Source organism: Lycium barbarum, chromosome 2 (assembly GCF_019175385.1).
Source record: "Lycium barbarum isolate Lr01 chromosome 2, ASM1917538v2, whole genome shotgun sequence".
Classification (NCBI taxonomy): domain Eukaryota; kingdom Viridiplantae; phylum Streptophyta; class Magnoliopsida; order Solanales; family Solanaceae; genus Lycium; species Lycium barbarum.
In genome coordinates this window covers 10,754,697-10,898,875 of record NC_083338.1, presented here as the reverse complement: position 1 = coordinate 10,898,875, position 144,179 = coordinate 10,754,697, and the positions used below count along the sequence as shown (strand labels likewise).

Below are 144,179 nucleotides of genomic sequence, written 5' to 3'. Positions count from 1 at the left end.
TAAGAGATGGCTCAGATGAAGTGGTTGCATTGATCAAACTTTGCTCCATTTTAGAACGAGTCCTTTTAGTTAACCAGGTGATTAGTGATGAGTCAGAATCTGATTTCTTGGCTTTAGACCGTGTGAAATATGGATGCTCCGCCAGTTCCCTTTTAGCACAAGTCAACCTTTTTTGTTTTGAAAATAAGTTTAAAAAGAAAAAAGATAAAAACAAGAAAAAGAAAAGGAAAATGAGTCAGTATACGGTAAGGATAATATTATTGCATATAAACACATTATTGCACATAATACATCACGTTTTATAATGCAAGGGACCTCTTTATGCCAGAGGTAGGCCTAACGAACATTGAAGGACAAACATGTCTTTTATGTATCATTCCATAACTCTTCTTACAACTAATTTACAATAAAATAAAATTTATTACATGCCAATAAATAATACATCTCAAAGTTAAACTAAGATATCTAATACTTCAACTCCACTAATTTCTTTTGGTTGTCTTCAACCTCCAGCATTAATTTAGATGCTCCACGTCAACCTGCAACAAAAGGTCAGTTTTTCTTGAAATACTTACCTATAGAGTACTAGGTCTACATATTCCACATATTTATCCTTCAAATAATGCACATAGATAGTGAGTAGTGTCACTTAGAGTCATGGACTCTTTTGGACATTTGGTAAGGTTGACTAATGAACTTAATACGCCAAGGGTATTAAGCCTCCTAGGTTTAAAATGATGCATGTTCTTACAAGGTTTTGGCTTCGCTCTACCCTAAGTAGACTAAGAATGGGTTTGCTAGACACAAGGTTCCCGAGCGGACTGCTCGAGTGAGAAGGCTACGCGGTCCCCGTTATTCGGGCACCCCCGCGCACGCGCCAACTCCCTTAAAATTTGGATTCTATGAAGAAATTTGCGGGTGCGCTAAGCACACCTCGCGTGTACGTGTGATAGTGTGAATTTTCCAAAAGTGAAGGAAATATGAACGGAATGCCAGTTTAAGGAAAGCAGAAATAACATATTACACAGAAAATACATATAAGGAATAAAAATACTTAAAAGCATATAAAGCAACAATATAGACAAAATAAAGCAAAATAAACAAAGCATCCAACAAATGATTTATTAACCTAAGTTGTTATGGTTAAGAGCCTAAAATCCCCAGCGGAGTCGCCAAGCTGTCACACCCCGTTTTAACCGGGTCAATTTAGGGAGTATGACATATTGGTGATTCCTGTTTGTTTGTTTTAAGGAGTCGCCACCTAATTAATTTAACGGTGAATTAGGACACCTAGAGGTTAACTAAGGTAAAGTTAAAAACTAAACCTCCGTTAATAGTCTGCTTAACCAATGTGATTCTAGGTAAGGGCTCTATATTATCCTAAAGGGAAGGGGTTAGGCATCCTTTAGAATCCGTTAACTTACGGTTATCCGACCAAACTTAGGTTAATTAATTGAGATTAAATATAATGCTTAACTCTTAAGAAAAAAAAAAAAAAAAAAAAAAAAAGTTATAAATACTATTGAGGTTTTAAAGGAAAACATAATTATGCTATTTAAAATAAGATTTAAAAATATGCTAAGGCTTTAAATAAAAAAGTTATTAAAATAAGGACTAATACTTTGTATAAAAGAAAATCTTAAAATACTATTTGAATAAAATTTATAATAGTTGCTAATAGATTTAAAAGAAGTAGCATAATAAAAATGAAGTTTACAAAATATGATAATTTACATATAAGTAGAAGAAGATGCGAATTTATGCAATGTTTTAATAAATATTTGACGAACTAAGCAATGAGGTATTAATTGAATTTTGAGTTTAGAAGTGTGGATAAAATGTAAAATAGCTAATAGATTTCCTCTATTCATTTTATTATCTTTATCAACTATGCTTAATTAAGAATATGCGTGATTGACTCAAAACTTGAAGAATTATTTAAAAGTGTTTGAATTTATGTTTGCATATTAATGATGCTTTGAAATTAAGACAATAAGAATGTGACTCCTTTAATTCGAAAAAAATATGAATTTTATACTATCAATTATTCTAGAAGTAAGTATTATGGATACTATAAATAACTTTGATATAAAAAGAAGAAACATGGAATTTATGGAATTGATTGTTTGTCTCTCTTAAACTAACTACCCATTACTAAAACTAAATCTACTAATTCATTAGGATTCATCTAAGTTAATAAAATAAGATAAGGTTAGTCGTACAAGGCAAAATAAAAATACACAACAATAAAATAAGGAAGAGGGAGAAGAAAAAAAAGATGAAATGGATCTGGCCCATTTTAAGGCACAACTGCTGGAACTGTGCACAAGATTGGGCTTGGGCCCAGTTTGGACTGCCACTGCTACTGTCTATTGGGCCTCGGCCCAGCAGAATTTTTTATTTTGACTGCGGATTGGGCTGAACATGGAAGATGACTCGGGCAGATTGTGTTGGGCCTTTAGCCCAACACCAAATGCGGAAGAAGACCAGTCCGAAGGACTCGTATGCGATGGTCATGCATAAAACGAAAGAAAATGGATTAGTACACGATTCAACGAATAATGTTAAACGTATGAAATATAGACTCGAAACAAATCAGCGGATTATGCGTATTCTAAGTATAATTTTAAAGGCAAACTAGAAAAAAAAGAATAATATGTTTTAGGAGATCATTTGGACTGGTTAGATAACTTCGCAACAGTACTTTAGCCAAAAATGACACGTAATAGATGAAGTTTTGATACGCAGACTTAAGACATAGAAGATTTGAATGCATAGAGAGAGTTTTAATTACTTATTTTTGCAACAAATTGATATTTTCAGATTGAAACTACATTAATGCTCATTCTTGATTTTAGTTAAAACAGTGAGAAAACGGGAGGCCAAACAATCAGCTCTTTCGATAACAACCTAAATCACTTTCGACGAATCCTTTATCCATACCAGATTTTCCTCGACAAAGTTACAAAGTAAGAAGAGTTTAAAGGAAACAAAATGCGACATGCTTTAAACGAATAAAATTCATACTCCAACACGACGAATCACATCAGCATAGGAAACATACAACATTCTTGACCTACTGATTTTGATCACTTTACATCACCTTAAACATATTCTAAAATAGTTTCAAAGAAGGAGCAACCATAAATCTTCTATAAAGAAATTAATAGTCCAGAATCTTACATGAGCAACTTTAATCAAACTAGGCCATCTAAACAGATAAGAGTGCATGAAGGAGACACTGCAGATACCTATACTTTCCTTCCCCACTAGACTCAGAGCACAACTTATAAAACCAAACTAGTTCATCCTAATTCTAGATAAAATAAAGCTAGGAAGAAAAATCCGAAGAGGACAAACACTAATAGCTGAACATATCAGATATATCGGCAAGTGTAGATTTAAACCAATCCCACAATTCAAACAGACTAAAAAGAAGCATTTAGAAGCCTCTATCACTTATATTTCCACTTGGATTCGATCAAACTGCAGTAAAGGGAAGGGCAGCATACAAAGGCAAAAACCAAACTGCATGCATGATATACCAGATCTCTGTTTACATGTTAATACTCAAAGGGGGTTCTAGGCAATTCAGTACCTAATTTAAAGCTCGACAAGACAAAAACAGGGCCTAGGTGAGCTAAATACTCAATGCTTAGGCTTCATACACTGAATTTTATACCGCATATATGACTCAATATTTATCCCAGTCTCAAACTTAACAGACACATAGAGAGGGCAGTAGCATGTGGTGTTACAACCAGTAGGCACAGCATTACGAACATGAGGATAATATGCAGACATCAGACATGGTGTTTGATCAGGTGAGCATGCATACTAGATATTCTGTTACTTATTTGCAGTTTTATTATGACTACGAGGAATCAAAATAAGCATGAATTTTCCACATAAAGGGGGCTAACAGACTAATAGGATACTAACATTTTATGGGTTTAGATCAGATTTCAAAAAGGAAACAATGCACTTCCAATCCACATGGGACAATCAAGATGAAACACCAATATTCATAGAAAGGGAAAGACATGGTCAAGTGTAAAGAAACACCATCTAAACAAATATTCAGCCAAAGATGGCACATTCAAACATATATGAGATTATCAGAGGACATGGAGTATTAGCAACTATCAAGTTTAAAACTTATCTTGGCACAGACCACTTCATGAGAATACATACAGGATTCTGGTGAGCTTTTAACACATTCAAGTACTTCATTTATTTGCAGGTTGTTTATACAGAGGTACATCCACTAAGTCTAGCATGCTTCAGGCTTCAAGTCATGAATAACCCTTTAAAGTAGACTGGACTTTAAGCTTAAACAAGATTCATGGCAAGACTACACCATCACAATGGGATTTGGGCAAGGCGTGTAGACTTCTTAATCACATACTTTCCAAAACAAATCTAACCTTTACCATAAACGTAACATACTTGAGTGCAGTGTGCTTAAGCTATTCATCAAACCATGGACATTAAAGGACAAAGATGATCAGAGATTTCAACAAGTTTCACAGGTTACCCAGTGAGTTCATAGGTGCCATGCTTTTATTATCAACTTCTAGTTTAACAGACAACAAACAGAAGCAAGCAAACATACAATTGATGAGAGCAAGCATGCAGAGTTCCATACAGGGTCATACAGATTCAGATTCCCAGGAAACACAGGTGTTTTACAGTCATGATTGAGAAAAGAGGGAAAAGTTGATACATACACACTGATTCAGAAAAGAATAAGCTGGACAATCCCAGTTTCAGTTTCAAGAAAAAAAACAAACCTTCACACACAACTTAGACCAAACATCACTATTGTGATAACACATTTATTATCTTCCTAGGGAAATGAATCTCTAAACACAGGCCTGGACCAACAACCAATCCTACACTTAATATAACAGGCTGTAACAGGGAATAGGCTAGGCATTATATGAACAGCATATCAAACTGGACGATATTAATATCAACAAGTAACTAACCCCCCCCCCCCCCCCAAAAAAAAACCAGTAGCTAAAAATAACTACTCATGCTGAACTACTAACATTCGTAAGTCTATTAATAACAATAGCTAATGTCTGTTAATCGTACTTAAATCATTGCTAACAGAAGATGACTAGAAATAGCAACTAATGCTCATTAATTATGCTTAAACCAATACTAAATGGAAATTAAATCAAACAAGCAACCAAACATACAACAACTACGGCATGACAGAAATTAGCAATTAAGACTAAAATAGGAGGAGAAACAACTAAAGGAAGATTTACCGACCTTCTTCAGGGGCAGCGAAGTGTGGCGAAGGTTTCGATCTAGCCTCGAACACTTCAAATATACTTCGAAATACTAAAATCCCGAATTTTATACACCCCTGAACCCAAACAGATGTCAAGGGAAGAACAGAACACAGCGATATGGATTTTGACTCGATATCGAACAATACAACGAAAAAGAATTAATATTATCTATGGGGAATTCCTGCGATTTTCCGAATTTGAAACCTAATTTCTAGGGGGTTTTTGCGGCTGAAACAAGTTGTTCTTGGGATTTCACCAATCAATAAGAAAAAACGGTTCTAGGGGGATTTCATGAATCGAAAGACCTCGTTCTTGGGGGGTTCTCCCTGATCCGAAAAAATCCTCCTTAACATGGATGATGAAACCAATATTTATAGACTAATTTTTGTTTGAATTTGAGAGGAGCGGGGACAAGAAGGAGTGGAGTGGCAGAGGAGCGTGGGGGTATGGGGGGCGTGATGGTGTCAGTGATGAAGTTGAGTGGAACAGATGGATGGCAGAGGTATGGGCGAAGTCAGAGGAAGTGGAAATCACGTGGGGGGTACAGGTGCGGTGGAGATGGTGGAAGGTGGGTGGAGTTAGGGCGATGAGGTGGAAGAGGGAGAAAGGGAAAGGGAGAGAAAGGGAGGGGGTGCGGCGGTGATAAGGGGTGGCGGAGAGGATGGTGGAGAAGGGGCGGAGATGGAGAGGAGAAGGTGACGAGCGGCGAAAATGAGGGGAAACCCTAAAAGGGTTTCCCTTATTTGGTGCGAAACGGGTCAGACCCGGTCCATTTATGGACTGGGTCAATTTTTAAACCGGGTATTAGAAGAATAGGCTAATAAATTAAAACACAGGTTATTCTAAAAATTGAGATAAGAGATATGGACTAGTCCAAAAAAATATTAGGGGTTAATCGGACTTTGATTTGGAGCCCGGTAAGTCAAAACACGGACTGAGTGCAAGAAACAGTTTGACTTCTAAATTTGAATAAGAGACCCATTTTAATTAATGAACATACCGAGGGTGACAAAATATTACTTAATACCAAAAAATATGTGATTACTAGACTCGGGTAATAAAATCATATGTTATAATAGCCGTGTAATAATATATGTTACTTTTCTTTGAAAATCCGCACTAAATAAATACTATTATTTATTTATGCAAAGATAAATGCGTAAGCTGGTAAAATGCCGAAATGATAAGAATTGTGAATTATAATAATATTAATAAATAATAATAATAATAATAATAATAATAATGATAATAATAATAATAATTATTATTATTATTATAATAGAATAATAAGATGTCGGTATTGATAAGAGGCTAATAATTATAGTAACCAGAATGTATTTTTTTTATTTTTTTTTCAAAATATTAGAAGCTTAAAAATAGGTATTTTGGCAGAGAGGCGGGACAAAATTGGGTGTCAACAAAGATAACTATTCAATACAATTCTAAATGAAGATATCACACAAGTAGTATGTGAAACAGAATTCGTTTTTCATTAAAAAAAAATGCAAATCAACAGTGTATTTAGTGTAGCAAATCTAAACTTCTACAAACAAAAAATAATTATTTCCTTCTAGGAGCATTACTACAAGATCGTCTATTGTGACCAGTCTATCCACAAGTACTGCAAGCATGTCTCTTTTTTCCAAGAAGCAATTCAAATAATGGCTTATCACGCTTTTTCTTCGGCCTACCAGGAGGTCTCTTGTATCTTGGTGGAAAAACAACATCCTCTGATATGTATGTTGGAATCTTCCATTCCCGCTCGTCAAGGAGAGGATCCATGGCGACATCATACGTCTTCACCACGGTGTGCGGTTTGAACAATTCGGAACAGTAATCATCAGCCATTAGATTTTTCTTCTTAATGACAGCCCATGCATGTGGGCATGGAATTTCGTCTATTTGAAACATCCGACAACTGCAAGTTTTGTTGTCCAAGTTAATGATGAAACACCTTCCAGCATCATATACTGTGTACAAGTATTCGGTTGATGGTTCGGCCTACAACAGATCAGTCAAATTCAACAAAAACATACTTCACGTAAATTCAAATACACATGTTCATGATTGTAGAGATTAAACCATTATAGTCATAAACATATTGCTAATTATTTTTCACGGCTGACTAATTGTATTTGATCAATCCAGTCAAATACACCAAATATGTGAAAATATTTGACACATATATCCAGACAACATATAATTAAATACAACAAATACAACAACAACAACAACAACAACCCAGTGAAATCCCACATCGTGGGGTCTGGGGAGGGTAGAGTGTACGCAGACCTGACTCCTATCAAGGTAGGACGGCTGTTTCCGAAAGACCCTCGGCTCAATAAAAGCATAAAAAGAAGTCAGATAAGGTTAAGAGATTTAAAGCGATATAGAAATGAAATAATGCAAGCGACACAGATAACACATGATAATCAGAGCACAGGAAATAACAGATAATAGCAGAAATCGGAGCAGATGACACAAGATAACCAAAGCACAGGAAATAATAGATAATAACAGATAATAGCAGAAATCGGAGCACAAGAAATTATATTGCAATAATGCGACTACTAATAAGAACGGATAACGAGACTATCTACTAGCCTTCTACCCTAATTTGGGTCCTCCAAACCCTCCTATCTAAGGTCATGTCCTCGGTAAGCTGTAATTGCGCCATGTCGTGTCTAATTACCTCTCCCCAATACTTCTTCGGCCTACCCCTACCTCGTTTGAAACCATCCATGGCCAACCTCTCACACCTCCGCACTGGGCATCTGTATCTCTCCTCTTCACATGCCCAAACCATCTCAATCTCGCTTCTCGCATCTTGTCTTCCACCGAGGCCACCCCCACCTTATCTCGAATATCCTCATTCCTAATCCTGTCACTCCTGGTGTGGCCACACATCCATCTCAACATTCTCATCTCGACAATTAAATACAACAAATACATAACGTAATAGAATCAAAATACTTATTCAACTAATAAATACATGTTATCATTTTCATATAGATCTCACAGATTCCATATGATAAATATATCAAATACAACGAACATAACTGAATCTCAATCGAACATACTTAAGCAATTTGAAAAGAAACATACCGTCATACGTAAACATAGATACTCATTTATTGACAACATCTCCTGAAACTTTTTACCGAGTGTTGTGAACGTGTATGTACCATTTTTCCGGTTATTATAATTCCATCTTCCAAACATCTTCCTCACTTCTTCTAGAAAATCAAATATAGAAAGCTCTCTTGCTGCTACAAGGTGACGATTAATACACTCAGCTATGTTTGAAGTCATTGTCCACCCTCAGTTAGCAGTTGCATACACTCTAGCCCACTTCTCTCTTCCAGCCAATTCCAAATACTCTACCACCCGAAAATCTACCTTCTCAACTTTCCCCATAAGCTCATCAAAATCTTCCTGCGTGTACGCTTTTGCCATTGCATAAAACACAGGACTCAACACATCATGGCTCTTCTTATACTTCTTACATACGTTACCCCAAAGATACCATATGCATGCATAATGCGGCACATTCGGATAGATTCTAGAAACAGCTTTGTTTATGCTTTCATGCCTATCGGAAACAATACACATCTGTACTCTCTCACACCATACGCTTCCCTAAATCACTCAAAGAACCACGTCCAAGACCTGTCATTTTCTGAATCTATCACACCATATGCTAAAGGAAGTATATTACCTGCACATACCGCGACAATTAAAAAAAATCAGTTCAACATATTCAATCTTTAGTATAATCAAGCTGAAACGTGTATTTGATTTACCTGCACCGTCTAACGTGCTTGCTGAAACGAACGTTCCGTTGTATGCTGTTTTGAGGTGGCTCCCGTCAACTACAACAATTGGCCTACAACAATCAAACCCTTTGATGAATGCATACAATGCTATAAACAGATACAAAAACTCATTTTCGTCAGATTTTCGCATTCTTATATGTGAACCTGGATACGTTTTATCCAAGATGTATAGGTACCCAGGTAATTTTTTGTAAGAATCCGATGGTTCACCCATTAAATCCTTCATTGCTTTTTCCTTAGCCCGCCAAGCGACCATATAGGACACATCCATTCCAAGATCATTTCTAACATCCTCCGCTATATCATTAGGTGTGTATTTCCTCTTATGGTTGACTACTTTTGGTTTTACAATTCCACCTATAAACCAACTTGTCGCATGGTGTTGTGAATACACCTTATCTTTTAGCGGACATGTATGCTTGTCACGAAACTCCCTAACCCTGAACATTTCTGATTTACCAACGCTCGATGCCCTAAATTTCCAATCACACTCTTCAGACACACATACTAGTGTATAGCTTCAAATACAAACATGAAAAAAAATACATTAGTTGACAATATATCAGATAACTACATTAAATTTAAAATATAATAGTTCAGAACATTTAAACACACCTTATCGCATTATACCTCTCGGCACGAAAATTGAACCTGTTGGAAATTGCATAATTCGCCATAACAGCCTTTAGTGTATCTTTGTCCTTGTAAACTTGATCAACAACAACATCTTTTTGGTTCTTATCTGATATAACCAAATTTGTGTCGTTTTCGAATACAACAACGGCATTGCCACAACTTGAAGAAGCTAAGTCTCCACTCACTACTGTTTCCATAGCATTTGTTTGTTTTATGTAACCAATTTGCAAAACTCCTCCTTCAATACAACTTTCACCAGATACACAATTATCAACGCTTTTATCAGTTGTAGTTATGCACAAAGGATACATCGCTAACTGTTTGTTCTCTTTCTTCAATTCCACATACACCCTAACACTCATATCATTATGTATTTCCGTTGGCGTATCGTTACCTTCAACGATATATTTGATGTATATGTTTTTCAGTTGCATGTCTATATTCAGCTGAGTTGCAACTGCTTGTAATAAATCTACATATGTCGAATATTCTCTGAAAGTCACTGCATCGATTTTGAAATTCACATAGCAGTTTTCATTGTTCCAATTACCCGAGTGTCTTAGCAACGACGATACAGTGGACATTCTTGTACTCAAAATGAATGAATTAGTTGAGATTTATTACAACCTGAAATATATTATAAAATAATATACAAAATTAATACAAAAATCAACTACATACATATTTTCAAATACATTAACATTTATGTATCTGAGATAGCTTATGAAAACACCATCTCAGATACATAAATACACACAGACATATATACATATCTGAAACATATTTCAAGCAGAAACTGTGTTTATCAACGATGCATAAATACACACAGACATATATACATATCTGAAACATATTTTCAAGCAGAAACTGTGTTTATCAAATACGCACATACATTCAAATACACCAATACATATGATAATGAACACATGAAACAGTCTACCAAATACATAAATACCTACAGAATTATATATACAGCAATCCATTCTATACATTATGCCAAATACATTAACACTTGTGACAAACATAAGAGATATACAATACACTGTCTCAAATACAAAAATAAATACCGAGACATCGTATGTATTTATGTATTTGGGATGGGAAAACAACAACACAGCAAAAAATCCAAGAATTGTGTATTCACAAATTGAAACAAACTATATAAATACGAAAACTGAATGTATATGTTTTCAACACACAATTGATCACTGGTCAAATACCCAACCAACATACAACACAAAAATACTACATTCAGTTTTTTTCCCGAACATATAACACATTTATTTGAAGCTCGTCACTGAAGAGGAATTCAAAGACGAAGGAACTTAGGAAGGTTTGACAAATAAGAAGTAAAAAAACTACAAAAATCAATGGCAATCTGAAATACATTTTCAGTGTTTTTATTTTTTTTTTAAAAAAAACCACGTACTTTCGAGTTACCATCAGAATGATCGTATTTTTGCTGTGTTGTTGTTTTTCCTCTGCAGTTGATTGGTTTGAATTTTTTAATTTTACGTTGCATTTGAAAAATAATGGTGGAGAGAAGGAGAATCGTGAAGAATATGGAAATGGAAGCTAAATTTTTGGAGCAGATTATGAAAGATGTTATTATGAAATATATTTTCCCATTTAAGACCAAATTAAATGTCTATTTCTAAGGGATCTGTTTTAAAGATACAGCTTTTGATTCTTTTTACCATACCGTAAATACACGCAATACATATGGTAATTAACTAAAAAGGTAGCTACGAAATGTAATAAATAAAATGATAGTTACTAATGGTAAGAACCTATAATAAGGTAGTCATTCCTGTAAGTTTGTCAAACTTGATTCCATTACAAAAGCCCAATAACCTCTCTAATTAGAAAAGACATCAGTAATTGGAAATAAGGAAAGATGAATGATAAAAACCTGAAAAGATTAGAATATACTAAGTTCCAGTGTTCCACATGCCTTCTTCCACATACAGACTGTATGATACAGTGATGCATTTTTTACAAGGAAACTGGAAACCCTGACCCCTACTTTGAAAATTTTGTGCAATCTAGTTTTGAGGCAGCTGCTTTATCCAGATACTATACTAATTTCCTTTTAGTTGGCTGGACCATCTTTGCAGGCGATGACTGACATTCGGGCCCCATATCATCAATCACCAAATGTGCAGCCTCCGCTTTGCTGCTTCCGGTAACAACCACAGCCACATTGGAAGCGAAGTTAATTAATTACAAGCAAAGTGAAAGTAATCCTCTCAGGAGGGGGCTTGGGCGAGTCGGTTATAAAAGTCACCCATTCATCTTTATCATCAAGTATGGAGTGATCAGGGAATAGAGATGCAATGTGATATGACCGTCTGGGACCATCGTCCCAAGTAGGATGAGGTCAAACTTGGGGCAGTCACTGATGTCAGAAACATTGATTACACGAGTCCTCCCGAGCTGTCTAATGACAAACTCATAGAGTCTTCAGCAGCTTTCTCAGCTGACACTGTGTCGTTAATAGAATGCACATGGCTTGGAACCACAGGGACCTGAAAGGTGAAAGCACACCAGAATTGAGAAACACAATGCCATATAAGACCTAAAATTACTATACGTACCATAAACCAGAAAGCTCCTGTACTTATAAGTGGACAAAAAGTTCATAATGGAACTGCATAATAGTATTCCCTCTGTTCCAAAAAGATTGCCCTCTTTTCCTTTTTAGTCTGTCCCAAAAAGATTGTCCTTTTTTATATTTAAATAATTTAACTTTATGAGATGATTTACAGCCACACAAATATCTAAGGCTTGTTTTGAACCACACATTTCAAAAGTCTTCCTTTATTTCTTAAACTTTGTGCCAAGTCAAAAGAGGACAATCTTTTTGGGACGGAGGGAGTAGCTAACAGCAAAAAAGCACAACATAATGGACCTGTGTAATATCTAAAGGGAAAAGGGTCAAATATACCCTTTTACTTTAGTTTAATAGTTAAATATATCCTCCGTTAGTCAAAGTAGATAAATATATCCCTTCTGTTAGTCAAAGTAGATAAATAGACCCCTTCCGTTAAGAAAGTACACAAATATACCCCTCAATCGACAGAATCCCCAATTTCACCATTAATTACCCGATTTAACTTAACAAAACCCATGGCCGACCCGCCCCAACCCGCAAATTAAATTCTTTTCACCCAAATATACCCACCACCACTACAACTGACCCAACACAACCACCACCACCACTTCCACCACCACAATCAGTAAATTCTTCATAATCATCCTTAACCACAACCCCAATTGTTTTGTGCCTAAAACTTCAAGAGATTGTTGATTTTTAGTTTTTAATTTTAGATTAGAGGACCGTTGTTTAGAAAGGAGGCTTGTGGCAGGGATTTTCTAGCCATTTTGAGCCTGAAGCTTTCATTTTTATTGATTTTAATGTTGCTAGCTACCTGGATATGTGATACAGTGATATTTGAAGAAATTTATCTCAGTTTGCTCCAAGCCAAAGCTCTTTGTTGGATACCTAAGTATTTTATAAAGTGTGAAATATTATAATAATCATGTTTGCCTGATGACAATCATGCTTCCTCTGGTATTTTGCATATGATATTCAATACTGTATTAAGGATTTAATGTATTTACTGAGATCGAATGATGTTTTTTGTTTTGTTCAATGATATCCGAGGACATGGTTAAGGATGGTTATGAAGAATTTACTGGTTGTGGTGGTGGCGGTTGTGTTGGGTCGGTTATAATGGTGGTGGGTATATTTGGGTGGAAAAAAATTAATTTGCGGGTCGGGCATGGTTTTTTTTAAGTTAAATCGGATAATTAATGGTGGAATTGGGGATTCTGTCAACTGAGGGGTATATTTGTGTACTTTCTTAACCGAGGGGGTATATTTATCTACTTTGACTAACGAAAAGAGTATATTTATCTACTTTGACTAACGGAGGATATATTTAACTATTAAACTAAAGTAGAGGGGTATATTTGACCCTTTTCCCATATCTAAACCTGGCTATAAAACTTCACTATTGTATTTACATTCCGAGTCTTTTCACGTTAAGGTAATTACTGTTGGACTCTGAGCATCTCTTTCCTGATTACAGCAAAAGAGTCAAAGTATGAGATGTGTGGTAAATCTGAGAAAAGAGTTTCATTAGAATTTGTATCTGCAAATCAGAAAGAATAGATCCTAACTAGACAATCTATTCCTGGTAATTGAGAGATGGCTTAGGTGGAAACAATTTCGGAACAGAAGATAGATGATTTATCCTACCACGATGACAAACACACTGTCTATGGTTATACGCTATAACTATACTTCCGGAACAGGAGATAGAAATACGATCTCAATTATTCTATGGGCTATAGCATCAAAAAACATAATGGGAGACATTCAAAATAAACGTCTCTAAGTGATTAAGGAACATTATAGTTTCATATTTAGAGCCTGTTTGGATGGGCTTATGCTTATAAGCTAAAAAAAAATAAGTTGGGGGTAGTCTAACTTATTTTTTTTGGCTTATAAGCTGTTTTTCAGCTGTTTTTCAGCTTATAAGCTGTTTTAGATAAGCTAATAGCCTGTTTGGCCAAACTTATTTTCCTCCTAAAAGTACTTATTTTTTCAATAAGTGCTTATTTTATAAAAAGTGAGGTGTTTGGCTAAGCTTTTGGGAGAAAATAAGTGTTTTTGGGGAGTAGCAGAAGCAGTTTTTTAGAAGCTAAAAAAAATAGCTTTTGCCCAAAAACACTTTTTTGAAAAGTACTTTTGAGAAAAATACACATAAAAACATTTTTTAAAAGCTTGGCCAAACACTAATTGCTGCTCAAAAGTACTTTTTAAATTAATTGGCCAAACACAAATTGCTTTTAGTCAAAAGTATTTTTTTGAAAAGTACTTTTTAAAATAAGCTGTTTTTAGAAGCTTGGCCAAACAGGCTATAAGTCAAATGGGTCCAATTATTTTTTTGAGCTTATTTTAAGCACAAAATGACTTTAAACTGATCAGTCAAACACTCAAAAAAACTGAAAACAGCTTATAAGCAACTTATAAGCCAATCCAAATGGGCTCTTAGTACTTTTCCACAACTAGCAGGTTACATCAAAGTTCTCAAAAATTGTTAGACATGACAGCGCGAAAAGTCTACCGGATATTAATAAATGACAAAAGAGACGGACAGGCCTGAAATGGATACCACGACACTAGAGATAGAAGGCTATTATGTTTCCTGTGTAACAGCTTGGAAGCTATCAGTCAATTACAATCAATCGATCAGTGACATCTCAAAGGAAGATTTTAAAAGGGAAAAAGGGTCAAATATACCCCTCTATTATAGTTTATTGGCTAAATTTACTCTCTGTTAATCAAAGTAATTTAAAATACCCCTCTGTTAGCCAAAGTTCATATTTATACCCCTCCACGGACGGAAAATTCCAAATCAGACCAAATTACCCATTTTTCAAAATTTACCCTTGACCCATCAGCTTGGGTGATCCGACCCGCAAAAAAAATTTCCCCACCCAAATAATATACCCCTGTACACCTTAGATTAACTAAAAGAACATCGGATTAACTAAAAAGAACCCCTGTACGCCTTAGATTAACTAAAAAAGCAGAAACAAACCATGGATTACATAGCCATTTTTGGAGGATTAGTCCTTGCCTGGACTTTGGTCAAAATCCTCTGTTTGGTACAAGAAATTAGAAGCAGAGGATATAATAACCGGAAACTTCCACCAGGTCCAATCCCTAACACCTTTTTTTTTTTTTTTTTTTAGTAATCATCCAACTCTATTGAGAGTGGATGTTCTTTTATAGATAATCAAAAAGTACAGAAACAAAGTTAGTTAATCTAAGGCGTACAGGGGTATATTATTTGGGTGGGGAAAAAATTTTTGCGGTTCGGGTCACACAAGTTGATGGGTCATGGGTAAATTTTGAAAAATGGGTAATTTGGTCTGATTTGGGCTTTTCCGTCCGTGGAGGGGTATAAATATGAACTTTGGTTAACAGAGGGGTATTTTTAATTACTTTGGCTAACGGAGGGTAAACTTAACCAATAAACTATAGTAGAGGGGTATATTTGACCCTTTTCCCTTTTAAAAGTTATGGAAAATCATCACATCAGCCTTGAAGCAGCAAACAACCAGTTTCTAATTTTCTAACTTGATATCTGCAGAGAAATGTTGTTTAAAAGTTTTAAAGAATCAATGCCAAACTGAGAATCACAATGGCATATAGTATAATAAGTTTCTCCTGTGGCTGGTAGATACAAATGTTCACAAATTATATGCATCTCATTTGGCAAAACAAATAACGCCCGATAACCCATCCCCAGCTAGCTTATAGCCTGTTTGGCCAAGCTTTCAAGATTTGCTTACTTTGAAAAGTGTTTTTTGTTAGAATTTCGTTTCAAAAAAGTACTTCTCGGGAGCTTGTGTTTGACTAATCAATTTGAAAACACTTTTGTCAATATGAGAGCCGTAATTTGTTCTCGGCCAAGGTTCCAAAAGTGCTTATGGAGAAACGCTATTTTTTTCACCTTTTGAAAAAAAAAATGACTTGGAGGATTCCCAGCATTTTCATGGCGCATCATATGTGGACAATATTAACATAACTAATTCTTCCACCTGGATGTTGTGATCTACCGGATTCTAGAATTGGAAGATCGAGATCTGGCTATGGTAATCTCAATCATCCAAAACAGAAAGTTTATAGAAGAGATATACTTCTGTTAAGAATAAAAAGGGCAGCCCGGTGCACTAAGCTCTCGCTATGCGTGGGGTCCGCTATACTTCTGTTAAGAATGGTAACAGAAAAAAAAAAGTCTCAGAAGAGATATACTTTAATGATCTCTTGACAAAGAACACAACTATCAGGAATCACAGCCCATAAAAAGAACGCTGTTGTTTTGACAAAGAATTGGATAGCCACTATTAACTACTAGTATTTTGGCTCACAACTTTAATTGCATAAAAGGGTGGATGAACAAATTGTATGCACAATAAAGCTGAAGTTGAGATGTTTATCTGAGACAAAAAAGCATCTTTGGCTAGCTTGTAATTACTATCAGCATGATTCTTGGCCACCACACGTTCGTCCACCCAAAATATATACCACTTGGCCCAATCAACAGTCTTGCTGTAAGGGGCTTCACATAGTTTTCTGCTTACTCCAGGTTTATAAACTAACTAGTGAATTTGACCGCGCTATGCGCGGCCCTAGAATATATTCTCTTGTACAAATAAAACAGAATTTATATTGCAAATGCGTAAAAAATAGAAGTAACATGATAATGAAAATAAAAGCTTGCATTAGAAAAGGAGTAAAAATAAAGAGGAAAGGAAAATAAAAAGGATTTTTCGTTCAAACTCTTGCTTTTTGTTTGGTTGTCCCCATACTTGAAAAAAGAAACATATTTTTGTTTGATACACAATTTAGAGTTCAACACAATCTTCTGAATCTTCCTAATTGAAAGTTTTGAAAGATTTACCTTGAATACAAAGCACAATTTTTGGCACCATCTAATACCTCTCTTACTTGACTTTCTCTTGTTTTTCTATTTCACATGATCATGCATATGTATCTCCAATCATAATCCATCTGGTCATGCCGTTGTAATTGTCTTATCCTTGGATGCATAATTAACATTGACTCCTATTTCAAGTAATGCTTATTTTTTTCGCTGCTTGTAATTGCATCCTTTGGCCAGTTCTTAATTTTCAAGTACTCATCACGGTACATAATTGCAATACCACTCATAAGCCCAAAGAAAGAAAATATTAAGGAATAGAACGAAAAATTAAGCGATAACTTCATTTCCTTATACATTAACACATATATAAATATAACAATGAGAATGAAAAAAAAAAACTGAATCATATTCACAGTAGTTTATTGACCCGTTTTCTTAAGTACTAAATTTTTTTCTTCATGACTTTTGTAATAATTTCTAACCATTGTATTTTGATTTAATCAAATCAATTAACAAAGAATAAGAAAAGATACAGGAAACAGTTAAAGAAGAAAAAATAACCAAAGAAATGCTTACAAAATGTCTTCCTAACGTTGCAGACCCCCAACTGGAAGTATGAATATATTGTTTTCTCTTTTATACATTCTCTACTACTAATTACTTTTAATGTCCTAAATAAACGTGTATGAATCTATATAATAAAGGAGGGTAACCGGTTAGTTTCTTCACCTAAGTAACCTACATAAGTGAAATAAATAAAGAAGACAAAGAGTCACTATTTAGCCTACTTATCTATCAAACATTATTTTCACACACAGAAAACAACAAAATTAAAGAAAATGCCAAAAAGAATTGATGATCAAGTTAGCTATGATCAACTTTAGATATAAATATATGATTCACGTTCTCCAAGTCAGAATAGAAAAGATTAGAAAGTAGTAACAACTATTTTTAAGTTAATTAATAAATTCATTATAATCTCAATCGCGAGAGACTTTTCGGATTCTTTTTCCTCCATAAATAAGGAATTCAATGTTGGAACAATAATAGCTACTTATGCATAATGTACGTAGTAACTTGCAAGTAAATAATAAATTTCTCCATGAATAAGAAGAGTGGAGTATTAATTATTGAGCAATTTATTGTTGTTACAATAAAATACATAAAAAGATAGGATAAAAAGCAAAACAAATAAGAAAAAGGAGAAAAAAGATAATTGTATTTCTAGGTCATAGAGAGGTGCCACATCATCTTTCTATTGCCTAGCTTTATATTATATATAGATTTTACTACTATCTTATAGTGAAGGCAACAAGAATAAATATGAACAGATAGAGAATTGCACTTACATACCCTATTAAGCTGATGAGAGATCCGCCCGATAACACGATGGCAAATACTCCCCTCTCTTTCATAGAAACTTCTGATAGTTCCGAACTATAATTTGCTAAATCGGTGCGTAGTTCATCCAAATACTCATAAATGTTCACCTGTCTTGCATCTTCTTTAGCTCCAAAACGAGCCATTCTTCGCTGCACAAATCACAAATACAAGAAGTCAACTACAATTGGGACCATATTTTGTTTGATTCGCCTGACGAATAAAAAAACAAACAAGAACTGGGCCTTAATCTGATCAAGTCGGGGTCAGCTATATAAATCTTTCACTTCCATCTCGCTCCATTTATACCCCTCCAGTCTAACTGTGAAAAAGTTAGTTTCACTAACACTAGAAAAGTAGAAATTCTCTACATTTCTACTGGCATATTGTTGGGATCGAAATCGCAGGGCGTCATGCGGAAGTTTATAATTAGAAACCTCAAACGACAATAAATCGGACAACAATGAAAGATATACTAAAATGCATAATATTGATATGGTTTGGTCAAGTGACCTACATATTGAAAAATTAATATGAAAAAGCATAAAACCTATTGAGAGATTATCTCCCCCTAAACAAGACTCTCTAAACGACTACATTATGGATGCTATTGTGTTCTGTTATATGAGAAGGATTATTTAATTTATAGGGGTCCAAAACCTTTTTCTCCAAGAAAAGGACTAGCCAAATATGGAAGAAAATTATATTTTCTTTCAGGAAAAGTAAAACAATTATGGTTATACTTTGACTTCCTTCCAGAGAAAAGTAAACTCAAATATGGTAAGAAAATCAGGGCAAAACCCTAACAAATCTCCTCTTTTGGCCTGGATTTTCTTGACAAAACGTGATTCTCCTTCTTCACATAACCTTATCACTGCTGCTTGCCATGGTTAAAAGTAGATATGGTTGAAAATTTGTGCCTTGTGCGTTAAAAGTGAGCACAAGTTGAAAGTGGAGGCCATGCGTTAAAAGTGAACATGGGTTGAAATTGACCCAAGCGTTTAAAGTAAGCAAGAGTTGAAAATTTGAGCTCATACGTTAAAAATAAGTATGAGTTTAAAATTGGAGCTCATGCGTTAAAGTAAGCATGAGTTAAAAATCGTTTTTGTTTTAAAAAATATGCAGCAGCAGGATTGTTGAAAATATGATTGAAAATTTCTCCACATGTAGCATTTTTTCTTTTTTTAGGACAAAAATCTTCATTATCGTCAAATTGGCTGCATCTTGATATGAATCTGCCTTAAAGCCGTCTTCAACCTCGTTGTACCGTTGGCTCTGATATCACTTGTTGGAATCGAAATCACATGCGGAAGCTTATAATTGCAAACCTCAAACGACGATAAATCGGACAACAATGAAAGATATACTAAAAGGCATAATATTGATATGGTTTGGTCAAGTGACTTGCATATTGAAAACTAATATGAAAAAACATAAAACCTATTGAGAGAATTATCTCCTCCTAAACAAAACTCTCTAAACGACTACATTGTTGATGCTATTGTGTTCTGTTAAATGAGAAGGATTCTTTAATTTATAGAGGTCCAAAACCTTTTCCTCCAAGAAAAGGACTAGCCAAATATGGAAGAAAATTATATTTTCCTTTCAGGAAAAGTAAAACGATTATGGTTATACTTTGATTTTCCTTCTAGAGAAAAGTAAAACTCAAATATGGTAAGAAAATCAGGGCAAAACCCTAACACATATGATCTGAATCTACTGGCTTGACGTTGACGAATACATGCAGAACAATTAGTCAAAATACAGATTCGTTAATTGTACGATTTCAAGAAAATATTAAGAACTTACAGCTTTCTTTTTGTCACACTCTTTCTTCTTCTTGAAGTCACTGAGAAAGAGTTCAACACTAAAGCAAAATGACAATTCAGTAAACTATTCACATGTACTCCCTTTACATTGCATAATTACAACAATATAGCTGATCTTTGACATTCCAACAGCAACACTACACTAACCATGCCTAGACCCCAAACTTAACGGGGCCGGAGCTACAATTCATCTTACGGGCTCAGTAATTTTGGCCCAGACCCTATATTTGTGTTTAACAATTTACTTAATACTAGTTTTCGACACGTGTGTTGCACTACTAGTTTTCGACACTTGCATTGCATGTGTATTTCTAATGATTTTATACAAACGTTTTAAAAATCACATAAACATTAAAAAGTGTATGAGTTATAAGTCTAGAATTTGTCCTCAAAATTCTTAGATGTCATATGAACATGGGAATATCATATTTTCCTCACTGCGGACACTGACCCCCTGTTTGGATGGTGGTTTCCCATGATTCATTAATGTATGGTTTCTATGAAACCATGTTTGTTTCGATTGTTCTTTAAATTATGTGGTATGGTGTTGTAAATCCATAGTTCATTCCATGGTTATATAACCATGAAAAGTTTCAATTTTTGAAACCACGAATTTGGTGGTTTTTCCGTGGTTATGTATTTCATTTCTCCATTATACCTCACCCTCTACCATCCACTCCACCCCACCTCCACGCTACCACTCACCCCCACCCCACCCCCACCCCCACCCCACCCCACCCCCACGCTACCACTCACCCTCACCACAACCACCTACCTCACACCACGCACCCCTCCACCACCCCCACCCACTACCTACTTATTTTTTAAAGTTCCTATTTTATTCTTTACCTGAGTTTTATTAATATATATATATATATATATATATAAATTAATTTCTAATTAAGAGTTAAAGGTATTTTAGTAAACTTACAAGTTATTATACAATACCATACAATCAAACCAAACAATACAAATGTTATTAGACCACAATAAACGATACAGTCTATCCAAACATTATGTTCATTAATACAGTACAATATAATACAACACCATACTGTACCATACCATACTCTACATTAATGAACCACGGGAAACAACCATCCAAACATAGGGTGATTAACTTGAGCTTCCAATGGTTGTTATAATTTTAGATAGTATTGGAAAATAAGGGCAGCCATGTGCATAAAGAATCCCACGTTAGTAGGGTTGGGCTGCACCCAAAGAACGTGATGTAGAGTATATATATATATATATATATATATAACCAACTCTATCATACAAATAATCTGAATACCTTGTTTAAAAAAGAAAATAATTTGATAGAACATACATGTTTCCCAACTCCACCCACAAACACTGCCAAACATATTTGACTAACTTTCCCACAAAATAATATTATGTAGATGACTTTCAATTTTTTAATAAATTAATAATCACAATTTGTTCACAAACAAACAATGATGAAAGTCAAAATAAGTCTTGTTTATTGAATCCGTAGAAAAATAAAAGACCCAAAAAAATTAGAGAGCAAGACCAAGGAACATGAACAACGAATTTTTAGAGGTGACTAAAGGATAAATTAAAATGTAAACTCATACCAGTTTTCAGAAAGAGGTTGGATAATATATATGCTTGTGGTAAATGAGCAGTCTTGTATGCCGGTGATAAGAAGTCTATCTCGAATCAAAATCAAGGCAATTGTATTATAATCAGTGAGGAGATTCATTTTTCTTGTATTAGCATAAACTTTTACACAAAAGCATAGCAAGATAAAAAATCATTAATCAACTATAAAATTGACAAAGTATTCATAAAAGTAACAACAAAAGAAATATATTTACATAATTTCATACCTGTACGTTTATTCTGTGTGCAACACAGCGAGAAATTTGGTATGAAAAGAAAAGGCAATGCCCACAAACCAGGTTATTATTTCCGTCCTAATCAATTCTTTACTGAAAGATCTTCAAGCTTTGTATGAATACTATACTGAAGGATGTCTACAAAGATAAATGTAAGTGCTAATGACCAATAGTAATTGCTAGTAATACTCACTCTTCCAAATTAAATGTTGCATACGTTATAGGAAGACCATATACATTGTATAGTATTTATAAGAAAAAACACTTCGACTAACTTGGGCTTTTAATCATTAATAGCAAGTAATTATATGCACCATATATACATATTAAATCATGAGTCTGCTGAGTTTTATGGTAAAACTTTAACGGTTACATATTTTAACTCTCTAGAAATGCTAATAGAATAATTTATGAACGATTACTTAATTGACAAAGAACCTTTTCATCTCCATAGGGCGTGGATGAATGTGGTGCATATTGAACAATTCATTATAACTTCTTAAATTGTACAGTTTTCAAAATTAATGAAGAGAAACTTAATTAAGGGTATGAGGATAATTATACTCTTGGATAATTAAATATTCAAATTCAATATTTGACGGGCATTTTGGTAATTCAACTTTGACATTTGGAGCTTCCCACTTTTAGTATTATATAAATAATGCATAAATAAAACATCCACAAACCAGTAAGTTGCTTTTTTTTTAGAATTCAGAACCAATAAACTCAAAATTTTAATTTAATATCTTTGACATTTCTAGGAAACCAAAAACAAGTAGTGCATGTGTAGTTTAAAACGACCAACAGAGAAAAAGGAAAAATGAAATGGATCAACAAGAAATCAAGACTTCCAAAATCTTGAATCAAGTACATGCATGTGAAGAGAAGTTGAACAAAAATCATTACAGATAAGACCCCAGCTCAGAGAATTCTTGCTTCTTTCACCCTTTTCGGTAAACTAAGAGTGTAAAAGAGAGTTAAAAATAAAAATAAATAAAAAAGAATTCCTGGAATGATATATTCATACAATATTATAATTCTGCAACCAGAACCACTGAAACCAAGAAAGAGAAAGAGACAAGAGTGTCTTACTGAGGAGAAGGAGTTTAAGAGATGAGAACTGCTGAGAAAAGGGAAAATGTAAAATGGGTATCTCCAATTTCTGTAATATGTATATATACAAACACATCCAGGTCGGAGCTAGAGAGAGAAGAGGTATATCCGAATATTCTTAGTCAGAAAATTATAATTCCTTCGTTGCAATTTAACTGTTTTACTTTTCTTTTTACTCTGCATGTTTCTATATTTAGTAGTTTAACAAAACATTATATGTAAGTTTAAAATTATAAGATTCAAAAGACATTTTATTACATTACACCATTTAAAAGTCTCTTGTTATTTTTTAAATTTTATGCACAATCAAATTAAGAAACTTATATTAGAATGGAGAAAGTAGTATATAATTTTTTTTTCCTTTTTTTATACATGCACAGTAAATAATGTGAAAATTTCACTTCCGCCACTCTACACTTAAGCTAATGGGACACATTTTTGATGAATATAATATTAGTTAGCCATGACATACAGTACAAGAGAATTTACTTTCCGGGGGTTGCTCGCAGGGGCGGGGCCAGCCTTTCGGGTGTGGGTTCGGCCGATCCGGTAGCTTTTGTCCGAATCATATATTTGTATTAAAATTTTTGTCAAATATGTACAAATTATTAATTAAGAATCAAATAACTTTAAGGAATTAGAACCCCGAGCCCACAAATTTCATATCCTGGCTCCGCCCCTGATTCCTTGTGCATCCGATGATCACGACAAAAACCCACAGAATGACAGAATACTCTCTCCAAAGGAAATGGATGATCATCTATATCTGATAAAACAAATAGGATAATAGAAGTAATAAATTGTAAAAGAAAGTGTGTTTTCCTAGATCATCTGCTGCATTTACTCCTTGTCCCAATTTAGTTGGTATATTTTTCATTTTAATTTGTTTCAAAAACAGTGTCACATTTTCTTATTTAAAATTAGTTTCGTTTTAATTTTTATTTAAACTGTAATGAGAAATTTATCTGTGACTTGGTTTAGAGGACAAAATTTCATAAGTCTTTCTCCTTTTTAAATTTACACTACAAGAGAACATGGAATTAGCTATGGAATTTGTCGGAAATTCCTAGCTAATCCGTCGCTAAATAGCTCCTCGCTAATTAGATTTTCTTATAATCCGTCGCTAATCCGTAAATAAATGAGATTATGGGATTTTTGTTGTTAGCTAGGAATTTTGTCCGTCGCTAATTCCTTGTTGTCTAGTAGTGTTTTATATCTAGTTAAATATCGCCATATATATTGAATTTGAGGAGTAATTTGTTAATTGATTTAACTTTATATATACAAAGAAACAAAGACCAAAAGTGAAAAGATACAGTATTTGAGATCATCCTTTAATTTGGTGATAGACTGATAGTAGTGATTTAGCAACACTGGTTAACTTGACAAGTGAAGAGTAAATTCCTCGAATGGTCACTCAACTTAATTAAATTACCTAGTAAAGTTATTTATCTTTTATTTTTTTATTTTTTTATTTCCTATATGGTTATTCAAGTTTATGCATTTATTTTACAAAGTAACAATGACTAGAAGTCACTTTAAAAATAAAAGAAAAAGGGTCAAAGTAATAGCTTAAGTTTGATTTTTTAATTAAAATAGTCCTAACTCTTTGATATAAGACACTAACAACCTCTTAATATACAAAATAGGGCAATTTTAATTCACTCTAACTGTGGTATTAAAAATAACACAAAAAATTGTGACGGATAACTTTAGAAATAAAAAAGAAAAAACTTTTTCACTTTATCAAGGCTAAAAAAAATATGAAATAGCCTATATGTACTCCATTTGTTTGGAAACTTAATTTGGAGTTTGCCAATAAAATAATGTGCTCTATGTATTCATTTTATGAATGATTTTTTTTTTTTGATAAAATAGTTTCAATTAGTAGTTAGTTTCTTCTAAGATAGAACTTATTGCTAGGAAATTCATAACTAATAAAGAAGACGGTGAAATCCTTCAAAAAAAAAAATTAGGTCCTAATAGGAAAAAAAAAATCATATGTAAAGATTTTAAAGGGTTTTTGTAAAAAAAAAAAAGAAAAAAAAAAAAAAAAAAAACATAGATGCATATTGAAGGACATCATGATAATAATATAAAGCATTCAACATTACATAAAATGAGGAGATTTACATAAAATGAGGAGATTTTATATCATAATGGTGTACAAATTTTTGTAAAGTTTTCAAATATTATTTTGGTCAATTTTGTAATATTATTTGGGTGAAAATTATTTTCCCCCTCCAACCCTGTTTAAAAAAATTAAATATCTCTTCTAATTTCAAACATCAGTTGTTCCTCCCCTTTATCTCATTTAAATTTTTAGCACCTATTTTACCCTCATGTTAACGCTCTTCGTTTCTGTTTACTTTTAAATATTTTTGTTTGTTTCTTCTTCTTCTTCTTTTTTAAATCTATATTATGGCTTTACATATAGGACCAAAACAATCTAATTACGAAGTTAAAAGTAAAAAATAATTGAAGACTTATTGTTCGGTATTGAAAAAATAAGAGACGTTTTAACTCACAATCCAAACTTAAATGACTATTTTGGCCCTTTTTCTCATTCTTTAAAGTGACTTGTAGTCATTGTTACTTTGTAATGTAAATGTATAAACTTGAATAACCATATGAAAAACAAAAAAGAGATAAATGACTTTACTAGGTATTTTACTTAACTTGAGTGACCATATAAGGAATTGACTGGACAAGTGAATTGCGCCATTTTTATTTGAATATTTTAGTGTAAGGTGATTGATGTACGGTACATTTCAATTCCTGATTGAAACCATGGGAAAACTATGATGTGAAAAAGATGATCCAAATAAGTTTGAGGGTCGACATAACTCAATATTTTCAGGTGAAACCTCATATATAAAATTTAAGTAAAGATAGAATTATATAAACATTTTAGTGATCAATCTTTCAACTCAGAACTCATAATATTAAAATTTTGAATTTGCTACTGTCCCCCCCCCCCCCCCCCCCTCTTTAATTTATTATTATTTATTACTTATTTTTGAATGAAAGGGAGAAGCATAATGTAGGGTAGTCCAACTACTCGATGGGCTCTCTTGTTAGAAGTCTTGATAGTAACATGCATTTGTAGTAAATGAACATAAAACTGTGTTCAAACCAGTCATCTACCTTTTTTTTAAATACTTTTGGAAGCTAATTTTTCATATAATGTGTTTGGATCTTTTGATACTTGGGTTTGTGCAACTCACTTTTCGTGAAGTCCTTTGAACTCTTAGGTATCCACTTGTATTCTCATTTCCTTTTGTGTGCTCGCATTATGTACCTGTTTGGATGGGCTTAAAAAAAACAACTTATAAGCTGCTTTAGATAAGCTAAGCCAAACGGCCCCAATTATTTTTTTGGGCTTATTTTGAGCACAAAATGACTTTAAGCTGGTCAGTCAAACACTAAAAAAAACTGTTTTCAGCAACTTATAAGCCAATCCAAACGGGCTCTATATTTCATCCGTCCCAATTTATATGATGTATTTAAATAAGGTACATCGTGTTACAAAAAAAAATAAGCAAGATTTTTAGAAATATTATCTAAAACAAGTCATAATATTTGTTAGACTATAAATTATATCATTAATAATGATAAAATGATAAGCTTAAAAGTTAAAAGTAACTTATTTTTAAATATAAAATATAACCTTTTGTTTAAATAGAAAAATATTTCAGATAAATTGCAATTGAGTGCACATGTCCGTAAAGTAAAATAAAAATAAGTATATGTCATCTCAATGCATTATGGTTTTTTTCATTTTGTAAAACCAAACATTATGTCACCTTTCATGGTGTTTGTATATATTGGAGAAATTAAATCATGTCAGTCATCATTTTCTTCAGTTTCTCCCCAACACCCACCATCATTAAACATAAAAAGAAACTAAAAAGAAGAATGACAAATGATGAATATATGAGAGGGGTAGGAAATAGGATTCTAGCTAAAACCATCATTTTAAACGAAAGCCCCACAGTAGGACATATCAAAACTTCCTCTATCCCAGTTTCAGGGAATCTAACATTATAAACTCCTACCATATTTTGTTAAAAGAATTCCTTTATAAATTTATGATGGAGACTTTAGACTTTACTCTATTTGGAACATAATTCAAACAAGTTTCCATTTGGTTCTGTTAGCATTGCAGTCAAGGGAAAAAAGTTTTTTTTTTTTTTTTTTTAAGGAAAAAAATTAATGTTGCCCCTTTGCAAGTTTCTTCTTATCAGATTTCTTGCAATCAGAAGTCACAAGGAACCAATATCTTAATACTAAGGGATTTGGGTATAGGATGGATCAGATCTCTCTAAACTTAACGAGAGGTTTCGGATTTGAATCAAAATTTATGGTAAGGAGTGTTTTCTCCTTAAATGAATCATACGTAGTACGAATTTGAATTAGCCCGATCAACTAGTTTCGAAACCAAATTTAAACAAACAAACAAAAAAAAAAGAGTCAATGTCTCATAATTGTATTTTATTTGAACTTCTCAGATGCATGGTTCAAATATCACTTGACATTTATTTATTTATTACATAACTTAGGCAATAAAATTGCCTCTGCTTGATTTAATCCTATTGATTTTATTGTTTCTAATATATAATTGATAAAATATTACTTCATCCCCTTAAACTTTTAGGAATATAATGCATCTTTCACTTTTTGATGGGACGCCGAACCCCATTTGACCTCAACTGTCAACTGTGAAAATGAGATAATTATTGTCAAGTTTCAAAAGATTTGAAAAAAAAAATGACCTTGAGTTAGGACGGATTATATCAATCATTTTCCAACAATGAAAAGACCAATTATGTGTGGTATATATTAAGAAGAAGTACGAATACATCAGATATACAGTTTTAAAAATAAATAGTCAAATGTCCCCTCAACGTATATTTGGATTAATTATGACGCATCCAATCTTTTCGGGCGACCTATTACTCCTTTGGCCTTATTTTTTCTGTATTTTTGTATCATTTTTTGGCTGACGTGGCACAAAAAAAATTAGATGACCAGTTGCACAAGGGAGTATGTTGCACACTCTCCGCCACATCAGCGCCATGTCAGTGCCACGCTGGAACTTTCTAAATTTTAATTTTAAATTCTTTTCCTTTCTTTTTTTCATTTGATTTTTCTTTTATTAATTATATTTACATTAATTAACCATTAAACCCTCCATTAATTTTATCTTCTTCATCACTAAACCCTCCTTCTTCTTCTTCTTCTTCTTCTTCATCTTCATTTCAAGAAATCAATCAACCAATTTTTTTCCTCCATAATCCACACACATTTAATTTCATCATGAATCATAAATATCTTTTCAAGAAATCAACCAACCTATATTCTTCCTCCATTAACACACATATTCAACCCATTTTCTTCCTCCATTAACACACACATTCAATTTCATCATCAATCATACATATCTTTTCAAGAAATCAAAAATTTAATTTCTTCCTCCATTAACACACACATTCAATCCGTTTTCTTCCTCCACAAAATTATTCGACGAGACCCGAACTGAAGCTTTGACCAGAACTCGAACGGAACCTCAAATCGAAACCCAAATAGATCTGAAACAACTGGACCTCGACTCAAACTAAGACACAGATGAAACCCCTCGTTTTTAATCCGAGAACATTAAACCCCCTTTGTTTAGATTTGTTTGTTGGGTGTTTTCACAGTGATTTTCAGTGGTGGTTTAGGGTAGTGAAATGGGTGTTGCGCGTTGGTTTTCTTTTTACTGGGGGGTTTTCCGGTGATTTAAAGGTCGGGAAATGGTAGTTTGGTCATTGGTTTCGCTGCTGTTGTGACGTGAAGAAAAAGAAAAGGGGTGTGGTCAGATCAGTTGGTTTTTTAAAGTCGGGGAGCGGGGATGGGTTGATGGTTGTTAAAAATGGATGGAGAAGATGGGAAAGTGAGTGGTGACGGTGAAGGATTTTTCCGGCAGGAGGTGCAATCGGAGAAAAAGGGAGAAGATGTTCCTTTTTTTTTTTCCGGTCTGTATTTCTCTATCTCTGTTTCTCTTTGTTTTTGTGTCACTGTTTGTGGAAAAAATTCCAACGTGCCACCGATATTGCGAAGAGTGTGCAACAATCTCCTTTGTGCAATTGGTCATCTAATTTTTTTTGTGCCACGTCAGCCGAAAAAGGGTACAAAAATACAGAAAAAATAAGGCTGGGGTAATAGGTTGTCCGCAAAGGTTGGGTGCGTCATAATTAATCCGGATATATGTTGAGGGGGCATTTGACTATTTTCCCAAATTATTGTATACGACCAAGTGGCAATTAATTGTTGAAAATTCCCACTTGGAAGGTTTTTAAAAAAACTTTTCTTCACTCTCACTCGCCTAAAAAAAGTATTTATCCACGCTCTTAGTCATTTCAGCGTTTAGACGGGGAAGATTATCAAATTACAATATTCAAAGGGTAATTAGGACCAATAATAATTCAGGTATATATCGAACAAAAGGTGTCTAGGATCAGGGTCCCAAAATATTATGCCTAAAATCTCTTGTTGATCAAGATATATTGATTTAGAAACACTTGGTTTTTATACTTAAATGACAAGTGACTTGGACCATTTTTCATTTGAGTATTGTAATATTTGCAAAAGGTGGTCAGGGGCAGTTCAACAAGAATGAGGGCCTAAAGCCAACTTTAACGGGAGGTCTTATTTTTTTTACTCAATATTTTTTAAAAGAAAAATTAACTTATATATAAATTTATTGTAGGTAAAAATTAGGCTTCATCCTCCCTTAACTAGAGTTCTTGCGTTCGAGCCTTAGAACAAAATTTTTTTTACTAGGGAGTGCTTCCCTCTTTAGCCAGCCTTGCGGGTCTCGAAATCGAAAAATTCAATATAGATATCGAACACCGGATGTAAAAAAGTGGAGCCCCCAAAATTTTGAGGGCTAAAGCCCTCGCTTTAGTGGCTTGGCCCTCTGGCAGCCCTGAAGGTGGTGATTATCTTAAGATGTTAGTACTAATATATATGTCTCACGCCTTTTACTGAAGAATATCGTGTGCGCACTACAAATAGTGGCATATGCCAATTTTTGGAGAGGATCTCATTACTGAGTGTCCCCAATAACAAATAAAAAAGAAAAAGAAAGATATGAGCTGGCTATGTTGAGTCAAACGAATCATTTGCCTTTTTGGATATTTATGAAACTTTCCTTTAATGATCTATTGCTACTCTGGGTTAATTAGCAATTTATCTTTGTTAGCTAATATAAGTTCTTTGAGAGATAAGGCATGGACTTGTCTTTTTTCGTTTTCTTCTGTATGTTTCCTTTAAACGCATCACCATTAAAATGTGAAAGTGAATTAATGGCAAACATTGCGAGTGTTTCCTTTTTTTTTTTTTTTTTTTTTTTTGTGTTTCGTATTCGTATTGGAGTCTCATTAATTAAAATTCGTGTTGAGTAAGATTCATAAATAGGAAGTGTTTTCTACTAGAATATTTTTCATACTCAGCGTTCGAACCAGAGATCTCTAATTAACGTCGGAGGCGTCGTGTTCCTTCAAAGTTGTTCATATGCCTACTTTACCTACTTGGCGAAAGAGAACGACAATGTTTCATATTCGAATTTATGAATTGGATTCAGCCAGCCTCACGACATAATCAAAATAAGGCTTTGGTTATCGACAAACGCTTTTCCAAAGGCGACCCTCTCAGGTTTCTGGTTGTTTCCTAGATTGAAATAGCCTTTCTTCGCCTACCAAATTAAAAAAATTACTATCAAACCGCTCGCCCTCTTGAAGCATCACAACCCTTGAGGTCATTACGAGTGCATCTATTTTCACAAGAACCAAACTTTATGTCATATTTCGTTGTGCTTGTAGACAAAATATCATATCAGCCATCATTTTCTTGAGCTCATCCCCACCTCCACCACCACTAAAAATAAAAGAACAAAAACAACAACAAAAAGGAGAGGAGGAAGAAATCATGAACACAGCAAAGGGAATTTTGGAATCTGATCAAAGACATCATTTTCAAGCAACAATAGCAAAATAGAGAGAATCAATATAGAAGATATGTAAGGTTTCCGACTAGTGAAAACACCACATCATGACATATCAAGGGTACTTCCTACCCCAGCTTCAGGAATCTAACATTATATCATGTCCTCCTTTCTTTTCTTTTCTTTTTTTGTCAATTTTACCATGGAGACTTTGCACATTTAACTCCATTTTGGAAAGAAAACATGAGCTATGAATAATTTCTTTGGCTTTTGACATATTTCCCTATTTGATTTAAACCCCTTTTGCATAAATGGAAAAAGAGTTGTTTTTATTTTTTATTTTTAATTATTTTTTTAACTATTGTCTTTTATTTAGCTGCCCATTTTCAAGTTTTCTGTGGCTCCTACAGATTAATGCCCATATCATCTCATTATATCTAAAACTCTGTTTCTTCCATTTCAAAGCCATGATTAACCTTAGCTTCTTGAAAAACAAGCATCAATTTTTAGCCCTAACCAAAAATAGGTTATCATCACGGCATCACCTAAACACAAAAGGTTACTGAACTTCAAATATAATTTCATAGAAATATAGAATGCATTCTCCTTTGTTTAAAGAATCAAGTCGTAAACAACTCTTGGGAACAAAAGAACACGCTATTGATTTCAGACCTATTCAAATACATTAAAATGCACATTGTATTGGACATTTACAGAGATAAAAGGAATAAAGAATAGTCGGTGCACGAAATATTCAGCTTTCACGGAAGGTTGTGCAGAAGGGCCGCATCCTAAAAAGGATTGATGTAAACAGTACTCTATCTTGAAGTAGCATCACTAACTGATTTTATGGCTCAAACCTGTAACTTATAGGTCGCATGGAGACAATTTTACTGTTGTTCCAAAGCTCCCTTTTAGAAATCTACAGAAATATAAAAAATCATGGTAACAAGAAGGTAGTACATGTTATGTTTATGACACTGATGTAAGAACCAGTTTCATGACCAACTGGGGTGGGTGATAACGTCCAAATCCACTCCTCAAAGAGAAAGTGTACACGGTCGTATGCAATATAATTTACCCAACTATGAGTCGGGGTCGATCCCACAGAGAACAATATGCTAGGCGATTAAGAAAGTAAGGAACTTTCACCAACTAAGCTAAAGCCAAAAGATAGATAATATTTTGGTTTTGTTTGAGAAAATTATAACTAATGCGGAAATGTAAACTAACCTAGAAAGCAAGTAAAATGATCAGTGGCCACAAGTTTGGATACAAAGGAAATTACACTCAAGTAACGATCCAATGTATTTCACGATTTTACAACTAAGAACGGGTTTATGTTAATAGATAATGATTTCTAAAATCTCATTGAAAGTCTTCCAACCAAATCAATGAATTTCACTCTAAGCTTTTCCAAGCCTTAGAGTGTGATATTAGGCACAATCAATTTAACCTCAAGTAATTAACTATCCTCTTCCGAGCTCAAGTTATTAGATGGGTTTAATGACCCAAATTCTTGTTAATCAATCTTTCCCAACCTAGATTTCCTCTTCCAAGCTCAATCAAGGTAAATGGGTGAGTCCTAGGGTTAGCTAATCCCTTTGGAAACATTCAAGAACGAGATCAATTAAAGAAACAATAACCCACTTCATTAGGAATAAAAATCATTCAATACATAAGCATAACAAGAGTTTCAAACCAAACTTCAATCAAAAATATTTTCATAAACAAGATTCAAGTAATGGAATAAATACTACACACTTAGATATACAATACAAAATAAGGAATTGAAAAAAGAATTAAGAAATATCTCATTAAAGTGCTTCCAATCTTCTCCTCCAATGGTGTAGATGAACCCTAGCCTCCAAGCTTGTAAGAAATGGCCAAAGATGATAACATTTTCTCTCTTATGTTCCTTTTATAGTCCCACAATTTTCCTAATCAAAATTAGAACAAAATAGCCACTGATTTTCGGAATTGCAAATCTGTCCCGTTTTTGCAAAACTATCCAATTTTGACAGTTCTGTCCAGTTTGGCCTCTTTTTGACTTTGTTTTCACTTGGTTTCTTCCGATCACTTTTAAATCACATAAAACTGAATAGAGCACCAATATTATACCAAAATACACCTGCGTGCGCAACGTGCGTCTCGCAGGTTGTATCGCATGTTCAACCTGCGATTCGCAAGTTGTACAAAACTCTCGCAGGTCTTGCAATGTACAAAGATGACTCGCAGCACATGCAGTCATGGATGCGTCTCGCAGGTGCTGCTCGCAGATGCTGCATCCAATTTCTTCAAATTTCCAAAATCTCTGTACAAACTTGTTGCAGAACATGCGGCTCGCATGTGTGACCTGCGACTCGCAGGTCACGCTTTTTCTATTTTGGCTTGTTTTGCTCCATTTTGGTCCATTTTGCTCTGTTATGCTCTTCGGACATCTTATCCTACAAAACAACATAAATACACAAAAAGTAACAACAAAAGTGTTTAAAGAGTCACAAAAGCTTAAGGAATTAGCATCGAATATCCCGTAATTTCACGACTCATCAGTGGGCGGCAGCTGCATAAGACTTGGCGGCTGTCCTATTTGGACTAGATTTAGGATCTTTCGCAGTCTATATATACATGTCTTTCCCTCATAATTATGTATTTATAAAATATATCTCATTTAATAATAAGTGTGGTGACGATCGTGGTTTTTTTTTTTTTTCCCTTTGAGGGTTTCCGCGTTAAAATTGTTTGTTCTTCTTTCGTCATTATCACTCGAATTCTCGTTAATTCATGACGGTACGTAGAGTGACGGGTTCTTCTCTTACATGGGTGATCAAACAACCATAGAAGTATCTGGGAGCCCAAGTTAACATTTTTTGTCTTTTTTAGACTTTAGGACATGCTTCTGGTTTTGTTTTTTTCTTTTCTTTTCTTTCTCCAGATATTTTTCCCATCTAATTGAGAATTGTCCTTTCATTTTATTTCAATTGGCCTCACAGGCTCCTATCCTGAATTTTCAAGCCCTGTACTGTGTCAATCATTTTGAAATAGTCATCCTTCATTTTCCTATTTTACCATTAAAGCTGCCATAATTGATGAATTGAAGTTTCATATTTTTTTTTTCAGTGGTTCAGCTGTCACTGTCAAACTCTATTGTCTAAGTCTTTTTTTTGTTTTTATTATTTTTCACAATGTGTTTGAACCTTGTCATTTGTGAGACAAGTACCAATATTAGAAATAACAAGGTTTAAACGCATTGTGAAAAATATTTTTAATTTTGTCATATTTGGTTGATAAAATATTTTGGAAAATAGCTTCTCTTGAAAAAAAAGTTATTAAAAAATGAGGAAATGACTTTTCTAATGAGATTAGGGAAAACAAGTACCATAAGAGCTCGTTTGGTAAGAGGTCTTAGATAAAGTAATCATGGTATTATGTGGTAGTATTATTTTGTACCATGTTTGGTTGATATTTTGGGGCATGTATAACTAATACGAGTCCGGAACAAAATGACCCAATAAAAAAACCAAGTGAACCAAAATACCCCAGAAAAAAAATTTGGTACAAAAATACCTTTAGCGCAGTAAAATATTGCGCTAAAGGACTTAACCGTAACGGCATGGTTAAGTCCTTTAGCGGGGTATTTTACTGCGCTAAAGGAAATTCCATCTCTCCTTTAGCGCAGTAAAATACTGCGCTATAGGAGCCAACATAAATTTCCAACGGGTTCCACCACTGGTCTCCTACACGACCAAAACAAAATTCAAAACGCCATTGGAGGCTTTTTTAAGGTGGTCCCCACTTCAAATAACGTCGTTTTCTATTAATTTTCGTCGGGAAAGTTTAGATTCTCGGTATATTCAAGTCAAGGAGCAAGATTCTAAGCTCGAATTTTGGAAAAAAGCGGCGTACAACTCGATTAAAACAACCCTACAAAAATCTTCGATTAAGGTTTTCTATTATGAACTTTTGTTATTATTTTGTTATATATATTATATTCTAAGCATGTTTAACATTTAATCGTCGGTAATTTTTTTTTTTTGTTGATTGGGCTGGGCAGTAGCTTTTGCTACTGTTCCCGTTTTTTTTTTTTTGGCTAATTTATTATTTGTTATATGTTTATGAATTGTTAATTTGTTATATGTTTATGAATTGTTAATTTGTTATAGGTTTATGAATTGTTAATTTGTTAATTGTTTATGAATTGTTTAATATAGTAATGTACTATTATTTGTAAAATATGCAATTATTAATTAATTAGTTGTTAATTATTGATTATGAATTGATATTTTGTTAATTTTTATGAATTATTATTTTGTTAATTGATTATGAATTGTTAAATCTATATTATTTTAAAAGCATGAATATATATATGTTAGTAAGTCTATTCTATGTCAATTGGGTAACATATTAAGAACACGATATTTAGATAATTTAGTTCTATGTCAACTAGGTAACATACAAAATAAATAAAAAAAGATTATCTACTAAATTTAAAAAAGAATAGTTAAAGTTCTTCTTTTAATATTTATGTTCACAGAAATAAAAATTATTATGAATTTCATAAATAGATACGTTAACGATAAAATGCAAAGTTTCTAGAAAAATATGTGGTCGATGGATATACTCTTTTAGTCTAATTTTATCATATTTGTGTTGGCTATTTGGTCAACTAAAAATATATCACATATTCAAAATAGAGTTCTAAACAAGTATACTGCTGAATTTCAATTTCCAAACTAATTAACTTAAAAGTCTTTGCCATCACATAATTCAAAACCCCGTGTCCTTACTATCACATATTAAATTTACCTCACATTTATATGACGAAAGTTATTCCGAAAAATAATTACTTTCTTCCAATATTTGGTTAGAGAGTGAAAATAATTTTTTGAAAAGACTATCTACTAAAGATTGATAACAAAATTACCAAATCAAAAATTCAGAATCGTGTGAGGCAGTAAATATTTGATTTTGATACATTCAAAATAAATATTTTATTCAAGATAATAATTAGATAGTATTTTTTCAAGTTGCTTATCAATAGAATATAAATAATATTATAAAAATCAACAAGGAATATTCGTGCAATGCACGTACATAGAGACTAGTTACAAAAAATATAGTAATCTCCTATTATGTTAATTATGGCATTGTTACTTTATTTATTTGTGAAATTGTTTATCTCATGTTAATTATTCACAAGATATAATACAACATAATTCACATATTCCCTACAAATGATTAATTAGTTAATATAATTTCTCTTTAATTTCAAGAATAATGACTAATTTAGTTTCTACAGACCCGACTCTTTCGTGGATCCGAATGTTCACCCGGGGTCCGCTGTTCACCCGGGGCCCGATGATAGATCAGTATTGTCTTTGCAAGACAATCATAGGTCAGAGTTATTACGGGCTGATACTATAGGGATATCGACTAGGCTTCGTCCCTGTAGGCTGCAGAGAGCGTGGGCTCTGTTACGCGAGCGCCCCCAACAACCCCGCGTCTTAGAGATATTGTTTTAGGGTGGTATCTATCGTTGCGTGTCTGTTAGTCGGGTGCAGCATGATTGGGTGCTCATTAAGGCCATGGTTGAGCGGTGGAAGCCGGAGACACATACCTTCCATCTTCGCACCGGTGAAGCCACGATTACACTTCAGGATGTGGAGGTCCTGTTTGGAATGCGGGTAGATGAAGAGCCATTATACACTCGGTACGAGCCTCCTCTTGGTAGTACATGGGTGACGGAGTTGACTAGGCTCACCCACTTCGTGCCTGATGTCGCGGGCTAGCTATCAGGACAGAGTCGGGTGCAGATTAGTGCACTCTACACTTATTTGCAGGCAGAGCCTCCTATTGAGGACCACACTTAGCATGACGTTGTTGATCGGCATGCCTGTTTGTACCTGCTTATTAGATTCGGAGGCATCTTGTTCCCGAACTCATCGAGTGCCTAAGTCAGCTTACGATATTTGGCCTTCTTGGAGCATCTGGACCGCTTGGGAGACTACAGCTAGGGCAGTGCTGTTTTGGCGTACCTCTACAGATGCCTATGCCAAGCGTCTATTGGCAGTGTCAGCGATGTGTGTGGATTTTTTGCTCTTCTCCAGGTAATATTTTAAGTGTGCATTCCTTTAATGTAAACAAACCTCTTGAAACGATGACAAAAAAAAAAAAAAATCGTATTTTCTAATATCGCTTACAGTTATGGGCGTGGGAGAGGATGCTGCCTTTTCAGCCCGTACCTAGGCATCACCTCGATATTGTACATGCCCTATGCGAGGAGGTAGACTGCGGGTTTTGACCTGGATGTGGATATGCACCACAATATTCTTCCATTCCGGGTTGAGCTTGATCACATGATGGACGATGCGGTAAAACTATTTAACTTTACATTATTAATTTAATTAAACGTCTTTTCTACTTGGTGATCACTAATTTGTATTTATATTTTATGCAGCTATTTATATGGACAACGTACGCTGCTATATTGGATGGGTTGCCAGCCTTGTGCAGGACAGGTCAGGCGGTGTGGAGGTCGCGGTGTCCATTGATACACCTGGACATCATTGAGGACCACATGCCCGAGCGCGTCTTACGATAGTTTGGGCATACACAGAGTATACCCCCTGACGTTCGTCATGAGCTCCGCCACTACCATCGGGACGATCATGCCGCCGTTGATGTTGCATTTCTCCCTTTCATGGGTGTCCAGCTCCACCGTTGGCAGCACAGGTTGGGCACTTTAGCGGTGGTCGGACATGTGACTCCCATTCAGGATTGCATGCGCTGGTATCATGGGATCATACGCCGATTGAACGGCAACCCAGCTTTGCGTCCCGCAAGGGATGTAGGATACTCATCATACGCGGGGCAGTACGAGGCTTTGGTAAGTTTATCGTATTTAGATTTATTTAATTGTACTAATTGTTACGCTTTAAAAATAACTTTTTTTTTTACTGTTGAACACAAATGCAGCTGGTGGTCGTACATCGATTACGCATATTGGGGTTAGAGCATATGCCTTACCTCGGGGTTGCGGGGCTTGCGGCGGAGATGGTACGGATATCCGAGGATTGTATCCGGACCGTAGGAGAGTTTAAGCATATGAGTATCAGGCAGCGCCAGGAGGAGGACGTGGTGCTGCCAGATGAGGAGGCGGTGCTACCAGAGGACGCAATGCTGCCAGAGGACGCGGTGCTCATAGAGGACGCTGCTGCTAGAGGACCTGGTGGTAGAGGACACCATCTAGTAGATGAGGCAGATGAGGCCGTTCCCGTTCCAGAGGCCGCTCTCTTTCCAGAGGTCGTTCCCGTTCTAGTCCATCCGCAGCCGTTCTAGGTCAGTGGCAGCTCAGGTGGACAGTCACCTACGTTTACGCCGACGCTCTTACTTGTTGAGATACGTGGGTCTTCATCTCAGCTGAGCCAGAATGCGTACATGGAGGAGCGTGATGATGTCGATTGGGCGACGTTACGGGCGTTATTAGGTGATGACCGGCCTCTGAGGAAATTAGACGGATCTAGGATTCTTGACTTCGATGACTTTTTAATCCCGGTTAGTATTTAAAATTCTTATTTGATCATTTAAATTACTTATTTTAAATATATTTGTTACTTATTATTTCGTAAGTTTTCATAATTTAGGATTCGGCGCTAGTGGGTCCACAAGAGCGACCTACTCAGGCGTTTTCTCATGGGCCCGCCGAGCCAGCGGTGTCTTCCCATGTGACTGTCGAGCCACAGGTAAACTTTTTATTAAAATCAATTTTATTCAATAGAAGGTGAATATTTAAAATACATATTCGATTATTTAAAGTACTTATTTTAAATATATATATGTTACTTATTATTTCGTAATTTTTCATATTTTAGGATTCGGCACCAGTGGGTCCCCACTCAGGAGCATACTCATGAGCCTGTCGAGCCAGAGGTGTCTTCTCATGAGACTATCGAGCCACATGTAAGCTTTTTACTTCAAATCAATTTTATTCAATATAAGGTGAATATTTACTTAATTTTTTTAACCTTTAGTTGGACCTTGAATAGGATTTCGTTCAGCAGACTACATCATATTCAGCACCAGACCCATCTCAGGAGCCTACTCAGGCGCCCGTCAATACACATGCTTGATTATTCAACAAACGTTAATGTATTCAATATAAATAAGAAATGGTACTAATTATTATATATTTTTCAGGTTCATCCTTTGGCGCTTGCGGTGGCAACTCTCGATGAGGAAAAGGTCGAGTTTCCAGACTCAGCTCAGCCTGAGATTCTGAGCATGCCAGAAGGACTAGATCCCAAGAAGAAGCACGTTATAGTCAAAGGTGCAAGGGCGAGGGGAAGATGAAATGATCATGAATTGGAGCGCCCTGTTATTAAGAGGAAAAAAGGAGATGGAGACGATAGCGAGGGCGGTGGGGATGGTATGAGCCTTAGGCCTAAGGATAGTCTCAGGCATGCCACATGTGTGACCCATCCACGATAGTGTATATACATTAGTGTTGTACAGTTTATCGTAAATATTATATATTTTTTGCATATCTATTTATATTTATAAATATTATCTTAGTCTTTATTAATGTTTATAGTGTCACATCCTGAATTGATAATAAAAAAACCGTGACACATTCGAAATAGTTACGCATTAATTTAAAAATAACACGAAACCCTAAAACATAAATAACGTAAAGCTAAGGATTACAAGTCTTTAAACAAAAATGGACTTTGAGCCCTTTTCAACCACTAAAACGACAATCTGAATTTTTGCGTATCCTTGATATATTGAGCCTACCTTATTAATCGCACAAAAATAAGTAGGGTTCTATATAAAATATTGAAGTTCCGGAGTCTCAAAGCATGATTAATATATGACTAAAGTACGTAAAAAAGTGTGAAAATGTAATAAGAGTCTGTTTCAGCAAAATAGGGAACTCCTATAGCGCAGTTTTTTACTGCGCTAAAGGAGAGATGGAATATCCTTTAGTGCAGTAAAATACTGCGCTAAAGGTACTTTTGTACCAAATTTTTTTTTATGGGGTATTTTGGTTCACTTGGTTTTTTATTGGGTCATTTTGGTTCCGGACTCTAACTAATACCGGGATTATTTAATACACCAAAGGGTGTATTATCTTACCCCACCACCATAATGGGATAACTAATCCATGGATAGCTTATAACATGGATAAAAAACTAAAATGATAAAACTAGCCTTGTTTTGTTCCAAGAAACCAACAAAGGCCAAGCATCCAAGGGTATAATTGTAATTTTTTTTAGTTTTAAAAATAAATAAATATTCAAGTGGTATGTTTTGTGTCCAATTTTAGTGCAATGGACCAAACACCCAATAAAAATTAATCCATGTATTATATGTATTATTAATCCCTGCATTATTAATCCCTGCATTACTAATATATGTATAACTTGTCTTTGAACCAAATGACCTCTAAGTGTCTTTTTAAGTTCATTGTCTCCCCCCACCCCACACACACTTTGACCACCCCATGCCCCGTCACCCCCCAGCCCACCCCCATAATGTTTTTCTAAATCATATATAAATGCTTTTGGGATTAAAAAAATTCTTAACCAAATTCATGTTTTTTTTTATGAAAAGGATGCGATCATCACAGCACTAACATACGAATCTGATGACTCATGAGAACTCTAAAATTAATCACTAACTATTTTTGAGAGCTTAGTTGCTTAGGAGTCCCTTTGATTGTACAATACCAATCATTCTTTGCTGGATGGTTGCCAAGTAATTGTCCCTTTTTGTAAACTTCTGTTTATAATAAAATGAAATTTAATTTATTTATTTAAAAAAAGTAAGAACCACTTATCTTCTAGGAAAATATTCTCCATGGAAGATATTTTACAACAAAATATTTTCTCCATGAAAAATATTTTCCTCCGTACCAAAAACACCCTAAGAAGTTAAAGAAAGATCAAAAAAGAAAGTATAGGAATTTAGTGAAAGATGGCAGCAAGTACAAAGAAATGTTTGGTATTAGTAGTTGAGAATTTCTGAAATGTTTACATCGTATAGTTTCACCTAAAAAATATCAGAATGAAGTAGTCCAACATTAGTCTGTTCTTTTTCTTCTTCGAGGTCCATTTTCACATTGGGGGATTCCACTGTGTCTGGACATTGGATTCCACATGCTAATTACTTATGTTTTGGTTAATCTTTATAGTTTCTTTGTTACTTTTTTTTTTAAGAGTTATGCACTTAAGTTTATTAAGTACTTTTTAACTTTACAATTTATAATTAACTTTAATAATATACTATACTATTCTAAAATATTGCTTATCTACACCTTATACGACGGATGACTCAATTATTCTAGCTTGATGCAAATTGAGCTGTGATTCAATTTGTCTTTGTCTTCAACTTTCAACCTGTTCAATTTAATCCTAAAATTGGTCATGGCTCAAATATATGATCAAACGAATCAAACGAATGCACCAACATAACTCATACTTACTGTAGAATTAATTAATTTGCACCTGTTCGGTTATGTTATCCAGTTACTACAAATAGAGTAGAGTTGTCGATGGACTTGGTTCCCATCAATATATATATCTGAGCTAACTCGTTTATATTCCACAGACAAGAAATTGACTGCCTGATTGCCGTTTGATTAGTTAATATTTGCCAGTGGACATAAAGAAGAATTTGATTTTTTGCAGGCTTTACTTTACTTATTTATAGTGTCTTTATTACTTTCTTGTTTTAATAAAATTAATCATGTTGTTCGGCAATCCTTTGTCCAGGTTCACAAGACATGGTCTTGCTTATGTAACGTAAGTATGGAATTGGATAACGTCATATTCCTCATAAAATTATGTAAGTTCATTCATCTTAAAAAATGTATCAATGCCGGCCCTGATTTCTACTTTTACTTTTATAATCATGATGAAGACGTGCTGGATGTATATGCAGTTGACAATTTCTAAAAATTACACAATATGAATGAAAAAGAAAAGAAAAAAAAAAGTAGTTTCGACCAACATGATTTGGTATTCTTGTATAAATAGGTGCACCTGCTATAACTAAACAACCAAAAAGCTCTCACCGAATAGTTTTATTTTTATTTCCCGAAAATGGTGGATATTCAAGGCTACTTGATACTATTCCTTATTTGGCTATTTTCTACCTTATTTCTTAAATATGTTGTGTTCCATAAACGAACCACTTGTCATCTTCCACCAAGCCCGTTTGGTTTACCGATCATCGGTCACTTACACCTCCTATCTCCAATACCTCACCAGGCCCTTCACAGGCTCTCAGCACGTTATGGGCCTTTAATCCACATAAATCTTGGATCCGTCCCTTGTCTAGTAGTTTCATCGCCCGAAATGGCTAAAGAAGTTCTCAAAACTCATGAAACTTCGTTTCTAGATCGACCGCAAACATCAGTAGTTGATTACTTAACTTATGGTTCACAAGACTTTTCCTTTGCGCCTTACGGGCTTTACTGGAAGTTCATGAAGAAAATATGCATGACCGAACTCCTTGGGGCTCGAACATTGGACATGCTTCTTCCTGTAAGACGCGATGAAATAAAATGTTTTATCAAATTACTCTTACAAAAGGCGAAAATTGGTGAAGCAATAGACATTGAAGCCGAGCTTTTAAGGGTTTCGAATAATGTTATTTCAAGAATGATAATGAGTGAAAGGTGTTCCGAAAACAACCACGAAGCTGGGAATATTAGGAAGTTGGTTCATGATATTGCTGAACTCACTGGGAAATTTAATCTGTCTGATTATATTTGGTTCTGTAAAAATTTGGATTTACAGGGGTTTGGAAGGAGAACAAAGGATGTACATAAAAGGTTGGGTTTTTTCTTTCATTTTTGGCCCGTCGGCCGAAATTAATTACTGGCGCCAGCCAAAATATACAAAACCCAGACATTGATTATGTATCTTATACGTATATTTATGTTTATGATATGTATATTTTGTGTATATGTATATTTTGTGTATATTTATAGTTAATTTACAAGACCTATATATTTGCTGGCTATTATTCTTTGAGCGGTCCAAAAATGTAATTTTCCAGGTTTGATAAGATGATGGAGAGGATCATAAATGAACACGAAGAAACTAGAAGGAAAAGAAATCAGCAAAGTGAGGATGGAGGTGAAACTGTAGTGATCAAAGATTTGCTTGATATTCTACTTGATATATCGGAGGACGATAGTTCAGAGATGAGATTGACAAGAGAGAACATCAAAGCTTTCATCCTGGTAAGTTTCTCATAATTTTCATCGGTTACGTTGATCCTTTTTGGATAACTGTTTAGTAAATGAACTTTTTATCTCTCATATAACTTATAGATCTTTTAGACCACGGTCTAAAGATTTCTTCTGAGCAAACTGAAAATCTTATGCGAAAACGTTAGACAGTACGTATTCTAAATTTCGTAGACGTTAAACGACCGTTTAATATTTTGTTTGTCCAAAGAACTATAGTTGCACAACTTTAAAAATACAGACAAAATCTAAGTGATTGACCTAAAAAGGGACATTTATGTACATATGTTGTAGTCGTCTGTAGCTTACTAGGAAAATGCTTATTTCAAAAGAAAAGGCACAAAATTAAGTACTTCCTGTGAAAAATTTAATTTAATTTTTTGGAAGAATAAATATCATAGATATTTAGAAGAGTTCTAGAAAGTTATATTATAATATTTTTGATATATATACTTAGGAAATGTCTAGAAATTCTAGACACTTAGATATTTGTAGTTGAGGGTAGAATTATCTAGATCCTTTTGTAACTAGAATAATATCATGATAGTCTAGAATAGTGGTAGGAGATAAGAGTAACTAGAATTTTCTTATGGATGTATCTAGAATAATATCTAGAACCATCCCTAGACAAGTATAAATAGGGGTGACCTTGAACATTTGTAATCAAGCCAAGCCAACCCCAATTGTAAGTCATTCAAGTCAATTCAAGTGAGTCTTATTCCATTTCAAAGTTCTCCTTTCTATAGCTTCCTCTTCTTTAGTTGAATCTTCCGATCTTAGTTAACGATCTTGGGCTAGCAGAAGGTCTCCCTGATTTACTTTTCTTCTGTTGTATTTCTCTACATGGTATCAGAGCCATAGCCATAGATTGGCTGCTGGGTTTTGTTTCAAGATCGGGTTAGTGGTAGATTCAACTGGTTTCTCTAAATGGATTTGAGCGGTCGAGTTAATGGACTGGGGATGGAGTTGTTAAATCAGTCCAATTACAAGGTATGGAAGACATGTATGGAGTCATACCTTATCGGCGAGGATTTGTGGGATGTTGTTAATGGGAGTGACACAAATCCTCCTGCCGACGGACCGGAAAATAGTAGCGGATATAAGAAGTGGAAGCAGATTAATGCAAAGGCGGAGTTCATCCTAAAGAGGTCCATCTCGCACAACTTGTTTGATCATATTATAAGGTGCAAATCAGCTCATGAAATTTGGAGGACCCTTAATCATTTGTTCAACAAGAAGGATGAAGCCCGGCTACAAATATTGGAGAATGAATTGGCGAACACCACTCAAGATAATCTTTCTATTGCCGAGTACTTTTTGAGGATTAAGAACTTATGTTCTGAGATCTCTTTATTAAATCCAGACAAGACTATCTCCGAAGCGCGAATAAGAAGAACTATTATTCGTGGTTTGAAGTCAGAATATATTCCTTTTGTTACATCGATTCAAGGATGGGCTCAACAACCATCCTTGGAGAAGTTTGAGAATTTGTTGTCATCACAGGAGCTACTAGCCAAATAGATAGCTAGTGTATGTTTTAAAGAAGGGGAAGGAAATGCACTTGTAGCTAACAAGAGGAATTTTAAAGGAAGACAAAAGCGAAGTGGCTCAAGAGAGATGACACATTCTCAATTCCATGAGGGGTCAAGCTCGCCAAGACAGAAGGAAGAGTATTCTAATAACGCTAAAAAGACTATTAAATGTTATTGATGTGGTGAAGTAGGACACATAAAAAGATTTTGCCCAGCCAAGGAAAGCAACATGGCTCAAATCGAGAAAGCTCCTGAAGAAGAAGAAGAAGAAGAAGAAGAAGAAGAAGAAGAAGAAGAAGAAGAAGAAGAAGAAGAAGAAGAAGAAGAAGAAAAAGAAGAAGAAGAAGACTGGGGAAGGTGCTTTGTAGCTGAGACTCGAGTAGTAGACGCCTTGGCTTCCCTTAATTTTGAAAGAGACTGGATCGTGGATTCAAGATATGGACACCGTCTCACTGGAGATGAATCTAAATTTTCCAACTTCCGAGAAGATAATGATTGTGATGTAGTTGTGACAGAAAATAATACGGTCCATGACGTGGAGAGGGAAATCATTGGCGACATCAACAAGAAGCAAGAAGATTTCAAAGACATTCAAACTAGTGATGTGGTAGCTGCTGTTGAAGTGATCAACGAACCAGATGCTGAAACTGGTAATCAAGGTCTGGACGTGAAGGATGTTGAAGTAGAACCTGAGCAGGCAGTGTCTGAAATTATATATGGCAATGATGACCATTCCGAAGAAAGCATTGAGGGAATTATAGTGGAAGTTGAAGTCTCTAGTCAATCAGCTGCCGTATCAGAGTCAATTACTAGCTCAGATCAAATACTGGAAGCAGATAGAGAAGCCGACGGTCAAATAAAGGAAGAAGTTGTCATTGAATTTCATATGGAGACATAAACGGTATGATTTTTGGAAGCTCTGAAGCTGCCAAACAATTTATTGAGGAGCTGGAAAGGGAATCTAGTGGTGGATCCTATGCTGGTATTGAGGCTTCGAAGGAAATTCATGCTCAGATCGTCACCGACTCAGGTGCTTCTCCAGATAACACAATTGTTAAGGAGCTAAGAGAAAAGGGGAGTCTGGAAACTCAAGAATGTGAAATTCAGCATGAAGATGATTCACGTGATTCGCAAAGGCCAAAAAGAAATAGTGGTAAGTCTGCCCGCAACAGAGATGAAAATTTTATCGAGACGTATTCATGTTTCTTTGGAGGCCCAATTATTAGCGGAAAATCATCATCATTTGAAGAAGGAAGAAGTGTCGGGAAAATATTGCTGAGATCTTCACCAAGGCACGCTCAAAAGCTTCGTCTGAGTTCTTCCACGACTAGTTCAGGATTGCTTCCAAAAAAATACTTTAAGGGGGGGTGTGAAAAATTAAAGTTAATTTTTTGGAAGAATAAATATCACAGATATTTAGAAGAGTTCTAGAAAGTTATATTATAATATCTTTGATATATATACTTAGGAAATGTCTAGAAATTCTAGACACTTAGATATTTGTAGTTGAGGGTAGAATTATCTAGATCCTTTTGTATCTAGAATAATATCATGATAGTCTAGAATAGTGGTAGGAGATAAGAGCAACTAGATTTTTCTTATGGATGTATCTAGAATAATATCTAGAACCATCCCTAGACAAGTATAAATAGGGGTGACCTTGAACATTTGTAATCAAGCCAAGTCAACCCCAATTGTAAGTCATTCAAGCCAATTCAAGAGAGTCTTCTTCCATTTCAAAGTTCTCCTTTCTATAGCTTCCTCTTCTTTAGTTGAATCTTCTGATATTAGTTAACGATCTTGGGCTAGCAGAAGGTCTCCCCGATTTTTTTTTCTTCTGCTATATTTCTCTACACTTCCTCCTACCCCAAATGTTTTGGTGCTCTACATTTTCGGAGAGTTAATAGTATTTACACAATGTTGAAACTTGTTTGTCCAAAGTTTTTAAGAGAAAGTTAACATGACTATTAAATTATAAATTCATCATTAATCAGTCTGTTATAGTTAAATATTTAGAAAGTTCATAAAACACAAAAAAAAATCAATTCTTTTACAATAGATAAAATATTAGAGGATTAGTCTCAGCCTGTTGAAGAGAAATTAATGACCCATCTGAGAATTATTATGATAGTTTGAATAGTTACAGCTGCAACTAATATTTTACAGGACATATTTGCTGCTGGGACGGATACCGCGGCTCTTACAGTAGAGTGGGCACTAGCAGAGCTTATCAACCATCCAAACATTATGCAAAAAGCTGTCCAAGAAATTGATTTTATCATTGGTAAGAATCGACTTGTGGAAGAATCGGATATCTCAAACCTCCCTTACCTCCAAGCCATTGTTAAAGAAACTTTTCGACTACACCCTACTGGGCCTATGATCATAAGAGAATCGACTGAAGATTGTTGCATCGGAGGTTATCACGTAGCGAAAAACAGTAGGCTACTAGTCAATACGTGGGCGATTAATAGGGATCCCGAGTATTGGGAAAATCCACTTGAATTTATACCAGAAAGATTTTTGACCCAAGAGGGGGAGGGGAACGCGAAATCCCAATTGGACGTAAGGGGACAACACTATCACTTTTTGCCATTTGGCACTGGGAGAAGAGGTTGCCCTGGAACTTCATTAGCATTACAAGTAGTTCAAACAAGCCTTGCTGCCATGATACAGTGCTTCGAATGGAAAGTTCGTGGTGGAGTGGCAGGTAAAGTGGATATGGAAGAGGCACCTGGCATTACACTTTCTAGAGCTAATCCTTTGGTTTGTATTCCAGTGACTAGGCTGAATCCATTTATATCAACAACATTATCCGCTTAGATTTATTATTGAAGATTGTCGATATTTGTCGAAGGCCAATAAGGTCACGATTCATGTCTGGAGGGAGGCAAACCAGTGTACCAATTGTCTAGCAAATGAAGGAACACCATCATGAAGAGGTCTTGATACTCTGGAGTAAGTTACTTAAGGATATGGAGCTTCTTCTCCTAGCAGACTTAAGTTATGTTGCTTATGTAAGTTTTTAAGATCTTTATTTAGTTTGTTTTTCCAATTCACCAAAAAGAATGTGACAATGTTATAATCGGAAATATATTAGTTTTAGTTTCACTTCACTTTTATGTATTTGACATCTTTGGTGTAATCAATTCATGATTGATCTTATACTTCACAAATGCTATCTTGCCGAGAGAGGTAATTAGCGTGCCAATGATGATTTTTTTTTTAAATCTATATATATATATATGGTCATTTTTATATATTCAAAGTTATCTACTCGTAACAATCTATCTTTTGGACATACGATGATTCTTTCACGATCTGTGATAAATTACAATGACCAAGTAGTTAAGAAAGATCAAAGAATGACGTAGGAATTTATTGAAAGTTGGTAACAATTACAAAGAAATTTTGGTGTTGAGAACTCTACTTCAATCGAATGTTTCAGCTTAAGAAAAATATCAAAATGACGTGGTCCAGCATTAGTCTGTTTTGTTCTTCTTCTAGGTCCATGTTTCATCGAGGGATTCCAATGTTTCTTATGTTTTGGTTCGTCTTTCTTAATTTCTTTGTTATTTTCTTCTTCTTTTTTGTTATATACACTGACAAGAGTTAAGAGTTAAGAATCTTTAAGCATATTTGGGTAAACTTATGAACTGATCAAATTCGGATACCAAATCCCAACTTATATGGCGTATCTTGTTTTATTCGTTCCCCAAACAAGTCAGTTTCTTATTTAAAACGGTTTAACTTCAGTTTCTTATTTAAAACGGTATAACTTCAAAATTCTCATTTTATCCTTACTGAGATCATTTATAGCACACAAATGTCTCAGACTTGTTTTTACCACAACTTTCAAAGGTGCCTCTTTCTTTCTTAAGCTTCGTGCCTATCAAACACTAAAATTGGGATGGAGGGAGTATATTCTTATTCACTTCCCAAATTATACCTCAAACTACAATTATAATGAAAGAGCTCTTCGACCAATAGTCAATTAACAGAAGCCATATATAACAACAACGAGAGTAACGTAGATCATGTCTGTCAACTGCGATTATGGACAGAAGTTTTGTGCAATTGAACCACTTATCCTTGGCTTAAAAAACCTCCCTCACCCACCAGGTAGCAAACATAAAACAACACGACATTCTGCAATACTCACAATTACGTTGACAAGATAGTTGAGAGACAAGGTAAAGAAATACTAAAAGGATCGTGGGTGATTGGAAATTCTTTATCAACTGCTGCCACCACCAAAGAGATATCCCAGATAAGATCCACCATCAGGGGCTGCCTGGATTTTGGTAGATGGCCGTTCCTACAACAACGCAATAACCCTAGTTAAAACCAAACAATTTTCCCTAACAAATGATATATGATTAAAAGAGACAATGGAACCGAGAAAGATCAGGTTCCACACATATGAGAAGGTATGGGATGGCAGTTCCTTGAAAAGCAAATTATTCAATTAGTTTTCTAGCCAAAGCACTTGTATAGTTTTCCAGGTGGAAAGGAATTCTAAAGTAGCAATCAACTGTCACACAGATATGCACCTTAAATCCCTCAACAATTCCTTAAGAAATCAGTCGCAAAGATTAATTGCTAAAATCCAAAGCTAACAGAAACTCCACAACATGAGAGTTACGTCGATGGAGTATGCTTGCAACTTATTCATAACACGAAACACATGACGTGAAACCATTGCAAATAGCAGCAACATAAGCTCCACGCGAACTTCTGCCTACAGACGATTTATCATTTGGTCGAAATGTGTTCAAGAAACTCTTATCACGAAAAATGATATATGTTCAATATCTTGTCCTCATTTTAACTCGTTGGACTCAACAGGTGGCAAGATCTAAATCCTATGATCCATCCACTATAGATTGACGGATCAGCAAGGTTAAATTCCAGGAGAGTCGTTATATTCCCTTTTTATAGGTTCGATAGGGAAAAAAGCAACCTATTGTCATATCCTGAGCTGCATTGAATTTGTTTAACATATAGGTTTGGTTTTTCTTTTTAAAAATCTTTTTACATATTTATTTGCAGATATCTTCCAAATGAAAAGGAAGGCAGGCAGCAACAGTTAGCTGATGACTATTACCAGCCATTGATTAACATCAGCTATCAACGACATGGCTCAACATTGCAACTACAATAATTGCAAACAGAAGTTAATACTCTTTATTTGGGATATTGAAATAATGCTAGCTAGTTTAAGGAGCCATAGTAATTGTTATATTGATTTCAGAATTTAATATATTATTCTTTTATAAACACACAGAAATAAGACGACTAGGTGCTGGAGGATGGCAACAAACTAATTTTTATTTTTTTTCCATAAGCCAAACATCCAGGTTTTCACCCATGTGATGTTGGGGGGTTTGGCATAGACCCCTACCTTGTAAATTGAAAAACCAAAGGATTACAATACAAGGAGGAGAGCATAAACCTTACCTCTTCTATCCTAGAATCAGGAAACTATACTATTTAGGACATGTACATTATAGCCTACAGCTCTCAGAGGCAAGGTCTCAAGAGTTATCTACTATAATACAGCATGATAGAGCACCAAAAAAAATTTTCCCAGCTGCTCAAACAATTAGACTGAAGCCTAGCCCGAGCATTGAGAACTTTAACAGTCTAAGGTGGTTCAAAGTACCACCCTGTATGCTTTGCAGGCCTAATTCTGAATGAGGGGAATCCCATTTTGTCCATGCGAAGAGGTCCTACAACTTCTTGATCAAGATTATTGAAAAGCTTGGACAGTGCATCAGCCACCAGGTTAGCTTCTCTATAACAGTGAGACACTTTGACCCTTCTTTGGTTGACAATCTTCTTCATCTCTTCAATCAGTTTTTGAAAATTCCAAGGGACTTTGCCTTTACCTTGAATCATCTGCACAACAAACAGAGAATCCAATTGCATTATGAAATCAGAAAGATTATGAAAATGACACCACTTTAAACCATATAGAGTAGCTTGGAGTTCACTGGAATTGTTAGTTAAGAATTGGAGTGGTTTAGCAAAAGCCATAACCATATCCCCATTTCTCTTTCTAATAATTCCTCCTGCCCCAGCTCTGGTTAAAGAGGGATAACAACTGCCACCAGTGTTCAAAATAAATGAGTACTGCTCGGGGCATTCCCACTGGACCAATTTGCTGGATATTCTTGTTCTATAGTTGATGACTATGTCACAGACAAACTCCCAGTTCCAATCTTCATTCATTTTGCTGAAAATCTTGCCTAGAGTTATCTTGATTTGGAATAGGAGCTTCTGCTTGATTCTTGCATTGGAAGTATTCTTGTTGTCATATTTCTTTGTGCATCTTGCCTTCCAAATTTCCCAGCAAACAATGTTAGGTGATGTTTAGAAGGATTTTATGAACCACATTAATAGGCTTCCTATCCCACCGGTTTTTCAATATTTCTGTCACATTAGAGTGCCTGTAGCTGATGCCCAGAGGGTCTGAGGCCATTCTCCATGCTCTGATAGCCAGATCACTCCTAGCAAATACATGATTGAGATTTTCTTTTTTGTCCACTCTACAACATATACATCTAGTATCTGGTTGAATTCTAAACCTGGTAAGAGTATCATCAAAAGGAAGTTCCTTTTTAGTAAGTCTCCACATGAAAAAGGAAATTTGAAATGGCAAACCTTTACTCCAAATTTCTTTGGACTGAGGCATGACAGATCTTTTTTGTCTATGTATTTTATAAGATGAAGCTGTAGAGAAGTTCCCATCAGTGGTTAAAGTCCAATAGGCTTTGTCTTTGCTGATGCTATTGATGCTTTTTTGGCTGATCTCACTGACCACCTCATGAGGAAGAATTGTAGAGAGATTTGTGAGATCCCAAGCCCCATCTTAAATGAATTCCTTCACCTTGGTATTACCAGGTTTCACCAAGTGGTTAAACCAAATATGTGAGAGGTCCAAATGATGTCCAAGAGTCCCACCAGAAGAGGGCATTCCCATCTCCTATTTTCCAGAACAACTTCTTTTCAGATTCACCTCTAATACTCAACAAGGATCTCCAAGCATTAAAATCTTTAGAGTTTTTCACTTTTGAGATAGGATTGGATCTTGGACAGCATTTGACTTTGAGAAATCTTGACCAAAGATTATTTTCAGTCTTAAATCTCCACCATCTTTGGTAGTGAACGCTTTGCAAATGTCATTAAGCTTCTTGAAACCTAGGCCACCTTCTTCTTGAGGGTAACACATGTTGTCCCAAGAGCTCCAATGGTATTTGTTTTTCTCCTCCTTTTTGCCCCAAAAGAAGTTAGAGAAATACATCTCTATTTGCTTGGCAACAGTAACTTGGGGGGATTAAGGCAGCCATAAGATAAAGGGTTTGGGATTGTAAAATATGTTTGAGGAGAACAGCCTTGCCCCCTTTTGATAACATAGAACTTTGCCATCCTCCTGCCTTGTTTAGGACTTTAGTAGCAAGATCAGAGAAGAGATTGCAAGTCTTTCTACCAGTATAAATGGGCCATCCCAGGTAAGTGAAAGGAAGCTTGGCATGCTTGTAACCAGTCCATCTTTGAATTCTTCTGAGACATCTCTAACTTTGAATACCATGAGTATAAAAGTTGGTCTTGTCCTTATTTATTTCCTGTCCAGAGGCCCTTTAGTATTTGTTAAGGACTTTCATGTGTAACCTCACTGATTTTCTTTCTCCAGAGCTAAATAAGATCAAGTCATCAGCATAGCATAGGTGATTGACCTGAGGTCCTGTATTGCTCATAGAGAAACCATTAAAATTACTGTTGTTATTGAGCTGGTTGAGACCCCTTGACAAGACTTCTGCTGCTAAAATAAATAGAGCAGGTGAAAAAGGATCCCCTTGTTTGACTCCTCTAGAAGAGTTGAAGAACCCATATCTAATGTCATTGATGATGATAGAGTACCGGTTATTGGAGATCAATCTGATATGCCTCCTATCACCCATTCGGAGAAGCCCATTTTCCTTAAAACATTGAGCAGGAACTCCCAAGAAAGCCTGTCATAAGCTTTGGACATGTCCAGCTTAATGATCAACTTTCCTCCTTGATTTTTCTCTTTCATGCCATGTATGATTTCTTGTGCCAACAATACATTCTCTGTAATCATTCTGTCTTTGACAAAACCAGCTTGATTCCCAGAAATAAGTTTTGGCAGCAAAGGGGCTAGTCTCTTAGTCCAGATCTTTGAAATGATCTTATTAGAGACATTGCACTGGCTAATAGGTCTCAACTGAGAGAAATTAGTAGGTGCTTGGACTTTAGGGATAAGGGCTAGACAAGCATAGGTGTAAAATTTAGTCAGATTAGCACCATTACAATAGGCCTGAACAAAATTGCAAACATCCTTCTTAATGATATTCCAAGTGCTTTGGTAGAAGTGGCCATTGAATCCATCATGCCCTGCAGAGCTGTCTAGGTCTAACGAGAAAACAGCCAGCTTGATTTCTTCCTCAGAAGGCACTTCCTCTAGCATATTGTTATCTTCATTAGTAATACTAGGATCCACCCAGCTCAAAATATTTCCCATATCATCTTCTTTTTCTTTGGTAAAGATTTGCTTAAAGTGATCAATAGCAGCCTCAGAAACATCTTGGTTTCCTTCCACCAAGTGTCCTTATTTGTTCCTGATTCTACGAATATGGTTCCTTCTTCTCTTTTGTTTGATCATACTATGGAAGTACTTAGAATTAATATCTTCTTCCTCAACCCATTTAATCCTGGTTTTTTGCTTGAGAATAAAGTTTTCTCTCTTAAGCCATAAGATTTACTCAGCTTGAGCTTGGTGCATAAGCTCCCTATTGTTATCAGAATCATCCAGTTCATAGGTTTTCTCTAGCTGCTTAGTGTTTTCTTCCATCTACTTGACTGTATCAAACACATTGCCAATGGATTCCTTAGACCAGATGCTTAAATTGTGAGCCAAAGTCTTGAGCTTTTGTTGCATAACCCATAAAGCATTACCTTGAACCTCCTGATCCCAGGATTCTTCAACTACAGCTTGAAAAGCTGGTTGTTGGGACCAGAAGTTTAGGAATTTGAAGTATTTAATGGGATGATCACTATTGTTGGAGCATCTCATTAACATCAGATTATGGTCTGATCAAGTTTTGGAAGTGTGATCAACCCTGGTGTTTAGGAACATGTTAGACCATTTTTCATTTATAAGGACCCTGTCCAATCTTTTGCTGATTCTGAATCTACCCCTCCTTCCGTTGCACCAAGTGAAAATATTGCCTGTGAATCCTGCATCCACTAGCTCACAATATTCCAAGCAGTTGATGAAGTCTAGACTCCTGCTTAAACTGTGAAGAATTCCTCCTTTCTTTTCTTTAGGAGCTAGAATTGAGTTGAAGTCTCCAACTACTGTCCAAGGACCATCCACAGAAGCATAAATATTTCTTAAGTCATCCCAAAGTTTCCTTTTTCTTCTAGCCTTGGTCTTTGCATAAATCACTGAAATAAAGAAGTGATATGTGGCATGGATAGTGTTGCATTTAAAAGGCAATTGTTGCTTCTTGTTAGAGATCACATTGCAGGTCATGTTATTTCTCCAGAAGCACCATATTTTGCTGTTGATATTAGTTGCTGCTTGATCAAACCCAAAGTAAATCCTATAACTTTCAATTTGATTAGCAGTTAAAAAAGGCTCTTGAAGAGCCACAAAATCTATTTTATGCATTCTGATCAACTTAAGCAGTCTTTCAGAAGTTTTTTTTGGAAATCATTCCTCTTATATTCTATATTATGATTCTAATCATAATAACATATGGAAATCATAGGAACTTAAACTTGAAAGCTGGAGGAATGGTGCTTAGACACTTCCTTTTGCTTTTTTTTGTTACTCCTGAACCCTCTTGGGGAGAGCCCTTTCTTGTTAATGGTTTCATTGATTTCTTTGGAGACTGGATCCTCCTCCAGCTGCTTGTCAGGGGCAAATGTTTTGATAAGACTTTCAGCTACCTCATCTTCTTAAGATTCTAAAGCTCTGTTTGTGCCATCAGGATCTTTTTATGAGAATTCACCTTCTTCCTCCTCTGAGTTGACACTATAGTTGGTGTTTTGATCTTGTTCTAAATCTGGGCCATGTCTGTAATCAGGGTTGTGATCCATTATAACCTCCAATGAGCCTAAGTCCACAACCATTCTCCACTCATGACTGGGGTGTTCTTTGGATCAAAGGAAACTGGTGACATGACTTCACAATCATTGTTGTCTATAGGATGCCCAGATTTGCTATGTTGATCCTCTTCCTAATTGTTTTGAGTATTTCCTTTCTCCTTGCTATCTTCTTCCCTCATCCCTTTCTTGCTATTCTTGTTTTTGTTGTCTTTTTCCTCTTTTGTTTCTCTGTACCAGCCTGATTCTTTTCCTTGTTGTCTTCTTTTTTTTGTGCCAGTTTTGTCCTTCTCCTCAGGATTTTGCTTGAGTCTATGCTTTGCCCAAACTAATTGCCTCAAGAAGCTGTTGGTTTGTATCTGTTTATTGCTATTTTTGGTTTTCTTGTTGGCTTTTTTGTTGTTGTGCTCTTTTTGTCCAACATACCTTTCTCCAGTGTTTTCTTCCTCCTCTTCCTGAGCTTCAAGTGGCTCAGATTGATTCTCTGGTGCCTATATTATGGAGGTTCCCACCTGTTCCTTGCCTTTGTTTTTGTCCTTCTGTTCTAATCTATTCCCCCTCTCCTTTTTTTGAGCCAGCTTTGTTGTGGCATTTCTTCTTTTTATGTTCTTGACTTCTATAAACCCCTCATTTTCTAGTTGTTCCTTATTCTTCTCATTCCCAGTATTGTTCAAAGCTTGTTCAACTTGTAAGTTGGTTTGAGTATTTTCCTTGTTTTCTTCCTTCTCATTTCCTTCCTCCCTTTGCTCTCTTTTCCTTGCTTCCACTTTGCATCTGGCAAGATTATGTCCCTGCATTTTACAGGTTCTACAAAATGCAAGAACTCCTTCATATTCCAACTTATGATCATAACCTCTTCTTCCAGCCCCATCTCCCTTTACTCCTACCCAAACAGATTCGAGTAAAGGTTTCATCAAGTCAACTTCCACTCTAACCTTGGCCATATTAGGCCTAGTTTTTCCTATGGTAGCAGCATCCTCTTTTAAAGGGATGCCAACAGGGGCAAGAATTTGCCTGAGATATTCCCATTTAAATAGGTGAAATTTCAATTCTGGAAGAAGGACCCAAATAGGGGCCAAAGAGGTTTCTTCATTCGGATCGAATTCAGGGGTCCATTTAAACATTCTCATCAATGAACCTCCAATGTCCATGAATCTTTTAAAATAAGCTACTGTAAAGTCCTTTTCGTTATTGAAATCCATGAAACATGTCTATAATCATAGGATCCTATTATCACTTTGCCCTCAAGAGGGGATTGTTCCAGAAATTTTGATCTTATTGTGTCAATTTTGGGCCTACCCATCGTGAATTTACCAACCAAGGTGAATTTACAAGTATCAGCCATTCTTCCATAGTAGTCAGTAGAGTTAAAAAGAACAGTAAGCTTACCGTTATGATTAGTTTGATTAGCTATCACCGGAGTTGTAGAATCATCTTTTTCAACTGAGGGCGCACTCCAGAGAATGCTTCTATATAAGATGGTTTGGGGTTTGTTAAATCTTTCACCTGCTTTGGAACCCTAGGTGGATCCTTTGGCTAGATGATACGCGCCGATGGTCCGGCCGTAGGAGGCTCCATGGAGTTGCGCGTGAAGAAGGCGTGCTGATTTTGACCCTAGTCGGGTCAAAATTGACCGTTATATGTCTTAACGGACACTTTATGTACGGAGAGAGTTTCTTTTTAGAGAGAGAATTTTTAGTTTTCGCAACAAACTAACTTGATGTTAGTGAAAAGTCAACAACGAAGGATGAGTTGTAAAACATACAACTTGTCTCCAGTTTCCTTTGGTTACTGAAGATGGCATTATCAAGATTAAATTGGTATTGTAAAATCAAGAGCACATTAAATCGGTTTGAATGACTTTTGGTATTTGTGACTTTGGCAAAGAAACTGAAAATCATGCCATTATACTGCTAGAAGATTGGAATATCTCGATGACAATAAATATCGGGTTCTATTTTTTTTTATTCTACTCTTTTTAGTTTTCCTATCCTATGTGATTTATGAAATTTGGTATATATAAATGTTAGGGTAAGTTCATAATTGTATGAGGATCTTAAAGTATTTGCATGCTATGATTATTTGGAATCACATGTTTTTAAATGTTAATTTTGTTATTCTTTTTACTTAATGAAATTAATCTGTTGGTCTATACAATTTGATAGCATGCATGAAATATGTGGAAGATTATTTTTCAATGTACTAAGGCATGAATTATTGCTTTGTACTAAGGCATGAATTATTGCTTACATTAATACTTGAAATATTTATTCTTGAGATCATGAAATATTTTGTTTGTTAGTTTGGATGAGGGAAGATATGCATATGTTCGTTTGAACAAACGGTTGATATTTAAGGGATACTAAGGATTAGTGAAAAAGCCATTGGAAAAGAAATTAAAAAGTCATACGAAGTGATCGAGGAAGTGCAATATTTTCCAATGAAGGATAATAATTTATTTATGAATATAGAAATTTCTAATCGGAAAATAACCCAAGATAATACTACAACGACAATTGAGAATGTAGTAAGTCAAAATGATACTACGGTAATTGTGCATAAGAGTTTGTTAATTCTGGACAATATGTAGTATGAAACCTATTTGTTCTTTGGATAAAGAAAGAGATCGAGTTTCCTACTGAACTTAGGAGGACTGAAAGATTTACTGAGAATAAGAATTTAAATTTTGATTTTATTTCTTCTCAAGCAAATTATGTTTAGTTGAAGTACAAGTAAAGTATTAAATAAAAGACTATTGTCTTGAATCTGGATGAAGATCAAAAGACGTTAAGCAGTGACTTCAGGTTGTGCTTCTTGAAAATGAGAAGAAAGTTATTAGAAGATCGTTGTATGGATTAAACAAGTTCCAAAAAGTACGAAAATTTGATAAGGTAATTTTATCAAATGCTTTTAAACATTATGGAGCAGAAAAATGGATTTCAGATTAACAAAGGATTACAGAGTGATAATATAATTTATGTTGGTGACATGCTATAAGAACTAATATGCAAGGCATGAATGAAACTAAGAAGTTTTGGACTCTCAAGTTAAGATAAAAGATTTGAGAGAAGTTGCTACTATCTCTTAGGTATCAAAATTAAAAATGTAGTGGAGGTTTCATTTTATGTGAATATTACTACATTGAAAAAGTTCTTTCAAGGTGTTTAATCATTTAGGTATTAGGAATTTTATACTCAATTAGATGTTTTTATAAATTGATTGAGAAATGGGAAAGATTTATTAGTCAATAAGACTATGCTAGTGTTGTGGTAATTTAATAGGATCTCGAGTTTAATTGCACTAGGTTTTGCCTTTGATATTGTAAATATCGAAATATGCTCATAATCCTATAAGTGAGCATTGGAGAAGTATCATAAGGATACTTGGTTATCTTAAAAGGACAAAATCTTCGCCTTATTTTAAAACATGTCTTTTTAATATTGAAGGGTATTGTGGTGCTAGTTGGATAACTAGTATAAATGATAATAGGTTAGCGTCTGACTGAACCCTGTTTTGGATGGAAAAAAAGTTTCATGAGCTTCTAAGAAACAGACGTGCGTTACTCATTTCTTTATGAAATTCGAATTTATAGATGCAGAAAGAGAGACAAGATGGCTGGAAAAGTTATTATAAAATTGTGGCCACAACGGAAGCCAATTGTTCTCTTTACACTGTGATGGTGAAGCACTATGTCTAAGGTATTTAGCAAAAATGAAAATCTAAACATATTGCTTGAATCATGTATAAGACAACTGAATGTTGGTGGAATTATCACCAGTTGTTTATGTCATGTCTACATGACTATGTCGACCCATTGATGTTTAAAATGCTCTTGAGAGGTATGATTATAGCCACTATGAGTGTTGTGGGTCTAAGGGAATTAAATTGTCACGGGTAATGGGAACCTTACCTCTACTAGTGCTCTACAACAATACTACAGGCTTAAAAGGTAATAACAAGTTATTCTGTGACGGTTAGCAAGTACTGGAATTTAGTATTTTAAAAAAGGAGGATGAGTACAAAAGTACTATTAATGAAGAAACCAGAGTTCAAATTAATAACTAAGTAAAGTCCACGGTAAGGACTTGATAAGTCCAAGATAAGGACTTGGTTTAAAACTTCACCTATATATATAAGCACTTGAAGTGGTGCCACTTCGGCCAAAGTTGGGAGATAAACTTGGTAAAGTGTTTATGAATTCAGGAGGTGGCACAAGGCCATAATCGGGTGCTAAAACTCACGGTCAACAAGTTGTGAAGTTGGTATGATTTATGTGTATAAAGCTTTTCCGTCTTTGTCATTAAGGCATTGTAGTTCAATAGAAATTAATATAACTATCAATTTCGACAAGGATTTGAATCGTTTATACAAGTAGAAGGTTCAACTCGAAAGAGGCCTACTATATGCATAAATCTCATAAATAGCATCAATCACTAACTAAGTGGGGGATTGTTATATTAGTTAGTGTTGATGGGTTAGCTCGGAGGGAAGAAAGTTATTTTTTTAAGGAAATAAAGTCACTATTTTCACATAAAAGAAAGTCACTTTTTGCAGAATAAAAACTCACTCTTTTCAGAAAAGAAAAGTCACTCTAAAAGATGTGTCTGCTACGAAAAGTCTCTTTGAACAGATGTGTCTGTTGCGAACAGATTCCTAAGGTATTATAAATACATGGTACTGCTTCAAAACAGATGGACAATTACAAACTTTCTTTTCTTCTCTCTATCGTTTTCACTACAAATCACAACATTCTGTTCTTGTGGGAAATTCGAATTAATTGCTGGTATTCGAATTTTGGAAGATTTGTAAAATCCTAGAGGAATTCTGCCACCATCCCTGCAGAAACAAAGTGAGAGGCTTAAATTCCTTAAGGACAGAGACTGCTCTATCAAAGCTAGATTATTTCTTCCCCACTTCTGAAACCTATTTTTCTAACAGCAACAGTAACAAGAAGGTAGTACTTGCACTACTAGAAAAACTCAGATTACATGGGGAATTTCTTGGTGATTTTGAAGAAAAATTCGCAGGTAAATAAGTTCCTGCGGATTTTTGTGCCACACAAAATTCAATGGAAAAAAGCTCGTGGGTAATTATTACATGGGGATTTAAAAGTCCCCAGGTAATTTACTTGGGGATTTTGATTTTGCAGGTAAGTTACTTGCGGAATTTCTTGCCAAAAATACTAATTGTTCGGAAAAAAATTGGTAAAAGATCATGAAAAAAGGAATTTTCTTGCGATTTTTTTCACAAGTAAATCCGCATGAAAAAAATCCTCGGTAATCCGCAAGGAATTTCTTGGCAAATTGTGGAAGAGAGTGTAGGAAATCAATCCGTGATTGTATTGATGTATGAAAGTCATTATATACAAAGTAGGTATCTCACTATCAGAGTGATATTAGGCTTAATTATAGGACCTAATTACTATACATAAGGAAGAGAATATTTACAATATTTACATAGACTATTACATAGTCTATCACACCCCGTAGTCGAAGCAGGAGGTTGTCGTACGCTTAGACTGTCCCTGAAATCATCAAAGAGCACGCGCGAAAGACCTTTAGTGAAGATATCTGTGATCTGATAACGGGACGGGACGTGAAGAACACGAACTTCTCCACGGGCAACTTTCTCACGTACGAAATGTATGTCCATCTCAATATGTTTAGTGCGTTGGTGCTGAACTGGATTACCTGATAGGTATATGGCACTAACATTATCACAATAAACCAATGTAGTTGTCCGGATGGGACAACGGAGCTCCAAAAGAAGGTTGCGAAGCCAACAGGACTAGGAGACGACATTAGCGACGCCACGGTATTCGGCCTCGACACTCGACTTAGACATAGTAGGTTGCTGTTTGGATGACCATGAGAAGAGATTATCGCCAAGGAAGACACAGTAACCTGATGTGGATCGGCGAGTGTCTGGACAACCACCCCAATCTGCATCTGTATAAGAAACAAGAGAGGCAATGGAGGATTTGTACAGATGGAGACCAAACTCAATAGTACCTTGAATGTATCGGACTATTCGTTTAAGAGCATGCATATGTGCAACCTTTGGATCATTCATGTAACACCCCGTACCTTTAACGAAAGTTTTGACCACGATCCCAGACTTAGAACATCAGATAAAGAATGTGGGAATTGAAATTTTTCTGTTCAGTTGTGATATGGTGGTTTACGCCCATGAACAGTGGTCGTATTTCAATTTACGACCATGAACAGTGCCCGTAAACTGAAACCAAGAATTTCTGAACATTCTGGAATTTGACATTTTGAGGTTATATGGTTAAATAAGGACCGTATTTTACTTTACGGCCCGTATTTGAAAACGTGTTAGGAATTTGGGAAATCGTACTTGATGAAAGTTGTAGGGAATTGAAATACCTTTCCAACGGTATCTTACGGGGGTCAAACGGACATCTGTGCAAAGAGTTATGACCATTTTACTGAAGAGACGCAGTGTAGTCCGTATTGCAAAATACGGCCCGTATTGCAGTTTACGACCCGTAAACTGAAAATACGACCAGCACTGTTCAGGTCGTAAATTGCAATTTCACAGGACAGTATATATTCATCCATGTCAGTTCAACTAATTATTTTTCATTCCTTCAAACCCTAGAACGACCTCCTACTCTCCTCCAACATCAAGAACACCAAGGTAAGTCCACTCTAATTATTCCAACTCAATTCTAACATATATCCTTGTAATCTAAATAACAAATCATCATTTCTAATCTAGGGTTTTCAAGAAAACCCATCTCAAGATTCAAGAAACAAGATTTAGGAAATCTTCTCCAAAATCCAAGTCTTTAATTCAAGTTTTGGAGCAACTAAGGTATGTAGAACTTCCATCCACATGTGGGAATCTCTATGTTCTTTCCCATGCTTCGTTTCCTTGATATTCATGAAGTTCAAATCTTAGGGCATTAAACCCAACATATTGGTAGCCCGTATTTATGTACATGAATTTTGTATCTATATTCGTTGTTGTATAACTAATCTTCCATTACGATTATTAGGAACCCTAGCTTAATCCATGAATCATGAATTCTTCCTCATGTGTTCCCATTATGTTCATATGAAACTTTATGATTTTATTTTGCAAGTTACAAACATGTTTTCAAGTCAATTACATATATATGATTATGAACTATTGTTATTACTCATGAACCAAAAACATGTTTTGCAAGACTATGACAAGTTATCTTATGAAACTATACAAGAAAGTTATGATTCATGAAAACCATGTACAAGAAAGTTATGATTCATGATATACCATGGGCAGCAAGTGCCACTATTTTACATGTTCATGTTTTGGGAGTTGCATTAATTACCGAGGAGGGCTTCAGATAGCCTGAAACTACGTAGCCACCGCAGGATGAGGATCGCTCCACCCATGTCCCGGACGATCTCTCATAATGACTGGATCCTTTCATATTTTATCAAATCTCATGTTCCCTGGCAAGGACTGAGTGTTCTGCTGGCGGGACGCAAGCACCAGACCATGGATCGGTTATAAGTTATTGCTCTCCCTACTTATGAGATTTTAACCATGTTTTATATACATATATATGTATTCATGCTCATGACCAGGTTTCAGTTCTTATCATGTTATTCCATGTCCCATTTTATTTCTTTCAGTTGCTTTACATACCAGTACATTCAATGTGCTGACGTCCCCTTTTTTTTGCCCGGGGGCCTGCATTTCACGATGCAGGTACTGATATACAGGACGACACATCTGCTCAGTAGGACAGCATTCGTATCAGCTTATTGGTGAGCCCCATCTCATTCGGGGTTTAGTTTACTTTTGGTTTATGATTAGTTATGCATCTAAGGTATGCTGGGGGTCTTGTCCCAGTAAGTATGTCTTCCAGTCAGACTCATGATAGAGGTTTCATAGACTAGACAAGTCAGTTATGTTATGTCAGACATTCGGAGTCGTATAGCCATTTTGGCTCATTCATGTTATTTCCGCACTCATGTTTAAACAAGTATTTTTATTAAGTATTATGACATACTACGTGTTATAAAGGCTCATCATGCATTCACGTTATATTCCGCTTATGTTATGTATCATGATGATTCAGCAAGCCATGTGGTTCGCTCGGTCACAGGCAGTCAGGCACCGAGTGCCGTGTTACGTCCAGGCCATAGTTCGGGGCATGACAAAGCTTGGTATCAGAGCCTAGGTTCAAGTGTCTTTAGAGAGTCTATGAAACCGTGTCCAGTGGGGTCACTTTTATATGTGTGAGGGCCTCATACATATGAACAGTTGACCACCAAGACATTCAGGATTGTCTCACTTCTTTCACATTTTAGATCGTGCAGTTAGAGCTGTATTTCTAGGATGGCTTCCTAATTCGTGCGTGTACGTGTTTTCAGAAAATGCCCTACAAAAGAAATTACAAGAAGAGAAACACAGCTACCAGCCAAAGGGCTGCCGCGGAAGTAGCTCACGAAGAGACTGTTCCGACTCAAACAACAGTCCCCACTGCTCCTACAGCTACACCTCCTAACACTTCGGACATGGATATGAGAGGAGCCATCCAGCTGCTTACTCAGATTGTTGCCAACCAGGCGCAGCGACAAGAATCAGCCCCTAGCTTAAGTGCTAGTTTTGGGTCAAATAGTTCAAGAACTCAGGAATTCTTGCGAATAAAACCTCCAACTTTCACAGGGACTAAGGCTGAGGAGGATCCGCAGAACTATATTGATGGCCTACAGAAAGTGTTTCGTATTATGCATGTCACTGAGACTGAGGCAGCAGAGTTTGGTGCTTTTCAACTGCAGGATATTGCTCAAATTTGGTGTGAGACATGGGAACAATCTCGAGCGGAGGATGCATCTTCTGCTACTTGGGATGAGTTCGTTGACGCTTTCCTTGGCCACTTCATGCCTATCGAGGTCCGGAAAGCAAAGGCTATGGAATTTGAGAGGTTGAGGCAGGGTAACTTGACCGTTCAAGAGTACTATCTCAAATTTATTTTGTTATCCAGATATGCTACTCACATGGTTCCCGACATGAGGGCAACGGTTAGGAGATTTGTACTGGGGTTGAAATCCGAATTATATAGAGATGCCAAGACTGCTGCTCAGAATGATAAGATGAGTATCTCTAAGATCTTGGCATTTGTGCAAGGTAATGAAGCTGAACTGAAGGAAGAGGAAGCTTTACAGAAACAAAGGGATAAAAAATTCAACAAGAGGACTAAATCTTCAGGTAACTTTAGTCAGGGAGGAGGTAGGCAGTTCTTTAAGAACAGGTCAGCAGGACCCGCTCCATCTGCAGCTAGGGCCCCAGTCCCTAATTTCAGAAATGACAAGAAACAGAACTTTAGACCATCGAGTTCTCATTCTCAGGCTAGTACGGGTCAATCAGTCTATACAATTCCAACTTGTAGCAAGTGTACCAAGAGACACTTAGGTGAATGTCGTATGGGTACAAATGCGTGCTATGGTTGCGGCCAGAAGGGCCACATTCAGAGGGACTGTCCATCAGCCAGACAGGGTACCGGAGGTAATGTGACGCAATCCATAAATTCAATAGCTCCTCGTTACAATCAGGCCCAGCAGGGGCGTGGCACGACAAGGTCCAGCAATACAGGCGGTGGCCAGAACCGTTTGTATGCATTGACAGGTCGTCAGGATACAGAGGCTAGAGCAGATGTTGTCACAGGTACACTCACAGTTTTCACTTTGGAAGTATATGCCCTTATTGACCCAAGATCCACCTTATCTTATGTAACCCCTTTTGTTGCTAAAAAGTTTGGTATTGAACCTGAAAAATTGTATGAACCCTTTGAGGTGTCCACCCCAGTTGGGGAGTCAGTTATAGCTAGGCGTATTTACAGGGGTTGCCCAGTTTTAGTCTATCACCGCAGAACCATAGCTGATTTAACGGAATTAGAAATGGTAGATTTCGATGTGATCATGGGTATGGACTGGTTAGCTTCATGTTATGCCACAGTATGTTGTAGAACTAAAGTGGTAAGATTCCAGTTTCCTAATGAGCTAGTCATACAATGGGAGGGTAATTCAGTAGTACCCAGGGGTAGATTCAATTCTTACCTAAAAGCTAGAAAAATGATTTCCAAGGGTTATATCTATCATCTAGTTCGAGTCAAGGATTCAGATGCCCAGACTCCAACTCTTCAATCTGTCCCAGTTGTAAATGAATTCCCAGAAGTCTTCCCAAAAGATCTTCCAGGAGTCCCTCCTGACAGGGAGATTGAATTTGGAATTGATCTACTTCCCGATACTCAACCGATATCTATTCCGCCATACAGAATGGCTCCAGCAGAGTTAAAAGAGTTAAAAGCCCAGTTGAAAGATCTTCTTGATAAGGGGTTCATTAGGCCCAGTGTTTTGCCTTGGGGTGCGCCAGTCTTATTTGTCCGAAAGAAGGATGGTTCCTTACGCATGTGTATAGACTACTGTCAGCTGAACAAGGTCACCATTAAGAACAGGTACCCTCTTCCTAGAATAGATGACTTATTTGACCAACTGCAAGGCGCCCAATGTTACTCCAAGATTGATCTCAGATCAGGCTATCATCAGTTAAAGGTTAAGGAAGTTGATATTCTGAAGACCGCTTTCAGAACCCGTTATGGAAATTTTGAATTTCTTGTTATGTCATTTGGGTTGACAAATGTGCCAGCTGCTTTCATGGATCTTATGAATAGGGTCTTCAAACCTTATCTCGACTTATTAGTCATTGTCTTTATTGATGATATTTTGGTGTATTCTCGTAATGAGGCCGATCATGCAGAACATCTCAGAATAGTGTTGCAGACTCTCAAAGATCGCGAACTTTTTGCAAAATTCTCGAAGTGTGAGTTTTGGCTTAAGTCAGTGGCATTCTTAGGCCATGTGATCTCAGGTGAAGGTGTTAAAGTTGATTCTCAAAAGATTGATATCGTAAGGAGTTGGCCCAGACCCACCTCAGTTTCGGATATAAGAAGTTTCTTGGGTCTGGCAGGCTATTATCGACGCTTCGTAGAAGGATTTTCTTCTATCTCTGCTCCGTTGACTAAGTTGACTCGGAAGAAAGTTAAGTTCCAATGGTCAGATGCTCGTGAGCGAAGCTTTGAAGAGTTGAAGAAGAGATTGACTTCTGCTCCAGTTTTGACTTTGCCAGAGGGAACTGAAGGGTTCGTGGTTTATTGTGATGCTTCGGGAGTTGGTCTCGGATGTGTCTTGATGGAGCATGGTAAGGTTGTAGCTTATGTATCTTGCCAGCTCAAGGTTCACGAAAAGAATTATCCGACTCATGACTTAGAGTTGGCAGCTGTAGTTTTTGCACTTAAGATATGGTGTCACTATTTGTATGGAGTGCACGTTGATATTTTCACAGATCATAAAAGCCTGCAGTATATCTTCAAGCAAAAGGAGCTGAATCTTAGGCAAAGGAGATGGCTTGAATTGCTTAAGGATTACGATGTGGGTATTCTTTACCATCCGGGGAAAGCGAATGTTGTAGCTGATGCTCTTAGTCGGCATTCCAGGGGAAGTTTAGCCCACGTGGACGTGGATAAGAGAGTTATGACAAGGGAAGTTCACCGTTTAGCCAATCTTGGAGTTCGACTTTTGGACTCCGAGGATGGTGGTGTGGTTGTTCAGAATAGAGCTCTTTCCTCCTTAGTCGTTGAAGTCAAGGAGAAACAGTTTAATGATCCCTACTTGTTGCAGCTGAAAGAGGGGATTCACAAGTATAAGACGACGGCTTTCGAACAGGGGGGAGATGATGGTACCTTGAGGTACCGAGGTAGATTGTGTGTTCCAGATATAGATGGGCTCAGAGAGCGAATCATGTCAGAAGCTCACAATTCCAGGTATTCCATTCACCCAGGTTCCACTAAGATGTACCATGATCTCAAGGAGGTTTATTGGTGGAATGATATGAAAAGGAATGTAGCAGATTTTGTAGCTAAGTGCCCAAATTGTCAGCAAGTGAAAGCCGAACACCAGAGGCCTGGTGGCTTGGCTCAGAATATTGATATTCCTGTCTGAAAATGGGAAATGATCAATATGGACTTTGTATTAGGTCTACCTCGTTCATCTAGGAGACATGACTCCATTTGGGTGATCGTTGACCGGCTTACCAAGTCAGCGCACTTTTTGCCAGTCAAGACCGCAGATGCAGCAGAAGATTATGCCAAGCTGTATGTTAATGAGATTGTCAGATTGCATGGGACACCAGTTTCCATTATTTCAGATCGTGGTGCTCAATTTACAGCGAACTTCTGGAAATCCTTTCAGAAAGGATTGGGTACCAAGGTGAACCTCAGCACAGCTTTTCATCCACAAACAGATGGCCAGGCAGAGGGTACTATTCAGACTCTAGAGGATATGTTGAGAGCATGCGTCTTGGATTTCAAAGGTAATTGGGATGATCACTTACCTCTCATTGAGTTTTCTTATAATAACAGTTATCTGATGAGTCGTGAAATTACGGCTCATTCGATGCCAATTACTTAGTCTTTTGCAAATCCCCAAGTGCTTTTGATGTCGTTTCTCGTGTTTTTGTGTCAATTTGTAGAATAACATGTGCCGAAAGCAACTTGAAGCAAAACGAAGCAAAATGAAGCAAAAACCCAGCAGAACTGAACAATGGCACGACCTGCGATTCGCAGGTACCACACGCGAATCGCAGGTGGTGCAGCACTTGTTGACAGAGAGGATCAAAGAAGACACCACAGGTGACACCACCTGCGACACCACCTGCGAGTCGCAGGTGTAACATGCGAATCGCGGACGGTGCAACACTTTTTGACAGAGAGGAATAAAGAGGACACCACAGGAGACACCACCTGCGACACCATGTGCGAGTCGCAGGTGTAACATGCGAATCGCGGACTGTGTCGCGGATGGTGCCCAACAATTATCTGAAGAGGCGACACCTGCGATGGTCTGGTGAAATCCGCGATTCGCGGGTCGAACATGGACGCTAGGTGCGAATCGCACCCTATGCGCAGGGGCAATTTTGTCTGGAAATTGTTCCCATTTTGGACATGCTATAAATAGATTTGCTAGGGTTTTGGTTTATTTTATCCTGCAGTTTTTGGCATAGACTCTTGTGAAGTCATTTACTGTTGGGTGTTGAAGCACTTAAGAGATTTCTTTTAGCTTTGTCATCTTCTTCATCCAACACTTTTGTAAGCTTTATGAATACATTTTACTTGATTGATTTACTTTTAATGAATATTAGTAGCTAATCTTTCAGCTAAGGTTGTGGTATCCAATGTGCTAGTTATGTGATTGGGTTTCGTATTCATACTATATTTATATGCTAATGGTGTTTTCTATTAACTCTTCAAGCATAAATGTCTTGTGATGGTGTACAACATTACTTGTGCCTTAACACCATTACTTTGCTTGGAAAAGAAAGTAGAGGTTAGGAAAAGAGTTAATAGCAACAATGTGGGTCATTAAATCCATCTAATAGCTTGAGCTAGGAATAGGAAAGCTAGTTGAGGCTACATGGGTGCTTTCTTATAAAACATCCTAGGGCTTGAAAAAGCTTAGGATGAAATTTGCTGATTTGGTTGGAAAACTTTTGGCAAGAATCGCTTAACCTTTGGCTTAATGCACCTAGGCAAATAAATAAGTTGAATTGATACCCAAACGCATTACTCTCTATTGGAACCACAACCTTAGTCCCGTTTACCAATTGTTTACATCCTATAATCATTCTCAGTCTTTAATGAACAACCAACAATCAAACTTTTATTATATTTCCTTTCCTCTTGAAATATAGACTAATAGTCAGGTGTTACACTTATCGAGTATATTTCTTCATTGTATTCCCTGTGGGATCGACCCCGACTCATAGTTGGGTAAAATATATTTGCATACGACCGTGCCCATTCTAATTAATAGGGTGGATTTGGACGTTATCAAAAATGGCGCCGTTGCCGGGGAATACGGTCTAGAAATTTACTAATTAGTGTAAAACTTTACTTTTAGTCTTTATTTCTTTTCTTATTTCCTTTTTGCTGTTGTTTGTTGTGCAGGAAATATGGATGAGGATGGTATGCCTGTCCAAAATCCACCAGTAGCGGTTGGTGAAGAAGCTGCGGGGGCAGGCTATGCAGCTGCAATTCAGCCCCCGCCTTTGATTGGAAACTCGAGTTTCCTTATAACCAACACAATGATGCACCTGCTCAACACTAAGGGCCTGTTCGGAGGTCTACCCAAAGAAGACCCGAATAGGCACCTTAGAAATTTTCTTGGGGTTTGTTCTACCAATGTGCATCCGGGCGTTTCAATGGAAGCAGTCAGGCTACGGCTCTTCCCGTACTCTCTAACGGGGGAAGCCACAGCTTGGCTAGATGATCTTCCTTCCGGATCCATCACTACTTGGGAGGAACTGACCGAAGCATTCCTCAAGAAGTTTTTCCCTCCATCGCGGATGTTACAACTCCGTGATGAAATCAACAACTTTCGTCAACTTCCTGATGAGGCTCTCCATGAAACTTGGACGCGTTTTAAAAAGAAAGTCAAAAGCTGTCCCAAACATGGTTTGCCCGATGGTGTGCTTCTACAGACATTTTATAGATCTTTAGATGCGGTCAACAAATCAGTGGCGAACAACATTGCAGAGGGGTCTCTTATGGATAACTCTTATGCCACCGTTTGTGAATTGTTGGATAAATTGACCGAGACTAATGAAGCATGGCACACCAGAGATTCGGAAGTGGGTGGAGGAAGTTCCTCCAAACATGTGCTCACTCGTGAGATGATCAAGAAGGAGGAAGAGAGAGATGAATCCATGGCAAAACTGGTCACCCAAATGGACCTTCTGACAAAACATGTCATGGGTGGTGGAAGCAAAAAGGTGAACGCTGTAGAAACCTGTGAAGGGGTTCCTCCGGATGAGCAATGCTTCCAAATGTATGATGAGGAGGCAAGTTATGTCAACAATCTGAGGGAGGGTTCCCGTCCGAACTACCAAGGTCCAAATCAAGAATCTTGGCGGCAAGGTCAAGGGAATCAAGGTTGGAACAGAGAACAAGGTCACTCTAATTGGAGAGATAATCGTGACAACAATCAAGGGGGTTACAACAACAATTACAACAATCATCGGAGCACAAATCCGTACGTCCCTCCAAAGGGAAATCAACCAATCGCTAGTCAACCGCCCAACAGTGACTCCGCTAATTCAAAAATTGAAGAGATGTTGTCAAGGGTATTGACAAAAGTGGAATCCACCGACACCTTCTGCAAGGAGACAAGAGATGAGGTCAAATCCATGGGTCAAATTGTTAGTTCACACTCTACCTCCATTAAACAATTGGAGTCTCAACTTGGCCAAATCTCTGCAATCCTAAACCAAAGGCAGAAAGGCTCACTCCCTAGTGACACAGTTGCAAACCCAAGGAACGATGTTGACCATAAATGCAACGCAATTACTACCAGGAGTGGCAGAACAGAAGGGGAAAGTGTGTCGGTGAAAGAGAATGTGCTGGGTGATGAAGATAAAATGGTTGAAGAACCATCACTGACAAGGACCTCCCGGAAATAAATGATGCCTCGGAAAGCAAGAAAGCGGCGGAGGAGGTACCAAGGGCTTCACCGCCCGTTATGAGGCCTCCCCCTCCTTTTCCCCAACGATTGGCAAAGAAAGCGGAAGATGGAAAGTTCCTCAAGTTCATAGATCGATTAAAGGAGCTCTCAATAAATATTCCATTGGTTGAGGCACTTGAACAAATGCCCGGTTATGCGAAGTTCATGAAAGATCTTGTGACCAAAAGAAGAAACCCTGGCAGTGAAACATTGGGGGGCACTCATCATTGTAGCCCAATCGTCACCAAAGCTTTGGTGCACAAAAAAGAAGATCCCGGAGCATTCACAATTCCATGCACCATCGGTAATTACAAGTTTGCTAAAGCTTTATGTGATCTTGGAGCAAGCATCAATTTGATGCCGCTTTCTATATTCAACAAGTTGGGATTGGGCACCCCCCGTCCTACCACGATGAGATTACTTATGGCGGATAGAACCGTAAAGAGGCCCATTGGTATTCTTTATGATGTGCTTGTAAGGGTGGATAAATTTATTTTTCCGGCCGATTTTGTGATCTTGGATTGTGAAGTTGACTTTGAAGTTCCCATTATCTTGGGAAGACCATTCTTAGCCACAGGGCGTGCCCTAGTGGATGTGGAAAGAGGTGATCTGAAATTTAGAATGAATGATGAAGAGATCACTTTCCATATTTGCAAGTCAATGAAACAACCGGCGGATATGAGTGTTGTGTCGGTTATTGACACAATTGATGAAGCAATGGAGACAACCATAGAACAAGAGCATATAGGTGATATGTTGGCGGCGGTGATAATGAATTATGAATGGGATGACGAAAAAGAATTTGAGGAGATGGTCAATGCACTGATTGGAACGGGGTCTTATCACCTCAATCCAAAGAAACTCGATCTTGACATGGAAAACCGAGCAGCTCCTCCTGCAAAACCTTCAATTATTGAGCCTCCTACTTTGGAACTCAAACCTCTTCCTTCACATTTGAGGTATGAGTTTCTTGGACTCAACAACACATTGCCTGTGATTATTTCTGCCCGGTTGACGGATGAGCAAAGAGAGAGGTTGATGGTGATCTTGAGAAGATACAAAAAAGCTATTGGGTGGAGCATTGCGGATATTCAAGGGATTCCACCCGGTATTTGTACACATAAAATTCAGCTTGACGAAGACTGTGAGCCAAGCGTTGAACATCAAAGGAGGTTAAATCCTCCCATGCAAGAGGTCGTAAAAGTTGAGATAATCAAGTGGTTAGATGCCGGGGTTGTGTACCCCATTTCGGATAGCTCATGGGTGAGTCCGGTTCAATGCGTACCAAAAAAATGTGGGATCACCGTGGTTGCAAATGATAAAAATGAGTTTATTCCCACTCGCAAGGTTACCGGATGGCGTGTTTGCATGGATTATTGGAAGCTGAATAAGTGGACCAAAAAGGATCACTTCCCAATGCCATTCATGGATCAAATGCTTGATAGGCTTGCGGGTAGAGATTATTATTGCTTCCTTGATGGGTATTCCGGGTACAACCAGATCACCATTGCCCCCGAGGACCAAGAGAAAACTACCTTCACTTGTCCTTATGGGACTTTTGCTTTCAAGAGAATGCCTTTTGGGTTATGCAATGCACCCGCAACATTTCAACGTTGCATGATGTCTATTTTCTCCGATATGGTTGAGGAGTCCATTGAAATCTTCATGGATGACTTTTCCGTAGTTGGGGATTCCTTTGATGAATGCTTGCAGAATCTTGCCCAAGTATTGAAACGATGTGAAGAGACAAATTTGGTTCTGAATTGGGAGAAGTGCCTCTTCATGGTTAGAGAAGGCATCGTCTTGGGGCACAAGATTTCGGAAAAGGGGCTTGAAGTCGATCAAGTTAAAATTGAGGTTATTGTTAAGCTTCCTCCTCCAATTTCCGTTAAAGGTGTTCGTAGCTTCCTTGGGCATGCTGGGTTTTATAGAAGATTTGTCAAGGATTTCTCAAAAATAGCCAACCCGTTATGCAAGTTGTTGGAGAAGGAGTCGAAATTTGTATTTGATGATGCTTGCTTGAAGGCATTTGAGGCTCTGAAAGAGAGACTCACATCGGCTCCTATCATCATTGCCCCGGACTGGTCTCAACCCTTTGAGCTTATGTGTGATGCAAGTGGCTTTGCCATGGGGGCTGTTCTTGGCCAGAAGCGTGATAAGATATTTCACCCAATTTACTATGCAAGCAAGACTCTGAACAGTGCCCAAATGAATTACACTGTCACAGAACAAGAGTTGCTGGCTATTGTATTTGCTTTCGAGAAGTTCCGGGCTTATCTTTTGGGCACTCATGTGATTGTTCACACCGATCATGCAGCCCTACGTTACCTCATGACAAAGAAGGACGCAAAACCGAGGTTGATACGTTGGGTCCTTCTTTTGCAAGAGTTTGACTTTGAAGTCAAAGATAGAAAAGGGTGTGAAAATCAAGTGGCGGATCACTTGTCTCGTCTTGAAGAGGGTGGGCGTCCATTGGATGGCCTAGAAATCAATGAGTCATTCCCGGATGAGCAGGTAATGGCGGGGTCGCATGACATGATCCCTTGGTATGCCGATTTTGCTAACTTCCATGCAAGTGACATCATGCCAATGGATTTGAACTTCCACCAAAAGAAGAAGTTTTTGAGTGATGCCCGGAAATTCTATTGGGACGAGCCATATCTATTCAGGGTTTGCGCCGACAACATCATAAGGAGGTGCATACCCGAAGTAGAAATGATGCCCATCATCGAAGCTTGTCACTCATCACCGGTTGGTGGACATCATAGTAGCTCAAGAACGGCTGCTAAGGTTTTTCAAAGTGGGTTTTATTGGCCGACAATCCATCAAGATGCTCATGACTTTGTGAAAGCTTGTAATCAATGTCAAAGACATGGGGGCATAGCAAGAAGGCATGAGCTACTAATGACACCAATTCTAGAAGTTGAATTGTTCGACGTATGGGGCATTGATTTTATGGGTCCATTTGTAAGCTCCTACAACAACAAGTACATTCTGGTGGCAGTAGACTACGTATCCAAATGGGTGGAAGCCGTCGCACTCCCCAACAATGAAGGAAGAAGTGTCACTGCATTTTTGAAGAGGGTGATCTTCTCAAGGTTCGGAACTCCAAGAGCAATCATTAGTGATGGAGGCTCTCATTTCTGCAATAGATTGTTCAAGACTCTTCTTGAGAAGTATGGGGTTAAGCATAAAGTTGCCACTCCGTATCATCCCCAAACAAGTGGCCAAGTTGAGGTCTCAAATAGAGAAATTAAGAGCATCCTTTCCAAAACAGTGAATGCTAACCGGACTGATTGGTCAAGGAAATTGGATGACGCTCTATGGGCATACCGAACAGCCTACAAGATACCAATTGGCATGTCTCCATATCAACTGGTATTTGGAAAAGCTTGTCATCTTCCGGTGGAACTCGAACATAAGGCATTGTGGGCTTTGAAAAAGTTGAATCTAGAATGGGGTGATGCCTCAAACTTGAGGTTGGAGCAGATTAACGAACTCGATGAATTTCGACTTAAGGCATATGCGAGTTCGTCACTCTACAAGGCCCGCATGAAACACTTCCATGACAAAAAGATCTTGCAAAGAGAGTTCAGCATCGGAGATCGGGTATTGCTGTTCAACTCCAGGCTCCGGTTGTTTCCCGGAAAGTTGAAGTCCAAATGGTCCGGCCCGTTTGAAATCACACAAGTGTTCCCATCTGGAGCAATTGAACTTGTTTGCCCAAGTGGTAACAAAATCAAAGTGAATGGGCAAAGGGTGAAACATTACTGGGGATCTCAGAATGAAGCAAAGATTATCGAGGTCTTCATCCTCAACGAGCCATAAAAGGGTTAAACAGGTACCAACGTCGTGCTGCGACGTAAAATCAAGCGCTTCTTGGGAGGCAACCCAAGTTTTATGTTCATGTGTTTATTGTTCTTACTTTTATGATGTTTTGAAGTGTGTCCAAGTGTGTAGGAATAAAATGTGCATACAAAGAAGAATATTGCGAAAAATGCCAATTGGCATGACATGCGACATCATCTGCGATTCGCGTGTCATGTCCGCGATTTTCATCCGCGAATCGCAGGTGGTGCCAAATGCAGCCCATGAAAGCTGAACTCTCTGTCAGCATCCGCGAAGGAACGACACAACATGCGACTCGCATGTTAAACATGCGACATAATACGCGAGTCGCATGTTGTGCAGGTAAGTGAAAAGTCGCGGGTCGACCCGACCCGACCCGACGCGGTTCAGTTTCTTTGAAATAAAAGAAGGTAACGGCTGTTCTTATCAGTTATAATCTTACTCTTGGTCTCTCCCTTCTCCTTAAGTCCTCCTATAATCCCCATTTCACTTCAAGCATCCTTAATCACAGATCAAAACCCTAACTTCCCTTTTATTTAAAAAAAAAAAAAAAAAACAAAGGAGTTCAAGGTTTTCTACTTTCATTTACTCTCAAGGTATGTTGGACTTTTCTCTTCTCGACAGATGGTATCTACTAATTACTCAATTACATGTCATTATCATGCCATACCACTTGTTGTAATTAGTTAATTGGGTAGATTTATCTTATGTGTTAAATGGGTTGTTTGGAAATTGATGAACAATGGGGAAGTCTTGAGTACCCATGCTTGTGTAGTCCTTCTAGGAAGTGATTGTTGATGCTAAATTAGATAGCGACTAGGGAATTCTGGGGTACCCATTTGTGGTAAGAACTAATAGTGACGCACTCTCACCACGTGTTTGACGAAATGCCTAAAAGACTATGTGAGTGTTTAAATTTTGTGGAAATATGATCAGTCGCCCAAAATCATTACCTGTAAAATAGGACCCGTGATACCTTTTGAGTCACAAAATGTCATTGTCGTTTGTGAGGAACAACCATCAAACATAGGTGCGAGTAATGGAATAGATTTTCCCAATGATGGACGGGGTGACAATGCGCTTAAGGGAGAAAGTTACGTAAATATGCTCTTGTGTGTGTGCAGCTGTGTTGCGTAATTTAAAAAAAAAAAAAAAAAAAAAAAAAAAGGGAACTGTCTCACCTGCGAGCATAATCCGCGAACATGCGAATCGCACATTATGTCGCAGGTGTTGACAGTAAAGAACATGTTTACTGGCATCATCCGCGACACAATACGCGAGTCGCAGGTAAACCATGCGACTCGCATGTGAGGTTTCGCGGGTGGTGCCATCCTTCAATGTTTTGTTTTTGTAAACATGCCAGTAAATAATGGGTATATTTTTGTATGTTGTGCAGGATGGTTCGATCAAATCAACCTCAAAGTGGAGGAAGACGAGCAACACGAAAAACCTCCACCTCTAGGAGAAAAGAAAAGGCACCGGCTGATCCCGTCCCCCAGTCTGAAGAGGGGACCCATGGGGCTTCCTCTCCTGAGCCCGAGGATGCCGTCACTAGAGGTCAGCGAAGAGAGGCAATGGAGCAACAATTCACCGTGCCTGGATCCAGGGAGCTGTATAAGACTTGGAATACAATTAAGTCTGAGGGGAATCCAGTCCGGGGCCTCATTGTCGAAAAGAGGGTCACTCTACAGGGGCTGCAAGATCAATGCCCGGGCATCATTCGCAAGCTTGAGGCCTTGCGATGGACCTACTTCATGCAGCCTGCTGAATACTGCCCGGCCCTGGTAATGGAATTCTATGCAGCTTATGCAGCCACATTAAATGCAAAGAGGACGTGCCGCACACCAAAGAAAAACTTGGAGCACCTCTGTTGGGTTCCGGTTCGGGGAAAGGAGATTGATTGTGCTGCCGATACCATAACATCGATCTTATATGAGCAACGCAGCGAAACAGACCCTGTTGAAGGTTGGCCTCCGGTTAGTTCTGAATATGAATTGAAGATGGAAAACCCGGAGGAGCAACGCGAGTGGGTAGCTTCAGTGATTGCCACAGGGACTCCACCATGGCTGGATCCATCTGTCCCGATTGAGAAGAACACTTTCAACCGCGAAGCCAAATTTTGGTTATCCTTAGTATCATCGCGGGTGAGTCCGTCCAAGCATAGCACTGACATACCTATTGACAAGTGTATTCTCATTGCTTCACTCATGTCCGGGTACCTTGTCGATGTGGGGGTAATTATCCGAGACGAGATCAAGAATCGGTCCACTCAAAAGAACACATCACTCCCTTTTCCTTGTTTGATCACTACATTGTGCCGCCGGAAAGAGGTTCGTGATATTCCTCGAGTGGACAGGAATTTAACGGCTGATCAAATGATTGATTACACCAAATTAGAACCGGGGACTAGGAAGAGAAAGCGGGTGAGCACAGAGCCGAGAGCTTCGGGAACAACACTTGATGCTCATATTCTTGAGCCTGAAGACTTGGCCACCGATGGTGAGGAGACAGCTCCCACTACTGCCCCTCAAGTACCGAGGTCTGACCCTCCAAGTTCTTCCACTTCAGTTCCCACTGACACAGTTCCGCCATCCACCACAGCAGCCCGTGGAGTGTCTACCGACGGTATGCGAGTACTCCGGGCAGCAGATGCTAAAGTTAATTGGTTGGTTTAGAGGCTTCCCAATTTTGTGAAAGAGGCTATTGAGGCAGCCATGGCACCCTACACTCAGGCAATCACACATATTAGGGCGGAGCAGGACAAAATTAAGGAGCATGTTCGCCGCATTGTTCGTCGGTTGGAGCAGATTGAGGGGGGCAGTGTAGGCGGCCTTTCGGCCATTCGGGCGGACCTAGCTAAGGTTAAGGAGGACATTCGAGTATTACAGGTCCCCGACATTGAGCTCAGTGCACCCATTCTACCTTCCGGTGCCTCCTTATTCCCCACTGGGCCCACAGCGCCTGCCATGCCTTCGGGAAAAGGAGTGGTGGAGCCAACTGGGGAGGAAGAAGACACTGAGGAAGAAGAAAGTGATGAAGAGTTTGATGAGGAGCTGAAGGTTGACCCAGTTGTTGAGGAGGCACGTACTTCCGCCCGGGCTGCTGGTATCGCTGAGGATGAGATTGACACATATGTGGCGATGCAGTAGTCCCTAGAGGCAAGCAGGAAATCCAGGGTGGCATCTCGACCCCCGAGGGCGGGTGAGGCCAGTTCATCCACCGCTCCTCCAGCTGATACACCATTGCCCCCGTCTGTGGGGCCTGAGATACTAACACCCGGGCAGGAGGGTGATGATGCACCGCTCCCATTGATCGTACATCCGTTGGAGGTCCTCCCTGCTGATCAGACACCATCGGACGCCAGGCGTCCATCGTGAGTTACTCATCCCTTGTACTACATTTGATGCATTGGGGACACTGCATCTTCCTTTTGTTGGGGGTAGGACAACTCATGCGGCATATGTTTGTTTTTATTGTTTTAGGATAGCTCATGTTTAAGTTTGTACACTTGTACTTTGTCATTGCCAAGTATAATAGTGATGGTTGATCAGTTTATAAATTTTTCTTGTTTCGCCTTTCCGTCGTATTTTGATAACACCCCTCCCAAAATTCTTGCATATGTACTCAGAAGGGGGGAATAACACTAACATGACTCATTTGGTGACACACAAATGTTTTGCAAATCTAGAATGATGGGTTGAGGAGTAGTTAGAAGTTAGCAAAGTAATCCATGTGCCATGTGCCCGGAAAGTATCTCAAGGCGAAATACTGAACTACACTTGTTTGAAAAAGGATATTAGGCTCTCCTTGGACCGCCACTAAACCTAAAAAAACTCCTACCCATTGCATTGATATCCTAGTTAACCCATTTTTGAGCCGTAACTTTGTTTTTACTTTCTTTCATTACAACCATGTGACAAGCCCCATTCCTTTTACCCTTGTTTATCCACCTTTTAGCACCCTATCTCCCTAAGCAAATCGAACACGCTACAATAGGCTAAAACGCATAAGTTTGGGGGTGGTATTTGTTAGCACTAGAATTTTTTTTGTTGAGTGTGAGTGACTTTGTGTAATTGTCCCTTGTGTTGTTGTTGTGAATACAGTGATTTTGGGACTTTCTTTCTTGTGAGGGCATATGGATTACGATAGATTGGTGATGTTGAAAAATCCAAAGTTAAGTCAACTGAGCATATCTAGTAAGCTAGTAGTTTTGAGTCACTTATTGAGACTTGAGTGTTGTTGCTTGATAGTTTTATATCTCTATTGCATTCTTGAAATTGTATTTTGAATGAGGGAGTTATTTGGTTGAAGCTTCACATGCTTGTAGCCTAATTGTTGGTACCAACCAAAGTCATGTTTTTGTGCTTAAAATGGATCCTCATTGAGATTTTTGTTTTAGTTTGCTTGAGGACAAGCAAAGACTTTAAGTTGGGGGTGTTGATGAGTCGTGAAATTACGCGATATTCGACGCTAATTCCTTAAGCTTTTGTGACTCCTTAAGCACTTTTGTTGTTACTTTTTGTGTTTTTATGTTGTTTTGTAGGAAAAGATGCCCGGAGAGCATAAAAGAGCAAAATAGATCAAAATGGACCAAAATGGAACAAAATAGAGCAAAACAAGCCAAGTAGCTGAAATGAGTGATCGAAAGAAACCAAGTGAAAAGAAAGTCAAAAAGAGACCAAACTGGACCATTTTGCAAAACTGTCAAAACTGGACAGTTTTGCAAAAACGGGACAGATTTGCAAAACTGTCAAAAGTGGACAGTTTTGCAAAAACGGGCAGAATTGCAAAAACAGAAATATGGGGGCAGATTTTGACATTTTTTGGACTTGGAAAAATAGAGGGCAGCTACAAAAGAGAGATTTGGGGCATATCATTTTCATCTTTGGTCATTTTGCAAGTTTTGGAGGCTAGGGTTTTTCTACAATATTGGAGGAGAAGATTGGAAGCACTTCAATGAGATATTTCTTAATCCTTTCTTCAATTCCTTGTTTTGTATTGCATATCTAAGTGTGTAGTATTTATTCCATTACTTGAATCTTGATTGTGAAACTATTCTTGATTAAAGTTTGGATTGAAACTCTTGTTTTGCTTATGTATTGAATGATTTTTATTGCTATTGAAGTGGGTCTTTGTTGATTTAATTAATCTCATTCTTGAATGTTTCCAAAGGGAGTAGCTAACCCTAGGACTCACCCATTTACTTAGATTGAGCTTGGAAGAGGAAATCTAGGTTGGGAAAGATTAATTAACAAGAATTTGAGTCATTAAACTCATCTAATAACTTGAGCTCGGAAGAGGATAGTTACTTGAGGTTAAATTGATTGTACCTAATATCACACTCTAAGGCTTGGAAAAGCTTAGAGTGAAATTCATTGATTTGGTTGGAAGACTTTCAATGAGATTTTAGATATCATTATCTATCAACACAAATCCGCTCTTAGTTGTAAAATCGTAAAATACGTTGGATCGTTACTTGAGTGTAATCTCCTATTATCCATGCTTGTGGCCATTGATCATTTTACTCGCTTTCTAGGTTAGTTTACATTTCCGCATTAGTTATAATTTTCTCAAACAAAAACCAAAATATTATCTATCGTTTGGCTTTAGCGTAGTTGGTGAAAGTTCCTTACTTTCTTAATCGCCTAGCATATTGTTCCCTGTGGGATCGACCCCGACTCATAGTTGGGTAAATATATTGCATACGACCGTGTACACTTTCTCTTTGAGGAGTGTATTTGGACGTTATCAAAAATGGCGCCGTTGCAACCATGTGACATCATTGTAGTACTTAGAAATTGGCATATATGGTAGTTCTGTTTTAAATGCTTGAGGACAAGCAAAAGTTTAAGTTTGGGGGTGTTGATCAGTCGTGAAATTACGGCTCATTCGATGCCAATTACTTAGTCTTTTGCAAATCCCCAAGTGCTTTTGATGTCGTTTCTCGTGTTTTTGTGTCAATTTGTAGAATAACATGTGCCGGAAGCAACTTGAAGCAAAACGAAGCAAACTGAAGCAAAAACCCAGCAGAACTGAACAATGGCACGACCTGCGATTCGCAGGTACCACACGCGAATCGCAGGTGGTGCAGCACTTGTTGACAGAGAGGATCAAAGAAGACACCACAGGTGACACCACCTGCGACACCACCTGCGAGTCGCAGGTGTAACATGCGAATCGCAGACGGTGCAGCACTTGTTGACAGAGAGGATCAAAGAGGACACCACAGGAGACACCACCTGCGACACCATGTGCGAGTCGCAGGTGTAACATGCGAATCGCGGACTGTGTCGCGGATGGTGCCCAACAATTATCTGAAGAGGCGACACCTGCGATGGTCTGGTGAAATCCGCGATTCGCGGGTCGAACATGCGACGCTAGGTGCGAATCGCACCCTATGCGCAGGGGCAATTTTGTCTGGAAATTGTTCCCGTTTTGGACATGCTATAAATAGATTTACTAGGGTTTTGGTTTATTTTATCCTGCAGTTTTTGGCATAGACTCTTGTGAAGTCATTTACTGTTGGGTGTTGAAGCACTTAAGAGATTTCTTTTAGCTTTGTCATCTTCTTCATCCAACACTTTTGTAAGCTTTATGAATACATTTTACTTGATTGATTTACTTTTAATGAATATTAGTAGCTAATATTTCAGCTAAGGTTGTGGTATCCAATGTGCTAGTTATGTGATTGGGTTTCGTATTCATACTATATTTATATGCTAATGGTGTTTTCTATTAACTCTTCAAGCATAAATGTCTTGTGATGGTGTACAACATTACTTGTGCCTTAACACCATTACTTTGCTTGGAAAAGAAAGTAGAGGTTAGGAAAAGAGTTAATAGCAACAATGTGGGTCATTAAATCCATCTAATAGCTTGAGCTAGGAATAGGAAAGCTAGTTGAGGCTACATGGGTGCTTTCTTATAAAACATCCTAGGGCTTGGAAAAGCTTAGGATGAAATTTGCTGATTTGGTTGGAAAACTTTTGGCAAGAATCGCGTAACCTTTGGCTTAATGCACCTAGGCAAATAAATAAGTTGAATTGATACCCAAACGCATTACTCTCTATTGGAACCACAACCTTAGTCCCGTTTACCAATTGTTTACATTCTATAATCATTCTCAGTCTTTAATGAACAACCAACAATCAAACTTTTATTATATTTCCTTTTCTCTTGAAATATAGACTAATAGTCAGGTGTTACACTTATCGAGTATATTTCTTCATTGTATTCCCTGTGGGATCGACCCCGACTCATAGTTGGGTAAAATATATTTGCATACGACCGTGCCCATTCTAATTAATAGGGTGGATTTGGACGTTATCATTATCATGCTAGTATTGGGATGGCACCATTTGAAGCTCTGTATGGGCGAAGGTGCAGATCACCAATTGGTTGGTTCGAAGTAGGTGAAGCAGAGTTGTTAGGACCAGATTTGGTTTATCAGGCTATGGAGAAAGTCAAATTAATACAGTAGCGTTTGAAAACAGCTCAGAGTCGCCAGAAGTCTTATACAGATGTGAGACGAAGGGATTTAGAATTTTCAGTTGATGATTGGGTGTTCCTTAAAGTCTCACCCATGAAAGGTGTTATGAGATTTGGCAAGAAAGGGAAGCTAAGTCCCAGATATATTGGACCTTACAGGATTCTACGAAAAGTCGGTCTAGTGGCTTATGAACTTGAGTTGCCACAAGACTTGGCTGCTGTACATCCCGTATTCATGTGTCCATGTTGAGGAAGTGTGTAGGAGACCCATCGTTAGTTATTTCTATTGATACTATAACAGTTAAGGATGGGTTGACTTATGAGGAGATCCCCGTAGCCATTCTGGATCGTCAAGTTCGCAAGTTGAGAACTAAGGAAGTAGCCTCAGTAAAAGTCCTGTGGAGGAGTCAGAAAGTTGAGGAAGCTACATGGGAAGCCGAGGAGGATATGAAATCCAAGTACCCGCACTTGTTTCAGCCCGCAGAAGAGATTTATGATGAAGCACCAAGATTTTGAGGTATGTAAGCTTTCTTTTCATGTTTTTGGTCGTGTGTGGCCAATTTATAGTGCTATTGTGATGTAGCCCTGTGAGGTAATGATATTATGGGTTGTTGTGACAGGTTGATAGTGCCATATTACAGTGGAAACTCTGGCGAAATTTTTGTAGAATCCCGAATGTTTAACATTCGAGGACAAATGCTCCAAAAAAGGGGGGAGAATGTTACACCTTGAAAATTTCCCCGTTAGCGTACCGCGAATGGAACCACATATGGTATGAAGTATACGATATGTTGACGAGTAAGAATTAATACTTAATGATTCTAAATGAGATTTCAAAGACATTTGAGGTAAGAGACGAAAGTTGTTAAGGAAAGCAAGGTATATGTTGTGTGTCTGGCAAAAATTACAAGTATCGAATTAATGATGGCTTAATGACATTTTGGAGAAGAGTTATAATGTCCCTTATGTATCCATGTGTCCCTTATGTATTCATGCCTCACGTTTCACGTTCAAGTTCATGTATTCTCTATTCATGTCTCACGTTTTAGCACTCATGTTTTCATGAAACTATGTCATCTCAGTTTTCCATGTTCCATGTCATGTTTCTTCAAGTCCATGTATTCAAGCCATGTCCATCCATATCCTTAACCATGACCCATCATTCGAGGACGAATGATCCCAAGGGGGAGATATTGTAACACCCCGTACCTTTAACGAAAGTTTTGACCACGATCCCAGACTTAGAACATCAGATAAAGAATGTGGGAATTGAAATTTTTCTATTCAGTTGTGATATGGTGGTTTACGCCCATGAACAGTGGTCGTATTTCAATTTACGACCATGAACAGTGCCCGTAAACTGAAACCAAGAATTTCTGAACATTCTGGAATTTGACATTTTGAGGTCATATGGTTAAATACGGACCGTATTTTACTTTACGGCCCGTATTTGCAAACGTGCTTGGAATTTGGGAAAACTTCCTTGATGAAAGTTGTAGGACATTGAAATACCTTTCCAACGGTATCCTACGGGGGTTAAACGGACATCTGTGAAAAGAGTTATGACCATTTTACTGAAGAGACGCAGTGTAGTCCGTATTGCAAAATACGGCCCGTATTGCAGTTTACGACCCGTAAACTGAAAATACGACCAGCACTGTTCAGGTCGTAAATTGCAATTTCACAGGACAGTATATATTCATCCATGTCAGTTCAACTAATTATTTTTCATTCCTTCAAACCCTAGAACGACCTCCTACTCTCCTCCAACATCAAGAACACCAAGGTAAGTCCACTCTAATTATTCCAACTCAATTCTAACATATATCCTTGTAATCTAAATAACAAATCATCATTTCTAATCTAGGGTTTTCAAGAAAACCCATCTCAAGATTCAAGAAACAAGATTTAGGAAATCTTCTCCAAAATCCAAGTCTTTAATTCAAGTTTTGGAGCAACTAAGGTATGTAGAACTTCCATCCACATGTGGGAATCTCTATGTTCTTTCCCATGCTTCGTTTCCTTGATATTCATGAAGTTCAAATCTTAGGGCATTAAACCCAACATATTGGTAGCCCGTATTTATGTACATGAATTTTGGATCTATATTCGTTGTTGTATTCCTAATCTTCCATTACGATTTTTAGGAACCCTAGCTTAATCCATGAATCATGAATTCTTCCTCATGTGTTCCCATTATGTTCATATGAAACTTTATGATTTTATTTTGCAAGTTACAAACATGTTTTCAAGTCAATTACATATATATGATTATGAACTATTGTTATTACTCATGAACCAAAAACATGTTTTGCAAGACTATGACAAGTTATCTTATGAAACTATACAAGCAAGTTATGATTCATGAAAACCATGTACAAGAAAGTTATGATTCATGATATACCAGGCAGCAAGTGCCACTATTTTACATGTTCATGTTTTGGGAGTTGCATTAATTACCGAAGAGGGCTTCAGATAGCCTGAAACTACGTAGCCACCGTAGGATGAGGATCGCTCCACCCATGTCCCGGACGATCTCTCATAATGACTGGATCCTTTCATATTTTATCAAATCTCATGTTCCCTGGCAAGGACTGAGTGTTCTGCTGGCGGGACGCAAGCACCAGACCATGGATCGGTTATAAGTTATTGCTCTCCCTACTTATGATATTTTAACCATGTTTTATATACATATATATGTATTCATGTTCATGACCAGGTTTCAGTTCTTATCATGTTATTCCATGTCCCATTTTATTTCTTTCAGTTGCTTTACATACCAGTACATTCAATGTGCTGACGTCCCCTTTTTTTTGCCCGGGGGCCTGCATTTCACGATGCAGGTACTGATATACAGGACGACACATCTGCTCAGTAGGACAGCATTCGTATCAGCTTATTGGTGAGCCCCATCTCATTCGGGGTTTAGTTAACTTTTGGTTTATGATTAGTTATGCATCTAAGGTATGCTGGGGGCCTTGTCCTAGTAAGTATGTCTTCTAGTCATACTCATGATAGAAGTTTCATAGACTAGACAAGTCAGTTATGTTATGTTAGACATTCGGAGTCGTATAGCCATTTTGGCTCATTCATGTTATTTCCGCACTCATGTTTAAACAAGTATTTTTATTAAGTATTATGACATACTACGTGTTATAAAGGCTCATCATGCATTCACGTTATATTCCGCTTATGTTATGTATCATGATGATTCAGCAAGCCATGTGGTTCGCTCGGTCACAGGCAGTTAGGCACCGAGTGCCGTGTTACGTCCAGGCCATAGTTCGAGGCGTGACAATGCATGTGAAGGCATACTTGTTGAACCGCATAGGAGATGTCTGGTCTTGTGAATGTAAGGTACTGCAACGCGCCGGCCAACTTACGATATTGGGTGGGATCATCGCAAGGAGGCCCGGCCGTGGCACCAAGTTTGGCTTTGGTGTCGACCGGTGTCTGACTTGGCTTACAGGCAATCATGCCCGCACGCTCTATAATATCTGCTGCATAATTTTTCTGAGAGAGAAACATGCCGTGTGAAGTCCGGGTAATAGCGATACCCAGAAAATAGCTTAGAGGGCTCAAATCCATCATAGCAAATTCGGCACTAAGCAGAGACATGATGGATTTTCTGAGAGCATCTGAGGAAGCTGTGAGAATAATATCATCAACATATAGCATAATGTAAGCAATTTCAGAACCTCGACAATAAATAAAGAGAGAGTGATCAGATCGGCTATGTGAAAAACCAATAGTGGAGACATAGTCTGCAAAGCGTTGGAACCATGCACGGGGAGCTTGCTTAAGTCCGTACAACGATTTCTTCAAGAGACAGACATGATGTGGATGCTTTGGATCCTTAAACCCAATAGGCTGATGCATATAAACAATCTCATTAAGATTACCGTTTAGGAAAGCATTCTTGACGTCCAACTGATGAATGGGCCAAGAGTGTGCAAGTGCAATGCTCAAGACAGCGCGAATAGTAGCCGGTTTGACAACCGGACTGAAAGTCTCGTCGCAGTCAACTCCAACCTGTTGAGACCTGCCATCACAGATAAGACGGGCTTTGTGCCTCTCAAAAGAACCATCAGATTTCTTTTTATGACGAAAAATCCACATAGAACGAATAAGATTCACATCAGTGGGACGTGGAACCAACTCCCACCGCTTATTATTAATTAGAGCATTATATTCATCAACCATGGCAGCTTTCCAATTGTGGTCATTTAGAGCACTGACAGGATTTCGTGGGATAGGCGAGATGGAAGGAGTGCTAGAAGTATTTAAGTTGAACGGTTGTTTGGGCTTAAAAATCCCATGTTGGCTTCTAATGACCATGCGGGTGGGCTGCTGGGCAGTCACGGGTGGGGCAGTGGGGGGTAGGGGCTGTGGGGCAGTGACCGTGGGGTTGGACCGCTGGGCAGTGGGGGAGAGGGCTGCTGGGCAGTCACGGGTGGAGCAGTGGGGGGGAGGGGTTGTTCGGCAGTGGGGGGGAGGGGTTGGACCGAGGGAACGACGGGTGGAGGAGGCTGTGATAGAAAATGCAGGGTATATGGAGAAATCCCATGGTCTAAAAAATCATAAGTTGGGGTTGGTGAGTGCAATTTGGAGAAGGGAAATTGAGTTTCCTCAAAGATGACATGCCTTGAGATGATGATTTTGTTGGTGGATAAATCATAACTTTATATCCTCTATGATTCAACGGATAGCCCAAAAATACACACGGGGTGGATCTTGCTTGTAACTTATGAATAGTTGTAGATGGGAAAAGTGGATAGCATAGACACCCAAAAACCCGGAGATGAGAATAGGAGGGGGTTCGTTGATAGAGAACTTGCGTTGGTCATTTATACCCAAGGACTTTGGTGGGAAGTACATTAAGGAGGTATATGGTCATTTGGAGAGCATGATGCCAAAAAGAGGGGGGCATGGAAGAGTGGACAAGAAGAGTGCGCACTATGTTGTTAATGGATTTAATTTTTCTTTCCGCTTTTCCGTTTTGAGGAGAGGTATGGGGACAAGAAAATCGGAAATTTAAACCATTTGAGGCGCAAAAAGATTGAAAATGCCCATTGGTGAACTCCCGCCCATTATCACATTGAATGTTTTTAATGTCTCTTTCGAATTGAGTCTGTATTAATGCCTTAAAAGATAGAAAAGTGGAATAGACTTGGGACTTGGTAGAGATTGGAAAAGTCCAAAGAAAATTACTATAATCATCAAGAAAGAAAACATAATAGCGGTGCCCATTAGAACTTAAAACAGGAGAGGTCCATAAATCACTATGAATGATATCAAATGGCATAGTAGTAAATGACAATGAATCATAAAATGGAAATTTAACATATTTCCCCAAAGGACAAGAGGTACAAAAAGAAGTTCGGGCCCTATTACATTCAATTAAGGCATTACTACGAAGAGAACTAAGGATAGCATTTCCCGGATGGCCGAGTTGGGAATGCCACAAGCTAGGTGATGCGGCAATGAAGGTGGATGGTGGAGTGGTCCATTTTGTGGCAATGATAGGATACAATTCCCCGGTGCTCTCACATCTCATTAGGCGGCTCGCCGTCGGTAAATCCTTCACAGAAAACCCAAGAGGATCAAACTCAACAGAAATAAAGTTTTTGATGAGTTTTGGGGCATGCAAGACATTTCGGAGACGTAATTGAGGATTAGGTGGGGGTAGGGATGTATGACCATAGCCTCGAATTGGAATAGTGCTACCATTACGAACAATGATTCCAGAATTATTGCTCAAATTAAAATAAGACGTGAGAGTACCTGAGTTGGCAGTCATGTGGGAAGTCGCTTCGGTGTCCATGTACCAATTATCATCCGGTTGATGCATGGACAGAGTGTGCATGGCTGCCTCCACATCTGTCGGAGTGTACCCAGAATAGGTCGGACCATGCATGGAATAGGCCTGCTAATGTCGTGGACCCGCACCGAGAATGCCGCTGCCGGGCCGCGGTGTGGTGGGACGCTGCTGCCACTGTCTTGTCGGATACGGGCAGGGGGGCATTGGCCACTGCTGGGGCGGCCAGGCAAGCCAGTAGTAGCCCCTTGTGGGTGGCTGTCCCGTCGGCCACTGGCCATTGCTGGTGTGTCCGCCGCCGCCGCGGCCGGATTTCCCGCGGTTGTTGTTGTTGTTGTTCCCCTTTCCCTTGTTCCTGTTAGAATTCCTGCCACGATTATTATCACGACGGTTAGTTGAATTATTGTTGCCGCCAAGTGGCGGGGAGGGAGTATCATTATCAACAAGTAGAGCCGCGGGACTGGAATCGCGGGCACGTTCCTTGGCTGCTGCGTCTTCGAGCTTGAGTCTGGAGCACACTTCAGAGAAAGAGGGCAGCACATCCTTCTGCTGGATGGTGGTGACAAAGTGTGCATATGTCTCCGGTAAGCCTGCAAGGAGGCGCAAGACCATACGTTGGTCGGACACCGGCGACCCCACGTTGGCAAGCTGATCCGCGAGAGACTTGAGCCTATTATAATAGGTCATAACCGAGCCGAAGTCGGCCATTTTTGTGGTGGTGAATTCAGTTTCAAGGTACGCTGCCCTTGAGTGCAAAGGCGGCTAACCTTCCGCTCTGGAAACGGCTAGATGCGGTGGTCCTTCAAAGGATATACGCTACCGTATCCCATGATATTCTTACCTCTATTCTCGTGGCGGATGATGTTGCAGAGAAGGCTTGGAAAAGTTGAGCAACTCGATTCGAAGCCTTCTCTCCAACATCATCCGCCACAAGAATAGAGGTAAGAATATCATGGGATACGGTAGCGTATATCCATTGAAGGACCACCGCATCTAGCCGTTTCCAGAGCGGATGGTTAGCCGTCTTTGTTGCGTTGTACGCGGTGAGTTCAGTGGTGTCAGTTGGTGGTATGATGTGTTCAAGTACGGAGTGGACGCGGGCTAGAACTTTGAATAGTGTCACCCATTCGTGATAATGGCCGATTTCCATGTCTAGAGTGATTGGGATTAAAGATTTCACATTCGTGACGGTTAAAGCAGAATGGAAATTTTTGTTGTCAGCCATTGAAGAGAGAAGAGGGAGGAGGAAAGGGGTGGCGGCTACGGCTAGGGTTAGGAGAGAAGAGAGAGGTGGACGGCTAGGGTTTAGGATGCTAGGGTTTTTCGGAGAAACCTAGTCTGATACCATATAGGAAATCAATCCGTGATTGTATTGATGTATGAAAGTCATTATATACAAAGTAGGTATCTCACTATCAGAGTGATACTAGGCTAAATTATAGGACCTAATTACTATACATAAGGAAGAGAATATTTACAATATTTACATAGACTATTACATAGTCTATCAGAGAGGATTAATTATTTTTATTTTATTTATCCATATCTAATTTGTCATAGATATTATTTAATTCTTAATTTATTAACCCATTTTAAATTTGTCATTTTAATTCTTAATTTAATTGCTCCATATTTGCTTGACTACAATAGTTTTTTTAAATTTAATTTATCTGTTTATATTTGATTTAGTATATTCCCTATTAATTATAGGAATGTTCTCTGGTTGACTACAACAAATATCTGGATATAGATATAGACCCCTCAACTATATATAGTAAACACCATTACCCAACCTTGGTAGCACGTTTTAACTCCTAGAAGATGTGTATACGTGCTAGTTATCTTCTTGATCGGTAGTTGTTCCTAATAAACTGCAGATTCTTGTTGTTTTTGCCCTCTGTGGTACAACAAGTACCACATTATTCTCTGTCATCTATGAAATCAAAGAGGTAAAAATATTCATTTCTTTCTATATTTTTTTGTGTTAATGATACTAAACGTTTTTATAATATGATTTAATTTTAAATACACCTTATGCATTTAAATTTTTATTTTTTTAATAAATTAAGAAAATCATACGCTTACATCTCATGTGAGGTATATCCGTAATTAAGTATATTAAAATAGATAAATTAAAATTATAATGTATTTACTTTTTATGAAATTAAAAAGGATAATTATTTTAATTGAAAATATTTATTTGATCAAAAAAGAGTTTTTTTAGAATATGTATCCTTTGAAACTCTTAAATTTTACTTTACTATATATTAGAAATGACACTTTAGGGTGGACGAACTGGGGCATTTTGGGAATTTCAGATGACTTCCAACAATACAACTAATTGAGTTAACAATCCCTTCGGCTTCAAATGAAACACACGTGTTCTATTCGTGTCACCACTCACCACTTGAGCTATATATTTTTTTCTCTTACTTCTTGTTGCTCCTTTAGGATTTTCCTTTTTCTTTTGTTGCTTCTCTTTCTACTCTTCTTATCTTTGTTCGTGGTCAGTTCGCTATACATCTTTCCGCCTGAACTGTTTTATGTAAGTAACTTTTTCTTGCTTCATATTTTCATTGAGGTTTTTAACCCTATGTTTGAAATTGGGTTTTGAAAATTCAATTACACGTTTATCTTATTTCAGAATTGGACCTGACAATTGGAAAGTCTCAAAATGCAATAGGATGTTTTGGAGTTCTGAGAGATAATTCTCTAAATGTCCGTCTGAGTCCTTTCACTGTGAATGCGATGGCAATTTCGGAAGTTAAGTTGCTTCATCGTTCTTTTTCGTCCATGTTCTGCATTTTTCATGGTTGGTTCTATATTCTATATGCTCCGCCTTCTGTGCTTAATTTTTTTTTTTTTTTGGGGGGGGGGGGGGGGGGGGGGGAGGGGGGGGCTTAATCTCTGAGTGATTTCTATTGCAGTCTAACTTTTATCGTGAGATTTGGTGAATTCTTTTTTCTGTACTTCCTTCCCCTGCTTTTGTTAGTTGGTTTGTTTGCATGTACGTGGTTTCATTTGTTAGGCTAAATGGTGAGATAGTAAGAGTTTAGTGTTTAGGGATGTAAGCAACTACAAATGTTTCTTTTCCTGTGCTCTCTTCAATGTTATCTAAGATCACAAATTTGCAATTTTAACTTGGGGTTCAAGGGGTCTTAGAAATTCAAGGAAGTAAAGACAGTTTTGAGTGTCCTGGGATTGTTCGCTGCTGATTCAACCTCTGTGGTGTTACAGCAGTTTAAAGAGCGAGTATTGAGCAGATATGAGTTGGCAGAGAAAGATATTGGTGCTCAATACAGGAAAGATCACCCACAGGAAAAACTAATGAACTTGAGAGAAGTGATCAGGTTAGAGGCTATTTGCTAGCAAAGGGAATTGCTCTAATGGATGTAGGAACACAAACTGTTTGGAAGCCTTGCGGAGTAATTTTTTATTTTATTTTTGGATAGGTGACTTCTCCTGTTAATCAATTTGATGATCGCAATTTAGCTATGCTTAAAACTTCAGCAGATGATTACTATTCGCATATGCATTATTGATTTGCTTGCTTATGAACTTCCTCAAATGAAATGAAAGGTATAATAAGAGCCTATAGTGCTCTGTCTTTTCCTTTTAAGATAATGTCATGTGAGGAACTGAGACGGGAACTTGCTTTACAATTTTATAGGATCACAGTTTGTATAGCTGAAGAGTTGGAGAAAAATGTAGTTCATGTTAGACTGAGAGAATGTTAGTGAACTTAACTGCGCAAAGCCTGATTATTATTCATGTCGAAGATATGAATGACCCTTTAATTTTTCTACTTCAAAGATATTGAAATATTCCACTTTTTACAGTTCGATGCTTCCATTCAGTTAGTCTTGGTATTTTTTCTACTTATGGATTCCATATGGTGAAGTCCCATGGTTTTATCCTTGCGGAGGCGAAGGTGGTTATATTTCTTAAGATATTCCCAAACCATGTAGCCAACAATGTGCTGTAAATTGTGCTCTTATTAGAATGCTATGTAGCATTTTATATGAAATTGTTTAAGCCTACTTAGTTACTTTGCTTAATAGCTAATTAAATCCAATAATATTACTATTAACATAATATCATGAATCATACAATTATTAAAAGTTTAGCACTATTTGATAGTTCTTGAGTTCTTTACCTTTTTACAATCTGATGATTCTCTTTTTGTGGTTTTGGAGCATTCAAACTTTATGGCATATAGTTTGTGATCTATTGGTTGTCCTTTCTGATCTGAAGCTGATTTTATAGACTGGACACCCCTGGATTATAATAGGAAAATTGTTGCAGTACAGAGGCTAAATGTGTCGTCTTTCACTATGCTTCCCCTTCTCCTCATTGTTTATGCTCATCATTCATTTGTTCTCAGTCCTACCTGGAGTGCTTCTGTGCAATCAAGGACAACAAACAGTTGTGCTCTGTTAAGGGTATTTTGTAGACTCGCTGACGTATATGCTGAATCAGGAAGAATCTCTTTTTTACTTTGTGTGTGAGTGAAGGTTATTGAAATTAATTAACTAATACTCTCTCTATTTCAATTTATGTGAACTTATTTCCTTTTTAATTCGTGTCAAAATAAATGACCTTTTCCCTAATTTGGAAACAAATTCACTTTATGAAATGATTTACAGCCACACAAATATTCAAGACTTATTTTGAACCACAAGTTTCAAAAGTCTCCACTCTTTCTTAAATATCGTGCTCAGTCAAATGGGTTCACATAAATTGAAACGGAGGGAGTACTAAATTTGCAGATTTGGTCTCAATGTAGGATCTCACAAATTTTACAGGGGTATGGACATTGGAATTTTTTTTCTAGAATTTGTAAATCTCTATTTCGGTGTTATCAATCATTCAAATGCTTTGTGTTAAGGAATCTTGCTTTGGGGATTCCCTGACGTTCTTCTGGGAAGAATGACGACGGCAAGGGGGCCAGGAAAGTTTTTTTTGCCTCTGACATAGCACTACAAAAACAGAAAGAAAGAAAGAAAAAAACAACTGTGAGTTGAGTACCTCTTTACTGCTTGCGTGAAGATATATGGGTGTCTGCTGTGTAGGATAAAGTAACTATACTTCAATTTGCTTGAATTGATGGTTCAGAATCATAAGATTTGCGTAACATACATAAGTTGATATAGACTTATTCCAACTATGCCTTATTATTTCCTTATATTGATAATATTTTGGACGAATGTTGTATTTTCCCAGTTAGCAAAGGTTATCATGTTCCTTCCTACATGCAGATTGCCAAGGAAGGAAAGATATATTCGGGGGATGGAGCATGTGCCAACAATATCCATGTGTATGTAGAAAAATGTAATAAGCTTTTGGTTTTATTCTTTAGATATTTTTGCATTTTCTCTAGAAAGATTCTGGTTTAGAAATTCCATGCTTCAGGCTAATGGCACTATACTGAGTTTTGAAATTTGACGTTTCCGAAATTGCATGTTATAGGTTGAAGGGAAGTGCTAACTTTGACTAAGAGAATGATGATATCCGTAGATCAATAGAAGATGACGGAATCTGCAGGAAGCATAAGGAAAGTCATAAATTCTTATCTCTTAATGGAAGATGTAACACAGAATGACTGAAATGGTTTTCAAAGGGGGCATGCCGCCCCCTTTAATTACTATTTTGTTCATTCTAACATAAAAGCGGATAAGCTTATGTACTTTTTTAATTCGCAATCCTTGATATACACTTTAATGTTCTATTTGAGCAAATGACATCTTCAACAAAAGGACCACTTGAAAATCCAAACAAAAATACCACTTGAAAATCCAAAAGGACCACTAGAAAATCCAAACAAAAGGACCACTTGAAAATCCAAACAAAAGGATCACTTCAAAATCCACTCGAAAATCCAAAATCGTATCCGCAAGGTAAATTATTTAATTTGTATACAATCACTAATTTTTGCAACTTCTAAAATTATATAATTTCTTAAATCTCTAATGAATAATTTCAAACTAAATTCACAACAATAAAATTCCCAAGTAATTTCTATGGTAATAAAACTCCCAGGTAAATTTCCAAGAAATTTACCTGGAAGTTTATTCACAGCAATAAAATCCCCAAGTAATCACTATGGTAATAAAGCTTCAGTGCCTTATGGTTGATCAATGGAAGATGACAGGATCTGCAGAAAGCATAAGAAAAGTCATAAATTCTGATCTCTTAATGGAAGATGTAACACGGAATGGCTGAAATGGTTTTCAAAAGGGGAAATGCGTAGCCGTGCCCCTTTAATTACTATTTTGTTCATTCTAACATAAAGGTGGATAAGCTTATGTACTTTTTGAATTAGTAATCCATGATATATAATTTAATGTTTTATTTGAGCAAATTATATCTTCTAACAAAAGGACCACTTGAAAATTCAAAATCATATTCGCATGTAAATTATTTAATTTGTATCCAATCACTATTGTTTGTAACTTCTAAAAATATAAACTTTCTTAAATCTCTAAAGGGGGCGGCATGCGTAGCCGCCCCCCTTTATTTACTATTTTGTTCATTCTAACATAAAAGTGGATATGCTTATGTACTTTTTGTATTGGTAATCCTTGATATATACTTTAATGTTCTATTTGAGCAAATGATATCTTCAAACAAAAGGACCACTTGAAAATCCAAACAAAAGGACCACTTGAAAATCCAATTAAACTCCCAAGAAATTTACCAGGGAGTTTATTCACAGCAATAAAATCCCCAAGAAATGTATTCACAGCAATAAAATCCCCAAGTAATCACTATGGTAATAAAGCTTAAGTGCCTTATGGTTGATCATAGAAGATGCCGGGATCTGCAGGAAGCATAAGGAAAGTTAAAAACTCTGATCTCTTAATGGAAGATGTAACACAGAATGGCTGAAATGGTTTTCAAAAGGAGGCATGGCGTAGCCGCCCCCTTTTATGTCACGCCCCAAAACCCACCCTAGACGTGACCGGCATCCGGCGTCATGAACAATATCGGAAGAACCTAAACAACACAATAATAATACTTGAACCCGCCAGGTTCAACATTCGCCTCCAACAGTTTATAAATTAAATGTAACAAATCATGAATACATGTAAATCAGCGAAAGTCTTTATAATTTAAATGATTCACCCAAAACATGATAGTGTGCCCGAAAGAGTTAAACGACAACTCTTCTTCTACCCACATTCGAATGTACACTACGGAGCTTCTAAGAATAAGGAGTAAATGTCTAACCTATCGGGACGCAGCCCGGAAACTAAAATAAATAAATAAATGGAATTAAATAAATAGAGTGTCCCACGAATGAATGTGTGGGCTCACTAAATCAGCAGCAACAGCAAGTCCTTCCTAAACGCCTAGAGTATCAAGAACCTGCTCTTCTCTGTTACCTAACATACCATCAAAAACAACAATGGTATGCCTGAGTACTTCGTACTCAGTGAGTGCCTCGGGGACAGTGAGTAATGAGAAAATAAAGTACATAATACATAAAGAAATTAGTCTTGCCAGTCAGGTGAGAGCAATGTAAGAACAGTTATTCAGTTTATGTATCTCAATAATAAATATCAAAACCCATTTATAAAGCCTCTTGTCAAGTTACAACTTCAAATATGCCTTTTTAATCAATTAAGATAGTCATCAACAATTCCATAAGAGAATAAGAGAATAAGAATGTCACACATGCCAATATAGGCCCAATAATCAAGCATATCGCGCATAGCGCACCACACCGGAATATATAATTCTCGGTGGCTATCCTTCCTCCCGAATAGCTAGGCATAAACCACACCGGACTATGTAGTACGCGGTGGCTATCCTTCCTCCCGAATAGCTAGGCATAAATCACACCCCGGGTAGCGAACCCAGCGGTGGCCACTCTTCCTCCCGAATGGCTAGGCAATGACACACTTGGATCCATAGTGGCTACCCTTCCTCCCGAGTAGCTGAGCCAGACACCACAACAAAGTTCATAGCATAGAAGCCGATTCATATCTCAAAGTAGTCACACCATCAATAACATAAACGTTCATTATGCATATCGAAAGAATAAGTCTTTCCAATCAATGTTTTGAAAATGCACAACCTTTTTACAAAGATTTCCATGTCCCAATTCACCAATGAGAATGTCATTACCAACTCTTAACTAGCATTACTAAGCATCTCTCATAGAGGAAAACATTCATAATATCTTATACATATATAGGGTTTGTTACAATCTAGGTTTAAAGTGGGTTTGTCCCCTCATACACATTAATCACCATTTAGACATGAATTAGAGTTCAAGAAACATGAAAAGATTGTTTTTCCTTTCATTCATTAAAGAATCTTGAATAAAATTTATACTTCCAACAATAGTTTCAAAAAGTGATTTTCATTCAAAATAGGTTTTTAAAAGAGAGACATATCTTAATTTGTTAAACAAGGTCTAACAAATCACTTTCCTAATGAAAAACACCCAAACCCTAGCTTGAATCACTTTGGAAAGAATTATGTTGCAAACCCTAGGTTTTGGTCACAAAAATCATGTTAAGAATCATGGGTTTGATGTTAGAATGAATTAGTAATGTTGAGGATGCCCTTACCTTTGATTTGAAGACTTTGGGGAATGATTTTCGTCCTTAGGGTTGTTTAGGAAGTGGAGGAATAAACAAATAAGTGTCCTGTTTATATGTTTCTGGTGAAAACGGGCCAAAGGACGCCCCCGAAGGACGGACCGTCCTTCGTGTTACGGACCGTCCTTTAGTGAAAATTTCCAGAGAGTTCTAGTATTTTTGACACGATACAGTTCCATGTTACAGCCCGTAACACGTGTTACGGTCCGTAACGTCTCACCGTAACACAGGACAAATTTCTAACAAAGACAGGCTTCAGTAAACAGGCATAACTTTTTGTACGTAACTTTTCTTGGGCTGGGCGACCTACCGTTGGAAAGCTATTTCAAAGAGCTACAACTTTCATGAAGGAAGTGTTTCCAAATTTGCAACACATTTTCATGAAAATCGCCCAGAAGACAGACCTACCAAAACTTAGGCGAATTTAAGAGGCCTTAAGAACTTCACTGGTTGGTTTGACTTCAAAACGACCATCTTCCACCAGAATTCATCAAGAATGGATTCATATAGATATAATATCATCTTAATACTAGATTTTTACACATTCACACCTAGTTCAAGTTTATGGGGTGTTACATTATCCCCTCCTTAACATCATTCGTCCTCGAATGAGGATAGTATTTTAGGAAGGTAATTAACCAACACGAATTTTAACCCCACAATCACCTTGCGCACGAATAGCTCAAAACTTAACGCATACCTGAAATAGGGAACAAGTGAGGATATCTCTTCGTCATGTCCTCTTCCGCTTCCCAAGTAGCTTCCTCAGTATTATGATTTCGCCACAACACTTTGACCGACGCAACATCCTTTGTTCTCAACCTTCTAACTTGGCGATCCAAAATCTGAACTGGTTCTTCTTCATAAGAAAAGGATTCATCAATCTCAACCTCTTCATAGTTTAACATATGAGAAGGGGCAGGTTTATACAACCTCAACATCGAAATGTGAAACACCGGATGAACCATGGACATCTCAGCCGGTAATCTCAACTCATAAGCTACCTTCCTAACTCTTCTGGTAATCTCATAACGACCAATGTAGCGAGGACTAAGCTTGCCCTTTCTGCCAAAATGCATTACCCCCTTCATAGGTGACACTTTCAAGAAAACCTTGTCACCAACAGCAAATTCCAATTCCCTACGCCTCATGTCCGTATAAGACTTTTGTCTACTCTGAGCGGTCTTTAGTCGTTGCACAATAAGATTTACCTTTTAGATCGCCTCATGAATTGAATCAGGACCCAACAACTCTACTTCCGTTGGTTCAAACCAACCAATTGGAGACCGACAACGTCTCCCATAAAAAGCCTCATAAGGAGCCATCTGAATACTAGCTTCATAGCTATTATTGTAAGCGAATTCCACCAAAGGTAGGTGTTCATCCCAACTTCCTCCAAAATCGATTGCACAAGCACGCAACATATCCTCCAAAGTTTGAATAGTTCTCTCTGCTTGCCCCTCAGTTTGAGGATGAAAGGCAGTGCTCAATTTCACTCTAGTCCCCAAACCTTCTTGAAACGTCTGCCAGAAATGAGCAGTAAATTGCGTACCTCTGTCAGATATGATAGATGTCGGAACACCATGCAACCTAACAATCTCCTTCAAATATAACTTGGCGTACTCTGCCGCGGCACATGACGTCTTTACAGGGAGAAAATGGGCAGACTTCGTGAGTCTATCCACAATCACCCAAATTGAATTATACTTGGCCCTTGTGCGAGGTAAACCTGCAACAAAGTCCATATTTATCATCTCTCACTTCCATTGAGGAATCTCAATGTTTTGAGCTAAGCTACCAGGCCTTTGATGTTCAGCCTTCACCTGCTGACAGTTCAAACACTTAGCCACAAAGTTAGAAATATCGACCTTCATGCTCTTCCACCAATAGTGTTGTTTCAAATCCTTATACATCTTGGTGGATCCCGGATGAACTGAATACTTGGAACTATGAGCTTCCATCATTAGTTCTTGTCGAATACCATAAACATCAGGAACGCACAATCGTCCTTGTAATCGCAAAACACTATCGCCAGTCCCAATAGTAAATGAAGTGTACTCACCTCTTTCCACTCCATCTCTTAGCTTTGCCAAAAGTTCATCATCATATTGCTTGAATTTAATCCTTTCCACAATGTCAGACCGTGATGGCGTGATTCCCACTAACCCTCCATCTTCAGTTTCATCAAGTCTGACCCCAAGACTAGCAAGTCTTCGAATTTTCTTCCCCATGGGGATTTCATGAGCACGCAAATAAGCCAACGTGATCATAGATTTCCTACTCAAAGCATCAGCAACCACATTAGCCTTACCAGGATGATACAAAATGTTCAAGTCATAATCTTTCAACAACTCCAACCACCTCCTCTGTCTGAGATTCAACTCTCGTTATTTGAAGAGATATTGCAGACTCTTGTGATCAGTAAAAACATCGCAATGCTCACCATACAAATAATGACGCAAAATTTTCAAAGCAAAAACTACAGCAGCCAACTCCAAGTCATGTGTCGGGTAATTCTTCTCATGCTTTTTCAACTGTCGTGAAGCATAAGCAATCACCTTGCCATTTTGCATTAACACGCAACCCAAACCGATTCTAGAAGCATCACAATACACCACGTATCCACCAGAACCAGAAGGTAAAGTCAAAATAGGAGCCGAAGTTAATTTTGCCTTAAGCTCTTGGAAACTCTTTTCACAAGCTTCGGACCACTGAAACTTAGCAGTCTTCTGCGTCAACTTAGTCAATGGCGAGGCAATAGATGAAAAACATTCCACGAACTTCCTGTAGTAGTTTGCCAAACCCAAGAAACTACGAATTTCCGTTGCACTAGTGGGTCTAGGCCAATCCTTAACCGCTGAAATTTTCTGAGGGTCTACTTTAATGCCGTCACCAGTCACCATATGACCCAAGAAAGACACAGACTCAAGCCAGAACTCACACTTAGAGAATTTTGCATAAAGCTCATTCTCCTCAAGTGTTGTCAAAGTTATCCTCAAATGATTAGCATGATCCTCGCGATTCTTAGAGTACACCAAAATGTCATCAATAAACACAATAATGAATCGGTCTAGATACGGCTTAAAAACACGGTTCATCAAATCCATGAATGCAGCAGGCGTATTAATCAAGCCAAATGACATGCCTAGAAACTCAAAGTGCCCATAACGAGTACGGAAAGCATTTTTCGGGATATCCTTCTACTTTATCTTCAATGGATGATATCCAGACCTTAGGTCAATCTTCGAAAAGAACTTAGCACCCTGAAGTTGGTCAAACAAATTATCTATCCTAGGCAAGAGATACTTATTCTTAATGGTCACTTTATTAAGCTGACGGTAGTCAACACACATTCTCAGGGAACCATCCTTCTTCCTAACAAACAAGACCGGAGCACCCCAAGGTGAGGAACTGGGTCGGATGAAACCCTTATCCAACAAGTCCTTCAATTGATCCTTCAATTCCCTTAGCTCCACTGGAGCCATACGATAAGGTGGAATAGAAATAGGTTGGGTGTCGGGGATAACATCAATCCCAAAATCAATAACTCTATCAGGAGGAATACCAGGAAGATCTTCAGGAAATACTTTGGGATAATCACTGACTATGGGAACAGATGCAAATTCGGGTCCTACGACTTTTGTATCATTAACAACAACCAAATGGTAAATACACCCCTTAGTAATCATCTTATGAGTCTTAAGATAGGAAATAAATCTACTTTTTGGCTTAGCAATTTCATCCTCCCACACAATAACAGGCTCATCGGGAAAGGCGAAACGAACTAACTTATGGCGACAATCCACATTAGCATAACACGCAGACAACCAGTCCATCCCCATAATTACATCAAAATCCACCATCTCAAGTTCATACAAATCAACCACAGTCTCACGGCCTTTAATCACAACAACACATTTTTTATACACTCTAGAAGAAATAACAGGAACACCCGAAGGAGTATCAACAGCAAAGGGTTCCAACAAAGGTTCGGGTTTCATACCCATATCAAGAGCAAAATAAGGAGTCACATAGGATAAATATGAACCCGGATCAATCAATGAGTAAGCATCATGAGAACAGATGGTAAGGATTCCTGTAACCACAGCGTCAGAAGCCTCAGCTGGCTCCCTACGAGTCAACCCATAAAGTCGAGTTGTCCCTCCACCAGAAGTATTAGCAACTTCCTTTCCTTTGCCGTTGTTACGAGCATTCTGATTATTATTGTTAGCATTACCAGCAGGCGGATTTCTAGCAAATGCAGAAGCAGGCGAAACATTCTTTTGGTTATTCATGGCAGCCACCTCACGTAGCCACTTTCTGCATTCCCTCTTGATATGGCCTATAATCCCACAATGATGACCGATACGCTCTTCCCACCCTGGCGGACGACTACTTCCTTGCAAAAACCTACTATTATTATTATTCTGGCCTTGCCTACCAGAAGGCACACTAGCATGGGAATAAGATCCAGACTGAGCAGGTGCAGAATACCCTTTACTCTGCCCTCCGTTATAATTATTACCACTGAAACCACCCGCCGATCGAGCCTTCTTATTCTGATCTCGATCCACTCTCTCCTCAATTTCTAACTCTCTTGTTGCTCAGCAAACCCAACCAAAGATGAGAAAGTACAAGTATGAGACATAGCAACAACAGCACATGCAGACTTGATACGTGGTACCAAGCCTTTCACAAAGCGAGTCAACTTATGCTTTTCAGTCGGAATCATGTATAAAGCATACTTTGACAGACGAGTGAACTCCAAACTATACTCACGAACTGACTTGTTACCCTGCTCTAGCTTTTCAAACTTCGTAGCCATAGTAATTCTTTCCTCATCAGACAAGAACCTTTCCATGAACGCCTCTTCAAATTCAGCCCACGTCGAAGCTAAAGCAACGTCACCTCTCTCAGATTTACACATCTCAAACCATACGTGAGCAACATCCTTCAACTGATACGAAGCAAGCCTCACAGCTTCTGAATCCTGGGCATCCATTTTCCTCAATGCCTTAAAGGTCTCATCTAAAAAGTGTTGGGGGTCATCCACTTCTCGTGACCCAAAGAACTCTGGTGACTTTAAGTTTAGGAATTGCTTAAGTCTGCCCCCACCATGAGGTCCCACACCTCTACGTTGTTGCTGAGCCGCAACCAAAGCAGTCAACATTTGAATAGCCGTTTGCATAGTACCAATCTCAGGCACACCAGCAACAGGAACAGCAGGAGCAGGCAGTGTTGGGGGTGATGCTTGATTTCCAACTTCATTTCCATTACCAGCATTCGCGCCCCCAAGATTTCGGTTAACTTTCGCAGGACGTCCTCGTTTACCATATTTGGATCGCGTCAGAGTCATTTCTGCAAGGCACGAATTAACGAGCGAATTAGAACGATCCTAAAAAGGACTTTAAGCTCTACAACACAATCTAGAATCAAGAAGAATAGGAAACACCTATAAATGTCCTGGGAGTTTCTCGGTCACGCAGGTGATCAGGCTACACAAGGAAAACTCCACTAGACACAACTCCACAGACACCGAAAATAATCCTAGGACGTATTTAAACCTAGGCTCTGATACCAAGCTTGTCACGCCCCAAAACCCACCCTAGACGTGACCGGCATCCGACGTCATGAACAACATCGGAAGAACATAAACAACACAATAATAATACTTGAACCCGCCAGATTCAATATTCGCCTCCAACAGTTTATAAATTAAATGTAACAAATCATGAATACATGAATTAAATCAGCGAAAGTCTTTATAATTTAAATGATTCACCCAAAACATGATAGTGTGCCCGAAAGAGTTAAACGACAACTCTTCTTCTACCCACATTCGAATGTACACTAAGGAGCTTCTAAGAATAAGCTAACCTATCGAGACGCAACCCGAAAACTAAAATAAATAAATGGAATTAAATAAATAGAGTGTCCCACGAATGAATGTGTGGGCTCACCAAATCAGCAGCAACAACAAGTCCTTCCTAAACGCCTGGAGTATCAAGAACCTGCTCTTCTCCGTTACCTAACATACCATCAAAGACAACAATGGTATGCCTGAGTACTTTGTACTCAGTGAGTGCCTCGGGGACAGTGAGTAATGAGAAAATAGAGTACATAATACATAAAGAAATTAGTCTTGCCAGTCAGGTGAGAGCGATGTAAGAACAGTTATTCAGTTTATGTATCTCAATAATAAATATCAAAACCCATTTATAAAGCCTCTTGTCAAGTTACAACTTCAAATATGCCTTTTTAATCAATTAAGATAGTCATCAACAATTCCATAAGAGAATAAGAGAATAAGAATGTCACACATGCCAATATAGGCCCAATAATCAAGCATATCGCGCATAGCGCACCACACCGGAATATATAATTCTCGGTGGCTATCCTTCCTCCCGAATAGCTAGGCATAAACCACACCGGACTATGTAGTACGCGGTGGCTATCCTTCCTCCCGAATAGCTAGGCATAAATCACACCCCGGGTAGCGAACCCAGCGGTGGCCACTCTTCCTCCCGAATGGCTAGGCAATGACACACTTGGATCCATAGTGGCTACCCTTCCTCCCGAGTAGCTGAGCCAGACACCACAACAAAGTTCATAGCATAGAAGCCGATTCATATCTCAAAGTAGTCACACCATCAATAACATAAACGTTCATTATGCATATCGAAAGAATAAGTCTTTCCAATCAATGTTTTGAAAATGCACAACCTTTTTACAAAGATTTCCATGTCCCAATTCACCAATGAGAATGTCATTACCAACTCTTAACTAGAATTACTAAGCATCTCTCATAGAGGAAAACATTCATAATATCTTATACATATATAGGGTTTGTTACAATCTAGGTTTAAAGTGGGTTTTTCCCCTCACACACATTAATCACCATTTAGACATAAATTAGAGTTCAAGAAACATAAAAAGATTGTTTTTCCTTTCATTCATTAAAGAATCTTGAATAAAATTTATACTTCCAACAATAGTTTCAAAAAGTGATTTTCATTCAAAATAGGTTTTTAAAAGAGAGACATACCTTAATTTGTTGAACAAGGTCTAACAAATCACTTTTCTAATGAAGAACACCCAAACCCTATCTTGAATCACTTTGGGAAGAATTATGTTGCAAACCCTAGGTTTTGGTCACAAAAATCATGTTAAGAATCATGGGTTTGATGTTAGAATGAATTAGTAATGTTGAGGATGCCCTTACCTTTGATTTGAAGACTTGGGGGAATGATTTTCGCCCTTAGGGTTTTTTAGGAAGTGGAGGAATAAACAAAACAAGTGTCCTGTTTATATTTTTCTGGTGAAAACGGGCCAAAGGACGGACCGTCCTTCGTGTTAAGGACCGTTCTTTGGACCGTCCTTTAGTGAACATTTCCAGAGATTTCTTGTATTTTTTGACACGTTACGTTGCCATGTTACGGCCCGTAACTCACCGTAACACAGGACAAATTTCCAGCGAAGACAGTCTTCAGTAAAACGGGCATAACCTTTTGTATGTAACTTTTCTTGGGCTGGGCGACCTACCGTTGGAAGGCTATTTCAAAGAGCTACAACTTTCATGAAGGAAGTTTTTCCAAATTCGTAACACATTTGCATGAAAATCGCCCAGAAGATAGACCTACCAAAACTTAGGCGAATTTAAGAGGCCTTAAGAACTTCACTAGTTGGTTTGACTTCAAAACGACCATCTTCCACCCGAATTCATCAAGAATTGATTTATATAGATATAATATCATCTTAATACTAGAGTTTTACACATTCACACCTAGTTCAAGTTTACGGGGTGTTACACTTTAATTACTAGTTTGTTCATTCTAACATAAAAGTGGATAAGCTTATGTACTTTTTGAATTGGTAATCCTTGATATATATATATATATATATATATATATATATATATATATATTAATGTTCTATTTGGCGAATGCCTTATGGTTGATCATAGAAGATGTGGGGATCTGCAGGAAGCATAAGGAAAGTTATAAATTCTGATATCTTAATGGAAAATGTAATACAAAATGGCTGAAATGGTTTTCAAAAGGGGGCATGGCATAGCCGCCCCCCTTTAATTACTATTTTGTTCATTCTAACATAAAAGTGGATAAGCTTATGTACTTTTTGAATTGGTAATCCTTGATATATATATATATATATATATATATATATATATATTAATGTTCTATTTAGCAAATGATATCTTCAAACAAAAGGACCACTTGAAAATCCAAACACAATACCACTTGAAAACCAAAAGGACCACTAGAAAATCCAAACAAAAGGACCACTTCAAAATCCAAAATCGTATCTGCAAGGTAAATTATTTAATTTGTATACAATCTCAAATTTTTGTAACTTCCAAAAATATATAATTTCTTAAATCTCTAATGAGTTATTTCCAACGAAATTCACAGCAATAAAATCCCCAAGTAATTTCTATGGTAATAAAACTTCAGCACTTTATGGTTGATCAATAGAAAATGACGGGATCTGCAGGAAGCATAAGGAAAGTCATAAATTCTGATCTTTTAATGAAAGATGTAACACGGAACGACTTAAATGGTTTTCAAAAGGGGGCATGTGTAGCCGACCCCCCTTTAATTACTATTTTGTTCATTCTAACATAAAAGTTGATAAGCTTATGTACTTTTTGAATTGGTAATCCTTGATTTATACTTTAATGTTCTATTTGAGCAAATGATATCTTCAATCAAAAGGACCACTTGAAAATTCAAACAAAAGGACCACTTGAAAATTCAAACAAAAGCACCACTTGAAAATCCACTTGACAATCCAAAATCGTATCCGCAGATAAATTATTTAATTTGTATACAATCACTAATTTTTGTAACTTCTAAAAGTATATAATTTCTTAAATCTCTAAAGGGGGCAGTGCATAGCCGCCCCCTTTAATTACTATTTTGTTTATTCTAACATAAAAGTAAGGGTGTTCATGGTTCGGTTTGGGTCGGTTATTGATTAAAACCATAACCAAACCAATTTAGTCAGTTTTTAAAGGTCTAAAACCATAACCAAACCAAATAAAATAATAACCACCGGTTTGGTTATTGTCGGTTTGGTTCGGTTTGGTTGAATTTTTCGGTTTATGACTAGCAGCCATGAGACTTATCAGTAAAACATTAAAAAGTTGAAAAAGACATGTCTTTTTTTTTGTTCAAACGATAACTTTTATTTATCGTTTAAGGTGGAACATACATCATAGAAATATTTTCATTCTTAGTGATAGTATCATACTCAAGTTACCCAAAGTTGCTAAACTATTACATATAGAGCTAAAAACTAAATAAGTAGTGGCTGCACCATTTTTGTCATCTTAATACACATACCTGGAAATAAAGTAGAGCATAGGAGCTTTTAGTTGTTGTTACAAACATACATATTAATTAAACATAAAGACTACCTAAAATTAAAATGAAAATATATGAAATAAAAAAACTGTGTAATGATCCCAAACTTTGGGGCAATACTTGCATTTTGTCCTCAATTCTCCCATTTTATTAAAAACACCTTGTGTAATTATCCCAAACTTCAAATGTTTTTCTATCATTATCCCCAGGGCTAGGGTCTCGATTACAAAGAGTTGTTCTTTTCTGCCTTTTAGGAGGATTACCCACGGAAGAAGTATTAGGGCATTACCATGTGCTTGAGTTGCAGCAAATGCTGATGTTACTGAAGTATCTTTTATAGGAACCTCCAAATCTACAACCGCTATCCTTTTCATATGAAAAATATTAAAAGTTTAGGACCCATTCAGACAAGAAAAAAGAAAGGTATAAATTCGGGAAAAAAAAAAAGAAACAACCTAAAATTAAATGGCTGACAAACAAAGGATAAAAATTTAAGTTAAAGACATTAGACTCTAACGTGAGCTTCTGTTAGTAGGTTTACACTTAACACTTAAAGAGTTAAAAGACTTAAAGACATGGGCTTGGACATATTCTTAAAAACATGAGCGTTAAACAATCATGTGAAATAAGTAGACCAAAAATCAAATTAATGATTAAAAGGTATAAAATATTTATAGTTATTTATGAAAAACTAATATTATACATATAAATAATTATAAAATTTATGTATATAATTTATCTGTTTGGTTCGGTTATTTATTCGGTTATTTTTTAATATAACCAAACCAAATATTATCGGTTTTTAAAATTTAAAACCAAATCAAACCAAATGTCGGTTTTTTTATTCGGTTTGGTTAAATTTTCGGTTTGGTTTTGATTTTAACCAAAACCGTTAACAACCCTACATAAAAGTAGATAAGCTTATGTACTTTTTGAATTGGTAATCTTTGATATATACTTTAATGTTCTATTTGAGCAAAGGATATCTTCAAACAAAAGGACCACTTGAACATTCACTTAAACTCCTAAGAAATTTACCTGGGAGTTTATTCACAACAATAAAATATCCAAAAAATTTATTCACAGCAATAAAATCCCCAAGCAATCTCTATGGTTATAAAACTTCAGTGCCTTATGGTTGATCAATAGAAGATGACGGGATCTGCAGGAAGCATAAGGAAAGTCATAAATTTTGATCTCTTAATGGAAGATGTAACACGGAATGACTGAAATGGTTTCAAAGGGGGCATGCGTAGCCTCCCCCCTTTAATTACTATTTTGTTCATTCTAACTAACATAAAAGAGGATAAGCTTACGTACTTTTTTAATTGGTAATCCTTGATATATACTTTAATGTTCTATTTGAGCAAATGATATCTTCAAACAAAAGGACCACTTGAAAATCCAAAAGGACCACTAGAAAATCCAAACCAAAGGACCACTTGAAAATCCAAACAAAAGGACCACTTGAAAATCCAAAATCGTATCCGCAAGATAAATTATTTAATTTGTATACAATCACTAATGTTTGTAACTTCTAAAAATATATAATTTCTTAAATCTCTAATGAATAATTTAAAACTAAATTCACAACAATAAAATTCCCAAGTAATTTCTATGGTAATAAAACTCCCAGGTAAATCGCCAAGAAATAATCCCCAGCTAATTCACAGTAACGAAATTCCCAAGTAATTTCTCAGGTAATAAAATCCGCAGGTACATCCCCAAGTTATAATTCTCATCTAAATTCGCAGCAATAAAATTTCTAAGTAATTCCCCAGGTAAAATTCCTTGGTAAATCCCCTAGAAACAATCCCTCTCTAAATTCGCAGGAACATAATCCCCAAGTAATTCCCTTGATGATAAAATACTCCGGTAAATTCCCAACAAATAATCCCTAGGTAAATCTACAAGTACCAATACCTGGGGATTTTCCTACGAGTTCACAAAGAAAATATTCTTTTTAGATTTTTAGTTGCTTACCTACGAAATTACCTACGAAAATGATACTAGGGGATTATTTTTCCAAATAAATCCCCAGGTAATTATTTGGCGCTAAATTTACTCGCTGATTTACCTGGGTAAATCGTATCTGCAGGTAAATATTATAGAAATTAGGAATTTTTAGATTTTCGTATGAAAATCCACAGGAATTACATGCAAAAAAAACTCCCAGGTAAAATTCACACGTATTCGAGTTTTTCTAGTAGTGTTGTTATGTTTGTAGCACTGATGTAAGAACCCATTTCATGGCCAACCGAAGGGGGCGGCGTCTGCATGCGACATGGACGCTGTCCGATTTGGACTAGATATAGGATCTTTCGCAACTTATATATACATGGCTTTCCCTCATAATTTTGTAAAATATATCTTTCATTTAATAATAAGTGTGGTGACAATCGTGGTTCTCTTTCCCTTTGGGGATTTCCACGTTAAAATTGTTTGTTCTTCTTTTTCATCACTATTACTCGAATTCTCGTTAATTCATGACTGTACGTAGAGTGACGGGTTCTTCTCTTACATGGGTGATCAAACAACTATAGAAGTATCTAGGAGCCCAAGTTAACATTTTTTGTCTTTTTTAGACTTTATGACATGCTTCTGGTCTTGTTTTTTTCTTTTCTTTTCTTTCTCCAGATATTTTTCACATCTAATCGAAAATTGTCCTTTCATCTTATTTCAATTGGCCTCACAGGCTCCTATCCTGTATTTTCAAGCCCTGTACTGTGTCAATTATTTTGAAATAGTCATCCTTCATTTTCCTATTTTACCACTAAAGCTGCCATAATTGATGATTTGAAGTTTTATGTTATTTTTTTTCAGTGGTTCAGCTCTCAATGTCAAACTCTATTGAAGTTTTATGTTATCTTTTTTTCAGTGGTTCAGCTCTCAATGTCAAACTCCATTGTCTAAGTCTTTTTTTGTTTTTATTATTTTTCACAATGTGTTTGAACCTTGTTATTTCTGAGACAAGTACCAATATTAGAAATAACAAGGTTTAAACACACTTTGAAAAATATTTTTAATTTTCTCATATTTGCTTGATAAAAATGTTTTGGAAAATAGCTTCTCTTGAAAAACAAGTTCTTAAAAAAATGAGGAAATGACTTCTCTAATGAGATAATTAGGGAAAACAAGTACCGTAAGAGCTCGTTTGGTAAGAAGTCTTAGATAAAATAGTCATGGTATTATATGTGGTATTATTTTGTACCATATTTGGTTGACATTTTGGGGCATGTATAACTAATACTGGGATTAACTAATACAACAAAGGGTGTATTATCTTACACCACAACCATTATGGGATAACTAATTCAGGGATAGCTTATACATGGATAAAAAACTAAAATGAAAAAATTAGCCTTGTTTTGTTCCAAGAAACCTACAAAGGTCAAGCATCCAAGGGAATAATTGTAACAATTTTTTTTTAGTATTAAAAATAAATAATATTCAAGTGGTATCTTTTGTGTCCAATTTTGGTGCAATGGACCAAACACCCAATAAAAATTAATCAATGTATTATATGTATTATTAATTCCTGCATTACTAATATATTTATAACTTGTCTTTGAACCAAACAACCCCTAAGTGTCCTTTCAAGTTCATTATCGTCCTCCCCCCCCCCCCCCCCCCCGCATACACACACTCTTTGACCGCCCCATGCCCCGTCACCCCGCAGCCCACCCCATAATATTTTTCTAAATCATAAATAAATGCTTTTGGGATAAAAAAAAAAAATCTTAACCAAATTCATGATTTTTTTTTATGAAAAGGATTCGATCATCACAGCACTAACATACGGATCTAATGACTCATGAGAAGTCCAAAATTAAGCGTAAACTATTTTTTAGAGCCTTTCATCAATACCCGTCGGCCCTTGAAGGAATAGATGCTACTGATGATGGGGCAGTGCCTCCTAATGAGTATGAAGCTATGAAGAAGCAAGTTGCTCAGCTAACAAGAACACTTAATGCCTCGGAGGCCAGGATGTTGGGTATGCAGTCCCAAATAAACAGCTTACTCAATTCGGGGGCGTTTTCGATTCCCCCGTGTCCCGGGGATGCTCGTAGGACACAGCCCCCCAACAACCCCCCCCCCCCCCCCCCCGACCTTCCCAAGGTAGACGACGTAGGTCACAGACTAACATAAATCATGCTCTTCTCGATGAGTCTAGTGGGGAGGATACAGATCATGTCTCTAACACCCAATGTTGATCTTTTTGATTCGTGTACTTTTGGATTCTAATTCTGCTATGTTTTGTTGGATATGTATATAATTTTTAAGGTTTTGAATGCATTTTTAAGTCGAATTAGAAGTATTTTGAAGGTGAATTTGATTGTAGAATGTAGTTAATGGTTGTTTAAGTTTGTAATGTTTAAGTGTTAATTTGAATGTAGTTTTAAACTTTTAATATGAAGTACTTTGATTGTTTATAAGTGTTTGAATGTAGAATGTTTAAGTATTCAAGTGTTTGAACGTAGTTTATGGTTGTTATGTTGCATTGTTATGAATTGGATGGTTGTAGATTAATGTTGATTTGGTTGTTTGCAAATTGGCAGGTGGGCTGCTAAAAGCAGCCAAATGCTGAAAAAAAAATCCTGATTTTCGACCACATGAGGTCGAAATTGTACTCAGAAAATACAATTTAGACCACATGAAGTCGAAATATAGCAATAATCTTACCAGACTTCGACCACATGTGGTTGAAATTCTGAACAGAATTTACAATTTCGACCACACGTGGTCGAAATCTTGCAGCAATATTGCTAAATTGCAACCACATCTGGTTGAAATTCTGGGCAGAATTTCCACTTTCGACCACACGTGGTCGAAATCTGGCAACAATATTGCTAAATTGCGACCACATCTGGTCGAAATTGTGTAAATAAATTTCTTTTTATATTTAAATGTTTCCTGGTCGAAATATTTAACTAATATTTAAAGAAAAATATTGTTTTCGACCAACTGTGGTCGAAAACATTAAACATAATTTAAATAAAAATAATGTTTTCGACCACATGTGGTCGAAAACAGTTTCTCTCTTAATACAGGTAGAAATATGATTTCGACCACATGTGGGCAAAAAAAACATTCGACCTATGTATTAGCGACCTACGCTTGTGATCGAAAATTTGGTCGAAATATCATCTTTTTCGATCACATGTGGACGAAATTCCCTATTTTTTCAGTTGTGTTAGTTGCTTAGGACTCCCTTTGATTCTACAAGAATGACCTATCTGTCATTCTTTGCTGGATGGTTACCATATGTAACTGTCCCTTTTTGTAAACTTCTGTTATAATAAAATGAAATCTAATTTAAAAAAAAAAAAAAAGTAAGAAAACCACTTATCTTCAAGGAAAATATTCTCCATGGAAGATATTTTATAGCAAAATATTTTCTCCATGAAAAATATTTTCCTTCGTACCAAACACACCCTAAGAAGTTAAAGAAAGATGAAAAAAGGAAGTATAGGAATTTAGTGAAAGATGGTAGCAAGTACAAAGAAATGTTTGGTATTAGTTGTTGAGAATTCTGAAATGTTTACATCGAATAGTTTCAGCTAAAAAATATCAGAATGAAGTAGTCCAACATTAGTCTGTTCTTGTTCTTCTTCGAGGTCCATTTTCACATTGGGGGATTCCAATGTGTCTGGACATTGGATTCCAAATGCTAATTACTTATGTTTTCGTTAATCTTTCTAGTTTCTTTGTTACTTTTTTTTTTTTTTTTGTAGAGTTATGCACTAGTTTAGAAGTACTTTTTTAACTTTACAATTTATAATTAACTTTAATAACATACTATACTATTCTAAAAAAATTGCTTGTCTACACCTTATACGACGGATGACTCAATTATACTGGCTTGATGCAAATTGAGCTGTGATTCAATTTATCTTTGTCTTCAACTTTCAACCTGTTCAATTTAAACCTTTAACTAGAAAGCTAGGCATGCAACAAGCCAACGATTGTATCAAGACATATAATTGGTGTTTAAAGACTATTTTTGTTATAAAACTTATTGAAAGCTAAAACTACATAATTAATTTTCATATAAGTTCCAGTGCAGGGAGAAATGTTAATTGAATTAAACTTTTAGTCTAAGATTTTGCAATATGAAGTTATATGTACATGTTGCCGTTGCTAATTGGAATAAGAACTTTAAAATTTTAGAAAAAATATAGAGGGAACAAAAGGAAGAGGAGAAAAAACAAACCTTTCCCTTCTTCTAAAGTAACTGATGATATTGTCGTGTAGTAGTGTTTTATTTCAATAGGGTAGAGTAGGTTTAAGTTTTAATTCTAGCACTCTATATTTAAATTCACCCCAAGGCAAGGTATAAAGGTTAAAAAATCTAATGACTTTATGTATTTTATTTCAATAGGGTAGAGTAGGTTTAAGTTTTAATTATAGCCCTCTATATTTAAATTCACCCCAAGGCAAGGTATAAAGGTTAAAAAATCTAATGCTATGTATTATAAATTTTGATGTATAAAATATATGTTCTACATGTATATTTATTCGGTTCGATTCGGTATTTTTTATAAAACAAATAACTTGTCCTAATTATTCGGTACGATTACAAATTTATATTGAAACCTTTGGTTTCATTAAAAAGAACCTAAAAGTCAGTTCAATACGGTATGATAGATTCGGTCGGTTCAATTGGTTTTTGAAAAACCATTGACACCCCTAATTACTCCAAAATCAGTTATACGAGCACTTCGCCATGAAATAGGTAACATTTAGTGTAGTAACATAGTGATTATCATTATGGTATTTTACCGTTGGTGTGCTAATAAATTAGCGAATCGATCGACCCTCTCATATTTAGTACGAACTAAAAACGAGTTGAATGACGAATAACATGAAACCCATGCACTTGTGAACCGTAGCCTATCCATTTCTAGAGAGGGTTATATGGATTGATTCATATTTGATTCGATTTAATAAATTCCTCATCACAACTATTTAAAATTGGACGAGTTAGACGGATACTTGAAAATTTTATTCATTTTACAAACACTAGCTGCCACAATATATGCACATCACAATAACAAAAAAGATTAAAGGACACCAAATTGAGCATGATGAAATGAAAGTTCGTATAAATATATTATGTCGGTGTAGAGTTAGAGCAGTTAGAGAAGTTGTTGTCAGTCACCCAAATTGAGGACCATGAATTATTGAGTTTTTTTACATTAATGTCACCTCACAAAGGCCATAGACTAGTATTTTCTATTTAATTAATTAATTAACGTATTATTGGCTTTGGTCCGAACTCTCTCAGCTACTTCAAGACTTTCGAGTCACCCGATTTTATCTTATTTTGGTTTGACCTAAAAAGCGCCTCGATAACAATTAAATTCTCAATTCGCATTTATATAATTTCTATTGTTTTTTCTCGTTCTGATGTGAGATTTATTTAAGATTAGTTTCATAGTGAATTGCCTTTCGAATTCAACAACTCAGCTTATTTAAAAAGTACAGTATTTCCGAGTTAATCCATACAAGTTTAAACAATTCATTATTAAAGAAATCAAACAAAATATACGGAAGCCGATTTTTGCTTACTATTTTACTCTTATATTGCCCAACAAGTATATATTATTGTAAAAATTGGTCATGGCTCAAATATATGATCAAACGAATTCACCAACATAACTCGTACTTACTGTAGAAGTAACTAATTTGCACCTCTTCGGTTATGTTATCCAATTACTACAAATAGAGTAGAGTTGTCGATGGACTTGGTTATATATATATATATATATATATATATATATCTGAACTAACTCGTTTATATTCCACAGACAAGAAATTGACTGCCTGATTGCCGTTTGATCAATTGATATTTGAAGAGTCCGGAGCCTAAAGGGTATAAAAATACACGGTATAAACCAAAAGGGGATGGCCAAAAATTTATATACCAAAAGGGGTATATCGTGGGCTGATCCACGTTATACTCCAAACTTTTTTTTCACCTGTCAGACGAAAACTGAAAAATTTTAAAAAAAAAAAAAAAAAAATAACCGTATAACGTGGACTATACAATATATTTTATATAACGTGGATCAGTCCACGTTATAACAATATATATTTGTGAAGTGGACTGTCCACGACTGCAACTTCTTCGTTAGTGAGGCTTTAGATTTCATTCTCATGTTTACTGTTTTATATTCTATTTTCTAATTCTGAATTCTTCTAAAACTGTTCTACATTAAGTATTAGATTGCTAACCACTAGAGCCTTTACAAAATTGTTTTAATTTAAATTAACTTAAATTACATTAAACAGCTCTTATAATATATACAATTTAGTTTAAAAAAAAAATTAACCTTGTTATACCCCATTTTAATCGGGTCAAAAGCGGAGTACAACATATTGGTAATTCCTATATTATTTTCATTTAAGGAGTCGCCACATAATTATTTATATTTAGTTAATAATTAGGTGTCCTAATTCACCATTAAAATAATTATGTGGCGACTCCTTAAATGAAAATAATATAGGAATCACCAATATGTTGTACTCCGCTTTTGACCCGATTAAAATGGGGTATAACAAGGTTAATTTTTTTTTTTAACTAAATTGTATATATTATAAGAGCTGTTTAATGTAATTTAAGTTAATTTAAATTAAAACAATTTTCTAAAGGCTCTAGTGGTTAGCAATCTAATACGTAATGTAGAACAGTTTTAGAAGAATTCAGAATTAGAAAATAGAATATAAAACAGTCAGCCTCACTAACGAAGAAGTTGCAGTCGTGGACAGTCCACTTTACAAATATATATTGTTATAACGTGGACTGATCCACGTTATACAGTTAATTTTATTTTATTTTAATTTTTCGGTTTTCGTCTGACAGGTGAAAAAAAAGTTTAGGGTATAACGTGGATCAGCCCACGATATACCTCTTTTGGTATATAAATTTTTGGTCATCCCCTTTTGGTTTATACTGTGTATTTTTATACCCTTTAGGCTCCGGACTCATATTTGAAAGTGGACATTCAGAATAATTTGATTTTTTTGCAGGCCTTACTTTACTTATTTATAGTGTCTTTATTACTTTCTTTTTTTAATAAAATTAATCATGTTCTTCGGCAATCCTTTGTCCAGGTTCACAAGACATGGTCTTGCTGAGGTAATGTAATATGGAATTGCATAACGTCATATTCCTCATTAAATTTTGTCAGTTCATTCATCTTAAAAAAATGTATCAATGGCGGCCCTGATTTCTACTTTTACTTTTACAATCATGATGAAGACATGCTGGATGTATATGCAGTTGACAGTTTCTAAAAATTACACAATATGAATGGGAAAAAGAAAAGAAAAAAGTAGTTTCGACCAACATGATTTGGTACTCTTGTATAAATAGGTGCAGAACCAACACGGAAATTATGTTGCATTGCTCAATCCTACTATAACTTAACAACCAAAAAGCTCTCGTCAAACAGTTTTATTTTTGTTTCCAAAAAATGGTGGATACTCAAGGCTACTTGATTCTATTCCTTATTGGGCTGTTTTCTACCTTATTTCTTAAACATGTTGTGTTCCGTAAACGAACCACTTGTCATCTTCCACCAAGCCCGTTTGGTTTACCGATCATCGGTCACTTACACCTCCTATCTCCAACACCTCGCCAGGCCCTTCATGGGCTCTCGGCGCGTTATGGGCCTTTAATCCACATAAATCTTGGATCCGTCCCTTGTCTAGTAGTTTCATCACCCCAAATGGCCAAAGAAGTACTCAAAACTCATCAAACTTTTCTAAGCAGACCGCAAACATCAGTGGTCGATTACTTAACATATGGTTCACAAGACTTTTCCTTTGCGCCTTACGGGCTTTATTGGAAGTTCATGAAGAACATATGCATGAACGAACTCCTCGGTGCACGAACATTGGACATGCTTCTTCCTGTAAGACGCGATGAAATAAAGTGTTTCATCGAATTACTCTTACAAAAAGCGAAAATTGGTGAAGCAATAGATATTGAAGCTGAGCTTCTCAGGGTTTCTAATAATGTTATTTCAAGAATGATAATGAGTGAAAGATGTTCGGAGGACAACCGTGAAGCTGGGAGTATTAGGAAATTGGTTCACGATATTGCTGAACTCACTGGGAAATTTAATTTGTCGGATTATATTTGGTTTTGTAAAAATTTGGATTTGCAAGGGTTTGGAAAGAGGACAAAGGATGTACATAAAAGGTAGGTCTTTTTTTTTTTTTTTTTTTGGCCGGTCAGCCGAAATTAATTACGGGCGCTAGCCAAAATATACAAAACTTATACACTGATTATGTATATTATATGTATATTCATGTATATTTTGTGTATATAACGTACATATTATATGTATATTTATACTTAATATACAAATCATATGCATTTGCTAGCTATTATTTTTTTGAGCGATCCAAAAATATAATTACCCAGATTTGATAAGATGATGGAGAGGATCATAAATGAACATGAAGAAACAAGAAGGAAGAGAAATAGTCAAAGTAAGGATGGGGGTGAAACTGTAGTGATCAAAGATTTGCTTGATATTCTACTTGATATATCAGAGGACGAATGCTCAGAGATGAAATTGACCCCAGAGAATATCAAAGCTTTCATCCTGGTAAGTTTCTCATAATTTCGTCGGTTACGTTGATCCTTTTTGGATAACTATTTAGTAAATGACTTTTTTATCTCTCTTGTAACTTATAGATCTTTTAGATCACGGTCTAAAGATTTCTTTTGAGTAATCTGAAAACCTCATGCGAAAACGTTAGACGGTATTCTAAATTTCGTAGACGTTAAACGACAGTCTAATATTTTGTTTGTCCCAAGAACTATAGTTGCACAACTTTAAAAATAGAGACAAAATCTAAGTGATTGACCTAAAAAGGGAACATTTATGTAAATAAGTTGTAGTCGTCTGTAGCTTACTAGGAAAATGCTTATTTCAAAAGAAAAGGCACAAAATTAAGTACTTCCTCCCACCCCAAATGCTTTGGTGCTCTACATTTTCTGAGAGTTAATAGTATTAACACAATGTTGAAACTTGTTTGTCAAAAGTTTTTAAGCGAAAGTTAACATGAATATTAAATTATAACTTCATTATTTATTTGTCTGTTATTGTTAAATATTTAGAAAGTTCATAAAACACACAAAAAAAAAAAAAAAAAAAATCAAATCAATTCTTTTACAATAGATAAAATATTTGAGGATTAGTCTCAGCCTGTTGAAGAGAAAATGACCCATCTGAGAATTATTATGATAGTTTGAATAGTTACTGTTGCAACTAATATTTTACAGAACATGTTTCTTGCTGGGACGGATAACGCCGCTATTACAGTAGAGTGGGCACTAGCAGAGCTTATCAACCATCCAAACATTATGCAAAAAGCTGTCCAAGAAATTGATTTTGTCATTGGTAAGAATCGACTTGTGGAAGAATCGGATATCTCAAACCTCCCTTACCTCCAAGCCATTGTTAGAGAAACACTTCGACTAAACCCTGCTGGGCCTATGATCGTAAGACAATCGACTGAAGATTGTTGCATTGGAGGTTATCACGTAGCGAAAAACACTAGGCTAATAGTCAACACGTGGGCGATTAATAGGGATCCCGAATATTGGAAAAATCCACTTGAATTTATACCAGAAAGATTTTTGACCCAAGAGGGGGAGGGGAACGCGAAATCCCAATTGGACGTAAGGGGACAACACTATCACTTTTTACCATTTGGCACTGGGAGAAGAGGTTGCCCTGGAATTTCATTAGCATTACATGTAGTTCAAACAAGCCTTGCTGCCATGATACAGTGCTTCGAATGGAAGGTTCATGGTGGAGTGGTAGGTAAAGTGGATATGGATGAAGCACCTGGCATTGCTCTTCCTATTCCTAGAGTTCATCCTTTGGTTTGTATTCCAGTGACTAGGCTGAATCCATTTACATCAACAACATTATCCGTTTAGATTTATTATTGAAGATTGTCGATATTTGTCGACGGCCAATAAGGTCACGTTTCATAGGCAAACCAGTGTACCAATTGTCTAGCAAATGAAGGAACACGATCACGAAGAGGTCTTGATACTCTAGAGTAAAGTACTAAGGATATGGAGCTTCTTCTCCTAGCAGACTTAAGTTATGTTGCTTATGTAAGTTTTTAAGGTCTTTATTTAGTTTGTTTTTCCAATTCACCAAAAAGAATGTGACAATGTTATTATCGGAAATATATTAGTTTCAGTTTCACTTCACTTTTATGTACTTGACATCTTTGGTGTAATCAATTCATGGTTGACCTTACACCTCACAAATGCTATCTTGCCGAGAGAGGTAATTAGCGTAACAATGATGATTTTTTAAAAATCTATATATATATATATATAATGATGATTTTTTTATATATATATATTCAATGTTATCTACTCGTAACCATCTATCTTTTGGACATATGATGATTCTTTCGCGATCTGTGATAAATTACAATGACCAAGTAGTTGAGAAAGATCAAAGAATGACAAAGGGATTTATTGAAAGTTGGTAGCAAGTACAAAGTAATGTTGGTGTTGAGGACTTTACTTCAATCGAATGGTTTCAGCTTTAAAAATATATCAGAATGAAGTGGCTTTTTTCAGGGTGGGATCCGGACAAAATCGATGAAACGAAAGAAATCCGAGTGGTGGTCCAACATTAGTCTCTTTTGTTCTTCTTCGAGGTCCATTTTACATCGAGGGATTCCAATGTTTCTTATGTTTTGGTTCGTCTTTCTTAATTTCTTTGTTATTTTCTTCTTTTTTGTTATATCCACTGAAAAGAGTTCAAGAATCATTATATTATAAGCATATTTTGGTAAACTTATGACCTGATCAAATTAGGATACCAAATCCCAACTTATATGGCGTATCTTTTTTTATTCATTCCCCAAACAAATCAGTTTTTAATTTAAAACGGTTTAACTTCAAAATTCTCATTTTTATCCTTACTGAAATAATTTATAGCACACAAATGTCTCGACTTGTTTTTACCGAAACTTTCAAAGGTGTCTCTTACTTTCTTAAGCTCCGTGCCTATCAAACACTAAAATTGGGACGGAGGGAGCATATTCCTATTCACTTCCCCAACTATACCTCAAACTACAATATAATGAAAGAGCTCTTCGACTAATAGTCAATTAACAGAAGCCATATATAACAACAACGAGAGTAACGTAGATCATGTCTGTCAACTGCGATTATAGACAGAAGTTTTGTGCAATTGAACCACTTATCCTTGGCTTAAAAAACCTCCCTCACCCACCAGGTAGCAAACATAAAACAACACTGACATTCTGCAATACTCACAATTACGTTGACAAGATAGTTGAAAGACAAGGTAAAGAAATAATAAAAGGATCGTGGGTGATTGGAAATTCTTTATCAACTGCTGCCACCACCAAAGAGATATCCCAGAGAAGATCCACCACCAGGGGCTGCCTGGATTTTGGTAGATGGCCGGTCCTACAACAACGCAATAACCCTAGTTAAAACCAAACAATTTTCCCTAACAAATGATATATGATTAAACGAGACAATGGAACCCAGAAAGATCAGGTTCCACGCATATATATGATAAGGTATGGGAAGGCAGCTCCTTGAAGAGCAAATTATTCAATTAGTTTCTAGCCAAAGCACTTGTATAGTTTTCTAGATGGAAAGGAATTCTAAAGTAGCAATCATCTGTCACACAGACATGCACCTTAAATCCCTCAACAATTCCTTAAGAAATCAGTCGCAAAGATCAATTGCTAAAATCCAAAGCTAACAGAAACTTCACAACATGAGAGTTACATCGATGGAGTATGCTTGCAACTTATTCATAACACGAAACACATGACGTGAAACCAGCCAATGGTTAACATCAGCTATCAACAACATGGCTCAAGCTCAACATTGCAACTACAATAACTGCAAACAGAAGTTAATACTCTCTATTTGGGATATTGAAATAATGCTAGCTAGTTTAAGGAGCTATAGTAATTGTTATATTGATTTCAGAATTTAATATATTAGTCTTTTATAACAGAGGATGGAATCGAGATATAGTTCACCCCATTCTGGTTCTCCATCACTCCTCCGCCCCCCCCCCCCCCCCCACCTTAAAGGGGGAAGGTAAGCCCGCCGCTGATCCCGCTTTACCTTCGCCTACCGTGAAAAGAGAGTCCCCTATCACGATAGGCCCTCCCAGCTCCCGAACGTGTCTTTTTATCAATCGAGAGAGGTACATAAAAGAAGAGCAACGAAACTGTGAAACAAAAAGCACGGGAAAAAGAAAGGGGCGAAAAGCATACATCTACTAAGGACTCTCATACTAAAAGACAGTTGATTAAATCGACAAAATGGAAGAGATCTCCTACAAGCCAACTCGAACCCACCCCCCCCCCTCCCCCCGGGCCCTTTAAAAGAACATCTTTGCCTCGGTTGTATGTAAATCACCCCCTCTATCTGAAAAGTGGTAAAGAAGAACTCTTTGGGGTCTAATTTCCTTTCTATCAGTACAAAAAACAGGAAGCAGTTTGAATTCAGTCTATAGGTTTTGGTTTTGGTTAGCTATCTAGCTTAGGTCCATCAATCAATCTCTCATAAACCCCTAAGCTGAATCTATATGGGGCCGGCCAAAAATTCCTTGTAACCCTCTAAGAGGGTAAGGGTAGTGCGGCTTAGATTCTATAGAGTTCAACTTGCATTCAGCTTTAGTTAAGCCCACATCCATTTTAGTAGAAAAGGATCTTTTATGTAGCCCAACCCATAAAGAGTTTTGTCACTTGATCTGAACCCATTTCTTCTATGCCTATGATTGTTTAGTGATGGGTTTTCCCCTTTTAAAATTAGGTTTCTATCCCGTGTTGTGCTAAGCTCGTTTCTCTTTTTAGGTCTTACCTTTTGTACTTAAGATATTGCATAGCCTACAAGTTATTCATTATCCACACGTCATACATCTTTCATATAGGATGATCTTAGAAAGCACCCAAGTGTTGAACATTTGCATGATACAAGTAAACCAATCGCTCTAGGTTAAAAACTCAACGACTTTCTTAAACTAATATTGCAGATCAACATCGCGGTGGTTGTGATGCTTCCTGTTGAGTACAGGACGCAATTCCGACTTGAAGTTCGTTTACACAGTATGAGAAAGACAACTATAAAGAATGGGACTAAGCAACTTTTTTATATTTCATTCTTCAATATAACATCAACATAACAATAACATTATAAAGCAATATAGGCGTTTATCCCATCCGTCCACAGAGAAACATACCTGCCTTACAGTAAAAGTTCACTCACTTCTTTATTCAAAACAAAAAAAAAAAACATTCTAAAATGAACCCACATATAAAAGTGGGCTGGTCTGCTCATTATTTGTGTTCGTACATTTTTTCATTATTGCAATACATGTAAGACCTCCACTATACTAGATATGGAGAAGCTTCGCGCCAGATGGAACACAACGCTTCGAACCATAGAATACTATTGCTGGAATGAAACAAAGCTTTGGAATAGAATCATGCTTCTTGCTAGGCCCTGATGGTGGAACTGGCATTTTAGGGGGAAGAAAGCGCCCCCTTTTGCGACAGAATAGAAGCTGAGCTTTCCCTCGCATAGCTCGATTTAGAAAGAACACAAAAAGAAGAAAGAACATCATTTTGCGGATTCTCGCCATCACTGCTGGAAAACAAATTTTTCTGTAGGCATCCATCGGGTCCGAGATTATGTACAGCTGCAGAAACTGAATCGAAAAGGTTGGTTGAAAGGTAGGGATAGCGTGATTGGCCGATTGGTTAGAAGGTAATGATAGCATGATTAACTAGTTCCGGGTCTCTTGGATCATGGGCCAGAGCTAAACGCCCACTGAACATCATTTGGATGAGCTTGGATCCTATGCATGATTTCATAGGCCTTTGACGGGCTTTGAATTTGGACAAACCTAGAAAGCCTTGGGCTTGCTTTGATGATAGGCAAGCCTTTTCTTCGCATAGGCCTTCCCTATAGTACTAGGACTAACACGCTAGGTCGAGCAGTCGCCGAAGCTTGCTTGTTAGTATAAAACTAACGAAACCTCAAACCAACCAATATCAAGACTGCTCAGGCATATTTAGTTTTTCCTCCTAAGATAAAAGCTTTCAGTCAAGCTTGTCACCTTTATAAACCTCTTCACAAATTACCTAGTAACTTTTAAAAATGAATTTTCACTAAGGTAAAGTAAAATAAAAGGAAGATGAAAAAACTACTACACTAGGCTAGTAAGTACTTGTCTATTTCGCGTGCCCTTCCTGTACTGACCTATACGGTTGTTAACGGACTGACAGCGTCAGCTGGAAAGGAGCTTTTCCGGATAAAATGAAAACTTGATTCAAAGATTTCCCATTCCTTAGCCGGAAAGAGATGTTGCCATGAAATAGGGATTAAGTGGAGCATAATTGACTGGAGAGTCGTGAAAACACTTCTTTCTTCCATATTTTGAACCTTAGCTCCCTGGAACATTATTTTAGCAATAAATATGGAAGAATTTCAATCTTAAATTAAAGATTATGTATGGATGGTCTGAATTGTCTAAACAAGAATCTTGAATAGTGAACAACCAGTTTAGATATTCACAACCAAGAAATAATGGATTCTCTTTTGGATAGGAAGGCTGGAATTCCAACAAGCGTATATTATTGAATTCACCCAACCCTGACTCATTGTACTAGTTACTGCTATAGCTAGTGTTGTATTGCTAGTGAACTTACAGAGCGAGCTGTAAAGGTAGAAAAAAAAACATATCAATCAAGAGATAGTGGCTCGATTTTCTCCTGAGCAAGGACGGACGACTGAGGATTGGCCGGGGAGAGTCGTCTGAAATGCTGATACCATTTTATAAATAAGCCAATAAAAAAAGACAAGTAGAAGCCAGTGAAAGTGAAGGAGGAGTAAGCAGGGTAAGACGAAGCCCAAGGCCTAAGGGGAAGTACGTGAACAAGTACAGATCACATAGTTTTGTACTGATCCGCTTTCGAGCTGTCAAGTGACAATTGGCCAAGGGGTCCTTTTTGCTTTTACAAGGGAAGAGATTGTAGCTGGGTACAAATAGGCCGGGGAAAAACGAGTAGGCAAGCACACGGGTTGTACCGGTCAGCTTTGAGTTTTCGAGTAACGATTACTCCATCTCTTAAGAAAGGACGTAGGGGGCTGGCTTATAATAAAGGGGGTACTCTCTTCTCTGATGTGCGCTATATTATTGTGTCCTATTCCTTAAGGAGTGATTCGGGATTAAGCCACGTGGCGATACCCGCCAAAAGAAAGGAGGCCTTTTGTATGAAGATAATTATTCGGCACACTAAAATCTAGTCGATAGGATTCCATATTCATGAAAAGCCAAGGTTGAAACATGTTATGAAACTAAGGCAACAATTATTTCTAATAATAAGAAAGAGTTAAGCGCCTCCAAGGCCTATAAATAGAAGCTTCTTGAAGTCTATATTTTCAAAGAGAAACGTAGAAGACAAAAAAGAAATGCTTTCGGTAACACTTATTCCAATAACACTGAAATGGATATCGTCGGAAGACTTGCAACAATTCAAGAATCAATTCAAATCCGTCGAAAATGAAAAAGAACAAAGGCAGCATCTACCTCCCATCAATCCTGCACTTGTGGCTGCATCCATGCAGCGGATCCGAGACCGCATTAGCATCCTGGAAACAAGCCCTCCTGCAATAACAGGAAGACCTGATTGTGGGTGCTGTCATCCGTGGTCGCCAGGGAGACTAGAATAGAAGAGTTCGTCGACTCTTTTTAGTTTTAGAAAGTTTAAATAAGTGTCTATTGACGCAGAGTAGTGTGTTTCTTCTTTTTCTTTGTTTGGTGGAGATCTACTCCTATCCTAAATAGATTGCTTTTTTTGGGTGTGTTTGCATGTATCACTAGTAGTCTTCAATGCTTTCGTTGTTAACTTTGTAATGTTGTGTTTAGTTGTGTGGCTGGTCTATGTGTGTAAGCTTCCCTATTTGATGTATTCCCAATGTAACGGCTATTAATGAATAAAAAGTATTGATCTGTTTTGTTAAATATTCCGTATATATACGTAATTAATAATCCCAGAGGGAATCCGAATCTTGAAATTAACTCCTTATGTATACGCAATTAATAATCCTAGAGGGAGTCCGGATCTTGAGTGAACCTCAAAGTCATGCCAGCCTGGAGTTATTTCTTTCTATGGAAAGCTTTTTTATTAAGACCTAATCTAAGCATTAGCCATTTAAAAAGATGGATTTAGGTTTCCGAGGTAGAACAAAAACCTCAGCGAAGGTCACCGAACACGAACAAGCTACGAAAGATGTTATAAACAGCGGACCACTTAAACTACTCAGTTCGAGATTGTTTGCTATTACTTATGCCTCAGCAGAGAAGTAAAGCTCTGCTCTCCTCTCTCTCTCTCACGTATCTAGTTCTATAGCTTAATTTTGGTCTCCATGTCCCGGGACCAAAACATGTTCTGGCTGGCATGGCTTTGAGGTTCACTCGAGATTTGAATTCTCTATGTGATGATCAATTACGTATATATAAAGAATATTTAACAAAGCAGACTAGCATTTTTTATTCATTAATAGCCGTTACATGTGAATACATCAAATAGGAAGCTTACACCCAGAGACCAGCCACACAACTAAACACAACATTACAAAGTTAACAACGGAAGCATTGAAGACTACTAGTGATACATGCACACACACCCAAAAAAAGCAATCTACATAAGATAGGAGTACATCTCCACCAAACAAAGAAAAGAAGAAACACACTACTTTGTGTCTACAGACGCTTATTTAAACTTTCTAAAACTAAAAAGAGTCGATGGACTCTTCTATTCTAGTCTCTCTGGCGACCACAGATGACAACACCCATAATTAAGTCTTCCTGTTCTTGGAGGAGGACCCGATTCTCGTCTTCCAGGAGCTAATGCGGTCCCGGATCCGTTGCATGGCTACAACCACAAGTGCAGGATCGATGGGAGGCGAGTGCTCCCAAAAGGCAGTCAGGGTTTGCTGCCTTTGTTCTTTTTCGTTTTCGACGGCTTGAATTGATTCTTGAATTGTTGCAAGTCTTCCGACGATATCCATTTCAGTGTTGTTGGAATAAGTGTTACTGAAAGTGTTTCTTTTTTACTTCTACATCTCCCTTTGAAAATAGACTTTAAGAAGCTTTTATTTATAAGCCTTGGAGGCGCTTAACTCTTTCTTATTATTAGAAATAATTGTTGTCTTAGTTTCATAACATGTTTCAACCCCGGCTTTCATGAATATGGAACCCATCCACTAGATATACTGTGCTGCATAATCGTACTCCAATCCGTACGAAAGGCCAACTTTCTTTTCGTGGGTATCGCCACGTGGCTTAATCCTGGATCGCTCCTTAAGAAATAAGACACAATAACATAGCGCACATCAGAAAAGAGAGTACCCCCTTTAATAGAAGATAGGCCCCCCCCGCGTCCTTTCTTAAAAGATGGAGCAATCGTCACTTGATAGCTCAAAGCTGACCAGTACAACCCGCGTGCTTGCCTAATCGTCTTTCACCGACCTATTTGTAACCAGCTACAATCTCTTCCCTTATAAAAGAAAAAAGGCCCCCCGGCCAATCGTACACTCGACAACTCGAAAGCGGATTAGTACAAAATCATATGATATGTACTTGTTTACGTACTGCCCCTTAGGCTTAGAGCTTCACCGTACCCTGCTTACTCCTCTTTCACTTTCACTGGCTTCTCTACTTGTCCTTTTTTTATTGGCTTATTTATAGCATTGTGTCATGGCTTCTTTACTTTCACCAATTCTTATCTGACCTTTTGCCCTACTTTTTCTTGAGCTGAGGGTCTTTCGGAAATAGCCTCCCTACTTTCCAAGGTAAGGGTAAGATCTATGTACACTCTACCCTCCTCTTTCACTTTCACTGGCTTCTCTACTTGTCCTTTTTTTATTGGCTTATTTATAGTATTGTGTCATGGCTTCTTTACTTTCACCAATTCTTATCTAGCCTTTTGCCCTACTTTTTCTTGAGCCGAGGGTCTTTCGGAAACAGCCTCCCTACCTTCCAAGGTAAGGGTAAGGTCTACGTACACTCTACCCTCCCCATACCACACTTGTGGGATTACACTGGTATGTTGGTGGTGGTGGTGGTGGTGGTGGTGGTATCAACATTTGAGACGACTTTCCCCAGCCAATCCTCAGTCGTCTGTCCTTGCTTAGGAGAAAACCGAACCACTATCTCTTGATTGTTCTGTTTTTTTCTACCTTTATAGCTCACTCAGTAAGTTCACTAGCAATACACTAATACAACGCTAGCACTAGCTATAGAAGTAACTAGTACAATGAGTCAAGGGTCAGGTGAATCCAATAATATACGAATTCAATAATATACGCATGTTGGCATTTCACCCTTCCTATCCGAAAGAGAATCCATTATTTCTTTGTCGTGAATATTTGATCTGGTTGCTCCTGGTTGTTCACTGTTCAAGAATTCTTATTTAGACAACTCAGATCATCCATACATAGTCTTTTAATCTAAGATTGAAATATTTCGATATTTTATTGCTAAAATATTGTTCCATGGAGCTAAGGTCAAAAATATGGAAGAAAGAAGTGTTTTCACAACTCTCCAGTCAATTATGTTCCACTTAATCCCTCTTTCATGGCAACATTTCTTTCCGGCTACAGAATGGAAATCTTTCTCCTCTTACATGAATCAAGTTTTCCTTTTATCCGGAAAAGCCCCTTTCCAACTGACGTTGTCAGTCCATTAAAGCAGTATATAGTAAGCCAGTATAAGTCAGTACAGGAACGGCACGCGAAATAGAGCCTGTTTGGATGGGCTTAAAAAAAGCAATTCAACTTATAAGCCAGAAAAGAAAAAAAAGTTGGGGTAGCCCAACTTATTTTTTTGGGCTTATAAGCTGAACTGCTTTTTTTTAAGCTAAGCCAAACGGGCCAACTTATTTTTTTGGGCTTATTTTAAGCACAAAATGGCTTTATAAGCTGGCCAGTCAAACACTCAAAAAAGCTGAAAACAGCTTACAGCTTATAAGTTGTTTTCAGCAACTTATAAGCTAAGCCAAACAGGCTCATAGACAACTACTTACTAGGCTAGGATGGTAGTTTTTTCATTTACCCTTTATTTTACTTTACCCTAGTGGAAATTCATTATTAAAAGTTACTAGGTAATTAGTGAAGAGGTTTATAAAGGTGACAAGCTTAGTGGAAAGCTCTTATCTTAGGAGGAAAAGCTAAGTATGCCCGAGTAGTCTTGATATTAGTTGGTTTTGAGGTTTCGTTAGTTTTATACTAACAAGCAAGCGCGTTAGCCCCAATACTACAGGGAAGCCTATGCGAAGAAAATGCCTACCCATCATCAAAGCAAGCCCAAGTCCATTCAAGAAGGCCCCCCGCCAAAGGCATATGAAATCATGCAAAGGATCCGAGCTCATCCAAATGATGTTCAGCGGGCTAAACCCACGTAGCTCCAGCCTAGGATCCAAAAAACCTGGAACTAGTTAATCATGTTATGCTTACCTTCTAACCAATTAGCCAATCACGCTATCTTTAACTTTCAACCAACTCCTCCGATTCAGTTTCTGCAGCAGTATATAGATCTCAGACCCTATGGATGCCTACAGGGAAAAAAAATCCGGCAGTGATAGCAAGAATCCGCAAAATGATGTTCTTTCTTCTTTTTGTGTTTTTTCTGAATGGAGCTACGCGAGGGAAAGCTCAGCTTTCTACTCTACCGCAAAAGGGGGCCGCTTTCTTCCCACCCAAAATGCCAGTTCCGCATCAGGGCCTAGCAAGCAGTGTTTTGGACGGCGCGCGGCGACTAAAGGCGACAAGGGCCTGCATCGCCTTAAGGCGCGGCGCGCGGCGAGGCGCTCGCCTTTTTGAAGTGCGGCGCCAATAAATACCAAAAAATTAAAATATTTAATTGCATATGTAAATAATCAAAATCTCACTAGCAATAACATATTAGCAAATATTTCAATTCAAAAATTAAAAGTAGATAGTAGATACTAAAAGTCTAGAACTTGAACGAGTCAATGACTCAATAATTCATAAGTGACAAGACAAGCAATACTAAAATTAAAGCAATAGTGCAATACTAAAAGTCTATTCAAATTCAAGATCTTCAAGATTTCCAAATTCTTGATATCCAAGATTCTCAACATTATATTGCTCCTCATCTTCTTCCTCCTCGAGCTCGGGCTCGGTCTCGGTCTCGGACTCGGAGTTTTCATCAATTAAGCACCGAGAGCGAAGTGAGCTTGTAGCAATAGTAGCTACTCTTTTGCCCTTGTTATGTGACCTTGAACTTGAAGAACCGCCCCTAAGACTATAGATATTCTCCTCAACTCCAGACGCCCTAGAAACAGTACCCCAATCAAGATCACATCCCTCATATACTAGTTCCTCTTCTTCATTTTGGGGGCATCCAATTAACCATTCATTTGCTTCGTCAATATTATCCAACAGAATTGGATCAACGGTATCGCCAACATCATAATGACGCCTCAATGTTCTATTGTACTTAATGTACACTAGATTGTTGAGACGCGATAGTTCAAGCCTATTCCTCTTTTTGGTATGAATCTGCGCATAAGTTGTAGAAACTAATTAGTAGATACTAATAATAATGTATATAGAAATTAGAATATAATAAATCTTCTTCTCACATGTTCAAACACGCTCCAATTTCTCTCGCATCCGGATGCACTACAAGTTAAACTTAATACTCTTATGGCACGCTGTTGCAAGTTTGGAGTATGATTACCAAATACCGACCACCATTCAGCTATAAAAAAAAAATTAAAAGGTTTAATAATTATAAATAAGTCAAATAACTTAAGTAAAGCTATAAAAATAACTAAATCAACCCACTTACAAGGGGATGTTTTGTCTCTGTTTCTTATAGCCTGAGGCATACCAAAAGTCCCCAATGCATGTTTATACATATGAAGCTCTTTGATGAGAACATCTTGTGTTGCATTAGGGACCATCTTATCAACACATTCACGGTAACCTTTCCACACTTCTGTTGATAAAGTCTTATTTTGATAATTAGTGTAAAACATTCCCGGGTTCAAAACATGGCCTGCTGCATGCAAAGGTCTATGAAGTTGGTCCGTCCACCGCAGATCAATGATTTCGAAAACTTTCTCATATTGCTTCCGATCACCATGAAAACCCTTTTCAATAGCTTCTTTGGCTCTATCCATTGCTTCATAAATATAGCCCATTGATGGTTTTTTTTCTCCATCCACCAAGCGAAGCGCTACTATCAAAGGTGAACCAACTTTAAGTGCCCTAACAACATCATTCCAAAAAGATGTAGAAGTAAGATGTCTGACAACTTCTTTTCCCAAAAGTTCCTTTGCAAATCTACTTTCTGTCCATTCGGTTGAGAAGATCATAGTTCTCAAGTTTTTCTTTTGCATGTAAAAAGATTGCAAAGTTAAGAAGGCCGTTGCAAATCTTGTCTTAGCCGGTTTCACCAAATTTCTTTGGTTTGTATATCTTCTCATCATGTTCAACAACAATGGTCTCATTGCTACGTAAGAATGTATCTTAATGGCCTTCTGAAAAACTGTAAAAGGATTATTTTAGTAGCTAAGTAATAAGTAATAAGTAATAAGCATATAGTAATATAGTATAAGCTATAAAGAAAGTTAGAGCTATTTTTTTTCACCTGAAGCATACGGGTTTATTTTGAAGATGTCACCAAACATCAAATTGATACAATGGGCAGCACATGGAGTCCAGTAAATGTGCGGGTACACACCCATTATCATGTCACCGGCTTTAACATTCTCGCTAGCATTATCGGTAACAACTTGTATAACATTTTCCGGTCCAATTTGCTTAATAGTCTTCTCAAACAAGTTGAACATCTTGGTGGAATTTGTAGATTCATCACTAGCATCGACTGACCCAAGAAACACACCACCTAATGGAGAATTGACCAAAATATTGATGATCATTTTTCCATTTCGTGTTGTCCACTTGTCCATCATAATTGAACACCCAAACTCTGTCCATATCAATTTATGTTCCTCAATAATCTCATCTATCTTCTCCACCTCTTTTTTTAGATGAGTAACTCTAATTTCGTGATAGGTAGGAGGTTTCATTCCTGGGCCATATTGTCCTATGGTCTCAATGTATTTATCAAAACTTTTGTGATTTACACAATTAAAAGGGAGCCCTGCATCATATACCCATACTGCAAAAGCACTTACAGCGCGATCTCTTAGCAACTTCTTGGATGCATCAGACGCTGTCGTGCTACTGCTTCCCTTCCCCTTTGATGTTTGCGGGTAATAAAGATTCATGGGACCTTTCACATTGGCAGTCCGTGCCGTGGATGATGCATTGGATGACATTTTTTGTGTTTTTGAGGGAGGAGGCCTCATTTCATCATCTTCATCAGAGAGATTAGCCAAGGATGGTTGGTGCAACATTTGAGTTTTTAACAACTGTTTACTTTCAACATACTTTTTTACTTCTTCCCTAATTTCAGGAGGACAAGTTCCACATTTTTTTACATTTCTGTAACCACCAATCAAATGTTGTTTGTGTCGAGTAATTCCGCCATTGAAAGTTTCTCGACAAAAGATACATGTGACTGAATCTTTTGTTAGGCCTTTGGCACCATAATTCCAACCTATGTCTTTTTTGCTAGCGTCCGACGATTCCATTGAATTTGAACCTACTGTTTATAATTGTATAACAAAATTTAAACAATTATTGAACAGAAAAAATAGGAGCAAAACAACCACTGTCTCACTAGTCCAAACAGAGAAAAAAAAACAGAGGAGAAAAAAACAGAGCAATTAACAAAGGTGAAAAAAACTGAGGGTAAAAAAACAGAGGAGAAAAAACAGAAAAAGAAGAAGAGAATAGAAGAAGGAAAAAAAAACAGAGGAGAAAAAACAGAAAAAGAAGAAGAGAATAGAAGAAGGAAAAAAAAAACCAGAGGTGGCCGGAAATAGGCCAATTGTCGCCGGAAAAAAAAGAAGAAGAAAGAAGAAGAACAGACGAAGAAGCAGAAGTCGAAAATACAGGAGGAAGAAAGAAGAAGAACTGAAGAAAAACAAGAAGGAGAAAGAGACATACCTGAAACTTTCCACTAAGAACTTAGTGGAGCTTTTATTTATTAAATAAAGAAAACAAATTAGTGTCAGACAACAAAACGGGAAAAGGGGACATGAAAAGAGTCCTCCACTTTATTTAAGTCCTCCACTTCTTTTAATTGTTTTTTTTTTTTAAATTCTGGTCGCCTCGCCTTTCCAGCTCGCCTCGCCATGCGCCATTAGCGCCTTTCTCGCCATTGGCGCGCCTTTTGAAGGTCTGCTCGCCATGGCCATGAAAGGCGCAGCAGCCACGCCTTGCCTCGCCTCTCGCCAAAGGCGAGAAGGCGCTCGCCTTTAATAACACTGCTAGCAAGAAGCGTAATTCTGTTCCAAAGCTTCGTTTGATTCAAGCAACAGTAGTCTATGGTTCGAAGTGCGTGTTCCATCCGGCGCGAATCCTCTCCATAACGGGTATAGCGGAGGTCTTGTATAAAAATAATGAAAAAATGTACGAACACAAATAATGAGCAGACTAGCCCACTTATATATATGGGTTCATTTCAAAATGTTTTTTTTGTTTTGAATAAAGCGCGTGAACTTTTAGTGTAAGGCATGTGTTTTTCTCGGTGGATGGATGAGATAAATGCCTATATTGCTTTAGAATGTTATTGTTATGTTGATGTTATATTAAAGAATGAATCTAAAAAAAGTTACTTAGTCCCATTCTTCATAATTTTCTTCCATACTGTGCAAACGAACATCAAGTCTGAATTGTGTATTGTACTCAACAGGAAGCATCACAGACTCATAGTCACCCCGATGTCGATCTGCAGTATTAGTTTGAGAAAGTCGTTTCGTTTTTAACCTAGAGCGATTGGTTTACCTGTATCATGCAAATGTCCAACACTTGGATGCTTTCTAAGATCATCCTATATGAAAGATGTATGACATGTGGATAATAAATGACTAGCAGGGTATGCAAGATCTTAAGTACAAAAATTAAGACCTAAAAAGAGAAATGAGCTTAGCACAACACGGGATAGAAACCTAATCCTAAAAGGAAAATACCCACCACTGAACAATCATAGGAATAGAAGAAATGGGTTCAAAAATACCAGATTAATGCGTAAAAAAACAGACTTAACTAACTATGACATCATGCGCTATATGGGCCACAATTTCATGCACTATAGGTAGATAAGTCTTTTTTTTTTACACATTAGTCTAGTACTTTTGGAGGAAAAAAAAACAAATCATTTACATTCAGAACTCTTTATAGACTTGACCCGTCCAAGTTCATCACAACCCTCCGATTTGACACCTCTAAGATTTTTATGGCGAGCAAATGGATGGATTAGATTAAATTTGATCGGATCCACAACAGATGGGTTGAAACTGCCACAGCAACTGATCAGTCTATAAACTAGGTGCCTATAAACATTGCAGAATCAAGTTTAGCACTGTCACCAACAACCGCAAGCAACATCTAGCCGGCTTCCCCATCTTTTCCTTTTTAAACAACGGGACCAACAAATAACGAAATTTAAATGGGGTCAAATTTGATAATCAAATCAAGCCTACAAAAGCATATAGCACTCCGGGTTTAGATCTCTATAGTTTACGATGCGATCACTCTAAGTCTATCATAGCTATTGAAGCATTGTTGAATTTACACCCAGATAGCCGCCTTCATTTCAGAAAATGGATGGACATCTAAGAGTTACACTTATTTCACATAGTTAACCCTTGCTAATCTATAGATATCTCTATCTAGTCACATAAGCAACCTTGAAAACTTAGTAATGCATGGGTTTAACTAAGATTGTTATGAGGAACGCCTCGAGCCTTATAACCCTCTACTCTCATAAGCAAATACCTCTAAGGAATAGGTACTAAATACCTCTTGGGGAAGTAACTGATACCAAATTTGAGGAGTTGTCAAGCTGGTCCTACCTCACATGTGATCCTTTCCTTACCCGTTTGGCCTAGCTTCTAAACTTTGCTTATTTTGATACGCATTTATGTCGAATGTTAAAATAGATTTTCGGAGAAGTATAGTAGCATGTTCATGTTCGGCCAACTCATTTGAAAAGCATTTTTGTTAGTATTAGACAAACAATGTCTGTTGACAGATCTTTTCCGGAAGTACTTTCAATTGTCAAACTATGAAAAAGGACAAAGATTCACTTCATGATTAGTATTATCTAAATACATAAATGATTTTAAATATTTAATAAAAAATTTAATTAAGCTTTTCAATTTTATATCTTAATCAATATAAACTCAAAGCGATATCATTGGACACCATATGTCATTCATTACTTTTTTATATCACTACTTAATTTTTACAATCCTTACTTCTGTCACTACTTAATTTTTATGTCATTAGTTATAGTATTACTTACTTTTTATATCATTGCTTAATTCTTAATTAATTACTTAATAATATCAAAAATACATCATCCAACATATGTTGGGTCTTGAGGAATAGTTTAGCAATTATAAACTCTTGGTAGGTACTTTTGTCCAAAAAAACTTATTTTTTTCTTCTTCCAAGGAAAAGCTACAAACTGTTGCTTCCTACGCGAGGCAGAAAAACAAATTATGTTACTACTCGGACTCATTTATCAAAGCTTGGCTAAACACCTCAACTCTGTGCAATAAGTACTTTCTTTAAGCAATACTAGTTTCCCAGAAACTTGACCGAACAAGCAATTACATAAGCATAGCAATGAATTTTTCAAGCATTTCAGAGGACATTATAATAATTGCGCATATATACATACCGTGATAAAGTTGCCTGTGTTTTGACCATCTGCCCTGATACTCTGAATACCTGCTGGAACCTGCTTAGTAGCATCAGCAGGAGGAGCAGGAGCAGCAGCAACAGGCTTTGGAGATGGCTCTTTATTTATTGGCTGAGCTTCACTTTGAACATCCTGGGTATTTTTTGTGGTTGATTTTGGAGCCTCACCGTCCCCAAACAAGTATCCTAATGAACTCTGTCCTCCTCCACTGCTAACTCCACGACCCATATCTTTGTGTCTTTCCTGTTAGATCCACTAATACCTAATTCAAGCCAGATGATAGAAATGAACCATGAACGTCAAGGATAACACTAAGATCCTCAAAGAAGCACATAGAAGATGAAAAGCAGCACACCACAAGGAGAACTAGTGCAAGCAGAGCAGACAGTCAAAGCACAGAAATAAAGTACACCAATAAATATGACACTGTTGTATAGAGCTGATCAATCTATCACAAAGAAAAAGCATCAAAGATATTAGAAAATCTAACTGCAACTATATAAAACTCAACCATCATGCTGGTTACAGGCTTCGGAAGTCCACATGCATCTAAATATCATCTAGAGCCACTTCCAAGAAAGATGCTTATGCTTTAACCCCTCATCAGAAAAGGCATGAATCATTTAGACAACAGCGACACTGTGCCTCAAAAGCATAGTGTCTGGAGAGTGGAATTTCACAGCTATATCACTATGGAAATGGGGATCAGGGTGTATTATGATAGAGTGAAGTATTTTTGTTGGTAACAGGAAGTTCAGGCGCATTTTCAGGAGGCTCAGAGCACCTTATTTGAAGCACAGTCACAGCCACAAGAAGAAAAAGGATAACAAATTGAGCTTCCTTGTGCTCCTTTAGTTACTCTACCCTCACCTCCGCCTACCATTCATTACCCATCACAAGCGCTTACCTTTTTTCAAGGATTATCGGGTTTTAGTCTAACTATCTTGCTGGTCTAATCCACTGTATCTCTTTTTTTTAGTCCACTATATCTCTTAGCTTCCAAATGTTCAGAGGAGGCATTGAACACTATAAGGAAGTGCTAGGTAATTTATGTTGATGATTTTTACAAAAGATAGGCTCCCAGTCAGAACGGCGAGTAACACTCACATGCCACTTTATCAATCATCTTTCCCTCCTTTGGATTCAATCAAGCAGAGAGAAGAGGTAGCACCACAATATATACTAGTCCTTAAACCAGTAAGTTGCACTGCTTTAGAGATTACTACCCTTCTCCTCAGTGCTTCGGCAGTTGTTAAGCTCCCTCTAGGCTCAACATCTTCTCTAAAACAACCGCAAAACGTCTTGACAACTTTCCCATTAAAATTGAAAAAGAGAGACCCCAGTACATATCAAACTACTTGGACTTCTCCAGTCTTTGACACCGATAAAATTCGTCAACACCTTCCTTAAGATCTATGCGTTAACATAACCTCAACGAAACCAACAACTGGAGGAAGCCCACCTTCCCTTCACACCTAAACACCCTTTAAGTCCCATAACCCCAAACCCTTCCCAAATCCATAGGATCCTCATCACTCACACCTCCCTTTCAAACTCAGAAATTCGATAATTATAAAATCCATCCACTGCGCCTCAAACCTAAATTCCAATTATATGAAATCCTTTCTATCTGTTCCTCTGCAGTCCAATCTGAGAGTTGACCAGGAAACCACCAAATTACATTGGACCCTTGTGGTCCGGCCCTTCCCCGAACCCCGCGCATAGCGCGAGCTTATTGCACCGGGCCCCCTAGACAAAGAATCTACAACCACTGCCATTTACATATTTTTATTTATTTATTTTTTTGGATAAGGTACTGCCATTTACAATTTTGAAGCAAACGTTAGCCATTAAATTGACACTGCTTCTGTCGTCATCATCAGTAGTTGATTCAAGCTTTTGGATTCAAATAAGCCAGAATTAAGGATGTGTTTTTCCAATTTTCTCATGTCCGGTTGGTCAGAATATTTTGAAAAACGTTTTTTTCAGAAAAACAAGTTCCTTAAAAATGAGAAAAATGACTTCCCTAATGAAAGTAAGGAGAACAAGTTCCACAAGTGGCATTCCACATTGATTGTCTCCTCCCACCCTCGCATCTCATCTACACCCCCCACCCCTACCAACCACCACCACCACTCACCACCCACCCCCAATTCCACCCCACACCCACCACCCATAGTATTTGTCTAGATTATATTTAAATGCATTTAGGATAATATTTTTTGCTTTCATAGCGAACACAAGAAAATAAGTAAAAAAACCCTCGTATTTCCGGGAAAACATTTTCCTTCATACCGGACACACCCTAAAGGTAAATAGTGAATCAAAATCTCATAATTATGACAGAAAAACTTTTTATCACAAAGAGGAAAAAAAAAAAAATCAAAATCCACAACCAAATCATCAAACAAAAAAACACCATAAATCTCTTAAAAAAAAAAACAAATCGACGGCTTAGCTTAGCAACTTTCCTCAAAGCTACAGCATATATACACATGAAAGCTTCCTTAATTGTTCTTAGTGACGTGAAAACCGCTCATTAAAGTGAATCAAAATCTCATAATAATAACTAAACAACTTTTTATGACAAACAACAACAAAAAATCATTATCCACAACCAAATCAATAGACTTAAATACGCGACGGGTATTATAAGTGTGAGTTCAGTCATTTGTCGTTCCGATTCGTCCAAAAAAAAAAAAAAACTTTAAACACCATAAATTCCCAAAAAAAAAAAATTGAGAAATCGACAGCTTAGCTTAGTGAATTTCCTCAAAAACTACTGCATAATATACACATATAAACATGAATTTCATAATAATAACTAAACAACTTTTTATCACAAACAAAAAAGAAATAGAACATTATCCACGACCAAATCAGTAGACTTAAACACCAATAATTCAGTAAATACGCGACGGGGTATTGTAAGTGTCACAGTGGCCTTGCTACCACTGAGATTCAGTCCTTTTAAAAAAAATCCCAAAAAAAAAAATGAGAAATGGATAGCTTAGCTTAGTGAATTTCCTCAAAACTACAGCATAATATACCCATATAAACATGAATTTAAATATATTTGTAAAGGGAAATAGAGAACTAGGGTTTAGAAATTGGGAGTTACCTTTTGTTCTCGTGTTGATGAAAGAAGGTAGTAAATGAAGTGTGATAGATATATAGTCACAAGTTTTATAATTGCTCCATTCACCGACAAGTAATTTTGGTGATATTATTGCAAGCAAATGGGTGTTGAAATTAAAGGTCATTGTGGGACACGCATACAGAAGGAGAAAATAGGTAGCCGTTTGCCATGAATAACTTGCTCTTTCCGTTCCAATTTATACGAGGATATTTGACTGGGTAAGAAGTTTAAGGAAAAAAATGAAGGTAGACCTTTGAGTCTTGTGATCTATAATGAACCATAGCGCATTGGTATTTGTGTGGCGATAGATCATTTTATTAAGAGTAAAAAGGGTATTATAAAATTAAATTGTTACTCTCTCTGTCTCAATTTAAGTGTCTTACTTTATATTTTGGTTTGTCACAAAAAGAGTTCCTCTTATTGTATTTAAGTTGACAATTTAAACATCTTGCATGACAAGTTTAAAACCACAAGACCCAAAGTACATTTTAGTACGTTATATATATCTTTAATTTAGGACTACATGATTCAAACGCCTCCTTTTATTCCTTAATTTTTGTGCTTAGTCAAGCTAACACATTTAAATTGGTAAGGAGCAAGTATTAAACATAAAAATGTGTCATATTTTTTAGACTGACTTAAAACGAAAGAGTGTCATATAAATTGGGAACAAGTACTTTTTTGGGATTTTTTTTTTTTTAATTCTGAAAATCATGTTTGGCCATAAAATTTTAGAAAATTTCGAAATTTCCCGGAATTTGAAGACTACCAAAAAAACTGTTTTTACTCTTTTCACTTCAAATCACTCACAAATATTCAAAACAACTCCAATTTGTATTCAAAACACGGCTCTAAATATCATTTTTCACTTTTAAAACAAAAATTAGTACTTTTTTCAAATACTCATAATTTTCATGGCCAAACGGGCCCTTAAGAAAAGGGAAAATCATGTATTCTTATTCTTAATCAAAGATAAAAGCTAAATATTCTTGTTCTTAATCAAAGATAAAGAGTTGCAGTCACGTAACTTAGTGGGAAAGCATCACTCATTTTGCTTATTTTTTATGTCCAAAGAAAAAAAAAAAACAGGATCTTTTAATTAAAATAAGGATGACAAGAAGGCCACAAATAAGTTTAGAATCTGAAGATTAATTTATATTGAGTTTTCACTTTTTTTATTGTAATTTGCAAATTTGACTCTCTTTTTTTTTTTCAATTCTTTCTTCACCAAATTTATGACAGTTACTAGATAGATTTGCTGCAATATTTTAATAAACAAGTACTATGTTTTTTTTCTTTTTTGGATTATAAAACATGTTGATATTCATTATAACGCAATGCGTGTGTGTACAAAATCTTTTTACGCATATTTCATTTTGCTTATATATTGCCATTTGACGTTTCTTGATCTAGGGGACTTACATATATTTGTCCTGATTGCGTGCATCATTAAAACTTAAAAGTGACACTCAAAATATTCCCTTCAGAGAAACCATACAAATGGAACAATCCAAAACTTTGTAGAGATCAACATTAGATTAGATTTTCGAAATTGACAGTCATATGATATAGTGATGACTTCCTGGGGACCTTAGCTACACGTGTCGGTATGTCGAACAAAGTTTGGTGCAAGCCAATGAAGGCCTATATTTTACAGTAAAAGAGTTGGCCAAGATTATGAAGTTATTTAGCCGTATACAAAGAAAGAAACGTTATTATTATACCGAGTCCCCAGGAAGTCACCACTGTAGCATGATGTAAACGGGTTAATTGCAGTATTGTTGCCATGCTGAATCATGTAGCTAAACCATATGTGAGAATCTTTATCTTAAATCAAGATGGCTTTCTGATGTAGAAATTTAACGCATTCGATCATAGGTATTGAGACCAAATGTGACCGGACCAGTTGGTCCGGACACATCGGCGTGTCGGTAAAATCCTTAGGTCGGTAGGAACCTAATTATAGTATAATTGTAATAGTTATTTATGGTAAATTTGTAACTATGATAAAATAGGATTTTAGTTCTTTTAAAATAGGTTACCTTATTAGACTAGGGCAAGAGAAACCTTACTTGTATATAAGAAGGTCATTATGATGAAAGAAAGGCAGAAAGAATTATCCCATTATTCTGCCTCTCTAAATTTCTTCCCTGTCTTGAATTTAACATGGTATCAGAGTCACGTTAGAAAGAACACATAAACCCTAAAACAATAGCAGGTGACGGAGAAACTGGCGATAAAAGTAAAGGAATCGCTGGTGAAGAAAACAAAAGCCAAAGAAAAACAATATCTCCTTATGACATTACGTCGAATGATGACCCTGAAATTGTGGTGACACAAGTCCAATTGAAGGGTGAAAATTATGAAAAATGGGCTAGACCCATGAGGAAAGCCCTAAGAGCTAGGAAGAAATTTGGTTTCGTTGATGGTACGATCCAGAAGCCGGATGAAGAGTCACCAGATTTGGAAGATTTGTGGACTATAAACTCAATATTGGTGTCGTGGATTCACAACACCATAGAACCAACGCTTCCCTCAATGATTTCGCATAAAGAGGAAGAATTGTGGACGAGCATACGAGAACGGTTTGCCGTTATCAACGGCCTTCGGATGCAACAACTTAAGGTCGAACTCGCGGAGTGCAAGTAGAAGGGAAGGACCATACTGGATTAGCTATGGAAGACTCACTAAGTTGTGGAGGAATTGACAAATTATGAACAGATTCCGACTTGCAAGTGTGGAAAGTTCACGTGCAATCTAGGGACAGCCCTAGAAACTAAAAGAGAAAAAAAAATACATCTTTTCCTTATAGAATTAGATGAAGCAATGTATGGAACGGTGAGATCGAATATATTGGCCCAGGAACCGTTGCCATCATTAAACAAGGTCTACTCGAAGTTGGTGGAAGAAGAGTGTGTGAGAGGAATCATATGGAAAACGGAGGACCAGAGTGAAACCATGGCTTTTGCCATGCAAGGGAGAAACCCTCATCGTGATCAAAGCGAAGGGAAAAACGAGATGCATTCTACACACACTGTCTAGATCCGGACACGTCGTGGATGAATGTTTTCAACTCATTGGCTATCCGGATTGGTGGCCAGGAAATAAAAAATGAGATGAAAAAAATGGAGGGAGAGGGAGGACAGCAACAACAATAGAGGGGTGGATCGGGATCCTGAAGTGGAAGAGGCAACTACCGGGCTAAAGTAGTGGTTTCTAGGAAAGGAGCTCAGACAGAGACAGGACAGGTTAACACAGACGGGACAAGACCTCACAATTTGAGCGAAAAGATCTAGAAGACTGTGATTCACGTGTCAAATTATCAAGGAATAAACCCAAATGGCAAGATGGACGGTAAGACCGATAACTCATCCTGGATCATTGACTCCGGAGCTACCAACCATGTGACAGGTAATCCCGAGGAATTGAGCGACTAGTAGGACATTCCTGAGTGTCCAGTTGGGCTTCCGGATGGAAGTAGATCGGTGGCCACGAGAGACGGAACAATCAACCTAAATAATAGGATTTGGTTGAAGAATGTCCTGTATATTCCGGATTTAACATGCAAATTGATTTATGTGTCACAACTTGTTGATCATTTAGATTGTGATGTAAATCTTAACAAAATTATGTGCTCTATACAGGAACCCACCATGAGGAAGCTGCTTGGAACGGGTGAGCGTCGAGGTGGACTTTACTATTTCCGGAATGTGCTGTGGATACGAGCTATGAAGGCGGAGGTAGTCGATTGGTTCGATCGTTGGCACAAATGGTTAGGTCATCCTTCAGCACAAGTTACGAAGTCTATTACGACATTAGACCTAAAAGAGAGTAGTATTAGATTAGATAAAGAATGTGATGTATGCCAAAGGGCAAAGCAAACAAGAAGTTTTTTTTCCCTTTAAGTGATATTATAGCTTCGGATATATTTGATATGATTTATTGTGATTTATCAGGACCATATAGAACCCCTTCATCTTGTGGTGTTTCATATTTTTTTACTATTATGGATGATTGTTCGCAAGCCGTATGAATTTTTCTCTTAATCGATAAGAAAGAAGTGTCCCAAACCTTGAAAAATTGCTTCGCCTTGATGGTAGGGGTGTACATGGACTGGGTTGGTTCGGGTTTTTCAAACACCAAATTAAACCAATTGCATCGGGTTTTTAAATCTATAAACCAAACCAAACCAACAAAAGTCGGGTTTTTCAGCCTCGGGTTTTCTCGGATTTTTCGGGTTGCTTGGGTTTTTCTGATTTTTTCCGATAAAGTCTTCATATAAAACATATAGCTTTTTACTTCAAATATGTATTTAGTCCTAGTAAGTTACGACTATCTAACATGTGAGATGAGAGATGACATGTACTAAAATATTCAACAAAAAAAAAAAAAACTAACCTAATTGCATAAAATAAATAACCATAATCTAAAAGTACTAAATCATGCTATAATAAATACGGCTAATTTATAAGGCATATAGAAAGCAATCATAATCTAAAAGTAGTAAGTCATGCTAAAATAAGTACGGCTAGTAAGTATTAATTACATGACTAAATATTAAAGAAAAAAATAAAATTAAGTTATGTATTTTCCTGTCTAAACCAATATAAAATTAAAGAATAGATATCCAATATTATTGTCAATCCTAGTGTTAGAATTGTATTTCTTTTGTTAGCACTACTAGTGATTTGATTTTTTTTTAAGGTTTATTTGAGTTACTAACATTTTTTGAGGTTTATTTGAGTTCTAAACTGTATGTCAAACTCAGAGGAGACTATCAGAAAGACGGTTGGAAAAGACTCACTTGCAATAACAGTGGTCCACCTAAATGGACCTTTATATTGTATCTGGCAATCCTGGGTAGATTATATACCAGAGATTAGACTGTTCGGATGGGGGATTATTGATCATATGACCTGTCCAATTTGTGGAGATGCAGATGAAACTGTGGAGCATATCTTTTTCCAATGTAGAGTACCCTATCGAATATGGTCTCAACTGCTAAAATGGCAGGGGCTGCTAAGAGCTCCTATGGGGTGGAAGGATGAAGTAAACTGGGCTAGCACTGTGATGAAAGGCAAGGGATCCAGAGCAGAAGTTTATCGAATGGTTCTTGCTGGTGGAGTCTACAACATTTGGCTTGAAAGGAATCAAAGGGTGTTCAAAAGCAAACAAACGCAACTTGAAGCACTAGTGCGATTAATCATTCAGGATGTTTTCCAGAAGGCTAGTGGCAATGTGAAGCTGATAAAAACATTAGAATCTTTAAATTTTTATCCTTAGTCAGTAGCTCGTAGTAGGTAGATAGTGGTAGCTTGCTGACTTGTAGTGGACTGCTTGTGTCCATCAACTAGTTTGTTTTTTGAGCTGAACAGTTACATACCGGGTAATAAAATTGATAGTTACCCCCAAAAAAAAAAAATATGGGCTATAAAATTTATTGAACCATTCTAAATTCTAAATTCAAGCTTGAAATAATATGTTAAAAGATAAACGACTATGAAAAGGTTTAAGAAATATTTATAAATTACATTATTAATAAATATTCTTATGTGTAAAATATATATATATATATATATATATATATATTTACATACAATGTCGAGTTGGTTTGGTTCGGTTTGACTTTTTTAGTTAAAACCAAACTAAACCAAAGGTGGTCGGTTTTTTCTTTTTTAAACCAAACCAAGTCAAATCAAACCACTAGTCGGGTTTTTTTCTCGGTTTGGTTCGGATTATCGGTTTGATGCGGTTTATTGGTTTCGTTTGTACACCCCTACTTTGTAGATATGCAGTTTGATAAGAAGGTGAAGATTGTTAGAAGTGATAATGGAACTGAATTTACATATATGAAGAACTACATCTTCGAACATGGAATTCTTTTTCAAACATCTTACACAGGGACACCACATCAGAATGGAAGAGTCGAAAGAAAACACCGTCACATTCTTAATGTGGCACGCTCATTAAGATTTTAGGGTCATCTTCCAATCAGGTTCTGGGATGAAATGCCATTATTATACTAACTCCCCAGGAAGTCATCGCTATATTTCACAGTAAAAGAGTTGGCCAGATTATGAAGTTATTTAGCCGTAGACAAAAGAAAGAAACGTCATTATTAGACTAGGTCCCCAGGAAGTAAACGGGTTAATTGCTTTATTGTTGCCATGCTGAATCATGTAGCTAAACCATATGTGAGAATCTTTTATCTTAAATCAAGATGGCTTTCTGATGTAGAAATTTAACGCATTCGATCATATATCATAGGGATAAGACACTATTACCCCCTGAACTATACTCGAAGTTGCTACCACATACCTTACCTTTTCCTGGATCCTATTACCCCCTAAACTTATTTAAAACAAAATAATTACCCCCTAAAAGCTGATGCCACTCTCATATGGGAGAGTGACATACAGTCTCCTCACCACATGTGTATTTATTTGTTTTTTAAAAAAAATCAGCTTACGTGTCAATTTTTTTTAAAAATAAATAAAAACCTGAATTTTTTTTTGTAAACAAAATGATTTTTAAAACCCTTTTTAAAAAAAAAAAGATTTTTTTTTTTTTGGGATAAGGCACTATTACCCCCTTGAACTATACCCGAAGTTGCTACGACACACCTTACCTTTCCTTGGGTCCTATTACCCACCTAAACTTATTTAAAATAGAATAATTAACCCCCTAAGTGTTGATGCCCACTCTCATATGAGAAAGTAACATACACTCTCCTTGCCACATGTGTTTGTTTTTTTTTTTTTTAAAAAAATTAGCTTACGTGTCAATTTATTAAAAAATAAAATAAAAAATTGATTTTTTTTAAAATGATTTTTAAAACCCGTTTTAAAAAAAAAATTGAATTTTTTTTAAAACCCTTTTAAAAAAAAAACAAAACAAAACTGAAAACATGGAATAAAAAACTGAATTTTCTTTAAAAAAAAATGATTTTTAAAACCCCTTTTAAAAAAAAAATTGAAAATTTGAAAATTTGATTTTTTTAAAACCCCCTTTTTAAAAAAAAAAAAAAAAAAACTAAAAACATGAATTTTTTTAAAATATGGAAA

At 37.0% G+C, this 144,179-nt stretch overlaps 6 protein-coding genes, 1 long non-coding RNA gene and 3 pseudogenes across 13 annotated transcripts; 4 read left to right on the top strand and 6 right to left on the bottom strand.

Moving 5' to 3' along the window:
- Positions 1 to 6,914: 6,914 nt before the first annotated feature.
- On the bottom strand, positions 6,915 to 8,762 carry LOC132628342 (uncharacterized). Its single transcript, XM_060344127.1, has 2 exons — positions 8,706 to 8,762; positions 6,915 to 7,307 (listed from the first exon to the last, which is right to left on the bottom strand). Exons 1-2 carry the CDS (start codon positions 8,760 to 8,762, stop codon positions 6,915 to 6,917), a joined length of 450 nt encoding a protein of 149 aa, XP_060200110.1.
- A 2,935-nt stretch (positions 8,763 to 11,697) lies between these two features.
- LOC132626158 (probable 6-phosphogluconolactonase 2) lies at positions 11,698 to 12,437 on the bottom strand (annotated as a pseudogene).
- A 30,077-nt stretch (positions 12,438 to 42,514) lies between these two features.
- Positions 42,515 to 48,285, top strand: LOC132629320 (cytochrome P450 93A3-like). The gene is made up of 3 exons (XM_060345008.1): positions 42,515 to 43,248; positions 43,476 to 43,662; positions 47,367 to 48,285. Exons 1-3 carry the CDS (start codon positions 42,515 to 42,517, stop codon positions 48,021 to 48,023), a joined length of 1,578 nt encoding a protein of 525 aa, XP_060200991.1. The 3' UTR covers positions 48,024 to 48,285.
- Positions 48,286 to 50,846: 2,561 nt separating this feature from the next.
- Positions 50,847 to 52,185, bottom strand: LOC132628341 (uncharacterized). The gene is made up of 3 exons (XM_060344126.1): positions 52,104 to 52,185; positions 51,595 to 51,935; positions 50,847 to 51,539 (listed from the first exon to the last, which is right to left on the bottom strand). The coding sequence occupies exons 1-3, from the start codon at positions 52,183 to 52,185 to the stop codon at positions 50,847 to 50,849; spliced, it is 1,116 nt and encodes a 371-aa protein (XP_060200109.1).
- An 11,542-nt stretch (positions 52,186 to 63,727) lies between these two features.
- LOC132628339 (uncharacterized) lies at positions 63,728 to 74,734 on the top strand (annotated as a pseudogene).
- Positions 74,735 to 90,948: 16,214 nt separating this feature from the next.
- On the top strand, positions 90,949 to 93,799 carry LOC132626157 (uncharacterized). Of its 6 annotated transcripts, none has more exons than XR_009577145.1 (3): positions 90,949 to 92,868; positions 92,950 to 93,392; positions 93,531 to 93,799. It is a non-coding gene; the product is annotated as an uncharacterized LOC132626157 (long non-coding RNA). The 6 variants fall into 6 exon arrangements; XR_009577144.1 differs by having other exon boundaries at positions 90,949 to 93,076; positions 93,285 to 93,392; XR_009577146.1 differs by having other exon boundaries at positions 90,950 to 93,076; positions 93,320 to 93,378.
- Positions 93,800 to 115,400: 21,601 nt separating this feature from the next.
- On the top strand, positions 115,401 to 118,360 carry LOC132629319 (cytochrome P450 93A3-like). Its single transcript, XM_060345007.1, has 3 exons — positions 115,401 to 116,263; positions 116,489 to 116,675; positions 117,356 to 118,360. Exons 1-3 carry the CDS (start codon positions 115,533 to 115,535, stop codon positions 118,016 to 118,018), a joined length of 1,581 nt encoding a protein of 526 aa, XP_060200990.1. The 5' UTR covers positions 115,401 to 115,532; the 3' UTR covers positions 118,019 to 118,360.
- Positions 118,361 to 119,207: 847 nt separating this feature from the next.
- LOC132626156 (protein SPIRAL1-like 1) lies at positions 119,208 to 137,250 on the bottom strand. The gene is made up of 3 exons (XM_060340921.1): positions 137,098 to 137,250; positions 133,956 to 134,238; positions 119,208 to 119,542 (listed from the first exon to the last, which is right to left on the bottom strand). The coding sequence occupies exons 2-3, from the start codon at positions 134,202 to 134,204 to the stop codon at positions 119,462 to 119,464; spliced, it is 330 nt and encodes a 109-aa protein (XP_060196904.1). The 5' UTR covers positions 134,205 to 134,238; positions 137,098 to 137,250; the 3' UTR covers positions 119,208 to 119,461.
- Positions 119,440 to 124,954, bottom strand: LOC132626155 (uncharacterized mitochondrial protein AtMg00170/AtMg00620-like; annotated as a pseudogene).
- On the bottom strand, positions 128,037 to 133,947 carry LOC132626153 (uncharacterized). 2 transcript variants are annotated; one of them, XM_060340920.1, is made up of 4 exons: positions 129,786 to 133,947; positions 128,982 to 129,683; positions 128,773 to 128,891; positions 128,037 to 128,689 (listed from the first exon to the last, which is right to left on the bottom strand). In XM_060340920.1, exons 1-4 carry the CDS (start codon positions 130,792 to 130,794, stop codon positions 128,210 to 128,212), a joined length of 2,310 nt encoding a protein of 769 aa, XP_060196903.1. In that variant the 5' UTR covers positions 130,795 to 133,947; the 3' UTR covers positions 128,037 to 128,209. The 2 variants fall into 2 exon arrangements, with proteins under 2 accessions (XP_060196903.1, XP_060196902.1); XM_060340919.1 differs by having other exon boundaries at positions 128,773 to 129,683.
- Positions 137,251 to 144,179: the final 6,929 nt, after the last annotated feature.

Bases quoted from the DNA above. Each gene is read 5' to 3' on its own strand.
- LOC132628342 (XM_060344127.1), bottom strand. From the start codon at position 8,762: ATGGCAAAAGCGTACACGCAGGAAGATTTTGATGAGCTTATGGGGAAA. The intron at 7,308-8,705 runs GTAGATTTTCGG...GATCTGTTGTAG, and splicing joins TTATGGGGAAAGTTGAGAAG to GCCGAACCATCAACCGAATA.
- LOC132629320 (XM_060345008.1), top strand. From the start codon at position 42,515: ATGGTGGATATTCAAGGCTACTTGATACTATTCCTTATTTGGCTATTT. The intron at 43,249-43,475 runs GTTGGGTTTTTT...GTAATTTTCCAG, and splicing joins ACAAAGGATGTACATAAAAG to GTTTGATAAGATGATGGAGA. The intron at 43,663-47,366 runs GTAAGTTTCTCA...AATATTTTACAG, and splicing joins ACATCAAAGCTTTCATCCTG to GACATATTTGCTGCTGGGAC.
- LOC132628341 (XM_060344126.1), bottom strand. From the start codon at position 52,185: ATGGGAATGCCCTCTTCTGGTGGGACTCTTGGACATCATTTGGACCTC. The intron at 51,936-52,103 runs GTAATACCAAGG...ACTTCTCTACAG, and splicing joins TAACCACTTGGTGAAACCTG to CTTCATCTTATAAAATACAT. The intron at 51,540-51,594 runs GTTCATAAAATC...GAAATTTGGAAG, and splicing joins ATAGGAAGCCTATTAATGTG to GCAAGATGCACAAAGAAATA.
- LOC132629319 (XM_060345007.1), top strand. From the start codon at position 115,533: ATGGTGGATACTCAAGGCTACTTGATTCTATTCCTTATTGGGCTGTTT. The intron at 116,264-116,488 runs GTAGGTCTTTTT...ATAATTACCCAG, and splicing joins ACAAAGGATGTACATAAAAG to ATTTGATAAGATGATGGAGA. The intron at 116,676-117,355 runs GTAAGTTTCTCA...AATATTTTACAG, and splicing joins ATATCAAAGCTTTCATCCTG to AACATGTTTCTTGCTGGGAC.
- LOC132626153 (XM_060340919.1), bottom strand. From the start codon at position 130,794: ATGGAATCGTCGGACGCTAGCAAAAAAGACATAGGTTGGAATTATGGT. The intron at 129,684-129,785 runs GTGAAAAAAAAT...ATCCTTTTACAG, and splicing joins AATAAACCCGTATGCTTCAG to TTTTTCAGAAGGCCATTAAG. The intron at 128,690-128,772 runs GTGAGAAGAAGA...ACTTATGCGCAG, and splicing joins ATTGGAGCGTGTTTGAACAT to ATTCATACCAAAAAGAGGAA.
- LOC132626156 (XM_060340921.1), bottom strand. From the start codon at position 134,204: ATGGGTCGTGGAGTTAGCAGTGGAGGAGGACAGAGTTCATTAGGATAC. The intron at 119,543-133,955 runs GTATGTATATAT...GCGTTGTTGTAG, and splicing joins ACACAGGCAACTTTATCACG to GACCGGCCATCTACCAAAAT.